Genomic DNA, 130,016 nt, shown 5'->3' with positions numbered 1-130,016 from the left:
ACTATCAGGAGGGTGGCTGGATGCTTGGCAGAGAAGAAGCAAGGAGCTGAGCAGAAGGCATGGTATCTTAGAATTCCTCGTGGGGTGGGGCAGAGCTTCCCATGGTGAGGGTCCGTAGGATTTCAAGCCCAGAGATCGGGGTGGGTCCAGGGATTAGAGAAATTTCAAGTCCCAATTTTGAGCTTTGCGGTGATTTGAATAGGTGTAGCCTGAATAGAGAGATTCATGTGTCTGAATGCTCTGCTATAGGGAGTGGCACAATTTGAAGGTGTGGCCCTATTGAATAAGGTGTGGCCTTGTTGGAGGAATGTGTCATTCTGTAGGTGGGCTTTGAGGTCTCCTAGGCTCAAGTTCCACCCCCTCCTGGCTGCCTGAGGAACAGTCCCCTTCTGCTGTCTAAGAATCAAGATACGGAACTCTTGGCTCCTCTAGTACCAAGTCTGTCTAGGTGATGCCATGCTTCTGATGATGATGAACTGAACCTCTGAAACTGTAAGCCAGCCCTAATTAAATGTTTGTCTTTATACCTTGGTCATGGTGTCTCTTCACAGCAATGAAAACCTTAAGAGAGGCTTTTTACTCTGTAGGACAGGAGCTGGGTCCGGCCTTTAGGGAGAGTTTTCTGTGGGTAGAACCTAGGGCCTCAGGGGCAGGGCCTGGCCATTCTCTGGCTTCAGGGAGCTCACACTTGTGCAAGGACTTTACTCACTGGGCAACCTCCTAGGCTCTGTAACTCAAATGTATACTTATACATTTAAAGGATCTTTTTATTCTTAAGGAAAAGGAAGCCTTTTCTTGTCTTTTCAAGTAATCATTGGTTTGGTTTGAAATTCATGACAGGTTTGAAGATGATTCACTAACTAAACTAAACTAATTTTATAGCTACCCAAACCAGTTCTACATTGTCACTGAGCAGATCAAAGACTTGGTATGATTAGAATTGCCATGTCTGAGGTTACACGTAGGCACAAATGGAGCAAGAGTTGATATGGGAAGTGAGAGGTTCCGGCAGGGATTGAGCAGGCTCCAAGGGTGGTAAATGAAGCAGAAGATGCACGAAGTGCTTGAGGATGTTGGGGTGGAGCCCGAGCTACAGGACGGGATCCTTAGCCAGTGATTCTCAACCTTCCTGATGCTGTGACCCTGTAGTACAGCTCCTCATGCTGTGGTGACCTCCAACAATACAATGGTTTCATTGCTATGTCATAACTGTAATTTTGATACCATTATGAATCATAATGTAAATATCTGATATACAGAATATCTGATATGCAGCTCCTGTGAGGGCTGAGACTCACACACATGTTAGGAATCCTTGCTTTAGATTCTGATGACTGACCACAGTTTTTGTATTTTATTACTAAATCTAAAGTAACTTGATATGGATATCAAATAGTTGCTCCATATAATTAATTTAAAAATTTATTTATTTATTTATTTATTTATTTATTTATTTATTTATTTATTTATATTTTTCAAGACAGAGTTTCTCTGTGTAGCCCTGGCTGTCCTGGAACTCACTCTGTAGACCAGGCTGGCCTCGAACTCAGAAATCCTCCTGCCTCTGCTTCCCGAATGCTGGAATTAAAGGTGTGTGCCACCACTGTCCAGATAATTTTATTTTTAAGACAAAATTTTCCTGTGTAGCCTTGGCGGCCTGGAACTCGTTATGTAGAGATTGGTCTTGAACTCATAGGATTTGCTAACTTATGCCTTCTGGGTACTGGGCTTAAAGACAGTTGTCACAGTATTCCTTGTTCAAAAAATATTTTAAATGAGAAAAGAAAAGAATACTGTAGCAGTCCAGCAATATGACAGCGAGACTGGTCAAACATGAAGGTTTTCCATAAAGGAGAGATGCCTGCTAGGAACTGAGTAGCTGAAGTGACCTGGCCATCGCTAGCTCATCCCTGCCGTGGGAATGAACAACTGTGATTCTCTCATTTTGGTCACAGTAAATGAGTACTCCTGCATTTGTTTCTTTCCTGGTAATGATAAAGCTGATATTATTTGTTTGTTTGTTTGTTGTTACAGTAAGATGTTTCATGTATTAATAAATTGACTCCTCACACCAACACAATAAGATGGATACTATTATTAAGAATAGTAGAATTAAAAAAAAACAAAAAGAATAGTAAAATTAATATTAATATATTTTACTATTATTGTATTGTCATCAATCACCATTGTTCTGGTAGTGTGTGTGTGTGTGTGTGTGTACGTGTATGTGGATATATTTGTGAGTGTACACATACACATGGAGGCCAGAGATTGACATCTTCCAAAAGTCATATCTCTACCTTTTGAGAGGTGTCCTGAAATACACTGATTAGCTACACTGACTGGCCAGAGAGTTCCAGGGATCCTGTGTCTCTGTCCCTATAGTGGTGGGTTACATGCATGTGCTGCAGCACCTGGCTTTTTTTGGGGGATCTGGACTCAAGTCTTTATGCCTGCCTAAGCCTTTTCCCCAGCCCCTGTATCACCAGAAGCTTAGGAGAAGTGTGTCCTATTTAGCTTAGGAGAAGTGTATCCTATTTAGCTTAAAAGCAACAAATTACCTGGAAGCAAATGCTACACTTTCTGATTCACACTTAATCTTTTTGTGACAAAGCTTTCTGATTTCAATTATATTGCCAAGGCACTAACTATAACTGTGCAGATTACCACTAACTACTTAAAATTTTAAAAGGCAAAAATCATCCATGAATTGAATCCAAAGTAGCGTGGAGAATATAGTCCTGATTATAGGATATAATCACGAAGCAAATTCTAGGTAATGTGTTACATTAGTAACTTCTGACAACCGTGTCATGAACCTGAAATCATAGACTTTAGCTATGTCTGTCTCCTTACCATTTATGCAGAAAGTTTATCTATTATAGGAAGTGGGGAAAATGAACGAGCGCTAACATCCTTCCAATCACTGTGGTAAGTGCTTTACATGTAAGGTCTGGTTTTAGAACCACCTCATGAACTACATAAAACTATCGTACGTTTTCAGGTGAGGGAACAGTAGAATTCAATATCTTGCCCGAAGTACCTAGCTGAAGTGAGAATTTTTGCTTACAGATTCTTCAACCTCACCTAATGAAATGCAAATTGGCAATCATAAACTCTATTGCCTACTTCTACTTTGTGAGCAATTAGTGAAAAAATGGAACAAGAAATTGCCTTTGAGCTGGTGATTACTGCAGTCAAGGATAGCTCTGTTCTCTAAAGAACTGAGATCTGATGTGCATTCTCTCCTGTGGAGGAACAGCAGAGGTGTGTTGGGAGGTGTGTTGGGAGGTGTGTTGGGAGGTGTGTTGGGAGGTGTGTTGGGAGGTGTGTTGGGAGGCGTGTTGTGCTTAAGAAAAGACCACTCATTCTTCCACAGACATTTATTGTGCTCTGTACCTTGTGTACTCTTTCCATTTTTTTTTTTTAATTTTAGAATAGACTCCAGGCTTCTTATAAAAAGCTTTTAGGTTTGTGCATTTTAGTTGCTGCACAAGTATGCGACCCTGGGCCCTGAGCAGTGACTTGGGAAGCAGTGTAATTTTAAGATACAAGACTAACAGCACGGGCTTGTTTTCTTCTGGGTACTTTCCTCAGCTAGCCTTTCCACACCCAGCCATGCCTGTCCTTGGTTTTCATCCTACAGACGGTGAATGTGATTTTTTTTCCACTGTGATTGAGCCATGCATGTTGATGTGTGAAAAAACATATGCATAAACTTTACAAACGGATAGACTGAATTTTGAAAGGCAGTATTTCCTATCTACGTGTCATAATCTTGCTCAGAGATAGAGGCTGAATCCACAGGGCTGGGGAAGTGATGTTGAATGACTAGGCAGAATATGATGGTAACTTATTTTGCGTCTGTGAATTCAGTGACTGAAGGGGCAGGAAGGAAACTGAACCCTCCGGAGGGGGCATCGAAGAGCAGCCATAGATAAAGTGCCAACGCGACTGTGACTTAGAATCTTCACACAGCTTTTGACTTTATTGGTCCTTCCTCCTCTAGCATCTTCTTCTCCCCTCTTGTCTTGCTTCATTGCTTGTGGAGTCTCATCAAGGACAGCAGTCCTCAATTTCTGGATTCTCTGTGTCAATTCAGATACCGCTACTTCCATCCCAAGTTTCCAATTTGGTAGATCTGGTGCTACAGCTAAGGGGATGCTCCTTTAGGAAACTTCCAGTTGTGGCTGATGCTGTGAGGCAGGGCCATGATTTGAGATGCATCAGGCAAGGAGCTTTGCTTTGCTATCTTAATATTTTTTCAATCGTTAATTCATTTACCCAACATTTACTGAGATAGTATCGAGCCAAGTAAAGTTGTCTCAGTTTGCTCTCTATTGCTGTGAAAAGCACCAAAAGCAACTTGGGAAGGAAAGGGTTACAGTCCCAGTGAGGAGGAGCCTGGAGGCTGGAATTAGAGTGTCTCCCCAAGACTTGCTCAGCTCATAGGTGCCAGGACCATTTGCCCTAGGGTGGCACTGTTGGTATTCTGTCTAAGCTCCACCCTACACCTACCTGGCAATAGCCAGGTATGCCCAGTCCCAGAGATCTGGCCCACTATAAAAGGGGCTGCTTGCCCCTCCCCTCTTTCTCTTTGCTCTCTCAGCTCACCTCTCTGCCCCTTGGGCTCTCCTTCCCCCCTCCACGTAGTCATGGCGGACCTCTATACCACTTCTCTCTCTCTCTCTCTCTCTCTCTCTCTCTCTCTCTCTCTCTCTCTCTCTCTCCTCTCTCCCTCTGCCTTTCTCTACTACTAACTCCCATCCCCTACTCTGAATAAACTCTATTCTATACCATGCCTGTGTGTGTGTGTGTGTGTGTGTGTGTGTGCGTGTGGTCCCTCAGGGGGAAGAAGTGCCTGGACAGGGGCCTGCCTGGCTCCCTTAACCCCAATCCTCTCTTTTTAAGTCCCTTCAGGCACAGCCTACAGCAGGCTATGTCTCCCACATCAGTCGTTAACCAACAAAATGCTCCAACAGGCCAATCTGCTGGAAGCAGTTTCTCCCCCAAGGCTCTCTTCCTAATTTACTCTCTAGTTAACATAAAAAACAAACAAACAAACAACAACAAAACAACAATAACAAACCTAACCAGATCAAATGCCTTAGAAATGTATGCATTCCGCAGAAACCCTTTTTGGTCACCACTCAGCGGTTTCATAGATGCTGAAAGGCTTATACAGACAAAGCTTAGCGAATACAGGCCTGACCATGGCAAACATTGTAAGGCAATCAGGTTGTGCCCTTTTATTTCTTTTCCTCTCCCTTGCTAAACTCATCACATTCCCAACGTTAGCCCCCTGAGGTCTATTCCCTTTATTTGGCCACCGACTCATTTCTGAGACAAAATACTGAAGTCCAGTGATTAAAATTCATTATTTGGCTAGTTCGTCCACTCAGGATTTACCAGTTCACTCTAGCACAGACTTCCCTCTTTTCTCCTTAAAACCCTCCCGCACAAGCACCCTCTCTTGCTTCTCCTGTCTCTTTTGCTTCTCTTGCTTTTGTGATTGTTGCTGCTGCTGCTGCTGCTGCTGCTGCCTTTGCAGTCTCCCTGCCTTGTTTGCCCCTCCAGGGCAATAAATCTCCTTTGTGCTGAGAGTTTGGTGTCTGGGTATGCCCTGTGCTGATTTCGATTCCAGGGGCCAACTTCCTTCAGTTTGTGGGTTCACTCTTGAGCAGGCACGACTTGGATTGCAGGCAGGCCGTCACACTCCAGAAGCCCCCTCCATAAAGCTCTTAATTGTGTCTCAGGGGTGTCAAGGGTTGTCACTCACACGCTTATAACCCTGTCAGTTCTGGCTACTACACATAAGCCTTGTTTGTGCATGTTTCCTGTCTGTGAAGCCGCTTAAGGGCTGGTCGCCGCTGCACCTGTCACTGCTGCTGTCTCCGAGTGTGACACGGTTCACCCCATGGACGCTGTCCTGCTCTGCTCCACTTAGACAGCACGTGCCTAAGCAGACCTGGAGAGAGAGTGAGGTGCCATCAGATCCCCTATCACATCTCCTCGGCTAGATCCCCAAATGTGTTGCTTGTATCTCATTATATCTCAGAATACATGAAAGATCAATTGAGATCTTCCTGCCGTTACCACGAATCTGTTAGAGCGGCAGGGCTGAGAATGGTTGGGTGTGCAGGGATTGTGATATGAGCCCAGGATGCCGTTCCTATTCTGGTTTTTGATCAGTTCATAACACAAGTGTGTTCAGTTACACATGCTCAGCTCAGGTATTTGAATTATAGACAGTGGCATATAAACTCTCAAAACCACTAGCTTTAAATGAAAGAGGAATCTGACTTTTCTCCATCATTTGCCTCCTGTACTTGTATTATATTTATTTATAATTCTGAAGCATTTCTAGTGTGCTAAATTTAATCTAGCATAGCTAACAGGCCTTCTTTTCTTCAAACACATTCTCATAGCTTATTTTCTGTTGTATAAACTGTGCTCGAGGTAAGGGGAGATGATTTACAGTTATGGTCTAATTTCTTGCTAGGGGCCCGAGCATTGAGCCAGTTTTGAGCAATCTTTACTTATGTGTGAAGATGCAGATCTACTGCTGAGTGCTTCTCGCCAGGCTGTGAGGATCCTGGGTCCAGTATTCAGTCTATTCAGCCACCGATTCTTCCCCATGGGTGCTCTGCAGGCAGGGCCCGAGGCCGCACACTGAGGACGTATTGCCCATCACTGAAATAGAGGCATTTAGTTGTCTAGATTCTCTGCATATTTTGGTAATAGCTTACATAGTCTTCAGTTAATTTTCCAGATCTCCCCCCCTCTCCTGTAATGAAATCAAAGGATTGACTCATCAGATAAGAGCATAGCTGTCCTTGTATGGGACCCAAGTTCAGTTTCCAGCACCCACATGGTCACTCACACCCACCTGTAACCTCATTTCCAGAAGATCTGACTGACACTGTCTCCTGACCTCCAAGGGCACCACATACATACGGCACACAACATACAGGCAAAATATTCATACACAATAAATAAAGTAAATAGATCTAAAAATAAATTAAAAATCTCAATAACTGAACTGAAGCAATTGTTAATTATTCTAATATTCATAAAACATCTAATGATTAAGAGGTGAAATAACCTTGTAAGTCCTTGGTTTTTTTAAACTTAAGTTAAATTGGCTGCTATATATTTGGGGAGGGTTGAGTCAAGGTTTTCCTATGTATCCCTGGCTGTTCTAAGACTTACTTTGTAGACCAGCCTGGCTTTGAACTCATAGGGATGCCCTGCTTCTGCCTCCCACTTGCTTGTTTTAAAGGCATGTGCCATGACATCTGATGGCTGACATGGATTTGATGTGTTATGGTATGGTCTGTTCGTGCACACATTTCTGGTGATTCGACAGGACCATTCTAACACACAGGTTTAAAGAAATGATACCACCTTTCTAGGACAATTAGGCTAAATGGATCATGGCAGGGCATTTTTTTTTTTACTGGAGCCCAAGAGTATCCTTTTGCTCTTAATCACCTTTAGTCACAGATCAAGAACACATTTAGAACCATGAGACATCTCTGGGGAATACGGCTACTGGGTCTCTTGCTTCTGTATAAGCAATTGCAAGCTGTGACAATGACTAGCACTTCACATTTTTATAAGGGCATCTCTGAGGAGACAGGTTCTCCTGAAGGGCTAATCCCACTACAAGTCAGTGTAGACATGTAGCTCAGTCAGAATGGGTTCTATGAAGGAGCCTCTCATGCTGCATGGATGTCTACAGATTTCCACAAAACAATGTAAGAAATGGAACTCTCTGCACACAGTTTAAGGAAAAAATAAAATATACAGTGCTATTTAAACAGTTGCAAGCTGGTAAGGTGGTTCATACTTGTAATACTAGCATTTACAAATCTGAGGCAGGAGGATTACTGTGAATTCTAGGCTAGACCTTGTCTCAAAATAATGGCAAGACCACCACCAACCAAATAGCAACAACAATAACAGACATAAAAAGAACCCCCCCCCAAAAAAACCCAAATAAAACAGAACCTAATTAAAACCATGTTCCTTATTACTAATAACGTCTCTACATCATAGTATTTCTAGGATTATGAAGTTGACAGTACTTCAGTTTCCTGACAGGGCAGCTTGGTACTCTCCGGACCTGGAGTGAAAATTGTCAGCAAACACACGAGTCATTTCCATGTGGGAAGCCGGAGAAAGGCTGCAGCTGAATTGAGGTTTCAGAAAAGTGGTGCGTCCTGTTGGGTGTACCCCTGTGCGCCCCTGTGGACTCACATTCCCCAACCTTCTGAAAGCTGTTCCCCAAATAAAGAATGCATAGGACTCTCACTGGAAAGTTACTCACTAAATCTTCCCTTTTCTTTGTTGACCCTTGCTTGTTGCATGCTACACACCCAAGAATGGGCATTCCCTGTGTTCTGTGTTCTGAGATGAAGTGTGGGTCACCACACGAAGGGAGTTTGCCATGTAATCGAAACTGCACATGGAGACTGATGAGCATCCCACCTGAGGCAGGGCTGAGGGAGCCAGCTTGCTGGTCATCTGACGTGCTGCTTGAGAGAACAATTAGGAGAGGTGGGGTGTAGTAACTAGTGTGTGATGGTGGAATGATGGATCTCAGAGTCTGAGGAGACATCAGTAGCCAGCTGGAGAGATACTGTGATATCGGCCCCTTTGAAGAGACTGCAAGATGCTCATTGGAGGGAACATATACCCCATGCCCACAGAACTGCTCAGTAGATTCACAACAGTTTCAAAGGGGAGATTATCTGCTCCCCCTGTTGGGATTCTGTCTAAGCTCCACCCCACACTTACTTGGCAAAAGCCAGGTATGCCCCGCCCCATAGACCTGGCCCACTATAAAAGGGGCTACTTGCCTCTCCTCTCTCTCTCTCTCTCTCTCTCTCTCTCTCTCTCTCTCTCTCTCTCTCTCTCTCTCTCTCCCACACACACACACTAACTCCCAATCTCTATCCTGAATAAACTCTCTTCTATACCATGTGTGCGTGTGGTTCCTCAGGGGGAAGATGTGCTTGGACATGGGCCCGCCTGGGCACCCCCTTCCCCCACACCGCCGTGCCATGCTCCCTTAACCCCCATTTCTCCTCTTAAGCCCCCTTTCATTGGTGCATTGGCCTTTCATTGGTGCGTTGGCCCTTCATTTGGCCTTTCACTCCCCCTAGTCTATCGAACACCGGGATACCTGGAGCCAGACTTAGCATCCCATGAGGAGGTAGAAGGGTCCAGAATGAATTCACTACACAGGAAACAAACACCGAATGGGTCGTCTTGCTTTTTTGCTTCAGTAGTTGTGAGTGAGTGAGTGTGTGTGTGTGTGTGTGTGTGTGTGTGTGTGTGTGTGTTTGATTTGAGATAAGTTCTCGCTATGTGGCCCAAGCTGACCTCTGACATTCTTCAGTCTCCAGAGTGCTGGGATTGTAGGCATGAGCTGCTATGCCCAACTCCTAGCCAAGCTTTTTGAGAGGCCAAGATAGCTTCTGCAGAGGGAACGTGATTCAACTCTAAAATGAAAAGATCTGACTATGATATAGAATCAAACATTTTGATAAGTTATGCAGAGACATCTAGGACTAATGATAACTGATGAACTTCAAGCCCCCTCCCAGTGCAACCCCAAGTGCAGAAAGAGGAGTCCCAGGTCCCACCTGCCGTTTCAGCCAAGGCCTTGAAGAAGGTAATGAGGCCTCAGCATAAGTTTGATGGGCAGTGGAAGTAATGATACACTAATTGATTTATGATTACATTGAACGAGCCTCGACTGCTGTACTGATTTTATTTTTACAACATAATTTCTTATGCTTGTTCCCAAGTCTACAATAGTGGCTTTGCCTTGGCATGACCGGTCTCAGTAGATGGTTCCTTGAGAAATTCAGTAAGGTGTGGATAGGAGGAGATGAAGACAAACATCACCAACTGTTCTAGGTCCTTCCATCAGTGCAGCCTCCTTTAACCACAAGGGGGAGCCCTAAGGGAGATGCTGTTGTCTGGAGCGTGGATGTGGACTCAACACAGACTAGACCAGCTCCAGTATGCACCACACACCACAGCCATGGTCGGGAGAGCCATGCAAGCTCCCTTTCTGACTATCCTTTGCTGACCACATGGCTCAGTTCCTGCTAATCCCTATTGTGACGGAAGGAGGAGACTGATGAATTGAACCTTTCTTTCCTTATAAAGAACGTTATTTTCAGGCAAGAGAGCAGTCAGCCGAATTCATGAGTGCATACAACCTTTATTTGCTTCCTAGGTGCCCCTGAAGTTGCTTCTAAAATGTCTGCAAGAGGCTTCTGCCAAGTGTTTATTTTTAACTTTTTAACTTAATATTTTATGTTGTTGAAGATAGGACTTAAGGGCTTCCACATGGCAAGCCAGTGTTCTGTCAGCGCGCCACATCTCCCCTCATGGCTTCCTTTGTAAAGACTCACATAGGTCACTTAATCTTTTGGATATTCGGAAAGCATAAGACAGCTATAAAAAGCATCTGCCATTGTACCCTCTCGGAAACTTCTGAGATACTCTCTAGAAAACAAATCCATGTTCATAGGGTTTGCTTTAAGAGTTTTGGAGCATACAGAAAATGACCTTAGTGCCCGAATTCTCACGAAGTTTAGCCAAAGCCTATCAGAACTTTAAGGTTCCTGTCCATCTCTCATCTGTCTCTTTTTATGATGTATCTGAACTTTTAAAGAGGAAGGAGAGTTACCAGATGGGAAATTCTTTGCTTTTATTTTGGCATTGTAACACGATATTTTTCTAGCATTATACAGCACCTTATTCTATTCTTTTCATTTCCCAATACATCACAGTCTTTTGTTTAAAGGGGGGGAAAATCGTTCCTATCCCATTGGTGGCTTCTTGTTTGATTCTGTTTGCTTCGGAAGCAAAGACAGTAAGCTCGGTGAGACCCCAAGGTCATCCGATCCTGCCTTTGTGCCAGGACATGCAAATGACCCAGGCCAATCACTAACCTGTTTTCAGAAGACCTCCAATCGGGAGGGGTCTGGGCTGCCTCCTGAGTGCTGTTGCTGGCTTCATTTGCATGCCGCAAGCGCCTGCCTTCCCACCTCCAGCACTCTTATCTGACGCTTCCGTTTTTTCTGCTCATTTCCAGTGACCTCCTTATTAGTTTTGTCTACTCTTTCTGGCCATTTTTTCCCCTCCAGAACTGGTAGGAGACAAGTGTTAGTCTGCAAACAGCGGAAGGTAAGTTGCAGGCCCTGGACTCCGGCGTCCTGGTCCCCCTCCCCAACTCTATGGGGTCAGGCGGGGGTCAGTAGCACTCCTCATTTTACAAAGGTATTTATTTGGCAAAGGGGTCTTCACCAACCCCAACAAACACTTCAGATCACTTCAGCTTCCCAAGGCTGACATTTCTGTGTCGCTTAGCAAATGGGACACTAGAGGGCTCCCAGGGGTTGAAGGAAGCAGAAAGTTGTTTGAATGAAAACTGGCTCTGAACTGTGTTTAGAGAAATTCAAAATTAAATTTGATTTTTTTTTTTAGTCATCTTTAAAAAGAACCTCACGTGTCTGAAACTAGTGCAGCAGCCAGTTTACAAATCATTTGGCTTTGCTGTTAGACGGCGGCGGCAGCTTTTAAGGCTGAGCTGAGATGTTTGAAAGGTGGAACACTCTCGACCATGAAATATGTGCTCCTTACGTGCCTCAGCCTTTCAAAGTTCTGTGCATTAGAGTCAGGGATTCCATTCTTCCTGGAGTTAAGCGTGGGGCCAGCTCTGTAAGTAAAGTTTTGTTTTATTTTTAAATAGTTTTTTCCTCTATTTAAAAATGTGAAGAAAAAGGCAAACAAACAAACAAACAAAAAAAACCCAAAAAGCCCTAGAGATTCTTTTCTTTCATTTTGTTTTCTTTAGTGGAAAGAAAAGAAATAAAAAGTAATGTGTGTGTGTGTGTGTGTGTGTGTGTGTGTGTGTGAGAGAGAGAGAGAGAGAGAGAGAGAGAGAGAGAGAGAGAGAGAGAGAGATTACCCTTTCCAAGCTATATAGACATCAAGGGGTAGTTAAATAACAATTTTAGATATGGAACAAATTTTGGAGACAATATGGAACATTTATTAAGAGGATATGTTTAAATATGAACTCAGTACTTGGTGTTTTTGCCCGAGTAGTTTATATGTAGCTTATAAGAAATTAGCATGCCTATAAAAATCTTAAAAAGTATTTATTTCCGTCTTATTTCTGAATCACTAAAAGAGGGTCTGCAGGGGATCCTGGTTGATGACATTTAAATGTTTTGCTTCTCAGATGTGGTGGCTTTAACTGTGAGCTATCAACTGCTCTTTGCAGTTTGTCTTCATTACTTTAAAGTGAAATCAGACCCCCACACCCACCTTGCTTCTGTGTTTTAAACTTTACACCAAACTTGGTAGAATTTATGGAAGGAAAGGGTTACCCGCCTCTTTCCTCTTGTAGAGGAACTGAAATGGGTTGAGTTAGTGACTCAGTCAACTTTGTTTCCATTCATTCCCAGAGTCAGCCCTCCTTTCTCCTGGGGAAGGCTGATAGGAGTTTAAAAGGCTTGCGGTGGCCAGTGCGCAAAGCAGTCCCAGAACCCGCAGCGACCCTTCTCTTTTACCTCTGCCTGTTGGAGACCACTTAGATAGTGAAGCGGACTGGACGGCTGGATTTAGGAAGCCATGAATCATGTCACCAGAAGCCAGCTGCAGACTTTAAACTCAGTTCAGCATGTGGAAGCGGCAGAGAAATGACCTGTCCAGACAAGCCGGGGCAGCTCATAAACTGGTTTGTCTGCTCCCTCTGTGCCCCACGAGTGTGTAAACTTTGGAGTAGTCGGCGCCCCAGGACCAGACGGAACCTCCTGCTGGGCACTGCCTGTGCCATCTACTTGGGCTTTCTGGTAAGCCAGGTGGGCAGAGGCTCCTTTCAGCATGGGCAGGCAACTGACAGGGGGCCACCCAACAGCCACGACGTCTTCAAAGTACCCTTCCCGGAGATCCCCCTGGATGGTACCCTGGCCCCTCCAGAGTCGCAGGGCAATGGAAGCACATTGCAGCCCAATGTGGTGTACATTACTCTACGCTCCAAGCGCAGCAAACCTGCGAATATCCGTGGCACGGTGAAACCCAAGCGCAGGAAGAAGTATGCGGTGGTGGCATCTGTAGCCCCTGATCAGGAGGTGCTGGTTAGACCGTCCCTTTTACAGCAGGAAGTTGCACGGGCAGCAGATGCGAAAGTACCCGGCTATGTTCAGGGTTACCTGACCAAGGTTGGTGAACGACCCTGGAAGGTGCTGCATGGTCCTAGAGGTTCAAATTTGCAGCAGCCTAGGGCCCAAGAGAGCAACATTAGGATTTATAGCGAGAGCGCCCCCTCATGGCTGAGCAAAGAAGACATCCGCAGAATGCGCCTCCTGGCTGATGGTGAGGTGGCTAGCATCCTACCGGCGATCTCCAAGAGTGGTACCCGCTTGCTGGTGTTGGAAGAGAACACCTCAGGCTCTGTGCCTGGCTGCGGGTCTAGCCCCTGTGGGCTTCTCAAGCAGCCTCTGGACATGAGTGAAGTGTTTGCCTTCCACCTGGACAGGATCCTGGGTCTCAATAGGACCCTGCCATCTGTGAGCAGGAAATTTGAGTTCATCCAAGGTAACAGACTCACTTGCTTCTTATTTGCAGCTGCCGGGGATTTTCTTCTTTCCCCCACTCTCTCTGAATTATTTTCCCCACCCGTGTTTCCCATTTGGACAGCAGCAGCAGCAGCGTCATCTTTCCATACTTGGGGCATTCCTTTTCCCAGTCTGGCGATGTTAAGAGTTCTAACGCACGGCTGTGCGGGGCATGTGAGGGAAAGGCCACACTGCAATCTTTGCTCTCCATTTCTCTCTGCGCACTTTTTCGTGGCATGTTAAATCTAAGTGAAACCAATGACAATTTGCATGATGACCAGAAGCTAGGGTACAGAGCTTGCTGACGGCCTCGCCTGGAACCTTACAGGTTTCTATGGAAACTTCCTAGGACAGTTTAAAGTGTAAGGGGTTGTCCGGGGGCATAGAGAAATGATGGCTCAGCGGTTAAGAGCACTCAATACGTTTGCAAATTACACACACACACACACACACACACACACACACACACACACACACACACACAGTGTTTCACAACCGTCTGTAACTTTAATCCAACTTTTATCCAACACTGTCTTCTTACCTCTGTAGGCACCAGGCATGCATGTGGTACACTTACAGATACAAAGACAAACACTCCTATGCATAAAATAAAGATTAAATTTTTAAAAAGTTAAGAGGAAAGTGGTTATCTTTCCTCAGCAAACAGTCTTTGTCAGAGGCTCAGACAGAACTGACCACATGAGCGCCAACTCTTTTACCTCGACTGTCACCAATGGACTCAGCCTCTTTAAGAAAGAATATAAGGTGAAATCATGGGTGCGTTTAGAGTATATACTAACTAGCTGCGTGGCTTCTGCAAGCTTCATTGTTTACAGAGCCCGACGTGTCCTCCTGTAACACAAAGGTAGTGCCGTGGGCATGTGGTCACTAACAAGTACAGCTTTGCAGTGCTGGTCTCTGGAAATGATCATGCCATATAGAGAATTCTCTCTGAATGAGAATGCATTGTCAGGGTTGGAATCTGAGGTACACTCAGTCAGTGACTTGTGTTGGGATGCAGCACAATCCAGGCTGAGATGTTCTAGCATCTCTCTTCAGCTGTGCAGTGGCAGTACTGTCCACACCATGAAGTTGCTGGTAGCTCACACATGGAAAACAATTCTTGGCACACAACCTTCAATAAGTGTTGGCTGTTGCTGTTCTTCCACTAAGTGCGCCAAGTACCAAGTTCCTTGAGTTGCTTTGGGCCATCAACCCTCAAGGGTCATTTTCTCTTATGAACAAACTAGCAATAGAACTCTTCTAGCTTGACTATGCCTATTTTGTGCCAGAATTCTTCTTGGATATTTGATTCTATTCCCTGGGTTTCTAGAATATCAAAAAACTCAAGATTCAGTTTGAAGAAGTCTCTGGCATGGTCCCCTCTCCAACCATATCTAAATGGCAGTTGAAATAAATTAGTAGAGTCACGGTTGTAGACTCAGCATGACGAGTTCAGTTTGTAGGATTTTGTATCAGGTGACTTCAGCGGTGCTCTGCTCTTGCTTCAATATCTTCTCCCTTCAGTTTTTTAGAGTCATGAAGTCAGGTTAGCTTCCTCAGGAGCATATGAAAGGACTCACATGTACATCATCTCATACATCTGTCTTGTTTCAGTGAGTCAGGAAACAAGAACAGACCAGTTTCAGCATGCGATGAACATTTCTCAGGTTTCCCCTTCCTATGTTGCTTTTTCCTCCTGATTTCTGTCGGGTGTGGATTTCCCTGTCAGGACCTCCCATTCTTGTAGCTCAATCTTAGTTTCACATGATCATGTCTGAACTCCGAAGGAGATCTGGCTTATTCTGTATAATCCTGTTGTATCATCTCTCCCTGCCCACTGGTCTCTGTGTCTGGGAGACAGCAATGTTTCCTGTATCTTTTTATTGTGTGTCTGGATCCTATTGGAGCATATGACATACTATAGATACTCAGTGAGCACGCTGAATGAATGCAGGAATTCCTTCTCGTCTTGTTTCTTTGATGCTTGACAGCAAATCTGTATCCGCCTCCAGCTTCTAATGCTAAGGACAAGTATTAGTATTTTTATCCTAAAACCAGGCTGGGATTCATCTAGAGGGCTACATGAAAATTTACTGTGGAGGCTAATGACAAATGTTCCTGGTAGCCTTGTCACCATACAGATAACAAGGCTATAAATGTATTATGCTGAGGACCATCAGCATAGCATGTTGGTATAATTCTAGCATGATTTAATGATGAGTTTTCTGTAGGCAAAACAACGTGATTTGTTTAAATGATATTGTTTGTTCTAGAAATACATCTTTTTATATGGAGGAGAGAGTAGGTAGCTAGCACAGTAGGTAGTTAGCACATCTTGTATGTAGTCTGTCCTAAGGGTTGTTTCTATTCTTTGACTTTTACTTGTGTTTATAAAAATACATTTATGTCTCATACAAAGAAGACAGCTTGTCTGAAGCACAGTTTAGTATTTGGGTTATCTTGCTGACTCTCCAAGAATCTTACACAGTTGGCATTTTAAAAAAATCTTAATTTGAGATGAAAGACAAGTCTGTTTAGAGTCACAAAAGGAGAATGGATTCTTGAGACCAGAAGGAACAAAGGCTCTATATTCTCTGAATTTTTATCCTAAGTTTCCAAGTTTTTCTAGATTTCACCAGTCAGCTTCTTTAAGGGGCCACAAGGCATTTCTTTTTCTCTCCATATATGTATCAATCAGAATCTCAGCCATTGAATACAGTATCGCAGGTGGCCAACACCCATGCATGCATACAGGCTGTGGAAACATCTTCTCCAAAGGGAACAGCAGCCTCCACTGTGACCATGACTCGCTGAGTGTCCCTTCACACCAAGCACCATGTAGTTTTAAGAACTGGGTCTCTATTATCAAATGAAGTCCACATAAAGGTTTTTAGAAGTGTTCTTAAGTCATAGGACCTTGGAACTCCATGATAGGAAGTTGCTGGATATGGAGATAGAAGGCCAGAATAAATAAATAGCTTTATTAAAAGCCCATGGATATAAACTGATATAAAAGGGATTGTGTAACATTCCTAGGGATATACAAAGAAGACCTCTGAATGGTTTGCCCACTGTTGGTCTCCCAGTAGAAGCTTCCCATTGGTTCAGTGCAGTGATAAGAGGGTCCCAATTATCAACACATCTCACCTCACCAGAGGTTTATGCACTGAAATTAGAAGATGCACTTACTGTTGCTCCTCCTGTGGGGCTGAAAGTTCCTTTCTCTAGCTCCTCCACTGGGGACTTTGTGCTCAGTCCAATGGTTGGCCGAGAGCACTCACCTCTGTATTTATCAGGTACTGCAGAGCCTCTCAGGAGATAACTACATCAGGCTCCTGTTAGCAAGCATTTGTTGGCATCCACATTAGTATCAGCCCCATAGGAAGAACAACAATATGAACCAATCAGTACCCCCAGAGCTTCCAGGGACTAAACTACCAACTAAAGAGTACACGGGACTAAACTACCAACCAAAGAGTACACACAGAGGGACCCATGACTCCAGCTGCATATGCAGCAGAGGATGGCCTTGTTGGAAATTAAAGGGAGGAGAGGCCATTGGCTCTGAGAAGGCTAGATGTCCCAGTATAGGGGAATGCCAGGACAGGGAAGCAGGAGTTGGTGAGCATGGGGATGGGATAGGGTATTTTCAGAGGGGAAACCAGTAAAGAGGATAACATTTGAAATGTAAATAAAGAAAATATCTAATAAAAATGATGCACAGAAAAAAAAAGAAGATGCACTTAATAGGGCTAACCTAGGTCATTATTGATCCGCCCGTCCCATCTTAACATGATCAGGTAGCTCCTAGGAATATTTCTACTAGCCTATAGCTGGGCAAAAAATGTCTACCACAAAGCTTGTTTTGTAATAAAGGCTCACATACACACAGAGATGTGTATTTCATACACATGATGTGATGTAAAACACAATATCCAAATAATGCCTGCAGTATAGTATGCTGGAGGTTGTTGGTTCTCTATGTTCAGTCAGATGGCTAACTGGGGCTCAGGGCTGCCCCCTGGCATTGCTGGAAAACATCATCAGATATGGCTAGTTCAGGGAAAGATCAAAACTCAGAATTTTAAATATGAGTTCTACAGAGTACTTTCATACCATCGTAAAGTTGAAAAGTTGTAAATTAATTACAGCTATGGAACAAAGACTGTCATTATAGATTATCTTCAGCACATATTTTTAAGATTAAAAAATTAAATCATATGTATATGTGTTTTTGAGTCTTTGGCTTATACATGTGGATGCAGTACTGTCAGAGTTCAGAGCAGGGCACTGGATACCCCGGAACTGGAGTCACACAGGGTTTTGAGCTGCCTGATATGGTTGCCGGGAATGGAGGTCTTTCACAAGAGTAATATGCTCTCGTAACTACTGAATCATCTCTCCAGACCTGTCTTCACAACTTTAAAAATTGATAAAAGAAATAATAATTCAATCATCACAGAATTATTAGCTCAGATTACTCTTGGACTGGTTCTTGGTTTGAAGATATGTTTTAAATGAATCTCTTTAAATATAAAAATATGTTTTTGAGATCTATGGACTTGCTGATACTTTTTTTAAAAATATTTTTATTTTCTATATTCTTTGTTTATATTCCAAATGATTTCCCCTTTCCCAGATTCCCCCTCCCCATATGTCCCATAAACCTTCTTCTCTCCATCCATTCTCCAATCACCTCCCTCCTTTTTCTCTGTCCTCATATTCCCCTCCAATGCTAGATCAATCCTTTCCAGGATCAGGACCCTCTCCATACTTCTTCATGGGAGTCATTTATTATGCGATTTGTGCCTTGGATATTCAGGACTTCTGGGCTAATTAATATCCACTTATCAGAGATTGCATTCCATGTGTATTCTTTTGTGATTGGGTTACCCCACTTAGGATGATATTTTCCAGATCAAACCATTTGCCTAAAAATTTTGTGAATTCATTGTTTCTAATTGCTGAGTAGTATTCCATTGTGTAAATATACCACATTTTCTGTATCCATTCCTCCTTTGAGGGACATCTGGGTTCTTTCCAGCTTCTGGCTATTATAAATAAGGCTGCTATGAACATAATGGAGAATGTGTCTTTATTGCATTTCGGGGAATCCTTAGGGTATATGCCCAGGAGAGGTATAGCAGGGTCCTCCGGAAGTGTCATGTCCCGTTTTCTGAGGAACCGCCAGACTGATTTCCAAAGTGGTTGTACCATCTTACAGCTCCACCAGCAGTGGAGGAGTGTTCCTCTTTCTCCACATCCTCGCCAACACCTGCTGTCTCCTGAGTTTTTGACCTTAGCCATTCTGACTGGTGTAAGGTGAAATCTCAGGGTTGTTTTGATTTGCATTTCCCTAATGACTAATGATGTTGAGCACTTCTTAAGGTGCCTCTCGGCCATCCGAATTTCTTCAGGTGAAAATTCTTTGTTAAGATCTGTACCCCCTTTTTTAAATAGGGTTATTTGGTTCCCTGGGGTCTAACTTCTTGAGTTCTTTGTATATATTGGATATTAGCCCTCTTTCAGATGTAGGGTTGGTGAATATCCTTTCCCAATTTGATGGTTGCCATTTTGTCCTTTTAACAGTGTCCTTTGCCTTACAGAAATTTTGTAATTTTATGAGGTCCCATTTGTCAATTCTTGATCTTAGAGCATAAGCTATTGGTGATCTGTTCAGGAACTTTTTCCCTGTGCCCATGTCCTCAAGGGTCTTCCCCAGTTTCTTTTCTATTAGTTTCAGTGTGTCTGGTTTTATGTGGAGGTCCTTGATCCACTTGGAGTGAAGTTTAGTACATGGAGATAAGAATGGATCAATTCGCATTCTTCTGCATGCTGACCTCCAATTGAACCAGCACCATTTGTTGAAAAGGCTATCTTTTTTCCACTGGATGTTTTCGGCTCCTTTATTGAAGATCAAGTGACCATAGGTGTGTGGATTCATTTCTAGATCTTCAATTTTATTCCATTGGTCCACTTGTCTGTCACTGTGCCAATACCATGCAGTTTTTAACACTATTTCTCTGTAGTATTGCTTGAAGTCAGGGATACTGATTCCCCCAGAATTTCTTTTGTTGTTGAGAATAGTTTTAGTTATCCTGGGTTTTTTGTTATTCCAGATGAATTTTAGACTTGCTTTTTCTAACTCTGTGAAGAACTGAATTGGGATTTTGATGGGGATTGCGTTGCATCTGTACATCTCTTTTGGCAAGATGGCCATTTTAACTATATTAATCCTGCCCATCCATGAGCATGACTTGCCGATACTTATGTTCAGCATTTTCTGGAATGCTGCAAAACTATTCTAGAAAAAGAAAAGAGTGTGTATGGGTAAGTTTATAATTAGGTAGGGAATGTCAGAGCATGCCGATATTCAAGATCTTGTCACTGTTATGGAGACAGATTTGTGTTCTATAGCTATCTTTTAGGGAGTTCCAAAGATAAAAACAAAGCATTTTTTTTAAAAGATCTAGCTTTAGTCCCTCTTTATGCCTTAAGATTAAGAACTATAAGCCTCTGATGTGGAGAAAGAGGTTGGCTGGACCTCTTTAAGGGGTTTAGGAAGAAGAGCAAACTGCACAGTGGCTGCATGTTAATAGATCTAACCTGTACAAGTGGTTAGGCCCAACATGGCCAACTGGGATGATGCCTAAGAATCCTTTACTAAATAATGAACCTCAGAGTCCTTTATCAAGATATCTTCAACTGTGCACATTCCTAACACAGACAAGGTCCTCCGTCAATGCTCAGCACCATGAACAAATGAAAAAATAAAATATCAGTAATATCTGATATGTAGAATTGGTAACAAACATAATAGACAAGACATCACATGTGCTATAGATACTAGGTGATGTCTAACTATAAATCCTTTGGAAATGCATCTTGCTGCATTTGACACTGTGACAAATGTGGGAGAATTCTGAAGTTATATAAGGTTATAAATTTCTCCCCAAGCCACATAGTTAGTGATTAGTAAAGTTGAAACTTTTACTTCACAGGCTGTTTTTCCACAGGTTGTTTCTGTAAACCAACACCACGTTTTAAATACTGTCTGTGATGGTTATAGAATAACAACTAAACTGTACAAAGTTCAGTGTGATCATTTCTGATCGTGCTACTACAACAGCATACTATTTATTATTAATTAATTTATTTACACTCAACAATATAACTCTTACAGTGTTTTTGCTCTGAGGAAAAATTATTGATATACCACTCTGAGCACTGCTATATTTGTTTTTAAATGAAAGCTAAGATTCTGATATTTAACAGATTTCCCTGTTTGGTTCCAATAGCCATGAGCATGAAAATATGGTTGAACATGTTAGTTTGTTTTCTGTCTCTCTTTTCTTGTGCAAGATTCTCAAATTGTTGCAAAGGGCACCAGGTACATATGGTGTTGGGTTGATATATTCAGATAACTTTTTGAAAGAAAAGATTGAAAACTTTTAATCTAAAGTAAGACAAAGCAGACTATGACCATGTAAAAACCAATGCATTTAAAAAGGAAAGCCAGGGCTGGTGAGATGGCGTAGCAGGCAGTCTTGATGACCTCCTGTGTTTGATCTCTGGAACTCACACGGTGAAAGGAGGGAGACAACTTCTGAAAGCTGTCTATTAACCTCAACCAGAACTCTGGCATGTGCTTGTTCTCCCCCCAAATAACCAAATGAATGAATGAATGAGTGAGTGAATGAGTGAATAGATAGAGAGATAGAAAGGTAGACAGATAGGCAGATAGATGCATAGATGATAGATGATGGATGGAAACCTAGCGCCATCTGCCCTCTGGATTAGGAGCTTTGCCAAAGCTCCCCTGAGTCCACACGTTTCTGTGAATGGGTCTCGGGAACACCATTTGGGTAGCACTTTAGCATCTTGCTATTTTTCATACCCAGCATGGAAGATGCACTATGTATGCTTCATTTTTAGGATGCTGTTTTATTGCCATGGGGCTGTCATATTGAATTAAGGTAGGCTAGTTCCAAGAATTCTGCACAGTGAGCTGCTTGGATGACAAACTATAGGCGCCCCCCACACCTTAAATTCAGTGTGGATCCCAAGTCGGTTCACCGTTCCACAACTTGCATTGCCTCTTCTTATTACAGGAGAAATACATTGTGTGCTTGTTTTCCCTGTTTTCTCAACTTTCCCAAGGAAGCCTCAGGAGCCCGAGCTGCTGCTGTGTCCACCAGGGTGGAAGAGTGGACAGCTTTGATTTCCCTGTTGTTTCAGGGGTCAGGTGGGGATGGAATCCACTTGGTTGGAGTTCTGAAGATGCCTTCATGATTTGAAACACACAGTGGTTCCGATTCCTATAAACCCTCGACATGTCTGCAAACATTCTTGAAATATTTATTTAGGGGTGTACAAGCACGGTTTATTGTTGAAATTTCTGCTCAAAAGCACATGCTGTTCCTTATCAGAAAATCCCCAAGGCTATTTCTTTAGCAATCAAATGGAGCTGGCCAGATAAATACTTGCATTCATTTGCGGACATCCGTCCCAAGCTTCACTGGCTGGCTGTGGCGTCCTCTTGTTTGCCCGCTACATACCTTCACAGGCACACTGGAGACCCGGCAACCTTCTACTGTGCACCTGGAATGTCTTCCTCCATCTCACAGTGGGCAGGACAGGGGCAACCATGAGTGGTTGTTACAGTATTCACACTGTGAGCATGCGCCTCAACTCTATGCAAATCTACTCCCCTGCTAGGATGATATTAATCTGTATTCCTTTAACAAATATTTAAGGAGCACCCCACTTTTTACTAGACACTCTTCTGGTCCTTGGGGCTGCATCCCTGCCCAGCATAGCTCAGGGGGACCATCCTTGTGGACCTGACATCATTGAGTCTTGTCCACTGCAGGCTTCAAACAGCATCCTGACCTCAAGGACTGACCCCTCTCTCTATGGACTGAATGTGTGGCAGCTTTGGGTTGGTGGAAGAACTGTGCAGGTTCAGTAGGACCACACAAGCTCTCCTACCTTAGCTAAGGGTCAATGCTTATGACTTCAGCACGGTTTGACTGTAATGAGCTCCATCTGTTGGCATTGAGTCTGTCTGTGGAGCACTGTCCCAGAACTGGGACAGGGAGTAGAACTTCCCTATTTCATAGCCATTCAATTCACACAGCTGTGTAGCTGAGAGTGTATACGGGCAGTGTGTGCTGCCTGGGTTTGACTCCAGATCCAATAACTTACTGATTCTTATTTTTTATGAGCATAATAATGATGATTAGAATAATGACATAATAATACTTTACCTGGCCTTGTCACTAACATTGACCCCCTTCTCTCTATAGATGTTCTCAAATATTTATCATAGCGCCTACTGCATACTTATAATAAATGTAACCTTTTGTTTTCATTTGGTTTCTAAGCTGATTTAGCATTTCTGCAGGGTGCTTTTTAGATTGTCATAGTTTCTCTAATTTTACTTGAGATAAGTAAATGGGCACCCACAATTAATTCAAAGCAAGTCCCGTTGCCGGCAATGGATGATACCATTGTTTTTAATTTTTGGAACTGAGAGCGCTTTCCATTCACTATCTCATTACGTCCTATTAGAGCATCATACACATGATTTCCTTGTGGTGCAGATTTCCGGTGAAAAAACTGAAGTTGAAAAGATAACATAGTTCCCCACATGGATGATGCGTAGTGAAGCTGATCGCAGATATGATCTGGGAGACTTGAGTAGCCTGGTTCTCCATCATCCTGCCTTGCTGCCTCCGTGATCAATCATGCCACAGGAGGGCCTCCAGGGGTGGTATCCCCACTCCCCAGTCATCCACACACTAACCTGCTTTCAACAGCCTCAATGTCCTGCCTCTCGCAAGTATAGCCCCGATGCTTTCCCAGTTCCGGCTTCATACCAATGGCCCAGGGTCAGTAGGCGGGTGTGTATGTGTGAGGATTTCCACCCCTCCTTTCTCGCCCCTGAGTCCTGTAACATCACGGATGTGGAGAGTCAAGTGCTAGTTGGCATGAATGAGGGCACAGAAAGCTTTGGACATTTCCCAGCTCTGTTTTTCAAGTTTCTCCCTAATCCTTCTCATTCGTTTTCAAGGAGGGCCTTGGAATCGAGGATTACTGAGGTCTCACGGCAGTGACACTTCTGTTCTGAGTCCATTAATTAGAACACACGAGTTGTTCAAGGACATTGGGGGATTACGAAACAAATCATTCATGTGTCCCAATCGTTTTTACGTTCATTTAGTTGTGTGTGTGTGTGTGTGTGTGTGTGTGTGTGTATGTGTGTGTATCGGAGGACGACTTCCAGCAGTTGTTTCTCTTTCACAATGTGGCCCAAGGCTCAAACTCAGGTCATCCGGAGTGCACTTTAACCCACTTAGCCATCTTGCTGGCCCAGAACGGTCTCTTAGAAATCACTGTGAATAGAGCAGAAGCTGGGATCGGTGTAGAAAGGCAGACAGCCTGATAGGCTTGCGAAGGCAGGGTCTCCTCAGGAAAATGCAGGCAGTTTTGAACTGGAGATTGGGGCTTGGAGGGGTGAACGAAGTGAGACAAGTTTGTCCTAGATGGGCGGTATGTTCTTTATCCTGTGAGGACCCTGAGCTTTTTCTTCAGCAAGTCGGGCATGGGGAGTAACGGAAGGATTTAGAGAAGAGAGTGGTTCGCTTGGGCTTATGCTACAAGGCTACTCTTGTCAGAAACTCATGACTCCTTTAACTGCACAAACCCCAAGACTCCCCAGACTAGGTTACCCAAAGACAAGGAGGACTTTACCGCCCAAATGTTCTTTATAGAGTCTGGTACCTTACCATATCCCCCACCACCCTGGGAAACCAATTTGATTTCTGTGGCTTTTTTTTTTTTCTTTTTTGAGACAAGGACTCTTTCTCTACATAGCCCTGTCTGTCCTGGAACTCACTATGTAAACTAGGCTGGCCTCAAACTCAAGAGATCCACCTGCCTCTGCCTCCTGAGTGCTGGGATAACCACGTGTGCTACCACAACCAGCCCTGATGCCTGCATTTTAAATAAACTCGGAGGCAAGAAGAATTTAGGGGTTCCCAGTGTGAAGTAGACTCTCCTCTTCTAGGGAGTGGGTGTTCAGGGCTCCTCCACAGCAGAGGTTCAGAATGAAGGATAGTTTTAAAAGTGGAGTGGGTAGCTTAGCTCACTTGGGCAGGTCACGTTGGATAAGTCACATGGCCTTCTTCCCTGTTCCCAGGCTCCGCAGTCACCTGAGTAGTTAATCATCAATGAAACATCCGGATGGGCTGAGCTCTGTTCAACCCAGAGGTCAGCTGTGAAGTGAGTGGTGCTTATTTGAATGCTCAGACTTGAGTATTTTTGTTTGGTTGGTTTTATTTTGCTTGCAGAAGTGGTCTAAATTACCTATAAATATGATGCCTCTTCAGCTGTAGTTTTTGTTGATAATTGTGCATACTTTGGGGTTATCATACATAATATAGATATATATATAATTGATATATATTTTTAATGTGGCATGCTAGGGTAATTAAACCTATCACTTCGATACTCAATATTGCTTCATAATAAAAGCATTTTAGCTTTTTTTTTTTTAAAGCTGGTTTGAAACACACAATGCATTATTTGGGTCGCCACTCTGGTCAATAGATCATGAATTTTTAAAAGCCTTCTCTATCTCTCTCTCACATGTATACACACGGGAGTGTTCTCACCCCTGCACTCCAGATGCCTGTGTCTTCCTCTGTTACTTTCCACTGCACTCTTTTGAGACAGTGTGGAGCCTGGTGCTCATTGTCTTCGGTAGACTAGCTGGCTCTACCTATCCCTAACCCCACCCTAACCCCACTCACAGCACTAAGGCTGAAAGCACATGCAGCCACACCCAGAATTCAGGTCCGCAGGCTTGTGCAGCAAGCGCCTTATCCCCTGAGACATCTCCCCTGTCACGAGATCATTGAATCTTCTTGTCCCATCTAACTGAAACTTGGCATTTTTTTTTATCATATGCTCTCAAGTAGTCTAGCTATTCTTCCTAGACTCTAGCAACAAACATTTTATTCTAAGAGTTCAGATACTTTAGTTCTACATATGGGATCGTGCAGTGTCTGTCTTTGTCTTTCTGTCTTGTTTAGCTCAGGTCTCCTGTTTCTTTGTGTTGCCCCGTGTGACAGCATTTCCCTGCTGTAGACTGAACAGTATTCCATCGTGCATGCGTACATCATGCACATGATGATGGTCTTGCAGGTTGCCTCGACTGCTTGGCTGTGGTGAAGGATGCTTCAATGGCCATGTGAGTGCAGACTCCTCTGTGCAATTCTGGTTTCATCTGGTGAGCATCTAGGAGTTGGGAGATAGGGTCATATATTTATTTTCCTTTCATCACTCTGAGATCCCTGCAAATAGTTCCCCACAATGCTGGATTAATTTCCATTCTCACCAACAGTGTCTGAAGTTTCTCCTTTCTCCAGGATTTTGCCAGGAGGTTTTTTTAATCTTGGTAATCACTCTAATAGATGTATAGTGATGTCTTCCTGTTCTTCAAATTATATAGAAATCTATTTCCAAGATAAATCCTGAACTCCACCTCTTGGGATTAGTTTTGTAGCATCTAGACATATGGAAACTACATAATTTTGCCTCTACCCTCTTTTCTTCAAAATGAACAAACAAGCAAACTTTATAAAACCTTATGAAGATTTGTTCCCCTGTTAGACTTGTCAGAGCTGGCGTTTGTTTTGTTGGATTGACACAGTCTTGCCAAATGAGTTGAGAAAGTTCTTGCTATGCATCTTGGGTAGGCTAGTATCTTATTCGGAGTGTTAGGTCTTGCCTCTGGTCCTCAAGAGACAGTGGTGGGATAGAAGCAATAACGTGTGACTTTTTTGTTTACCCTTTTATAACAAGCCATGAGCTGTTTGTCAGCAAAGCTTCCTCTCCTTGTGACCTGTGACTTCCAACCATATGTCCCAGAGCTCAGCTCAGTCTTTAGTTTGTCACTGTTTCCTGTTCACCCACTTCTTCACCTGGCCTCTTAAAAAAACATGCTGTATGTCTATACTTGTTTGGTTATATTAACTTCTAAGATGTGTAAGGTTCAGCTCTTGCCTGGAACCCTAGGGAGCTTCGTAAGAAGGTTTTATTTTTAAAAACATATATACTTTGTTCACATTTCTTCTACCCCAAACATAGGACTACGTTAGTCCAGAGAGTAAATGAGGCTTTTAAACTTTTAAGTGGATAGACAAATTAACAGTACCGAAAGTCCAGACTATGTGTGAACTTTCATCATCTCCTTTCAACTCACTCCTCTCTCAAGCCATCACAGACCTCACATTCCTATTTGGGCTTCCCTCACACATGTTGAATTGTCACACTCACAAGCTTCAAGCTGAGAGACTTCACCTGCCTGTTCACTTCAGTCAAACTGGGTACATGCAAGTAATACTGTACAGATGGAGTAGGTGTATATAGGTTGTTTAGGAATATATGTGCACATACATATATCCATGCAATAACAATGAATGAAAATCAGAGTCCATAAATTTGAAGAAGAGAGAAGAAGGGTATATAGGAGAGTTGGAGGGAGTAAAGAGAAAGAAAAATGTAATTATGTTGTAATAACAAATATAAAACTAAAAAATAGAGATAGGCAGAAATATTTTGTGTGTGTCTGCTTGTGTATATATATATATATATATAAAACTTGAGAGTAAGAGTTAGAGAGAAAGACACACAGAGAGATACAGAGAAGGACAGAAAGACACACAGAGAGGCACAGAGAGACAGAGACACACACAGTGAGACAGAGAGATGCAGAGAGACACAGAAAGGCAGAGACAGAGTTAGAGAAAGATAGAGAGATGCAGAGAGAGAGAGAGAGAGAGAGAGAGAGAGAGAGAGAGAGGAGTTGGGGGAGAGGGAGACACAGAGAGACCTTGTTTGTAGTACTCTTGGGAATGCTAGGCAAAAGATCTCAAGCCCAATCCTTTGTATATTGAGATAATTTCTCTTTCAAGTAGCTTATGCTAACCTTTAGGTCATAATATACTCTAGGCTGCCATGAACTCAAACTGTCCTTGCCTCAATATCTGCATGTTTGAATGGGGTGGGCACTACACGCAGCACCCATCTACTACTTTTGAAAAGATTTTTTTGAGTTTTTTTTATTTATGTGTATGCTTGTCTGTATATATATATATATATATATATATATATATATATATATATATGTGTGTGTGTGTGTGTGTGTGTGTGTGTGTGTGTGTGTGTGAGACACCTGTGAGCTGGTACCCTTGGAGGCCAGAAGAGGTAAGATCCCTGGGAACTGGAGTTCTAAGAGTTTGCGAGCTGCTAGATATGGGTGACAGGAACTGGATGTGGTGATCCTTCAAAAGAACAGCAAGGGCTTAATGATTGAGCCATCTTTCCAGCTCATATATATATATATATATATGAGAAAGATCTCTGTGTCTCTCTGTCTCCATGTCTCTCTGTATCTCTCTGTCTCTCTGTCCCTCTGTCTCTCTGTGTGTCTCTCTGTGTGTCTGTCTGTCTTTCTTTCCCTCTCTGTATCTCTCTGTGTGTCTTTCTAACTCTTATTCACAAGTTATATATATACATACATGCAGACACACACACACAGACACACACACACAGGAGCTGGAAAGATATCTATGTATGTATTATATACTTATACTATATATATATAGTATCAGATATATAGTATTAGATATAAGTATTAGATATTTAATGAATTGGTTAGTATGTAGGTCTGAATGTATATATCATGAGAATTATATAATGGATCAGGTTACAAATAGGGCTATGGATAAGAATAAAATTGAGAAATAATCAATTTTGAAGCTTATCCTAAGTTTAGAGTTTATGGTGATTCAGTGTCAGCTGGTATATTCTGTGTTATAGTAAAAAAAAGTAATAATAAGGGTAGGAGACTTAGGATAAATGAAAATTTAATTGATGTTGTAGTGTATAGTGGAAATGAATATATTTAATTTAGTTATGGAGATAAGGATTGGTATTATAAGTAAAATAAAAATGATTAGGTTTGAAGATGTTATTATATTAATTACTCTTATTTGGATTTGCACCAAGGTTTTTGGTCCTAAGACCAATGGCTTACTATTATCTTATAAAAGTAAGAAAGCCACATGTTCAGACATGGGAGCATGAATTAGTAATTCTCGCACACTTTCTTGTTAAATAAGGAGGATTATTTACTGTTATTAGATTCATAGTCAATGTTTTTCATAAACTATATTTACATATTGTTAGGCCTGTAATAAGTTTTGGGTTAATAGTTAATAGGATAAGTGGGATCATATGTGGGGCCATGAGTGTTAGTTCTTGTGCATGTGAAGGTTGTAAATTGTTTATATAACTAGTTAATTTACCTCGTTGAGTTGTAATAATTATATATATATATATATTCAATATGTAGCTGTGATAATGATATTAATCCCTATGAGGATAATAGAAAAATTAGATCAGGAGAAAAGTGATATAGTAATAAATAGTTCACCTATAAGATTAATTGATGGGGGGAAGACCAAGTTAGCTAAGCTTGCATGTATATCTCAAATCCTGCTTTTTGAGCACTGAAGAATAATGAAGTTAATAGGATGTAACAAGTTTGGGTACCTGGACACTTTCTACAAGGCCTTGGAGCACCAACACCTTATTGCTGTTAGCGGTGGGCAATCTGCAGTATAGAGCTTTCTGTTGGTGACTTGTTGATGCTTGTGATGGAGCCCGTGACATTTACTTCCTGCAGTGAAGATGCTCCACCGGTTTTGACTGGCCCATGCTTTCTTTTCAAGGATATTGTGTTTAGTGGAAGACCCGATGCTGAACTCTTACTTCCTTTCATTCTCATTCATGAGGAGTCTTGGAACGTGGCCCATTCTGATAGAAAGGACTTTTGATTCCCAGCTCGGAGCACTTTTGCTTATTTTTGTCTGGTGATAAATACGGGCAGACATTCACACTGCACCAGCCTGCTTGGCCTGCCCCTACGGTGTAGCAAAGCCAGTCAGCCAGTGTTTAAAGTGAAGGGCATTTAATGCATGTAGACAAAGGAGACTGTGTAAAGCGTACATCCTTGGTTAATTTTCGTGTCCATCTTCCCCAAAGAATGTCTTCTTTGTGCTGTTGAGTCAAAAATGACTAAAGAGAACATCAAAATTCTGAGGAGATATTCAGATACTGGAAGAGAGGAGTTTTTACTGGCAAGTCTCATTTTTAAGACAGCTGTGTAACCTTTAATTCACATGGACATCTATACATCTGTTAGAGGCCGCTTCCCACCACTCTGACAGTTAGAATTTTATCTCTTCACCATTAAGATTTCTCCAGAGAGCACAGCACTGTATCATTTTGACAAATCTGAATGGAAGGAGGCGAGCACTGCTCATTTCAAAAACCCTTCAGGGTGAATGCGTTTAACCAGGCTCTTGTTTTCAGAGACCGTGTTTCCCATCATCCCTTCTGATCTATCAGGGCTCCTTTACTCCTCTTAAAAGCTGTATTTTATATAATGTGGAATTCTCCACTCAATAGCATTTACTGTGCTGGGATCTGCAGCTACACCAACAGGTATTATTACCCAGTGGGTCGCACAGTCTTGGCTCTAATGGGCAGATGAACAGCAAGTGTGGAAAAGCCAGAGACCCGTGCTCCTTCACTCACCAACCAGGGACCCTCAGAGCCCTGGCTTTCTCAGTTCTCTGGAAATCCCTTTCCCCAAAGGCAGGGAAGAATGCCTTTATGTTTTGCTGGGGAAACATGGATGGCCATGTAGAATAATTTATTGTGCCTATTTGCTGAACCACCTTTGGTGGTTTGAGAAATGATTTATTAGCTATTAGGATAGAAAGTATATCCAATGACTGGGTGCCTGTAATCTCAGCATCCATGAAGCAGGGATGGGAGGAATGAAAGTTCAAGTCCAGCTCTGGCTACAGCTGGAATTCTGCAGCTGGGTGATGGGAAGAAACCATGAGTGGTGGGAGTGCACACTTTTAATCCTAGCACCTGGGAGGTGGGAGCAGGTGATCTCTGAGATTGAGGCCAGCCTCATCTACACAGCAGATTCCAGGTCAACTATGGCTATATGATGTGACCATGTTTCAAACCAACAAACAAGCAAACAAATTAACAACACAAAAAACAACAAAAACCATCAAAGAATTTGATGATTTATAGAACAGATTGAGATAAATCCATGGGCTTAGAGCTTGTGACCAAAGATAGCCCAGTACCTATTTTGCTTTCATAAACTGATGTCTGCAGTTTTACATGACTGAAAAATAATAAAAAGGTTAATAATATACTATGACAATTGAAAATCATATGGATTCTACTTTAGTGTTTACAAAAAAGCTGTGTGGTCTTAGTTATGACCATTTGTCTCTTTCCTGTCTGCCACCCTTTTGTGCCACTGTGACACTGAGCCAAGCATACAGCTGAATGGCTGTGGTGTAGACCACATGACTGACAAAGCCCGAAGTGTTCACTCACTGTTGTTTGCAGAGTATGCAGACCTCTGGGCTATATTACTACAGAACAATTACATCAGGGCTACTCAAATATTGAATTATAAAATAAACATCTGTGCTATAATATTTAATGAAACAATTAAGAGAATCCATATATATCAAATATTTCTATTTTGCCTTTGTGTAATTCTTGCCTTTTTACCCTGTAAAAATTTATGCTTCATAAGAGCAAAAAAGTTGGCACCTACTATAATTTAGCTTCATGCTCCAAAACACTCCCTGGCATTTAGTAGCTGCTCAGTAAGCAACTTGGGTGAAGACTTATATTTTATAAGACCGTAGGAGGTGCATATGCAGAAACAGCTGCTATAACATCATTCTTGATTTTGCATTTATGCTAAACAATAGGATGAGGGGTTTTATTTATTTGCTTTATTTTTTCTTTCATTTCATATTTCAACATAGAAATTTTACCTGTTAGTGAGTTACATGCATACACTGTATAATGTGCAAATCAGGGTAAACCTATCCAACATGCTCATTTTAACAACAGTAGGGTGGCTACAGGTAACAATTATATGTTGAATATGTTCAAAAACCTTGAGGAAGGGAAGTCTGAATGTTTGCACCAGATAGAAGTGATAAACATTTGAGGAAGAAAATTTCTTTATACACAGTCTTATTTAATAGTCTTGAAGTCAGTTTATGAAGATACATGATCACCCTGGTGACACAGAGGAGGAGGCAGGTTTGGAGAGGCTTGTCACTTGTCTAATGTCACAAGGCAAGGAAGTCAGAGTAGAGAGCAAAAGGTCTGTTGGGTTCCGTAGTCAAAGCTTCAGCCATGAATTAGCCATAGTCATGTCCTAAAATTTCAAAGCTATTTATTTATTCAGGTGAGAGTGAACAGGGCAGGAAAACTTTAGAAAACAAGACAACCATTTGTCATGGGCTGCAGACAATTGGGTTTTTCTTCCCTATACTTTCTCACACAGAATTTTCTTCATTCCCTAAAATAAGGAGACTTCTTTCAAATTTAATTTTATAATAAGGCATGGATGCTCTTAAAGATGTGGAGAGAAGCAAGAAGGTTTCTCTGACTTCTGTAGACTACTTCTTGTTCCTCCCAGCACTTGGCTTGTACAGGAAACAGCTGCCTGGCTGTCCTTGTAGTGACTGTTCTGTGGACATGCAGTATTAGGCTTTAGCTACCCTTGAACACATCCTTGCTCTGAGTTGAGAAGTGCTGTTGGTGTGTGGCAGAGTCCAGGACACTGGCCCAAGACTCGCAGTTCTGAGGTCCTATGCACTTGTCTTGGAAAGCTGTATGATGTTTCCTATTCATATTTGGTCACACTGGCCCAGCTTGTCTTCCTTATATGACATACAGATCTTACACAGTAAGATTTTATTCTCTTTAAATAAAAATCAGCACAGTATTTGGGGTATACAAGATTATCTAGCTCTTCTATTTTAAAATAGAATTAGATTTCAAGAGCCCCAGTCATTTAGTAAAAAGGAGGTGGAAAGGAGGAAAGGAAAGGTATATTGATGATCTTTTGGGTCAGCTCCAGGTTCTTTCTTTCTCTTAATTGTGTGTCAGTGACTGTGGTCAACGTACTGTGTATAAGCCAAAGACCTTCCACATACCCTACTCTACACTATTGATGAAATGGACAAGGAGTTTCCTTTGGAACTCCTTTGGGATGGGGCAATTAGAATGGCTGAATTAATGTGTTTAAGCCATTGGTGTGCCACCAGCTTCCGAATGGGTCCAGCACCTGACTGTTTCCTGCAGATAAGAGCACTACAAGATTCAAGTAAGGGGGGTTGAGTTTCTAGCTAGGTGAGGAAAGTTGTAGATTTCAAACATCCCAGGCTGTTTCAAAGGTCTTTATGAAATTCCTGGCATGTCTAGACACTCCCAGGAGTATTCCTGAGGGCTCTGTTGTTCAGGCTTGTTCGGAATTAGTTGAGGGGGCTTTCTAGATGCTTGTAATTGAGTGGTTTCCTTCATGAGCACTGCTCTGACCTTTGAATTATAAGCAAGCCTGATTATCACCATCTCTGGGACTTTACTTGGATGAAATGGGGGCTTGCAAATGATAGTTCTGCTGTTCTACCTGAAATGTTGTTCAATAGACTCCATCGTGATCTTTCTTGTTGATGAGGATTCCAAAGGGATGTATTATACGTTATTCAGTTTAGCAATGATAGAAATTGCATTTCTATCCAGTGACTGACACCCAAACAACTCTAGCGACATTTAAAAAAATATATCATCTATGCACACACAGTTGAAGAGTGACATTTGCTTAATGACACCTTATGAGGCTATGTGTGAATGTGTGACCCCTTCCCAAGAGCACTGTTGTGTTTGCACACTCTGTCAGGAAAGAAAAATGGAAACAAAACCACTTCTTTCTCCTGCTTTCTTTCTTTGGAGACTCCAAAAATTGATACAAAGCATCCATTTTTCTCTTTGAAATTTGTGACTTCTAAAAATTCTCCCCACCCCCGGCATCCTGATGTAGCCTCAGAAAATCAGACAGCTGTTATTACAAACAGAGACTGCTCTGCTCAGACCTTGAATAGACAATTATAAATGTCTGGATTCCTTCCTTTCCTGTGGCGGCTGCTTTTTAGATGTGGAATAAAACCATACTAAACCAGAGAATGCTCGAGGAGTAGTTAGTAGCCTGTTCTTGCCACATCCACAAATCTTGTTAAATTTTCTTTTACTGTCTACAGCAACTTTCCACTTTGTAAGACTTATAACTGACCAGGAGTGCCATTTATATAAAAGTCTTAAAACTTGTGAAGACACAGGGACCATGGAATTTGGTCACAAAGTGTCCCCATCCGACTGGTGAGAGAGGGCATGAATGAGTGAGTGACCTGCCCAAGGACATTTGCTCCTCAATAAGGCAGCATGCTGAGTGAACTGTTTGCTTTTCTGATTCTGTAGATGGCCGGCCTCGCCCTATCATTCTCTGGGACTCATCTCTAGCATCTGCAAGCAATGATAGCCATTCTTCTATTAAGATCACCTGGGGAACCTATCAGCAGTTGCTAAAACAGAAGTGCTGGCTGAATGGCAGGGTTCCCAGACCTGAGTGGGGCTGCACGGATGTCCATCACCACGAGTGGTCCAAGATGGCTCTCTTTGATTTTTTGTTACAGGTAAGTCTATCCAATCTCCTGTGGTGATCTAAGACTGACGTTGTAAGGCCTCGAAGGAAACTTCAACAACTGGAGGGTCTACAAAGTTGTAGTTTAAGTTATCATATTGTTAAATTGTAATTGGGAGAGAATTTAGGACTTAAAAGTTCTAGAACACTTACAAAAACATCCTGCTTTTTGTTAGCACCTTTTATGTATGTGTGTCTGACCGGAAGGAAGGAAACAGATCGGAGCAGAAACAGACAGAATCTTTAGAGGTTAAATAGAGATTTCAAGTCCGGTCTAGTGTACATGGCCTTCTGTTTCAAAAACAAAACAAAAAAAAGTAGAGAAAATGCTAGCTTAGTCGCTGTCTAGGGGATGAACTGTTGACATAGAGAATGGCCTTTGGTGTCAGTGATGCCGAGTGGATAGTGCAGACCAAGCCAGTGTGCAGGCCATTTAATGGAGTGGAGAGGCAGCCTACAGTCGCCTGCTACTATTGCTACCTTGATCAATGTTTGAGCTCAGTTCTGAGGAACAGACAGTATATGTGTTATGTGTGTATGAAGGCTGTGAAGTAAGCTCCCTTTCTCTATATTGCATGTAGGGGAACGGAGGCGTGGAAACTATCTGTATTCCGACAGCTTACATGCAAGCTGACAAAATTAGCCCACTGCAGATTGCTAGTAAAGTCCTAAAACCCTTGGGTCAGACACTTATGAATTCCACACTTAGGACAGTGCCACTGGTACTCACGCTTCCTTGCATCTCTAGTTGCATTGTGGTGATACAGCAGTGTCACATACAGAGAATGCTCTGATGATGTGTTTGAACCCTAACCTTGGAATCTCCAGTCTTCCTATTGGCTGCTAGAAAACCTGACTAATATTTGCCTTAGAAGGATATGTGATTTTAGTATTTTGGTAAGGAAGCAAATATCCCCTATATTCCATAGTAAGACCCATTTGTATCTTCCAGAGCAGTTTGCCACATTAACAAGTGTAACAATTAGTGTTGCACAGGATTCGAAGGGCGGCTCCACCACAGAGCACCTCCCTTCGATGGGTGAAAACCTGAGTATATCCTCACTACTACACAGGCAAAACCAAACAAGGCAAAACGCAAAACTGAAGAGCAAACTTGGCATCTGAAACCCTCAAATAAATCTCATTCTGATTTAAGCTTCATTTATTATTCAACCAAGAAGAATTCACACACACACACACACACACACACACACACACCACTATGATCATTATATTACACAAAGCAGTATAAAGTAATTATGTCCACTACCACTCTCCAAAGCTTTTTGTTTTCTTCTGGAAGTGTAATGGTTAGGGAAATATAGTATATGAAATAAAACACAGATCCATATCAGAATTGGTGACTAAATATTAGTTCCAATTGTTCTGAGGTGAAAAGAGGGAGACCATGTGCCACAAAATAGTGAAGACAAAGCAACTGAGTAGAAGTTAGGTGGCAAAAATAGGAGGCTGTAGAAAAGCCTGAGAAGACCGTGGGTGTGATGGTATCTGATGGTGTTTAATCATCTTAAATAGGCCATCCAAAGCAGAGTCTTTGTTTAAGCAAGTATTAGGGCCTCCTGCTTTTCGACATAGGAAGTGGCGTAAAGGAAGGACTCCTTTACACAAAGTTTGTGTTGACTGTGTTGCTCTACTGTTGGTTACCCTAACCGAGCCAGAACAGGGTTCAACCTATGCAGTTTAGCTTCTGAGAGCTCTGGCAGCTTTGACCCATGCAGGGACATTATCTGCTGCCTTGAGGATGAATGTGAGCACATGAGATGATCACTGTGAAGTGTGAACATGCACCAATATTCCATATACCCTGAAATAATAATACGGTCAACCTAGCACTCACAGAACACATACTTTGTGTATTTGGCCCCAGGCACTCCTGTACTAAGCACTAGGTAATTTAGGAACTGAGTGTGATTGTTCCTTACATTTTAGAGAGAAGAAGCTGAAGCAAGCATAAACTTGTAATCTTGCCAGGGTCACGTGTTCACTAGTTCCTGGAGTCAAACCAAAACGAGAAGTTCTGTTTTAAAAATGAAGTCTTCTTGATTCTTGAAGGGAACCACCAGGCCTTCATCTCTTAGACAGAAAAGAGTACCAGTCACCGTTCCAAGTGAAACACCTAGGAGCCAGATGTGTGCTTCTGTGAGGGCCTCATGGGTAGTGACCAGCATCTTGACTCTCTCTCCATTTGCTTTCTTGAAAGAATCATTCATTGGCTCCTGTCTTAGCTCAAGGCTCTGTCCTTCCTCACTTACATGCCCCCTTTAGCCCCTGCAAACTGCATGAGCCAAGCTCACTTAAGGCAGAGGTTGGATGTCTGCAGGGTGTGGCCCTCTCTGCTTCTGTAGTCTATGCTGTTGCTCCCTTTGCCTGTGGTTGGAAGGTTTTCCTCCTTGGTAATTCATGAGGAAGAAGTCTGGGCAAGAATTTACCGCAACTTGTTCAAACTGTAGTATCAAGTGAAAGCTCCTAACTCTGGTTTAAAAGCTCTGTATATAAAGTTCAGAAATACCATTTATTAATGGTTAATTTAACTAGTATTTCACACACATACATTGTATATTTGTGTGTATGTGTATGTGCATGCGTATATGTATATGTAATCTCTTGTGTCCTTATTGACAAGACATCACCTGTCAATACAAATCTTATGGCCAATAAGCTTAGGCAGGATTAAAAGGTAGAACATCTGACAGAGAGAGAGAGAGAGAGAGAGAGAGAGAGAGAGACAGAGACAGAGACAGAGAATGAGAGACAGAGAGACAGAGACAGAGAGATAGAAAGACAGAGGCAGAGGCAGAGAGACAGAAAGACAGAGACAGAGAGAGACAGAGAGACAGAGACAGAGAGAGACAGAGAGACAGAGACAGAGAGACAGAGTCAGAGAGAGACAGAGACAGAGAGAGACAGAGAGACAGAGACAGAGAGAGACCAAGAGACAGAGACAGAGAGAGACAGAGACAGAGAAACTCTGGGAGACAGTCAGAGGGGAAGATTCCCTGGCGTGACTCCGAGGAAGTCAGACATATGAAACTGAGGATAGGTAACTAGCCACATGGCAGACATAGCATAGTATAAATGGGATAAATACGTTATGAGCTAGTGAGAGCAAGCCTAGCTATGGCTAGGCATTTTTAAACAAATAATGAGCCTCTGTGTTGTTATTGGGATCTGGGGCATGAGTGGAAAAGCCCACAGTTACATATACAAGCATTCATATACACATACACATATGGAAATGGCATCTGTTGGGAGGGGTTACAGTTCTTCTTTACTTTTCATTATATATTTCTAAGTGAGCAGGCCAGAGGCTAAATTCTGTTAGATAGTGTGTCATTTTACCATTTTATATGTCAGCGCCCATAGGTCCTCCCTCTTCCCACTGTGAGAAGCAGAAGGCAGCGTGATGTTTCTGCCGATCAGATGGAGGGTGATGAGGTGTTATCTGCATTTTTCAGCTTTACATTATGTTTGAGATTGAGAATATTATATATTCAGGTATTTTGTTTGGTTTCAGTAACTCTCTTGTTCAAACTATTGGCATTTTATAACTTTCCTCATTGACTAAAAACTGTATATTATGAAAAGGAGCCTGCATTAATGTCTGCAGCAGTCAGTTTTCTGTGATATAAACAAAGAGCTGAGATGATCAACTGATGAGGGGACAAGGCGTATCACCACGGCTTTCAGTTTTTAACTTTTCAGGTTGTGATTGGTCAGCCCCATTGATTTGGGTCTGTGATAAGGGGGTAGACTGTGGCAAAAGTGTGTGGTGGAACAAACTTGTTTATCTCATGAATAGTTAACAGATGAGAGAGAATAGAGGGAGCCAGCCTGCCAAACTTGCTTCCGTTTCCTCAGGAGAGATGAATGAGCCTTTGTCATCTGTGATAGATCCAAGAAATGATCTATCCAAATCCATCTTGGTAAGCCAATGTGCTTACTGAACTTATAGGTAAATGGGGGGAGGGGGAGTAAGGGAGTGGTCACTTACAATGGTGACAAAACTGATGCATCACTAAAAAGTGCCACCTCTTTATGGGTAAAGCCTGTGGAAGCTGCAATATGAAGTTCAGCCCAGCTAAGTGTCTAACTCTTATCTATCCTAGTCCCTGTAAGAATCGTGTGCAGCCTGGGCACACACGTTGGTCATGACAGTCTTGTTCTACTTTTCCTGGGGAGACATGAACACATTCCGTTCAATATACTTAGGGCATCGATGACAGACTGAAGGATCAATTTACCCAAGTCTTCCTTTACAAACCAGTGAATTCACTGGGGTTACTACAGATGCACATAGATGAAGTGTTAAAGAAACATGTGTGACTTAAAAGCAGCTGCGTCATTGAAAAATCCCAGCCCAGAGTGGGTTAGGACTCGTGGAAGCTGCGTGTCTGGAGCTCTCTGTGGGACTTGTAGGCAGTTCCATCCACAAGGGTCTGTTCTTTCTCTAGAGATTGTTTACTGTTTTCATGACCTCTGGGAGAGGCCTTGTGACTCCTAGCCTGAGTCTCTTGGGTCTCATTAGCTTCTCCATCCTTTTCCACCCTCCACAGGAGTGAATGCTACAATTCAGAAGACATATTTTCCAAATAATACGTTCCTTCATTTCCTTCAGCTGTAACACCCCTACGTCCACATTTCATGGTATTTATTCCCTGGGCTTTGGTGGGGGTGATATAAGTATGTTGGAATTTTCTTCCATTTAGGGCTGAACATTGAGTCCTTATGCACAGAAACAGTCACTTGTTTGCAGCAGGTAGACCAGGCATGATTCGTGGTATCTGTCATTCAGAGCAGCAAATGACGTTTCCCTCCTGGGTCAAACCTGATAGCAGCAGTGATCTGTGGGTATAAACAAAAATACGTAGAAGGCAATTTGACAGGCATGCTATATCCTTGAACTAAACAATAGCACAGGAGCCTATCAGCTCTCCAGACACAAATCTTTGCCTTAGTGTGTTTCCAACATGAGTTCTCTTTGCTGGTGATAGCCTTGAAATCAAATTGGAAAGTAGTTGATTGGCCCTATAACAGTTATGCCACATTTTTCAAGACATGCAGGCAGTGTCATATGTAGAGTCCATATCTGAGCAGGGGTTTCAGTGGCAGTTCTCTCAGAACCACTTGCATAGGACTTCCCAGAACTATAAAGCCAGGCCATACGGAAGGAGCATCTGTCTTAGTTCCAGCTTGGATTTTTAACATCCTAAAACCAAAATGTGAAAGTCTTCAGCAACAGGGTCTTATTCTGCAGGAATCTTCTCTGAAGGAAGATTGCAGAACATTTTTATAGGATGGGAACAGAAAGCAAGAGGGATTGGGATGGGCTGTTGCATTGACCAACCATATTTTGACACAAGGAGTTAAGTAAGGAAGTCAGCGTGGATGACTGGACCTTAACCAGGTCACCTGATTTCAGGGCCTTTGAGTCAGCTGTTGTAGTCAGCTCTCCTCCTGGACTCTGACCTGGAATTGTAGAATGATAAGGGAACAAAGGACAAGCTACACACAGTCAATTAAGTCAAGGGAAGTAACACATTTATGACTTGTGTGCCTTAGTGTAGATAATGGGATAAAAGCGGCTTCCTTCTTTACATCCTTTACTGGTTAACAGACAGGCATGAAACATCTGAAGAAGCAAGACAGGAGCTGGGTTCCCAGACCTGGGAATACAAACTTTTTTGATCCTGTCAGCAAGGTGGAGTTCATTTCTGAGATGGCTGAATTTAGGAAACTACCTCCTAACACCCAGCCAACAGTTTATAGGCCTAAGCCATACTTATATGAAATTGCCAACTTCACATAGCTTCAGATCCTGCAGAGTCTCCGTTGACTCATTTTCTTTATCAGGTGGTCTGTGGGCTTGTCTATGAGGGATTGTCCTGATCTTTAATGGATGTAAGGTGGTCCTGAGCTAAGAAAGCTAGACAAGGATAAGGCTGAGAGTGAGCCAGCCCCAGGGCGACCTGGCAGACAGCATTTCTCTGTAGTTCCTGCATTGAGTTCTTGCCTTGACTTTTCTCAGTGATGGACTGTGTCTGGGAAAGATAAAATGAGACAGACATACCCTTTCCTCTACCAAGTTGCTTTGGGTCAGAGTGTCTATCAGAGCAACAGAGAATTAATTGGGATAGGAGGCAACTTTTTCCTGGCACCAAGGTTTTAATGTAATAACCTATGGATCCTGAGCGACCTTTCCCACTCAGAATCTTCAACATCTGTTTTCATTTTTCTTTTAGATGTGTCTCCAAATTGGTAACATATTCAGGACACTCACGGGCATTATGTAATGAAACCTTTTTATAGAGGGCAAGAGGTCTCCTTTAAGCAAGTGTCAATTGGTCTTTGGATTTAGCAGCTAGACTTATACTTTTCAAAAGTAGGGAGATCTTTAGAAACGCATTAAAAGATCTTACAACTCATATCAATTGTTTTGCAAAAAAAAAAGTATCGTTGACTAGAGCAGAATGGATGGCAGGCGTGGCCATAGTTAGCGTTCTTTAATCCACACATTCCCCTTTATGCCGACTTGCTTCCTCCTCTGGAGCACTGACTGCTTTGGCCTCCAAGCATCTCCCGTTCGATGGTTTCCACTGGGCTGCCTTGCACTGCTTGGCTCACCTGGGTTATGGCTGCACCCTCAGCTGCTGCTCAAGGCAGTGCAGTGGCTGTTATCAGTCTGTCCTCCATATTTGCTGCTGCTGAAGGCATTGAAGGCTAGGTTGTTGTCTTAGGGTCTCCATTGCTGTGAAGAGACACCATGACCAAGGCAACTAAAGGACAACATTGAATTGGGGCTGGCTTACAGGTTTAGAGGTTCAGTCCATTATCATCAAGGCAGGAACATGGCAGCATCCAGGCAGGCCTGACGCTGGAGGAGCTGAGAGTTCTACATCTTGTTCAAAAGGAAGCCAAAAGCCGACTGGCTTCCAAGCAGCTAGGAGGAAGGTCTCAAAGTCCACCCCTACTGTGGTACACTTCCTCCAACAAGGCCACACCCCTTAATAGTCCCACTCCCTGTGCCAAACACATTCAAACCACCGCAGTGTTACAATTTCCACCCCCAGTATATTTTCTCAGGGGGAGAAATGTACCCAGAATACTCTTGGGGGGCAGGGCAATAATTGCCTACGTGGAAGACAAACAATCTGTTTTAACAGTACCATTCTGTCTTCCATTCCATCTCTCATGCTTTTGGTAAACTGCTGCTTTGGTCTTAAAGCTTTTCCAAGGTTCCACAGCCTGCTGCTTCTGTTAAAATTTATCTGAGGAACTCTGACTTTTCACAAATCTCACCACTCTGGATATTGGTTGTCCTGGACATACCCATTTGAATAATTATCATTTAAAATTTTTAAGTCATTCTGATCTACTAGAACGTCTTCTGCCTCATCAAGATCATGCCTCACCTGTGGCTCAGTAAAGTACGGAGCCTCTTGGGAATTTATTTCTTTCCTAGCTCTTCAGTAAACCCAAAGCCATTAGGCTTGGTGAACAAGCACTGAATGTCGTCTCCCCCACTCCTGGTTTCCTTAGTAATAATATTATTCCTGTTTTGTCTCCTAGCCCCTGATATTCATGGGGAACCATCTAGTATAACCATGTGTTCGAGCCAGTTCACTGTGGACAAATTCACTGTATTGTCTCAAGGGTGTGTGAGTAGTTTCTCAGTGCCTTCATACCTTTGGCCTCCAGACTGATGTCATGCACTCTCATATCCCATGACCTCATAAGCCTTATAAGCCAGGGTATGAGGGCTTCTTTTCTTTCTTAGTTAAATGTTGCTTTTCACAATTCAGGCCTTGCAGATACAGAATTTCTCATAATTGTGGTTTCTTGTATAATTCTTTAGAATACTCCCTCCTGTGTGCATGCTGAGCCGGGATTTTCCTCTTCCTCTATTAAAGGCTAGACTGATACTGAGGGACATCATACATCACTTCTCCCATGCTCACTCCCTCCACATTGATTGACTCTGCTTTGGAGGGGAGGTTTTTCGATCTCTGGAATAGGAGTTTAGCAAGCTACTAATTTTTATTCTCTTCCTATTTGTGTCTGTAAGAAATGGCAAGCTAACACTTCTTTCTCGTCCTGCATTTTTTTTTCCATATTGACTTCCAAGTTGGAGGCTAATTTGAAGTACAACACAAACAAGTCCTTTTCTTGTGAGTCTTTCTTTATGTGGGCAGATGCTAAGCCTCAGTTTTATCCCCCCCACCCCATGACTGATTATGATCCTAAACTATATGTACAGCTTTCAGAGACCGTGATATATTATCTAGTCCATCAGTCAACTAAGGTTTCTGCTTGTACTCACACAATAAACATGTCTCAGTCTTGGAGGCACACTACTCTGTGCCACATAGAGAAAGAGAGTCACCTTGAGTTTCCTCCCAAGGGTGCTCCACCCTCATATGACTCAACCTTGGTTGAGGTTTAGGAGCTAGCTCCTAGTATGTGGTAGGAGAAAAGGGCCTGTGGGGAAGGTTGTAAGTAGATAACACATGTAACACTGAGCATGGACTTAGGGTTAAAACTGGGAGCCGGGAACACTGGCGACGAGATACAGAGAAACTTGCTGTGGAGTATAAGAGAGCCAAGTGGACCAGAAAAGAGGAAGAAGAGGGCTCTTGGCCAGCTATAAGAAGCTGGTGGCCCCTTCTGAAGTTTTTGAGAAAAAAGGTAACCCTCTATTGTTTTTTCACATCCTCTTGCTTTGAAATGCAGCTAATATAAACTAAAACTGAACATGGCTTCTCATAAGAACCTTCTACCTAAGAGACCACTCCAGCTGATCCCACTGACAAGTAGTTAAATATAAAGTTGTGACAGAGTTAACTCTGCCATGAAAAAGTTACAAACTGGTCATGTAAATGTTAGAACAAAGAGAGAACTTATTACATTAAATAGTATATGAGACATTGCAATATTATGGGTGGCAACAGCAGCCAGGGATTAAGTTAGCAGTCAAATTAGTATCTGCCAGCACAATTCAGAGATGTCAGAGAGGCGTTCTAACCACTCTAACCTAGCTGGATGCTTAGTGCATGTTTACACCATGTTTAGGCTCATTGTCAACTCCATGGTTGACCAGGAAAATTGAGTTGGTCCAATACAGCCCAGAGAACCAATCAGTCTCAGTGTAATTATCTTGTCATTTGTGGAGTTTTTACTATAGACCTATAAAAACCCCAGACAAGGAAGATTTTGACACCTTTTCCTCTCTTGGAAATCTCTCCCACTCTTGGGAGTTTCTCTCACTATCCCCTCAATTTCTCATTTTTTTCCCTGTAATTCCAAATGAAGCTTGATTCTGCTTTGCATGCTCCCGTGAGAGTTCATATTTTTAAGCTTCAGTAGTGAGTGTGAGAAAATAAAAGGGAAGCACTGTCCCAGAGTGTCTAACACCTTACATCCTTGGATTATGCATAATTGAGGTGTAAAACATTCCATTGTTCTAACCCCCCCCCCATCAGATGCATGCCTGATTTCTCTCCTTCAGCAAGGTTCATGCAATTGCCACTATAGCAGGGTAGTAGATCATTCCCATGGGGGAAATGTAACATGTTAGATTACTCTTGTGGATGCTTTACCTACAGATGAATAAGCCTCAAGTATATGTCTTATCACCCATTGTAATTGTTGAACAAATGCTCATCCCAACTCTTCTCTGGTTTTGTGGGTCTTTGGGTACAACAAATGTCTGTGTATCTTAGGCTGGCCATTAGTAACAGACTAAAGACATGATTCCATCCAACTCTAGTTTGCCAAGTCAATTAATTTATTGGAGTTGCTTGTAGAAACATAGCCAATCCAAAGTCAGCTGAACCACTAAAAAGCTCACACTCACAAGGATGATGGGCTCATGAGAGCAGCATCACTGGAACCTAATGCCCAACTCTAAGGCAACAAAGAGTGCCATTCTCCAGCCATTGTTTACTGCTCATACAACCCTGGGAAGGTGCCTTGAGCGGCTCGTACTTAATTGTAAGTTTCATGAATTTCTTTTGCTTAGTATGTCTCATTAGTTTCTGGAGTCTCTTTGTTTTCTCTCCAGGAAGAAAATGGTTTCACAAAAGGCTGGAATCCCAAGCTAAGATTCTAACCCTCTGCTATTAAGGAGTATAAATAGACACGTTACTAGCACCAGAGACTGAGCTATCATTGTGCTGCTTTGTTTATTTCATTATCAGGACTAAGAGGCCAAAGTTATTTCATCACCACAATGTTTTGCCTGGAGGGAAAAGCTATGCTAGATTATTTCCAGTGAGTTGATGCCTTGCCTTTAAACCTGATGTATGTAAGGTTTTATTACTTCCCAATAGCACATCACTGGGACTAATCCTTCTGTGATTGGGACTTTAAGAGACATTCTAGATTACTGTAATATTTTCATTTTGATTCTTCTAATACCAAAGGAGCAGTTTTACATTTTAGGTAAGGTTGTTTATAATTGATTCTTTCACTTTTTGTATTTAGCATCATTAATTGATGATAGAAATTGGAGTGTATGAAGCAAAGTCTATATAAACAGACCCATTTCATGAGTGTCATCTTAGTTAATATTTTTGTATAATTTTTTCTATTCAATAACATGGAGGTTGGTTTTTAATCAGAAATGTGCCTTAAAAACGTGGTGCTTGGGAATGCAGTGAGTGGATTTTGTGAACAGTTTTAAACAAGCTATGCCTGGAGCAAGCTGTAGTCACTTGCTCTGTGATGCTGGAGCAAGGGCCAGAGAACACAGAGTGGTTGTCATTCTCTGCATACAGTGTTCATTTGTTTCACTCAATTAACAAATGTATAATTCAGAAAAGCTGAACCATAGTACTGACTCTGTAAAGTGCAAAAGAGCCACAAGCCATCTTTTCTTCTCTAAGTGTGAGGTTATAAACTGAACAGATCAAAATTTTAGGGATGACAAAACAAAGTGTTCTAGAAAATGCTATGTGTTTCTTTGTTCCAATTTCTCTCAAAAAAAAAAAATAGAGGAAATAACAGGACTGACTCCAGCACACAAGAACCATGTTGCCTGAACTGGGAGCCTCTACTGTAGTGTTAGAAACAGAATGAATTAATTTGGATGCCAATCATGCTGCAGTCATTTCTTAGCCTTGAGAAATCACTTAAGCTTTTCTCTCCTTAGTTTCTCCATTTGTAAAATAAGACACTCATACCACATAGCGAGCTAATGAAAGAAGAAATTACTTTTATACATACCTTTGTATTTAGAATGATGCTTGATACATATTCAGTAAATATTATTAATTAGTTATGCAAATTAAACACCTCGAAATTCAAAGATGCACATAAGAGGTAAGTAACTCAATATCCCTATCATTTTATTCATTAAATTGCAAGTCATTTACAGATATTTTAATTTATTGAATGCTTATGGACTGCTATACATACCTTCTAGGTCTTTTCTTATTATGGCTTAATTCTTTTTATGAAAACTCTGTTTTTTCTTATAAACTCTGAATTTCTCAAGGACAAGTTTTTGTCTTATTTGACTTGTATCCTTTCTGTTATCAGCCAAATGTTTAGAAATACTGCAGCTATTGGGGCCCTGTTTTTTTGACCAAGGAAAACTACCTAGTCATATCAAAATAATAAATCTGAAATGTCAAATTAGAATTTTTACAAGTGAAAGAGAAACTGCTTATAACATGGAAAGGAAGTAATGTTAAAGAAAGGGAATTAGAAAAAATAAATGGAAGAATCTAATGAGTAAAAAATATTTGATATCTTTTTATTGTTTGATGGACTTATATGTTCTGAGTCTATTTGTTGAATGAGAAATTAATTAATGAATGTTTACATTAGGGGATAGTAGTTGTGCATTCAGAAATATTTGCTTTCACTATTACCAAAATATTATTATAACATGTTTCTTTCCACTTTGACTTTTTCTAGTTCTTTTTTGTTCTAGACACAGAGGGGTCTAATGATGTACATAAAAAAAATTGAAAGAGATGATATCCTGCCTCCAGAGTTACCCAATTTAATACTAGAGAAAGATAAATATAGAAGAATATATTAGTCAGCACAATTAAGTCTTAAATCTTATGGAAAGAAACAGGAGGCCATGAATTATTCTCCAATAATTGGTTGGCTCAAGAATGAAGAGAGGGAGTTTGGCATTTAATCCAGAAAAGCAGGACTCCTTAGGAAGAGATTTTAATGGGGAAGAATCTTTAACAGAGAGCTCAAAGTGTAAAAAAGTACCTTGTATGGAAAAATGATGCCTGAAGACACTTCCTGTTTTCCAAATGTAGTTTTTGCGTAGATGGCTGTGAGTAATGAACCCATGGGGATAAACTCAACGATTAGCCATATTTTTCCTTGTCCGGACAGCTGTCTCCTCCAGTTATCTTTGCCTCCATTTTCATCTGGTGCCTAAGGAATTTGCTCTGGGGTGAACTCTATAGAATTCCCCTTGCTTTGACGTTTGTAGGTTGAAAGTAGAAATTCCAACCATTTTTTTCCGTGTGTATGTGTATGTGTGTGTGTGTGTGTGTGTGTGTGTGTGTGCACATGCATATCTGTATGTGGGTGTGTACGCTCTCATATGTGGAGATGTTCACTAATTGGCCAGTTAGTTGCTGAGATTATCCTGCCTCTACCAGCCAGCACTGGGATTACAAGTATGTGCTGTCCTGACCTTCCTTGTGGTGCTTGGATCCTCATGTGTGCATAAACACTTTACCTAGTGGGCCTTCTTTCCAGTCCTCTACCCTCAACCATCTTTTATTTTTATTTATTTTTTCTTTTTTTAATTGAATATCATCTTCATTACATTGCCATGGTAAAACCTTTCCCAATTTTCCCCTCCCCAAAGACCCCCAACCCCTCCTCCCTTCCCCTGCCTCCATGTATATGCCCCTCCACTCGACACACTCCCACCTCCCTCCCTCGGTTTCCCTATGTTGGGGCCTCTGTTGAGCCTTTACCTGACCAAGGACCATTCCTCCCACTGATGCCCAGCAAGGCCTTCCTCTGCCACATTTTTTGGCTGAAACCATGTGTGCCCCTTGGTTGATGGTTTAGTCCTTGGGAGTCTTTCAACTGTCTTTTATATAAGGGAGGATTTATTATCTTTTACAAAACAAAGTTGTATTTCTTTTGCTCATTCTCTGCTAGAGTAGTCTAGGATTCCAGACATCAAGACTTAACACAGTTTGGCTTAGTTTTTGTTGTTTTTCAGAATTGGAACATTATCAATTTAAATGACCTCTGGCCATGTGTGTGTATATATATATATATATATATATATATATAAAAGTTCAAACCAATGGTGCAGTTTCTCATTTGCTTGATCTGCAAATAGTGAGGGATGATGGCCTCAAATAATCATTGAGTTTATCGCCATGGGTTCATTACTCACAGCCATCTACCCCAAAATTACATTTGGAATACAGGAAGTGTCTTCAGGTCCCTTAGTTAGGGACTATGCTTTTCTAGACATTAAAAATGACTGAGGTACATAGATGTGTGATGTATTCTCCAGGACCAGTGCCTTCCTGAGGAGTTATTGGCAGGCTATAGCTTCTGGGGAAAGGAGAACCATCACCTTTTTTTGAGAGTGTGGCAATTGGTAGGTTTTGCCTGCTCCAGTGGATGACCAAATCCCCATGCTTATATTAGCAGCACTCATTGAACTTAGTGGGTTATCAGCAGACGAGCAAAGGAGATACGAAATTGTAAGGAGGACATGCTGGAGGGCGTGTGGGAGAGGCTGGAGTGCGGGACATGGGGTGATATGATCTTGTTTCATTATGCACATGGATGAAATCTTTTAGAGAAAAAAGAAACATTATTTTTAAAATCTCACCAAGGTCAAACTTCACAAGGAGGAAGATGCCAAACACTGACATTTATTATGGTTATTTTAGATTTATAATACTGTCTCATTTCATCAGTGAAACTCAAGAGAAATTATTTCAGCATGATCGATGCTTCTTAGTACACTTAATGGGTGTGCTTAGGAAGATAATGATGTTATCTTATTTAAGAATTCTTCCCAAGATCGTCCCTTCTTTTAAACTTACCTTGTAAAATTGCAGTTTCATTGTAGTATCTAGGACTGTTTCTAACAACTGGGTGGACTGCCCAGAAACCTTGGTGCTTATGGGTCACTAACATGTATTTCCTGCTTTTTACTATTTAGGGAAGTAGAGAATTTGGAAATGATGTAAAAGAAAGACTACTTATGAGATTGCTTAAAAGAACAAGAAACAAGGTCTCTTTTTTTGGCATTAGATGAAATGGATAAATGATGTAAGAATTATTGCTATTTTGGAGCTATTTTATGTTAGTTCTAACAAGATTTGGCTTAATTCATTTTTTTCTCTTTGAGCAAAGTCTTACTATGTACCCATGATGGCCTTAACCCTTCGGTCTGGTCACCTCAGCCTCCTGAGTGGGATTACAGGTGTTCTCATTATACCCAGCTAAATAATTCACTTGATTACTCCATTACAGTACCTTTAATGACACTTGACTTATACGAAAATCCCACAATTGACTAGGCATTATTTTTATGCATTCCTAGTTAAAGAATTTGCTTTCAGTAGCAGTCAGTCCCTCAGGTTCTCACACTGCTTGGGGGTATTTTTGTCAATTCATCACTAATGACTTCCTCTCTTGACCTACCTGTTTTTCTTCATTGCAAAACTGTCTTCAATCTGGAGCTTTCTACATTCTGAGCCATCTTTTTTAGCCTTCCTTCGCTTAGTGCCTCACAGTCAAGCAACAGCAAAATCTGACAGTTCTTCAAAATGACTCCCATACACCTATCTGTCTTTCCTTCCTGTCAATGCACCTTAATCAGACTCTCGCCCGATGAGTCAGATGCCATCTAGGCCTCCCATCTGATCTCCTTGTCTTTCTCAGCTGCCATTTACTGTGCAAACCATCACTGAATTGACCTCTCAGAAAACTAAAATAATCCATAAGGACTTCCATTTGATTGGGTAGGGAAGTTTAAATGCCTGAGGGCTTTCAGAGTTATTATGGAAGCCAGAGTTATAGCTGAGTGATGCAGGACATGATTAGCATGTATGAGGCCCTAGCACCTACCCTCAGGACTAAAGTGAATAAAGAAGACATAAAGTGTTTAAGTGGAAAAACACCAAAAAATATACAAATAGGTAAGGCATTGTAAGGGATTTCTGAGTATTTCTCTACAATTTCCAGCGCATGGCAGTCTTGTTCCTTCTTTAATGCTACCCATTTCCTCTGTCCTGTATTAATTTGAAGGAAGTCAAGGACATTACATTACTTAATTTGTATGTCAGCACGCATCACAAGAAGATAAAACACAGAAGCATACTACCATTAGCACACCTCAATTATTAATAATTCCTGTCATATACCAAAGCTTTTCATTTGTTTTATAAATGGCATATGTATATACTTCAATTTGTTTGAAAACATGATTTTAATAAAGCCTATGCCATGTGATCAGTTGGGATCTTCATATGTAAACTCCAAGAGCCTTCATATTTTTGTTTTTATTTAGTTTTTGTTTTAATTTTCAAGATCATGTGAGGGTTGGTTCTCATTTTTGTATAGACAGATAGACTGCAATGAACACCTCTGGATGATGTATTTGGTAACTGATGGGCCCTTGATCTATAGACTAAAACAAATCAACACTTCACTCTTGGATTCTCTTAGTTGCAGGGGTGGTGGTGGGGCAATGTGTGTCCCTGTTTGTTTTAAATCCAAAAACACATTTCCTAACCAAGCACTCCCTCTTTCAGAATGATCTTGTCAATCTTTTTGCATATTCTCTTTCAGTCTTCTCTCTGAAGGCTTGACCCCTATTCCCTTCCTCACGCCCCACTCTTGTATCTTCTCCCAGATGTGATCCCTCAGGGGTGACTACATTTCTCTACACCTTCCTCCTTCCATACCTTTAACAACTAAGGGAGGCCAGGGCAAGGCTGAAGGTGAATAACACGGAGGACATGTTCTTGAGAAGAGATTGAGAACAGGGCATTAACTGGGTGGTAGTGGGGCTTGCCTTCAATCCCTTGGCTCAGCATTTGGAGGCAGAGGCAGACAGATCTCTGAATTTGATGCCAGCTTTGTTTACAGATCAAGTTCTGGAACAGCTAGGGCTGAACAGAGAAACTCTGTCTCAAAAAATAAACAAGCAACCAAAAAAAACCTCAACAAAACAAAACAACAACAACAAAAACAACAACAGCAACTTCACCTAAAAACAAAACAAAAACAAAAACACAAAAACAAAGCAAAAAAAAAAACAATGAAGAACAAGACAGTGAACAGGAAATGACCAGCTTAAAACTAGATTATTTTTCTTTTAATTTTATTTCTTATGTGTATGAGTGTTTGCTTGCATGTATGTCTGTGTACCGCATGCATGTCTGGATCTCATGGAGACTGGAAAAGGGTGTCATGTCTCCCATAGAACGTGAGTCATAGAGGGTGGTGAACTACCACCTGGTTGCTGAGAATCCTAGAATCTGGGTTCTCTTCAAGAACAGCTCTTAACTACTGAGCCATCTCTTCAGTCCTGAATTCAGATCTTTCTTTTTTTAATTAGATATTTTCTTTATTTATATTTCAAATGTTATCCCCTTTCCTCATTTCCTCTCTGAAAACCCCCTATCTCACCTTCTCTCCCCCTGCTCACTAACCCACCCACTCCTGCTTCCCTGACCTGGTGTTCCCCTACATCAAGGCATCGAGCCTTCTTAGGACCAAGGGCCTCTCCTCTCATTGATGTCTGAGAAGGCCATCCTCAGCTACATATGTGGCTGGAGCCATGGGTCCCTCCCTTAATGTGTACTCTTTAGCTGGTGGTTTAGTCCCTGCGATCTCTGGGGGAGGAGGGGTACTGATTGGTTCATATTGTTGTTCCTCCTATGGGCCTGTAAACCCCTTCAGCTCCTTGGGTCCTTTCTCTAGCTCCTCCATTGGGGACCCTCTGCTCAGTCCAATGGTTGTCTGAGAGCATCCTCCTCTGTATTTGTCAGGCACTGGCAGGGCCTCACTGGACACAGCTATATCAGGCTCCTGTCAGCAAGCACATGTTGGCATCCACAATAGTGTTTGGGTTTGGTAACTGTATATGGGTTGGATCTCCAGGTGGGGAAGGTTCTGGATGGCTTTTCCTTCAGTCTCTGCTCCACACTTTGTCTCTATCTCCTCCTGGATATTTTGTTCCCCCCTTCTAAGAAGGACCACACTTTGGTCTTCCTTCAACTTGAGCTTCATGTGTTCTTTTGTGATTGGGTTACCTCAGGATGATATTTTCTAGGTCCATCCATTTGCTTAAGAATTTCATAAATTCATTTAATAGCTGATTAGTATGTGGACAAAGAGGAACACTCCCCCATTGCTGGTAGGATTGCAAGTTGGTACAATCACTCTAGAACTCAGTTTGGCGATTCATCAGAAAATTAGACATAGTACTACCTAAGAACCTAGCTATACCACTCCTGGGCATATACCCAGATGATGCTCCAACATGTAATAAGGACACATGCTCCACTCTGTTCATAGCAGCCTTATTTACAATGGCCAGAAGCTGGAAAGAACCTAGATGTCCCTCAACAGAGGAATGGATACAGAAAATGTGGTCCATTTACACAATGGAATACTACTCAGCTATTATAAACAATGAAATCAGATCTTGATATGACAGATACTAAGAGCATGCATTCATTGCTTGTGACTATTTTAACAACATAAGGAAGCTTTGATTTGCTTTTGAGGTATTCGATTTGAATAGGGTGTGTGTGTGTGTGTGTGTGTGTGTGTGTGCATGTGTATGTGTGTACATCTGTATACTTAATCACTTATTCTGTTCCTGTTAGTGTATTTCAGCACTTCTTGTGTTACTTTTTAAACAAAATTGGGAATTACAGACATCTGGAAAACCATGGAAAGGTTTTGATGAAAGCTAATGCATCTCTATTGCGGGATTTCTATAATTTCTAGTTGGCCTCAGTTATCATTTGAGGTTTGAGGGCTTGCCTCTTGACACTGACAAAACAGTCTTTCTGTGCTTGCTTTTCAGTAGTGTTTCACCCCAGCTGTCTTTGTGGTTGCTCCTCTCATCTGCTTCCTCTTTAACCATTCATTGATACATCTCCTTTAGCAGGACAACACTTTTAGATTTCACACCTCCAACTGTGTTCATTGGGAGGGAGGTCTTCCTTGGCAGAGATTGGCATGGTTTCCTCTGAGAATTAGGTTTTCTGGAGACCTTGGGAAGGCGGAAAGGAGACAGTGCGTCTCTAGTTCAAGAGACAAATGCTTTCTACTTTTATGGGCCTTAAATGGAAAACACTGCTGGGGCTAAAGTGCTCTTCAAGAATATAACAGAATGGGAAAGCAAATATGTGTGCACTGAGCTGTGATGATTTTACCTTCTACTAGAGACTTGAGGTTTAGAAACCACAGTCTCTCACTTCACATCATGTAAGCAATTTAATTGTTTTATGCTGGTAATAAGAGAGGAGAAGTGGGGAAGGAGAGGGAGAGGGAGAGGGAGAGGGGTAGTCTTTTGCTACATTGACTCATACTTGGCTTATGAGCCAACAGCTGGCCTCAGCAGTCAATATCTACTTTTTTTTTTGAGACCAGCTGGTTTCCTTTTTTTCTCCCTTTTTAAGTTTTTAGACAGGGTCTCAGAGGCTGACTTCAAACTTAACATGGGGCAAAGGTTTTGAGTCACAAATTATTATGAAAATAAAGTGATCAGAGGCAGACATGATGGCCCAGACTGTAATTCCAGCATATAGAAGAACCATCAAGCAAAGAATCATGAGTTTGAAGACCAAGATGTCTGTTTCTAACATGAAACATTTAGCAAAATTGTATATGCATACTGAAATATTGCAGTGGCAGGTAAATTACAATTTTTGTTGGTGGAATAAAGTAACTGGTATCACCTTCATCTCTAATTTTGAAAAGTCCAAAATCTTCTCTAATAGCTCTTTTGAAATAAGAAATTAATTGTTGTCAACTCCAGCTATATGCCTGTGCCACAGAACAGTTCATTATTCTTTCTACCAAGCTGTAACCCTGTGCACATTAATCCTGCTCTCTTATCATCCCTCCCATCCCTTGCCAGTGTCTGGAAAATGCTGGTCTGCATGCAGTTTCCATGACATCAACCCTTTGAGCTTCCACAGACGGGTGAGACACATGGGATTTATCTTTCTGTGCTTGACTTATTTCATGTAATAAAATGTTCTCCAGCTTTGTCCACGTTGCCCCAAATAACAGGGTTTTTGTCTTGTCTATAAGGAATTCTCTATGTGTGACTCATGTTTGTATTGTCCATTCATTTGCATAGATGCATGATATAATTTCATGGTTTGGTTGCCACAGGGAATATGGCAGTGACCCTGGGACATAGATGTCCCTTGGACACACTGATTTCTTCTCTTTTTTTGGGACTTGTACTGAGGAATAGGATCACTGGGTTATATAGAAGTAGAACTTTGTGTATGTTTTTGCACATATCTAGCATTAATTCTCAGACACTCCTGTCCTTGATTTCTCTACACTAGGATATTGTCTTAACTAGGTACTTACTTTTGTATTGAGTAAAAGAGAGAAGTCAAAACCATAATTTTTTTGTGATAACTAATGAAGCATTTCCTGGTCAACTCTAATTTTATTGATAGCCAGAAGTAAAGAACATATTTAATTAGTTACGTTCCTTTAAAAATTTATTTTCACAGTTGCTATGTAACTATTAGACAATGCTGGGATTAATAATACACAGAATGTGTCACTTGCAGGTTTAGTTATACTCAGGGCTGTGGGAGAGATGATGAGTTTTGGAAAGTTCATTTGAGATTCAAAGGCGTTTAATATGTTATATGAACTAGTTTCTGCCTTCCTTTCTAATATAATTGCACGATTCTGACACCCACTTAATTAGCATGTTTCAGGGACACTGGAGGTTTGTAGTTGGACTTCTGGGTGAATCTGTCATGAAGCAAATTAAAAACTCTGAACTCTCATTGGGACTGATGAATATCCATCTGTTCATTCTTCCTAGTATTCCCTCAAACACTATAATGCATATAGTATTATACATATAATTACATATATACTTCTGTCTAGTTGTTTAAAATTTTCCTTAGTTCATTATTGGTTACTGAGGAAATAGACTTAGAGAAGGGTTAAGTGTTAACTTAGAGCTGGCTGATCCATTATGAAAAGGAGGTAAAGACTCTGTTACTCTCATGCTCTTCCCAGCCATGTTAATGCTGCTGTTTACAGACATCATGTACTAAAAGATCTGTGGAACTTTGAACACCATCACTGTGATGTGGTCAAGTCAAATGAAGTCTGGTCTGGGGCAATAGGTTTTGTGGGCTTTTCAATGAACCATGAGGTCAAAAGTATTTTCATAATACTGAGACTTGTTTTTTCTCCATTTGCTATTTTCAGTGTGCTAGTATTTACACAAGGTAGGGAATTTGTTAATGTCTTAGCATGGGTCAAGGTAGGCAGCAATCCACCCGGAATAGCTCCACTCTGTGTTCCTCTGCACAACCTCGGAAAACACAATAAGTGCCAGATTCTCTCAAGAATGGCCTTGGTGATGTGATTCTTTATCAAATGTCTGCCTGTAAGTCCACACTTTTAAAATATCTGAGTGACAAGATGAGAAGTCTGTGTTCAGCCATCTCATGTGTTGCATCTCAAAGCTCAGTTGTTGTGTTGAGACACTAGTAAGACAACAGATAGGGAAACATGGAAGTCTGGCTTTAGGCCCACATCAGTGGTGAGTATTATTCATATCATGGACACATGAGGATTCAATATTCATTTTTTCATTAACAATCATTAAATATTATTTATAAGTTGGAAGTGCACTGGTAAGACATATGAAATTAGTCATGTTTAGCATACGAAGCTGTAACATCCATGGTGGTAAGCCCATTGTCTTTACTAGCGTTAGACACCATGGCAGGCTGCTGAGGAAATCAACTCAGTTCTTTTTGTGGGCATCTGAGTTATCCTCTTGGAATTGTTCCCTTCATTTGTATGTAATGCCTAGGTGCTAAAAAACTCACACACTGGTTTGGATTATCTTCAGAATTAATGTAACTATAATGGAATGAGCCTTGAAACATTTTGAAAAAAATAATTGGTTATATATAAGGCTTTAATGTATAAGAAGCACAGAAATAAATCCATCTTAGAGTGGGAGACCCTATATTTAGTGGATGGAAAAACAACTTTTAAAGCAATGCCATTTCAAAATGTTTCCAAAAACATCTTGAAACCAAAATGTTTTCAAAGGCTAGCAAATAATCAATTTGTCAGAATTAGTTACTGTTCTAATTGAGTTTCATCAAGCAAATGAGTCTAGGCAGCTGTCAGATTTGTCTCTTCGATTTTAGCCATGACCAGAATGGTCTGAGCATCATTGTCTAGCTTGTCTTTATTCTTGTCAATTTTCTTTTAATAAATTCACATTATTGAGAAAAATAAAATCGGCAGTAAGTCTTTGTAAATACTAAATAGGAACAGACATCACTGTACAAAAGACCAGTTTTCAGGGGCATTATTCCTTCAGATGTAAACGAACAAGAGTTTTTGGTCTTTGTAATCCTAGTTTATGTAAGCTGAAATGCTGCCTCGTTTCATTTGAGGGATACATTTTAAGGATATTTTTCTTAGACTAGGTATATTTCATTTCCAGTTTATATTTCTTTGTATAAATTCTTAAGGAAAAAATAGGTTGTTTCATCCTCACTTTATTTTTTTTTAATTTTAAAGAAATTTTACTTATTTTAAGTATATGAGTGTTCTGTTTACATGTATGTGTACCATCCATGTGCCTGGGACCCAGGGAGGACAGAAGAGGGCACTGGATCCCCTGAGACGGGAAGTATATACTGTTGCGAGCCACTGTGTGGGGTGCTGGGAATTGAACCTGAATCCTCTGGGGGAGCAGCAGTCTTCTTAACCCCTGAACCATCTCTCCAGCCCTGTCTTCCTGTCTTAGATTCCTCTACTTAATATGAATTCAGTCTACAAATCAGAACTTCACAGGATATAAAAATAGTCGTCTTTTTCTGTCTGTTAGTTTGAGTGCTTTTTAAAACTCATTGCAGGAAGGTGGGTGTGTCTCGGGCAGAGTTTATTTTTACACAGCTTTGCTTGTTCAAATTATAGAAAGTGAATTTCCTTCCCTAAAAATAGACTGTTGGTTGCCTGGTGCCTTTATTCGGAGCCTTTCTGTGATACGGCAAAGCTTGTAATATTGCATCTTAACTACATCACAGCATTGAACACTGAACAGAGAAATAACACCAGGTCTTTCCTTGTGAATCTGTAATATGGAAGAAGCTAGAGACCCCTCTTTGAGTTGGTGCACACTGGTAGTGATGTAGATGTGAAATTCTGGGGTGGAGGTGGATTAGAGCAGCTCACAGATGCAGGAACTTTGAGCCTGTGCTCCTTGTTAGATGCTAGACACAGAAGACCATTGTTACATCTATCATCACATCTAGCATCGTTCTTCAACTGCCCCGCTAGTCATGTGTGCATGCTTATTTGTTGTCATGGCACCATGGAACACAAGTGAAATCCATGGCTTGCTTCATGATGTGTTATAATTCCCAAGTGGTGTAGGTGCAGGGCGGGGGAGAGCACACACACTCTCTCTGTCTCTGTCTTTGTCTCTCCCTCTCCCCTCCCCCTCTCCTCCCCTCCCTTCCCCTCTCTTTCTCTTCTCTTTCTCTTTCTCTTCTCTTCTCTTCTCTTCTCTTCTCTTCTCTTCTCTTCTCTTCTCTTCTCTTCTCTTCTCTCCTCTCCTCTCCTCTCCTCTCCTCTCCTCTCCTCTCCTCTCCTCTCCTCTCCTCTCCTCTCCTCTCCTCTCGTCTCTCCTCCCCTCCCCTCCCCTCTCCTCCCCTCCCCTCCCCTCTCCTCCCCTCCCCTTCCCTCTCCCCTCCCTTCCCTCCTCCCCTCCCCTCCCTCCTCCCCTCCCCTCCCTCCTCCCCTCCCTCCTCCCCTCCCCTCCCTCCTCCCCTCCCCTTCCACCCCCTCCATCTCCCCCTTCCCCTCCCCTCCCCTCCCCTCACCTCCCCTCCCTTCCCTTCCCTTCCCTTCCCTTCCCTTCCCTTCCCTTCCCTTCCCTTCCCTTCCCTTCTCTTCTCTTCTCTTCTCTTCTCTCTTCTCTTCTCTTCTCTCTCACTTTCTCCTCTCTCTCCTCCAGAATTTTGCATAAAGGAAGAAGCTGTGCCTGCATTAACAAGCACCACGGATGCTGTGGTGTTTGTCTAAGATTGCTCTTCCCATGATGTAGTGTTTCGTTACTCATTAGACAATAGGAAACCAACTCCAATTCCATTTGTAGCATTGCAAATACGCACGAGTTTATATGGGACAAAACCCCAGAGAACATTTTCCCATGTGAGTTTCTCTGACAACTAAATAAGCCCAAATGTTTTGTGTCTTCCCAAGCCTGGAGTGCTGTGGGTAAATTTGGTTCTGTGTCTCTTTGCCTTTTGAAATAATTAAGATAATTGTTGAAAGTAAGACCTGTATTTTTCACAAGCAAGTGAGATGTTCAATTAAATAATTGAAAGTCAGAGGAACTCTGCCAGGAAACTGGCAGCCAAAGAAAAGAAAGAATTTCCTTTTGAGAGTTCCTTTTCACCTGCCTGTTATGCTAATATCATGCAAGGTGTTACAGTAGATTTTTGACCAGATGCAGAATTCATGAGCCACAGTTGGTGCAGTTAAACCTAAAGAAAGACACTAGCCAAAAGCAAAGGAGGGACATGCAGGCAGCTGGTGCCTTGCTCCTGACAGTCCTTGTAGAAGTTCCTCTCCTCTTCGCTTACTCAGCACCTTCCTATGCTTGCCTTTTCTCAATCCAAGGCAGTGCTTTGTTGAAGGTCTGTACATAGTCAAATCCAAACTGAGTTACAACACTCAGCAGAGCTGATTCATTAAGGGTCCTTCACTGCGTGCCTACAACGTGCCAGCCTTTGGGCAAATCATTGTGTAGAACTGCTGTTTACCTACTACTTTCTTGAATATTTAAGCCTTCTCCCTTAAATGTGTTTTTTTTTTTCAAAAGATGGCAGTTGTTTAATGTTTGAGCAAAGCGTGGTGGCGCACACCTTTAATCTTAACATTTGGGAGACAGAAGTGGGTCTGTTTTCTATTCTGCAAGTTCTAGGGCAGCCAGGGTTGTATAGACAGACTCTGCATCAAAAAGTTGAACCATGGCCCCAGACACATCAGCAGCAGAGGATGATCTTGTTGGACACCAAATGTGGGAGAGGCCCTTGGTTCTGGAAAGATTTGATACCATAGTATAGAGGAATACCAGGACAGGGAAGCAGGGGTAGGTTGATTGGGGAAGGGGAGATGGCTTACGGGAGGGGAGAACCAGGAAAGGGAACAACATTTGAAGTGTTAATAAAGAACACACATAATAAAAAAGTTTAAACTAAAACTAAATAGTTTGATTAAAGTCAGTAAGAATATTAAAGGGGAGCTGGGGAGGTAACTTAGTTGCTACAGTGTTCACTATGCAATTTCTGTGAAAGCTTGGATTTGCATTTTTAGTGCCCATATAAAAACATGGCAGGGGGTGTACATTTGTAACCCCAGAAAGGGAAGGGTGGCTCAGAGACAGGGGCTTGTCAGCCAGCCAGCCTTGACCAATCTGAGACCGAAGGAGCATCAGCCAGACAGACTAGATTACTCTATGAGCTTCAGGTTCAAAAATGATAGATTTTTTTTGTCAAACACTAACAGGGAGAGTGACAGGAAAAGACATTTGAAGCCAGTCTCTAGCTTCTACATTAACCTACACATATGAACAATTATGCCTACATGCATGTGTGCATACACAAATTAACAAATATATATACCCCTCCACAAAGACTATTAAGATCTTGACATATTAAACAATAAATGCATACAAGCACACCTATGTTCATGCAGACCAGTTAAGTATGAAGAAAAAATTAGGTGGATACCAGTATGCAGTTTATCTAATTTAGCTGGTTTACTTCATAGCATGTGCATGACGGGAGTTCACTGTCTGTGTTGGTGACAACATCCCCATTACTCTCTCCATTCAGCTTCCCAGCATGCTTTGTTTCAGTTCTCATTCTTTTAATGATTTTTTCCTGCTCACTGTCCTTCCAGTTCAGGGTGAGAAAATGGCGACGGTATCAGATCGATCTAGTTTCAGATTTTTCACGTGGGCATGGCACTCTAACTTTTATTGGCTTCATGTTCCCTCTGTGTCCAGCAGTGTACTCTATCTGTCCTGTTCAGTGTCTCCCAAAGACCCAGGTCACTTCATACCAGTCCACCAAGAACCCAGGCCACTTCACACTACTTCATACCAGTCCACAACACCAATGCAAACGGTGCCTGTGAGCACCATTAGAAATACCCATAGCGATTTTGTAAAGCACATTTGCTCCTTGAATGTAATGAAGTGTTTCTTCCCCAGCTCATGCTGCCTGGCTCTTTAAACTCAAGTCTTATGACCTTTCCTTCGTGTATTTTTCCTTGCTACTCTGGCCTGAAGTTCTTTGTACTTCTGCTGAAACTCTTGTAATCAAAACTGATTGCATTCGGAATCATTTAATGTTTAATGCAAATGTGGGCAAATGCTTCTTTTGCCTTGGATGGGAGACAGTACTTGAAAGATAAGATCATGGTGGATGAGCTGTGAAGACAGCTTATACTTCTGGGCTAGAATCCTGAGTTTTACTCTTTGTGAGAAGAGGGGAGCCCAGAGGAGTCACCCGCCTCTTCCTCATAGCTCAGTTTCTTTATTTAATTTCTGTTGCTTTGTTGGGACAATGTCTGCAATTAGTTGTTTAATCATGTTACTTTGAAGACAATGTTGATATGAATAAACTAACTCAAGTCCTTGATGTACCTAGTTTTGAACACAGACCTGGATAGGGTGTGTTCTGTGTGTGTGTGTGTGTGTGTGTATGTGTGTGTGTGTAAAAAGAAGCTAGTTTTCTGCAGACATCTAATTGCTCTTCAGAGCCATGCAACAAGGCAGAGACTTCCTTGCTTTAGATGCAATAAGAGAACATAAGTTACTCAGAAGATACATTTTTTTTTCCCTGCAGACAAAACGATTACTACCAAAGGGAAATGGAATTAAGGGAAAAAGCTTTAGAAGGAAATATATCTAAAAATATCTATCCCATCTCTTAAAAAAATTGGCAGGAACACCTGGATTTTTCTGAGTGTAATTTTAGTTAGGGAAACATTGAAAAGATATATTTTTCTAAAAAAGGAAAGAGTGCTTTTCTGGAAAATGATGGTTGGCAGTCCTCTTCAGCAGTGGGTTGCTTTTTTAAAAAAAAAAAAGGTTTTTCTTGTATTATAGAATAAGAAAGTATGAATTCAGTCAGGTCAGTGACATGCCTGGTCCAGGCTGGTAAAGGTGCCTTCTGCCAAGGTTGACGATATGAGTTTTGTCTCTAGTACTCATATGGTAGAAGGATAGTGTCCACATCTGAAAGTTGTCCTTTAACCTCTATGTGTGGAGGGTGTCATGCACACACATACATACCACATGCATTCACCAAAAATGTTAAAGTAATAAAATAATGAGAACTCAAACAAACAGTGTGGTGATTGATGTCATCATTGCTTACCTGAAAACACTTAATATACAATATGCTTTTTGTAGGACAGCCACTTAAGAACAGACACAGAGTGTTTGCCTTAATGTGTACACTAAGCAAGCACAGTAAAGCATTATCTGGGCTTCACAGCTATGTGGGATGTGCTTTATTAGGCTTTAAAAATTAGTGAGTTGTTTTAAAGTACACAGAACTGTATTTGGCATATACCTAAGACAACTGCCAGGCAAATAGTGCTGACTTTCAGGGACTTTAAGGGATAAGGGTTATACCAATATCTTTGGTATATTGAATGTGTGAGAGAAAACTCAGAGAAAACTATGACAAATTCTGAGAAGATTTGGAAACTATGATTTAATAGCTACATATGCCATTACTATACAAGGACAAAAATATAAAGACGTGCATCACTCTAGCCAGAGAGCAAGGGAACTGAATAAAACACGTTATCTGAGGTCCTGCAGTCTGACTGTACTTCCCTAGGTACACATAGGCACACACTTGCACATGGCAATGGGCTCATGAAGTACATGTTTGGATCTGAATAGTATCGGTGGCATCAATGCCCAGATGGAACTGGTCACACATACCTATCATCAGTGGTGATGTTGGTCAGACTCACTCAGCACAGCAGGCTGTCAGAGAACTGGTGAAATCATCAGAATATCTCATGACTCAAATTTAGATTAAATAGAACATTTTAGAACACACTGTAGGAAACAGTCATATGAGAGGACGGCAATAAAAAAGATGTCCTCTCTCATTCTTTCCAATTTCTATTTGCTCATGCTTTCATGAGGTTTAAAAATATCAACTATAAAATATAATTTTTACAGAGATGCTGACAGGGGCTCAAATTCATGAGAGCTTATGATCAACATTTATGGTTTTTATTATAGTTTGGATCATAATTCTCCCCTATGTTCTGTCTCCTGTGTTAAAAGCCTTTTCCCCTTGCTGCACTGCTGGGAGGTAGGTATTGGGATCTTTAAGAGTAGCAGAAGTAGGTGGATCTCTGAATTCAAGGCCAGCTTGTCTAGAGAGCAAGTTTCAGGATAGCCAGGGCTACACAGAGAGACACTGTCTCAAGTAGCAGCAGCAGCAGCAGCAGCAACAACAACAACAAATCAAAATAAAATAAACAACAAAAAAGAAATAAAAAATGAATTTGTCCTTAAAATTTAAATTCTAAATGTTTATTCTAGTATAGTCAAAATTAAACAGTTCATTTCTACACTTAGTTGAACATGAACATATGATGGTAACCATGAACACTGGCCTGCAGCCAGTTTAAGCTTGGCTCACAGTTTTGCAGACTTTAGTCCCTAGCTGGATGATGTCATAGCTTTTGAACTTATGGGAAGGAAGTGGGAAGGGGAAGCTGAGAATCAGAGAAGAGTAATGAAGGTTCAAATCCTTTTTCTGTGGCCTAACTGGATGACTTAAGACCTCTTACTAAGTCCCATCTTTCAAGGTTTCTACCATTTCTTTGGGGATATAAGCTGGGGCGGGGGGCGGCGTCAGAGCTCGGGGGCACTGGGCTAGCGGACATGGGAGACTGCTGTGTGATATCACGGAACCTCCGTGTCAGAGGCTGCTGGATCCCACCCCAGGGGTGGGGAAAGCACAGTCTTGGTTTCGGGGAAGAGCTGAGAATGGGTGGGGGCCCCAGGGCAGCAGTGGACCCTGGCTGAAAGTAAAAGGGCAGGGGCAGGGTGGGATGCGGGGGTGGGGGAAGCGCTGGCTGGTTCTCGCTGGCTGGCGAGAGTGTTCTTGGTCTGGTCATGGACTGCTGCTGGATCAGTGGGTGACCATGGCTGAAGCTGTTTGCAGGGAATGAGGTTTCCCATGGGAGGTTAGGCTTGGCTCATTGGAGGGAAACTTACTACATTGCGTCCAAAAGAGAAGAGGCAGTCCATTGGATTTAGAATTTATTGTAGAGAAAAAGAGAGGGAGAAAGTAGAGGTAGAAGCCGGCCATGGCCACGTGGAGAGAGGCGGAAGGGAATGGGAAAAGAAGGATAGCAAGGGAACAAGAGACTAGAAAGTAAGGGAGTAAGAGGGAGGGGAGCAAGAGAGACAGGAGGGGGGCAAGCACCTCCTTTTATAGTGGGCTGGGTGTGGGCTGTTGCCAGGTAACAGTGGGAAGGGGCATAACTGGCTGTTGTTAGGTGACTGTGGGGATGGAGTCCAGTCAGAATACTAGGGGCTTGGGATGTGGCCCTACATGACTGATGGCCACAGAATTATGGAGTCGAGGGCCTCATGTCAGGAGCCTAAGTGTCTGGGAGCATGGCTCAAGGTTCTGTCCCTTGTAGAATATTCTTCTGGGTCTCCAGAGTAAGCCTTGCTCAACCAGGCCACAGACTGCCTTTTACAGCCCCCCACACTTCAACAGTGTTATCCTGGGGACTAAATCTTGCTGTATGGGCCTTTGGGGGAAGCATTCAGATCTAAAGTATGCGCTATTAAGTGTGTCTAACCTGTGACACAGGGCCACATCCATCTTAGGATAGCTGTAAGTGTGGTCCAACATGTTTGTAAATAACAATGTCATAAGCTTGGACACCCCTGCCTGTCAGGGCAGTGTACAGTGTTTCATTAATCTTTCTACGAACTGTACAACATAAATAAGTCATAGCATACAAGTGATTAAACAGCCAGTGCCATGAAGAATCTATACAAGGTTGCCTAGATAACAGGTATAAGACTGGAGGTTTGACTTTTGAAGTGACCAATTCCACAGCTCAAGTTTACTTCGCTCTGATTATTGAATATTACTTTTTCCTTGGTCAAAAGAAGTGACATTAAGCAATGCTCTAGTCAACTCTTTTTTTCTTTTTCAGCTCTTCACACTATAACAAACCCCCAAAGTCTCTATAGCTTTGTTACTTGTTCAGAATCTAGCTGATGTTTCATTATTGGATCTCATACCTTCTGTAGAGTTCAGTCTTACTTCAGGTTAGATTGCAGTCCAGCACAATAGACTACTTTATAGCCAACAAAGTCATAAGAATCTGTAGAACTCAATCCCAGGAAGCAAACAAGGACTAACCCCTGGGTCTGTAGAAATATTATGCTGTTTTCCCCTTCCTGAAGAGTTAGAGATTCTGCTGGCCACATGTTTGCATGTGATTCCATTCTGTGGGAACTGTGGATATCAAGGGTGGGGTCGCCTGAATTGGCCGATCTGCTGTTAGCAGAAGCTGGAAATGCTTAGGACTGTATGTGACTCAGAGGGCTTTGAACGATGGACTTGTTCTAACAGCTGCTTTTAATTAAAGCAGCCTGGCCTGCTTGGAGTCTGGCAGGTCAGCTGTTCAGAGAGCTTCCATTCTTTGGAAATGTTCTGATTTTCCCAAGCTTTTGCTCAGCATCTTAGATTTTGTTTTCATTTCCATTTTCAGATTTATAATCGCTTGGATACAAATTGCTGCGGATTCAGACCTCGCAAGGAAGATGCCTGTATGCAGAATGGACTGAGGCCAAACTGTGAGGACCAAAATTCTGTGACTTTAGCACACATTATCCAGAGAAAGAATGACCCAAGGCATTTGGTCTTCATAAACAACAAGGGCTTCTTTGACAGAAGTGAGGACAACTTAAACTTCAAATTGTTAGAAGGCATCAGAGAGTAAGTTTTGTGCTTATTGTGGAAGTCTTATCTCACTCTCTAGATTGTTCTGGAATTCTCTGTGTAGCTCAGGCTTTCCTGGAACTCACTGTCATTCAAGCTGACCTCAACCTTACAGTTATCCTCCTGCTTCAGCTTTCAGAGGGCTCAGATTACAGGAAGGAGCTGTTACCCCCCCCCCCCAAAAAAAAACGAAGAGTACATTTTCTAATTGAGTGACATCTTGGAACACCATATGTTTGTTAACAATGAGCAAAGTTTTGTGAAGATTCACACCTTATGTTAGATATATTAAATTTCCAATGAAACTCTTAAGTGTGGGAATAGAGATCCCAAGGAGAAAAATAGCATTCCAAGAGCAGCCAGTACATCTATGAGCGGTCCACAACACCTCCTCAGCTCCTGCCACAGTCTGCCTTCACTGCCACGTGCAACTGTCATTGTGAAAACCCACGTGGGTGAGGTTGGACATATGCAGGACTATCAGCTGTAGGATAGTCAGGTGGCAGAGGCTGCATTGTGAGAGTGCAGGACTGGACACGGCAGGAACAATAGAGATGTCTAAATCTGTAATAAACTATTTGGCATGTCAATGGAACTAATAAGCATGGCAGGATGTCGGATTCATGATTCACCCAAGTGACTGTTAGGATTATAGTGGGAAAAGAGCTCTCTGAAAGGTAGGGCACCAGAGGATGGCTGGCCATTTAAACTGGGTAGGAGGGCTTTTGAGTACTCAGAAGTCTTTTTGGCAGACAGATGGTAGGGCTGGGTCTTGAAAACTACAAAGGAGGGGCTGCAGGAGGCTAGACAAAGAAGAGCTGTTGTACTCGAGATTGGCTCCAAACTCGGAGATGATCCAAATCCTTCGGGAGACATTTGGTAGGAACTGGAATGGGTACAGAGTATAGAGGGAAGCAGCACGAAGCTAGAGGAGACAGCGCTGTTCTGGAGAAGTAAGAACGCAGTGGGTCTCGTGGCACACTCATGCATTTGTGGGTAATAGAGACTCATATGGAGGGCTGCTGGTGGGGGGCCGGGAGGAAGGGTGGGGGGGAAGGAGGGACAGTGGGGAGAAGGACTCAGGTTTCTTTAGCAGACTGGCCATGGGAAGTTTGACCATGCTCCAGTGAGTATATGGACAACACAAATTGGGCTTCTTTTTTCTGTTGCTTGTTTCTTTTTTTGAGGAGGTGGGGAAGTTCACAAGAGTGGGAGGGCAGAGCCGGAAGGACTGGGAAGTGAGTGTGATCCCGGTGCATGACATAAAATTCCCAAAGAATCCATAAAAATAGTATGTTGAAAAAAAAAAGTGTAGCAGGAGCTGGCTACAAAGTCTGATCGGTTCCACCTCAGTTATGGAAGCCGTGAGTAAATTTCCCAGCAAGTGGAGCCACCTTCATACATAAGCCATGTTAGTCGGGAATTACTCCCTGAAGAATTAGGCTCCATCAGAAGCTTAAGAGCCCACAAGATAGCTATAGCCCTGTGTGCGCCCCAAGAGCCGAACATCAGGAAATAAGCGCAACACGTCTGAAGCTAATGGTGGAACTCAGGCCCTCCAAGCCTACACCTACTGTTTTTTCTTTGTGCCAGTTGCGTTGGTGCTCTACTGCTAGAGCTCCTCCAGACAAGTGGCTCAGCGTGTTCCATATCCACATTTCAATCTTCTCTCAACGTTGTATGTAGATAAAGTGGATTTTATAAACTCTCAACACTTTGCTGTGGGTTTTGAGGGTGCCAAGAGGGTCCCCCCACCACCACCCTTCGCCATGTTCTTTACAGCTCTGAGAATTAAAGGCAGAATGCATGGCAGGTTCTCTCTTTTAAATGCCTAAGCCAAGGAAAATTTATGCATAGGGAAATTGACATTCCTAAGACATCACTTACTAAATTGATATTACAGGGACTTAAATTTCTTTGCAGAACTGAGAGTGCTGAGGGCATATACATCTATCTATCTTAAACATTCACATAAATATGAATACTTTTATTTATTCTTTCAAAGAAGATTAACCCTTAACTGCATTATGGGGTATAATGGGTTTAAGGTTAAATGTTCTTTGAATATATAATTCACATGTTAATAAGCAAAAGTGAAGTTTTTGTTAGGCTCAGAGTCACATACTGAATATTCTCTTAACCAATGCAATGTAAGAACCCATAGCAGAATAATGGCTTGTTTTCTTTTATGAACAGGACTTCTAGTCCATGAAGAGCCTGGAAGTTTTGAAACTCTCATCTCATATATTCTGCCTAAACTAACTTGGTTGAAGGGCTATAGAAATAATAATTATGGATATTAATACATTATACAATACAACGTTAAGACATAGCCCACAAGACTGCGCAGTACATGTATTTAAGGGACTCAGAGCACACAGTACGGATTATTTAATCCCACACTCAAGAGATTTACTCTGTCCAGCTCAGTGATCTTTGGTCTCTAGCAACACCAGAATTCTTGACCCTGGATCCCTAGTGTCTGTGCATCCTGTGTCTTGTCCCCAAGTGGGTCTTTAAATAAGTATGTTTTTGCCTTGTAATTTTAAAGGTGCAAGTAAATTTATTTGAAAGTTACTCTTGAATCCCAGTGATTATATGGTACAATAGTTCTGTGAGCAAGAGGAGGTCAAGCTGGAGGTATTGCAGAACATAACTTATGACTTAGACTAGAAAATTTTTAAGATCTTATGACACTATATAAGCTAGACCCTGGCTCTAGTCTTCCTACATGAAAAAAAAGCAAGTTCAGGGAACTCTTTCAATAATCCAGCCAAATTCTTCTTAAGTGACCCCAAGATGTTCAGTGAGATGTCATTGAATAATATCCTTGCTGTAAAAGTTTAGTTTTGCTGAATTTGTTTAAAAACAATTGCCAGCTTCTGTTACTATAAATTATGTCTGAGGTGATCACCTTACAAGGTGCGAAGATTTACTGTAGCTCATGGCTTTAGAGATTTCGGGACATAGCCCCCTGCCACCTGGGTCTGCTTTTTTTGATCTTTTAGTGGTGTACACTGTGGTTGGTACTACATGCCACCATATTTCTATTAGCCATTTCTTTCTCCTTAACCAATGCTGTGTAAATGCCAATGGTAGGGTAACGGTTTGTTTTACTTTATGAACGGGACTTTTATAACCAAGGATAGGGAAGGTCCTTTTCCCCAACTCCTGGTCAGGAGTTGAAAGAGAGAAAGAGGAAGGGGTAGAGTCCTAGCATTTCTTTCAAGGCATGTGCCCATGACACCATCTTCCACTATGTCTTGCCTTCTAAAAGGCCCACCCCCCTTATAGTATCCCAAGGACTAAGTCTTTAATGCATGGACATTTGGGAGACATTTCAGATATAAATTAGAGCATCATTTAAAACTCCACATAGGAAAACACTGGCTTTGTGCCCATCATTTTGGCATCTTTATTGTTGTCCTTACTCAACTCATGCCACATTGGTGAGACATTGTGGGTGCAAACTCCCTGACCCCCTGGGCCTTACAACACCTCCCCCCACCCTCCTCTTCAGTGTTTCCTAAACCCCAGATGTGAGAGTTGTTATGCAGATGAATCCATGAGGCCTCAGTTCTACACAAAACATTATAGGCAACTAAGGAATGCTGAGAGCCAGGAAAGTCTTATCCAAGGAAGAGCACACCAATTGGCTATCTAATACCAAATTATCAGTACCAAAGGCATACACATACGTAGCAGTATATATAGAACATTCAATATACAAATATATATTTAAGAATATATATTTATGTAATAACAAATAATAAAGAGAGAGGCCATGAATCAGAAAGATATCAAGGAGAGGTATATGGGATGGTTTGGAGGGAGAAAAAGGCAGGGAGGAATGATGAAATTATATTATAATGTCAAACATAAAAGAAATAATTAAAAACTAAAAAAAATCCCCAAATAACTCCCTCTCCCCAAACCAAAACCAAACACAAAGCAAAACAAAGGGTGATCACTCAAGTTCCAAAAGTATAATCTAAATCAGAGGGAATTCGTCCTTGAATTGAGTTTTCCTTTCAAATAATTTCTGTTTTGTTTTATCAAAAGTCTGTGGGCATTGCACTTAAAACTGTAACTGCTGCTCAGGGAGGATACTTCACTGAAACCACACACGTTTTGCTTCTCACCATTTTCTTTCATCAAATTCCACCTTGTAACTGCCGAGTGTAGACAAAAGGCTTTCTGTAGACGACATGGGACTTAAGACGACAGGAAATACATCTTTAGACCTAATGAGATCTTAATTCTATGCCAGTCTTTAACGACCTTTAAAGAAGAAATTAGGATGTCAGTTCTGAATGGATTAGATAATTTGGTTCATTTGAAATACATTTTTTCTCGTATTTTATTTTTAGGAGAAGTGTCTGCTTGTCAGTGACAAAACCATTTTGGTTTTCTAGGTCTTATTTGATAGTGTGATTTATGAGGTTAAGGAAGGCAGAGCAACTGGGGGAAGAAATAATATTTCTGAGCAATTGCTAAGAATGAAATATTGTGTTACCATTTCAGGTTTCCTGAATCTGCAGTTTCTGTTTTGAAGAGCCAACACTTAAGACAGAAGCTCCTTCAGTCTCTGTTCCTTGATCAGGTTTATTGGGAAAGTCAAGGAGGCCGGCAGGGCATTGAGAAGCTTATCGACGTGATCGAGAGGAGAGCCAGAATCCTTGTCACCTACATCAATGCTCACGGGGCCAGAGTATTACCTATGAATGAATGACAAATGGATTTCTGCCTCGAGGACTATACGTGTGTCATATATGGTTTTTCTTAAATAAAAGATATCAACCTCAAGTGTTTCTAGGAATGAGGCAGCATAGTTGAATACATGAAACTGACACAGTTTATATCGTGAACTGAGTTTAAAAAGTTTGTAGAGTTGAAAGGTATACAGATTCTAGAAGTTTCAGAAGAACATATTGCTTGTAAAATGCCTGGTATTTTTTCCTAAGACTCTGGTATGTGTGTCTCAGCATTGTCATTGGGCAATGACCCAGATGATTATTATTCCTACTGCTGTTTAAACCATTTTCATGTCATTTGATGGAACAGTATAAACCAGAGACACTGGCTTTTCTAATAAGCCTTTCCATGCCACTTGACTGATCTGATCAGCTTCTAGCAGTGAGATGATTGGCATTGTCTCATTGCTGATGGTTATACAGCTTTCTCAACCCTGTCCGGAGGCAGTTCTATATCAGGAACCTGAGGTGTGTAATCTTCAAGTGCAGCAGTCTTGAAACACCTTCTAAGTAGACATGGTAGCAGATTCATTACAAATGACCAGTCTATTTTCTAGAGTCTAAGATAATCAGCTACTTCTGAACAACAAAAATCTCTTATCCTTCCCTTTTTAAGAAATTTATTGACAACATAGAAATATCCATACGTAACAATCGATGCATTAGTTCAATTTGCTGTCTCAATTTTGATCTCATTTATGCCTGTGGTTAGAAAACTAAAAAGTGATGAGGCGTGTTGTTACCTGTTTGAAAATTTACTTGTGGAGTCTAATCTTAATGTTCTTATTGGTTGTTTGGTTTAAAAAAATTAAGGTTTCATGCAATCCAGGCTGTTTTTGAACTCCTTATGCATCAGAGGATGACCTTGGTCTTCTGATGTTCTGTCTCCCAAGTGTTGGGATTACAGACAGGTATATGACACCATGCCCCATCATGCTCAGGATCAAACTTGGGCCTTCAGTCATGCTAGATAGACACTGAATGACTAAGCCTATAACCCCAGTCCACTTTTAATGAATACTTAACAATTTGTCATTTTACAAAGGATATGCTGTAATTTCTGAAGTTTTTTTTTTTTTTAAAATCATAGAGGACTTCCTTGGTGTAATTAGGTTTCATCTGATTCAACTGATATTATCTAGGTATTGATGATAAGTTCAGATATTAAATATATTATGTAGATCAGTTCTATATGAGAAGTCTTAATGAAATCCAACACACATGTCCAGATCTTCTCACAAAGAACACATGGATAGAGAGCATATGGCAGGATTAGGCAAAATTAAGTCTCAACTAATTCTCCCCCAAATCCCTTGACCAAATCTTTCATCAGCTTGGAAGAACTAAGGCACACAAGACTCAGGCTGAGTCTTTCTGTCCTAGGTGAATTTGCCAGGTCATCACTTATACTTCTTATCTGGAACCTTTGAATCTAGAGCAAATCATGTCTCTCTTGCTTTCAGCTCTACTACCCCTTGTTTGAAAGGTTATTGATTAGCCTGGTGTAATGATACAGACCTAAAATCCCAGCACCCAGGAAGCTGTGGAAGGATTGCAAGTCTAAAGCCAGTCTGGTCTTCATAGGGATATCCTATCTGAAATGTGCCCCTCCTTTCATAAAAGCTGATTTATTGACTTTTTTCTTCTTTTGGAAACTTAGAAAATAAAAAGTTACACATTTTTTATCATACTTCTCGTCTCTGTTCTTCAGTTTTGTTCCTAACGTACACAGCATTCTCCATATTCTGATGAAGAATAATTTGATATCGATGTGAACTTTTAAAAACTTTGCAATATAGGTTACATCGTAGAAAAAACACTTGTGCGGATTATAATTGATGCAAACGCAGTAACTTGTCAAAAAAGTAAGTCAAAATGTTAAGTATAAGAGAAGATAGACCAAGGGAAGCGGCACCCACTGACCCTCTTGTCTTTGCTTTTCAAGGCTCATAACCAAGCATGGTATTTCCCATCCTACATGTTTCCTTTCCCTTGGCGTGTTGAACTTTGTCATGTTCTCTGCAGTTCCCTCTACCATGACCTGAGAGTGGCTGTAGGCCCTGGTGAGTCCCCACACTGGCTGCTCTCTGAGTTTTGTCTCACAAATCATCTTAATTATCCTTGGGAACACTTTTACACTCCCACTTGACTTTGAATTAAAAGAACTCTGCCAAGTTGTTTCATGTCTTATCAAGATGGCTTTCATTCATCTTAATACATTTTTAGTTTTACAGAATTTAGTTTTATAGAATTCACATTGTGGTATGAATTACAGGCATTCTGGCATCTTAACATCTTGCTTTCCTGCCTTTAATGCTAGGATGCTTCTACACAGGCTGCCCTCCCCCAGATGGATCTGACTGTATTTTTGCCTGGTTATTACAACACCCTTAATTGTAAACAAAAGGCTTAAGAACGTTGATTATTTTTGTAACTTATCTTTTTTTGAGAATATTTTTATTAATTATTTTTATACACTCCATATTTTATTCCCCACCTTGTCAACCCCTGTTCACATCCCATTCCTTCTCCCTTCCCCTGTCTCCATGTGGATGTCCGTACCCCCCCTCCCCCCACCTGACTTCTAAACTCCCTGGGGCTTCCAGTCTCTTGAGAGTTAGGTGCATCATCTCTGGATGAATACAGACCCAACAGTCCTCTACTGTATGTGTGCTAGGGGCCTCATACCAGCTGATGTATGCTGCCTGTTTTGTGGTCCACTGTTTGAGAGATGCTGGGGGTCCAGATTAATTGAGACTGCTGGTCTTCCTACAGAGTCACCCTCAGCTTTATTCAGCCTTCCCTAATTCAATAGCAGGGGTCAGCTTCTGTCCATTGGTTGGGTGCAAATATCTGCATCTGACTCAGTTGCTTGTTGGGTCTTCTGGAGTATGGTCATGCTAGGTCCCTTTTTGTGAGTGTTCCCTAGTCTCAGTAATAGTGTCAGGCTTTGGGACCTCCCCTTGAGCTGGATTCCACTTTGAGCCTGTAGTTGGACCTTCTTTTCCTCGGACTCCTCTCCATTTCCATCCCCGTAATTCTTTCAGACAGGAACAATTATGGGTCAGAGTTATGGCTGTGAGATAGCCTCCCTCTCCCTCATTTGAAGCCCTGATTTCTTTTAAGGATTTATTTTACTTCTTATTTGTGTATGGGCATGGATGTATATGCAGCACCCATGCAAGCCAGAAGAAGGGCATTGGGACCTCCGAAGCAGCTGTGAGCTCCCTGACTCGGGGTCTTGGAACTGAACTAAGGTCCCCTGGGAAAGCAGTGCAGGCTCTCAACAGCTGGACTTCTCCCCAGCCTTTACATTCATTTTTTAATGATTTATTTTATTTTGTAAACAGTGAGTAATTGATGGTGCATTAGTTTCAAATAATAGCTGCAGGCCAGACTCTGAATTCTAATAACTAACATTCTTTCATTGAAATAATGAGAATGTTTTTGTTTTTCAGATGTGCTCAAAAACTACTGTGATTTGGTACAGAGTAGCCCATCATGTGGTTTATTTGTTCTAACAGATGTAAAATAGAAGAATTTACCTTGGCGCATATACAAAAGCTTATTCTGGTGTTACCCGTTTCCTTTCAGCTGATATGAAAATGCACATGTGTCTCAGACCCTGTAAAGAAATGCTACAAATTAAAGTTGTGTACTTTTTTCCGCCTGATACGCAAGTTAGTTTTCAAAAGAAAATTCAGTACTACTCCCCTTTGGAACAGTTTCCTCCAATCTGTCTCTACTTTATACTGTCATTGTTTTGATGACCAAATATTCTGTTCAAACTGGAAAACAGAATAAACAGTGAACTTCAAAAGTATGTTTGTTTGTTATTTCACCAGTGGGGAAAAAGAGACAATTTAAAAGTCAAGATGCCTGTCTGGATCATGTGTGTAGACATGTGTGCACGAATATGATGTCATAATTCATGATCACTGTGCTTTCTCTCTGTGTACATATGGTATTATAGTATAGGATTGGCAAAAACTAAATCAGCTAACAGATTTCACCCCTCTCTGGAGGAGATTTAGTTTCAGTTAGCTTTCCGTGGTTGCTGGGAGCCTTACAATAGCTTAAACCCTCCTTTCTCTTATTCCTCTTTAATAAGTTTGTTAAGTACCTAGGGAGTTGATCAAAATGTAAAATATCCTAGACTTATTCTTAAAATATTTGTATCTGTGGACTTGGATAATAGTATTTATTCTACTGTACCTTTAAATATGCATTATATTACATGTAATGAATAAAACATTTAGATAGGAATTTATTTGCATACTGTCTTATGAAATCTTAATGTTTATTTGAATGCAGACTATTTAAGTCACATTTAACGTATTAGTCTGAAAAAACATGTTGAAATCATTTATATTCATTTATATATGTATATATGTATATGAATTTAATCTCTCTCTCTCTCTCTCTTTCTCTCTCTCTCTCTCTCTCTCTCTCTCTCTCTCTCTCACACACACACACACACACACACACACACACACACACACAAATAAGCAATATAGTCAAGAACAGGGGAGTCCAAGGTATTGAGTAGCCTGCGGCACCATGATGGCTTGAGTTTGAGCCCCGGCAGTTGGAGTCTCACTGGAGAACACAGCAAGCACCTTGTGTACTTTTTACCAAACTGACTATTCTCTGCTGATGTGTTGTTATAGAGGCAATGATGGTGCGTACATGGAATCCCAGCATGAAAGAGTTGAATCAGAGTGACTTCAAGTTTGGGTCAGCCTGGACTACAGTCAGACCCATCTCAAAAACAAATGAAAACCAAAACAGAACTCAGAATGCAAGAACTTTTGCCTTATGACAGATTTTTTGATTTGTTAGAAAACTTATCTGAAATCAGAAAGAACCTACTGCGACATTGCCATGTTCTTACAGTGTTGGACTTGATTCTCTATCAAGTGACTATTGAACAAAATTTTAGGGAAGAGGGTAGCCTGTAGATTGATGTTCCATAGAACTACAAAATTTTCCTGGTAGAAGAAACTAGCATAATAGTTAAAATGTATTACCATATAGGACACTAACCAGTTTTATATCTATTGGCTATTAAAATATTAAATCCAAATATTTTATAACATGGCTTTTAAATGTTTAGCTTTAGAAATATTTTAAAATGAACTTACCACTGTAGTAATGCTGTATTTATTATTTGGATAAAAGACTTTATAAGCATTTATATTTTCCTAAGAATCAATTTTATCTTTTGGAAAATTTTACTTTAATAAACTTCTAATTACTGCTATATACTTTTATCGGTTTGAAAGTTCTAATTTTAAGTTTTTGAAAAGTTCACATAACCAAACCATTAAGGCATAATAACATAATTTTATAACTAAATGGTTTCATGGATTTAGCATTTGTCCAACTCCCACCGTGGAAATAAACATTTAATGAAAGAAAGTGACTTAATTTGTTCCAATTTAGGCAGATGGTTGGTCTAGATTCCTCATTATCCTGATATAGAATGTTAAAGATTCAAAAAAACAAGTAAATGCAATTATTAAATATATATTTAATATATAACCTTATATATCATTTACTTGTGCTCTGTGTTGTAACAATAGCATCAAACAGTTCGAGCTCTGGATCACCTTGAGGAGCTGTTGAAACTAATCTGTTTGGTATTTCTGCCCATAATGTCAGTAGGCTCTTAGACCCATAGGTATCCAGTAATGGATGGAAATCTCTTCCCTCTTGGGTTGGCAGTCCCTGAGAGTTAAAAACACTTGCTTTCCAGCAAAATTAAGAAGGCAATAAATTATATTACATAAATAAGAAAGATCATCACTTAATAGAGTAATTACTTGTATACAAAACTGGAAAGTGAACTTTAGAGGAAATAGTTTACAAATTTTTTATTCACAAATGTAAACTGATGAATCATTTATTGTTAGTAATTCTTAAGTATTTTTAGTCAATGCTGAGTTCCCAATCTACTAACATAATTGTAGAATGCCATTTGCATTTATTCAACACTTTAATTTATTAAAACTCTGTTGTCTGATTTATTTGGTCTTATTTAAAAATAAGCAAAGTAATTATGGTCTGTTTTGGAGTAGGAGAAAAATAAGTGAATATGTGGTATTAAAATAAGCAACTTGATTATTACTCAATAGTTTACTGCACATTAGTAATGTCCTCACATTTAATTTAACAATTTTCTAAACAAATTTATGAGCTTTTGCCAACAGAGTTATTTCCTTAACATTGGAAAAAGATTTAAGGCCATGTGACTCTGAGAGGCACTGGACATCTCCTTCCTGTCACCTTTGCCCCTTTCCATTTTATACACAGCTGTCTTCTGTCAGAATATGGCATCTTTCCTACTTTGTAAGCTCTTTCGTCCCCTGGGATGGGGTCTGCTGTAAGAAAGGCCTGACTCAGAGTTGCTAGCAGTTTGTTTCAGAGCCTAAAAATGCACATGCTGAGTGAATGAATTGTAGAGACTATTCCCTGTCAGCAGAGCACTCGCACCACCAACCCCACATTTCTTTTTTTTTTTTATCCTCCTCCTCTTTTTTTTCTTTATTTCTTGATGAGGATCATCTCTAAATTCACTGGTTTCATTTATTTATTTTTCTTTGAAGCTAGATTCTTTTTTACTTTTTATTTATTTATTTATTTTTGCAATACCCATCAAAATCCCAACTCAATTCTTCACAGAGTTAGAAAGAGCAATTATCAAATTCATCTAGAACACCAAAAAACCCAAGATAGCTAAAACTATTCTCAGCAACAAAAGAAAGTCTGGGGGAATCAGTATCCCTGACCTCAAGCAATACTACAGAGCAATAGTGTTAAAAACTGCATGGTATTGGTACAGTGACAGGCAGGAGGATCAATGGAACAGGATTGAAGATCCAGAAATGAACCCACACACCTATGGCCACTTGATCCTAGACAAAGAGGCTGAAAACATCCAATGGAAAAAAGATAGCCTTTTCAACAAATGGTGCTGGTTCAACTGGAGGTCAGCATGCAGAAGAATGGGAATTGATCCATCCTTGTCTCCTTGTACTAAGCTCAAATCCAAATGGATCAAGGACCTCCACATAAAGCCAGACACTCTGAAGCTAACAGAAAAGAAACTGGGGAAGACCCTTGAGGACATTGGTACAGGGAGAAAGTTTATGAACAGAACACCAATAGCATATGCTCTAAGATCAAGAATTGACAAATGGAACCTCATAAAATTACAAAGTTTCTGTAAGACAAAGGACACCATCAAGAAGACAAATCGGCAACCAACAAATTGGGAAAAGATCTTCACCAATCCTACATCAGATAGAGGGTTAATATCCAATATATATAAAGAACTCAAGAAGTTAGACTCCAGAAAACCAAACAACCCTATTAAAAATGGGGTACAGAGTTAAACAAAGAATTGTCACCTGAACAACCCCACATTTCTATTCCTTGTGGAAAGGTTAGGAAGTCCTTTACCCTTGTCCCTCTAAAAATGCACTTACTTTATTTATTTATTTATTTTTTAAAAATGTGCATTAAGGTATCCTCATGCATTGTCTTTCGTAGAAAAATAAAAGTGATCTATATTTCTTAACAGTGCTTGTCAGGACTTTCTAAGACTTTGTGATCCTGAGCTAAAAACTGAAGCCAGGCTCCTGGTCCAGTCATGGCATGGTCACTCCATGTTGCAAAATAGCTGGCTACCACTCAAGTTTAGCAGGCAAGATGGATCTCTGTTGTGACAGCAGTAGGTCTATAAGCTAGACTGAAAGCTGTGAATTTACAGGTCTGCCAGCTATTTTTTTTTAGCTCCAAGACAATAGGCATTATCTGGTTTCTAAAGTGTCATATATTATTGGCTTAGCTTCCATTAAAGAGAATAAGACACTTGTTTCTTAATCTCAGGAGTATTAGAGTTTGAGGTAAACACAGTTTTTGTTTTTTGCTTTTTTGTCTTTAAATCTTTGTAGCATTTTAACAGCAATGACAACAAACAAAAATCTAGACATTCTTTTTAAGTTGGAGAAAATATGCTTGTGACTAAGTTTATAAGTCTCAGATATTTTTAGAGAGGAAAGCAATAACTTAAAGTTTCATCGTTAATCTCTTTTAATCATTTAACATGACAGTTAAAATGTAAGACAGCTGCTAATGTAGTTGTTTGCTATGTATTGTGATAGTTCCTGTCTTAATCTCTTGTGTCACTTCCTCTTTTATAGGGATACCAAAAACATTGTCTCTAATGAGAGGGGAATGGTGTTTTTTGATAAGAGTGGCAAGCTTCTATTCAAAGACAGAACTTCCTAGTTAAACCTTAACAATAGTGTGGGTTTTCTCCACTGGAGACATTTTAACCCCAAGAGTCCTTGTGATGGCAGCTGTTATGTGCAGTGTAGTTTAACTATGTTCCAGTTTGTTTTCTGTTGCTGTGACAAACAGCATGACCAAGAGACTTGACTTACACTTCCAGGTAACTGTCCATCACTGAAGGAAAGCAAGAAAGGAACTCAGGCAGGAGCCTAGAAGCAGGAACTGAGGAGGAAAGTTCTGTTTGCTTGTTTCCAATCTCACACTCAGCCAGGCACTGCCAGTGCTGGGTTAGGCCCTCCTATATTATTAGTTAACAATAAAGAAAATGCCTTCCAGACAAAGCCAGTCTGATAGAAGTAACTGCATTGAGATTTTCTCATTTTGGGTAAATCAGGCTAACAACCAAGATTAGCTGTCACAAGAAGTTTCCTTGACAACCAAGATTAGCCCTCCTCTGATCTCTACTCTCTTCAGGAGAGAAGTAAAATATCACCCAGGAGACACCCTCCTGCCCAGCTGAGAGCCACTGCCTAGACACTAAGTCTTTCATAAAAGACAAACTATAATTGTGCTCTCCTCACAGTTAGCTTAAGAAGATATTTCTCTGTGAAATTCAATAATTGTCACCCTGTATTGTGCCTTCCCCTCCCAACCGTTTAGTGGGAATTCCAGACTTGGGTTAGCCTTAATTCCGCACCCCTCTAGGATGGCGTGCTCAGACCAAGGTGAAGTTCATTGTTCCTCCAGATCTACAAATTCTTGAATTAAGCACCTTCCAGCCACCTTAGCAGTGGAGTCAATGCCCAATGAGCAGTCAGACCAGTTCTCCTGAACAGACCTTGGAATTTGGGGGAGGGCTCTTGCCTGAAACTTTAAATTCTGAGTCCTCCATTTAACCTTGGGATCTTTACCAGCAACTGTGGTCTTGGTCTCCTTCTCTTGCCACCTTTCCATACACCCCCAACTTCCCTTCCCGTTTGTTGTAACTCTGGGCAGTTACACTGCATGACACTAGGGAAAATTCAGAGAAATGAGAGGGCTTAAGGAAGCCAATCACTTGCCATTTAGGAGAGAGACACATTGGAGGCTCTGAAAGATTCTAGGTGAGGAGTATCTGGGAGTCCATGGCAAAGACTAGGACTTTGGGAATGTTTTGTGACTGCTGGTAAGGGTGCTTATCTCCTGCTCCAGGATTCAGAACTTGTATTCCTTGAGAACTTTTCTGTCAAAGAAACTCATTCTGAGGGCCTCAGCAGCATTTCAAAAACTACCCTGATAGAGGGTCAAAGAAGCAGAAAGTATTTTGTTGTGAGGAAAAGAATGAGCGCATCACCCTAGAGAGGGACTGCTGAGCCAGGAGCTGCCAAGTGGGTCCTGTAGAAAGAGTAGCAATGGCAAATGGGTCAAGCGGGAAGCCTCAGTTGGGACTGACATATTAGTCAGCTTTCAGTACTATTACGAAATGCTTGAGGCAACTAACTTATAAAGGCTAAAGGTTAATTTTGGCTGATGGTTCTGCAGTTCCAGTGCAACTTCAATGTTCCTATAACGTTGGTCTCTAATGAGCATGGAATATCATACAAAGAGTGTTTACAGTAGGGCAAGTTAATTCATGAGTCTAGAAGCAGAAGGGAGAGAAAGGAATGAGGCTCTCACATTTCTCTTTAAGGGTATAGTACCAGTAACCTCAAGACCTCCCATCAGGTTCCACCCTTCCCTGTAGCATTACTGGGTGTGTGGATGGGAGGAATTGAGCGTTTAACACTGTGAGCTTTGGGAGACTCTTGCAAACTAAGGAATGCTGCAATAGTAGAATACCATTAAATCTCAGTGACTTAAAACAAAGGGGATTTCTTCTGGCATACATCTATCATAGAAAGGTTTTACACCTAAGCACTCAGATATTTTCACCTCTATGCCTGAGTGAAAAACAAAAATCTGGAAGGAGTTTGCCATTCTACACATTGGATACACAGCCTGCAGATTAGAACTCTCTGTTGAATGGCTAAGTATATCACATGGTGAAAGTTTTAGGTACTGAGTCAAAAGAACTTAACTTTGTACTACATCCTAATAACAGTGTTCTGGGAAACTGAGCACCTCAATCCATTGCACCTCTAACCTTTTTGTTGTAGTTGACAGCCATGCTACTTACCAGGAAAGTCAGGTTTTTGTTTTTTTGTTTGTTTTTGTTGTTGTTGTTGCTTTTGTTTGTTTCTTTGTTTGGGGCTCTATTTCCTGTGATAGTTTATTGGTTCAAAATTAGACTACTGATTTAAACAGGTCAATCAGAACATTTCACTCAGAATTTTGACATCAAGATAAGAAAAAGATTCCAGAGTTGAAAACTAAAACAATAACAATCTGTAACATTTTTGAGATCCTAGCAAGGCTTCTTCTGCTGAGCTTCAAGAGAAGGATATAAAAGAGATAGCAGAGACAGTGGAGAAAGCAAGAGAGTTAGGTATAGAAGGACAGAGGGACAAATGAAGACTGTGGACACTAAACCCTCAAGCTTCAGAGCTAGATTCCCCACTGCCCCCACTTTCTTCCCTCCTGGTTTTTGAAGGAGCAAGTGAAAGACTTGTTTTCCATCTCTTAAAATCCTCACTTATTGTGGAAGAAATTTACCCATGTCCATTGGAGAACAAGCATGCTATTTTCCCTTTTCCTCCTTCAGTTTACTATGATTGTCTGATGCTATGATTGGTAGTTTACTATGCTCTGTCCTGATTTTTGAGGCAGTCATTGTAGAGAGTAATGCTAGATGTACTGAATTCACTGAATTTCTGGCCTCAGTTTACTTCAATGGTTTCTGTCCACATTTGTGAGTATAGACACTGTCATTCTCAGCAACCTGAGGTGTCACCTTAAATTTTAAGGACCTTGATTCAAGCCAAAGTGGGATTTGTGGCTTCAGTGCTGAAAAGAATTTCAGGACTGGGAAGTTTATGAAGCAGAGGTGAGGTTTAGTAGATATGCTGGTATCAGTTTCAGTACCAGGGCTAAGAGACTGAGGTGCTCTGCAGAAAGTAAGTCTTGCTGTCAAGTTTCTCAAAGAAGAGCTGCATCACCTCATGGCTGTTTGCAATAGGCACAGATAGGATTCTGATAGGGTTAAGTTTACTATCTTAAAGGCCTCCCAAGAAATCTAAGGAAGATCATGAGGTGATTTCTGAGGTATCTGATAGAATTTTAATTGATAAGGCAAAAATCTAGAGATGCGGGAAGATCTTCATTGTAAGCAAAGTTAACAGTCTTGTTTGGATCCTAAGAAGATGTCTGTGGAAGAAGTTGAGGTCCAACCCCAGGTCATGTAGAGTCAGTACTTAAACCTTTTTTTATTCTTTTAATATAAAATATCTATAAACATTAAAGAAATATTAACTTTATATCAGCAAATGTTAATTTTTAGTGATGGAATTCTTGGTTTTAGTAGGCTTCAGTCCAAGTGTGGAGTGGGCTCTTCTTCCTTTCCATTTCCCCAAATTACCCACCTTCTTCTCTGCCCCAGCTTCCACTACATGCTATACTTATTTTCTTGTCATGTTTTATTGACAGGCTTGAATGTACTTTTCAGAAAATCTACCTTGTGATAGCTTGTGAGCCAGTGAACTGGGGCACTCTGCAGGAAGGGATGGTGGGAGGTGTGGGGAAGAGTCTAGCAAACTCTCCAAGACTCTGAAGGGGGGAGGAGTCAAGGTGAGAGGTATGATGGGTGTGGTTTTCAAGAGGTTTTCATATGTGAGTGTGGGTCCCTTTCAAATTCTTAGGAGATGTGCTAATTTATGAGAAAAATTGCTATGAGATACAATTTCAAAAAAATTTTAGAAATACGGTATAAAAAGAGCTGCTTCAGGGTTTAGATCTATTTTCCTCATCTGTCACATCAGTAGTTTTTAAAGAGAGTTATATAAGCCAGAGAAGGTCACTGAGGACACATCAAAGGAAAGACTCCGAAGGGCATGCACTTGAATAACCATACATGTACGATCATGCAAACACATACACACACACACACACACACACACACACACGCACACACACCAAATCCAAAGGAATAGGCCAGTTTTTCTTTTTTTCTGTTAATGAACAGGCTGATTTCTCTTTATGGTTGATCATAAAACACCTACCTTGTTTATGAGTTTCTGGCTGGAGCTGTGAACTCAAGTTGAGGGGGCCAAAACTGTGAGTTGCAACTCATACCTCAGGGTTCTCGGGGCTTCTGACACAGCGGGCTCTGAGGTTGTGATGATGAGACTTCAATTGCTAATGTGATTTTTCTAGTGCCTCATTCATTCATTCATTCATTCAACCAATGTTTACCAAGTGCCAGCTATATGACAGGATTGCTTTTGGTTTCCTGAGAAAGTAGGAAGCAGGCAGTTAGGGCTTTCCACATTGGCCATTTATTTTCTTCAACTTAATGCCAGTGCATCTGTGGAATAACAGAAGTTAGGAACATTCATTCTAAATGGTGCACACATCATGAAGACTAATTTCACACAGAGTTTCCTTAGTTTTCTGGTCTTCTAAAAGTCCCTACAATGAAGGAAGAATCAGTGTTCAGATGTCCTTGTGTACACAATGTGGATTTCTTGGATCAACCCAAATGTTCATGCCTGCTTTTCCCAAGGCATTTCCCTATCAACAATGGTGAGCTCCCCACCATTCTACTGTCTGGTCTTCTTCCACTTGCTCTTAGGGAGAAAAAGCTCCCTATAAATCACAACAACAACTACAAAAAGAAAGAATTTGGGTGGCTGCCAGGCTTGCTAGTGAACTTTCAAATCAAGGAAATGTTCTAAAAATCAATATTTAAAGAGCATACTTGGCAAGATGTTCTGCCCTGAAAGAAATGGATGGTGTTTGTGAAGAGGAAGACTAATGTGAGGACAGCCAGGTTCAAGGGCTGTCCTCTGTGAGCCGCGCCAGCCCCTGGAGTTTCCCTTGTGGCCAGAACCCTTACATTTTGCAAGTGCTTTGCAAAATTGCTACCTTTGTTTCATCTTTTTTTCTTTCTAGAAGTCTCTTCAATATGGTTTCTGTTTATTGAAGTAACTTCTGTGCGTTGTCTTGATACTTCATTTTCATGTAACTTCTAGCATTTCTTCTCTTTTTCACTAATGTTTGCCCTCTCCTCTGCTGGGCCCTGGAGGTGCAGCCTTTGACAATCTCCCTTTCCCCTCCTTCTTTTTCCCTTAATGCACGGGCAATGTTTCTACTGGGTTAGTGTTCTCAGGCAGAACCACAACTTTCTACCTGTGAGGGAAGTAACAGGGTTGCCTTCATTGTTTGCAAAGATGTCGTGTGTGTGTGTATGTGTGTGTGTGTGTGTGTATGCATGCATGTTTTTTTTTATTTTTAGTTTTATTTATTTATTTATTTATTTATTTATTTATTTTTTATTCGATATAATTTATTTACATTTCAAATGATTTCCCCTTTTCTAGCCCCCGACTCCCCGAAAGTCCCGTAAGTCCCCTTCTCTTCCCCTGTCCTCCCACCCACCCCTTCCCACTTCCCTGTTCTGGTTTTGCCGAATACTGTTTCACTGAGTCTTTCCAGAACCAGGGGCCACTCCTCCCTTCTTCTTGTACCTCATTTGATGTGTGGATTATGTTTTGGGTATTCCAGTTTTCTAGGTTAATAACCACTTATTAGTGAGTGCATACCATGATTCACCTTTTGAGTCTGGGTTACCTCACTTAGTATGATGTTCTCTAGCTCCATCCATTTGCCTAAGAATTTCATGAATTCATTGTTTCTAATGGCTGAATAGTACTCCATTGTGTAGTTATACCACATTTTTTGCATCTACTCTTCTGTTGAGGGATACCTGGGTTCTTTCCAGCATCTGGCAATTATAAATAGGGCTGCTATGAACATAGTAGAGCATGCATGTGTGTTTTGTAGTGAGACATGACCTTGATATATAGTGCAGGCTCACCCTAATCAGTCTCTAGGATCCTCCTGCCTTAGCTTCTGGAGTTTTGGGATTGTCATGTGTATACTGCTATGTCAGACTCTTGCCTATTTTTTTTTTTTGTTAAAAGATTTATTTATTATAAGTACATCATAGCTGTCTTCAGACGCCCTTTTCTTCTCTCTCCAGCCCTGCTCACTCCAGCCCAAAGATTTATTTATTTTTTATATCTAAGTTCACTGTAGCTGTCTTCAGACACCCCAGAAGAGGGCATCAGATCTCATTCCAAATAGTTGTGAGCCACCATGTGGTTTCTGGGATTTGAACTCAGGACCTTCGAAAGAGCAGTTGGTGTTCTTAACCACTGAGCCATCTCTCCAGCCCAGGAAGATTTTGACAACAAAAAACAATGATAAAATACAATACAATAACAATGGATTGTGGCAATTGTGAACATGGTCTCTCTGTCTCTCTCAAAATATCTATTACACTGAAGATCTTAGAATGCTAGCTCTTAATTTGTCTCGGCTTACTAAACGGTGAAGTTTAACCTTTACAGATGGCCCCAAACAGTACTAGCCTGAAGAAAAATCATGACTTCTAAGTACATATGGCTTTCTCCCCATGTAAAGTTGAAATTGTGCATCATGCTGTCCTAACCCGGGAATTTTCTGTACTTACAATAGAAGAAGCAAAGTTTAGCACTGACATCGAATCCATCCTCACAGCAGACCAACTGTGACCATGCATGTTGTGTGCAACCCTGACTATGTATGTTGTATGCAACCCTGACCCTACATGCCTTGTGCAACCCTGATCATGTGTGCTGTGTGCACTGCTCTTGCCTATTTTTGCTTCCTAATCTTCAAGGGTTCTTCACACAGATATCGGATGCCATCAAAGGAATGCAAGGAGCTAGAGCACACAGTGAGGAATGGAACACAACTGTAAAGCTGACATGTCAGAAACGTGTTCAGATTACCAGGCCTTTTATGCTATAAACTTTTTCATTTGCACTCTGATGATGATTTTATATGAACTATTGAGAGTGGTGGTGTGGAAAAAAAAACACAGGGTGGATACTCCCTTAAAAATAATACCCCTATATGAATAATAGCTATCCTTGTCAGATTCTTTCTATAATGAAAGCAAACATGGTACCATGCTCTTCAAAAATACTGTCTTCGTTTCAAAATTCACTTAAAAAATAAAACCTCCCAAACCTGCATATACTCATGGAGTGCAAAGCAATATGCCTTAAAAATATCATATAGAATGAGTAAATCAACCAACATATCTATCACTTCCAATTCCATGCTTCAAGTTAACCTACCCACCAAACAAAATCTAGCATGTATGCAGGATCAATTAGGTAGATGTGAGCTGAACTAATTTGAAATCCAGCTCTGTCTGACTCTGTCACTTATGCTTGTGAAAATTAGGTCCCTCAAGTTTCTTCCATCCACCCTTAGCTTTCTCTACCTTCCATCTGTGGTTTCCCTGAGAGAGTTTGTATACCTTGAACATGTAATGAGACAAACTGCAGAAACCACACCATGTGTAAAACTGACCTGTGGGAACTAACAGTACATTTTGTGGTATTTCTTACATGTGTAATGCTAGTCAGGGATGTGAGGTGGTGATCTTCGGTGTTCCCTCCTTCCCATAGCTGATATTTAAAAGGATAAGTGTTAGGCATACCCTTCAGGGCTTTTTGATTCATAGAGACAAAGAGAACATGGGCTGTCCTGTGCAAGCTGGGTCCCATCCCTCATGATGCTGAGTAGGATAAAATGAGGCCACAACTAAAGTAAATACTTCTTTCTCTTCCAAGCCTCGATGAGCATTTTTCTTGATGCCTTTGGATTCCTCTGGTAAGGAAATCACAATGTAAAGCCATTCTTTACATTTGATGTGAGTTTGAACAAAGGGCTGTGTGGGGCTTCTGTGGTGTGAACGCTGGCAAAGTTCACAGAACAAAAGAGACCAAAGCCCCCTTAAAATCACAGCATTCCACTTCATTTTACTTTGTGTTGTTATGTTAAAAATTGAATTGGCTAGTTTGCAAGTAGACATAATGGGGAGAGCAGCGCTGGTTGACTGGTTCCTTAGTGTGCAAGAAAGTAGGCAAAAACTAAGCTAGATTGAAATTCAGAAAAATCAGCTCTCTGCTAGAAAGGAAATCTTCCCCCCCCCCCCTTAGAGTACTAGAGATAAGTTTATTTTCAGGAATAAGAAGTGATACTTAACTTGATACTGTTGTTTTGATTGAAATATTTTTTGAAGTGATATTGTTGTTTTCTGCAATACCAGATGGGAGCCTTAAAAATAACAACTAGACCAAAAATATATATCCAACAGCTCAAAATCCACTCAGTTAAGTTGGAGAGTCTTTGAACTGAATATTGGAGAAAATTGAAACTGTGAAAATACACATATAACTCTTTTAGAGACAAATACAGATTTTTGAGAATATGGGGTTTTCTGTGCAGCATTCTGATATTAGCAGGGAAGAGAATCAGAGGTAGCCGAGCTTACTTTGTGATATTCATAGTAGAGTCCCAGTCATGGCCTCAGTCCTGCTTTCTTTTGTTTCTTTTTCAGAAGACTATATTCTTTCAAATAAAGTCAAGACAGTTTGTTAAGCTCATGCCTCTGAGGAAACAGAAGTGAGAGAACTCTTTCTCAAAAGAATTTTGAAATTAAAAAGAAAAAACAACCCTTTGAGACAAAAAGCCATTTATAAAATGTAACTGTTGGGACATTGTTATGCAAATTCTATTTTTCAGTTGTCTTCCTTAAACAGCAATTGATTAATATTTACTAATTTTTTTCAATCTCATTACAAAAACAAAACCAAACAAACAGACTTGACATACCTGGTTTCCAGCTAAGGATAACAAAATACTTAAGCCATAAAAACACCAATGGTAAAACAAACACGGAAGGCCTAAGCACCAGACAATGGAAAGGAAAGAGATTCAGAAGCTAGGAGGTCTTCTAAAGAAATGTGGCCCTGGGTATAGCAACATATGAAACACACGTGTGTTAAGGAGCTCAGAGGACCAAATGTCATGAATACCTTGCTGAGGAAATTGAATTTTTTTGTTAGATTTCCAGTGAGAAGGTCATCCAGATGGCATGGAAAATGAATCTGGGACAGGCAAGGCTAAAAAGAAATAGATAGGTAAGAAGCCTGTGAGGAAACAAGATAGGTAAGTTTGGAGGAATAGAGATGAAGGATTAGCTCATATTTACTAAGTCTGAGCAATTGGATGGGGCTCTCAAGATTTTAAGAATGACCTCTACATTTTGGAATTTACTAGTCAGTTTTATAATGATGCTTGCCCTTCAGCAAAATAGGAAAGATGGATGAAAAATGATTTAGTAAACAGAACCTAAACCACTATTTTGTTCAACACATGTAAATATGCATTCAATTGTGGGTCTAGAAAATAGAAAAATAGTACACAGTGCATAAAGGCCGTCAGGCTCTGACTTTCGGGATTTTGATGGGAGATGTGTCTGCTGTGGTGTTGCCCTTTGTCTTATAGGTTGTCCAAGAACCCATTGGCTTCTATCCATAATGAGCCAGCAGTGGCCTCTCCTGTTTTGACAACCCAATATACCCCTGGACATGACAAAATGCCCTCCATAAAGCAAAGGCACCACTCAGTTGATAGCCACTGATTTCAGAATATAATTGAGGAGTTGTTAAGATGCACAGGGAATTTTAAATCCATATAAATGGAAGGAATCACCCACAGAGTTTCAGTTCCATCAAAGTGTGTGCCAAGTAAGTGCCAAACCCTCCCACTGTGTTGGAACTGCTTTATAAAATATATGCTGACACTCACAGTTAACACTGAGAACACAGAGAAAAAAGAAAGCCCTAGCACCATGATAACATTTTACTTTTTGAAAAAAAAAATAATGGAACAGAGCTTAGGTCTAAAAGTATAAAGTAGACTCTGCTGTAGCCCTGGACAGAGGTTGAAGAGTGATATAGAAATAGTCCCTGGGCTTGAATTTCAATATCTGCACAAAAACTTTACAAAGCAAAGATTCTATGTGAAGCAAAAATGTCTTCCAATAAAGCCTTCACGATAGAAATCTGAAACATTCATGACAGGTGGGCATTACCTATCTGCCCTCGGATCCAGGGTTGACAAGGAAGCTCATTTTTCTGTCTGTTGAAAGGGGAAAAAACTCAAATCAATAAAAACCCTGTACCAATATGCTATTTTGGGTGAAAGTTTAAATTTGCCATACATGGCCAGCATAGAATCACCAGAGAAGGAAGTAATATAAAAGCTAGCATTCGAGGTGCCCCTGGGATGTGAAAAACAGAACCCCACATTTTAGGGAAGCCCCCTGCAGCAGCAGCAGCATGAGGTGCTAGTGAAAATTAAGACTCTCTAAAATAAGTTCAATTCAAATGTAAAGAACTCAGGTACCACGAACCCATGTTTATAGACAGGAAAAGCAGAAAAAGTACTCTAATCAGCTGATCCAATAAATAAAACAGGGAGCTGTAATGTGTGGGAAGTCCTTAAAATACTAGAAGGATTTTATTGAAGGACATTAATAGAGTCTAGAACAAGAGATGACTATGGGGAAAAATGAGAAAATGGAATTTTGTTTTTCAAAACTGAATTCTTAAAATAACAGTTACATAAGTGGCGTTATGGGCACAGAGCTTACAGAACAGCTGGCCATTGGAACAATGGACTATTCTTAAAGAATGCCTGAAGATAAGCTTGAATGGAAGGAAACCTGGAGAGGACCTGTGTCTATCTGCTAGATCTACAAAGACAGACTAGAAAGGGAACGAGGTGGCTGGCGTGGGCGGAACAATGTCTATACATTTCCATAGCTGCCAAAAGGCATATGTTTCCAATGAAAAAAATACAAGTATAACTCACACCTTAATTTAGATAAAAAGTTCAGCATAGGAACAATGTAAAAAAGCTTTGGAACACTAAAATGAACACATATTCCAGAGAAATCACCAAGGTGAGGGGAAATAGAGCCAGACAGAGGGGAATAGATTCATTCCTTGGGCTTGTGTTTGTAAAGCATGCTGGTAACCACACAATGCTCAGTTTGGCTACTGGGTACAATCAAACGGAAAAAGAAGCTCACTAAAAGATGTTCTTCCTCTGAGGAGAGTATGCACCTCATCTGAGGCCAGTGTGCTTCTTCATAAACTGGTTTGATCTTGGGACTTTGTCTTTGACAACATAAATCACATCAAAGATCCTCAGTCCCCAAACTGTCACTCAGTATTATGAAATGTTGCTGTCCAATTTCTTCATTTTATTTTATTAAAGCTGTCAAGAATCAATTATATGTGGAAAATACTTTTTTTCTGGTTTCATGGACCTATGATAAAATTCAAAATGGGCTTCAAAGTTGTATTAGAAGAATTCTCTGTGTGCTGCTAGCTTGGCTGAACACTGAATAAAATGTTAGGAGATTCGCTCTGAATCTTGGGAGTCTTATGCAGATCTATCTGTCAGTATCATCTTCCTTGCCAATTAAGGCTGGAGAGATTGCTCAATTCCTAATGTGCCCTGGTGCATAAGCACAGGTTCCTGAGTTTGGATAGTCAAAACCCATGAGAAAGTAGGCGTGGCAGCACAAGTCTGTAACCTAGCCCTAGGGATGGGAAGGAGGGGTGAATGCAGGAGGACATGAAGCTCATTGATCTGCTAGCCCAGACAAATCAATGAACTTCTGACTTAGGGAGAAAACTTGTCTCAAAAAATAAGTTGAAGAGAAATCAAGGAAGAATATCCAATTTTGATATTGATATTGTACAAATGTGCATTCATCTCTCTCTCTCTCTCTCCCTCTCTCTCTCTTTCACACACACACACACACACACACACACACACACACACACACACTGAAATATACAATTTTAGATTTCTAGATTTAAATTTTAATTTTCCATGATGACCTTATAATCTTCAGTTGGTAGTTTGCCTTTCCATTCAGTTACAGACAAAGCCACTCTGTTTTTGGCCTATCTGTTCTAGTCATGAACGATCCTGCTCTAGCCTACTGTTACCTCTCATTGAAAGGATAGAAAATACAGCCTAACTCTCTAATGACCCCAAGAAGTCAGAAGTTTAAAATGCTATCTCTCTCCAAAGAAGCTCTAACTCCAGCCTTCTAAGGAGCCCCAAACACTTCATATTCCTTGAGCCTGCTCTTTGTTAGAAGCTAGGTGAAAGGTCACATTCCAGACAGAGCCTGCCCTATGTTAAGAGCTAAGCAAAAAGGCCTTGAGTAGGTGATCCTGGCCTGGTAAAGTAACTGGAACTGAGCTAACTATCTGCTTATCTTGCTTCTGTAAACGGCTTACGCCATTACCCCCACCCAGGAGTTCACACAGCTATAGACCTCCAAGAAAATAGGAAACTAATTGGTCCACAGAGCGCAGGCTCTGATAAATTAAACTGATTGGCCTAAAAACTATGGAGTGGTACAAATTGATTGACTTGCACTACGCAGGCTCTTGATGCTAAGGAATGACTGGATTGTGATTCGCAGGCTTTGTTGTAAACTTATAAAAGCTGTCCCGATTTGGCACTCGGGGTCCCACAGTCCTCTACCCCTGCACCGTGTACGACTGTGGAACCCAGAGCCTCTGGAATAAAAATCCTCTTGTTATTATATCAAGAACGTTTCTCGCGAGTGATATGGGTGTTGCCTTCCGAGGCATTGGGCTCTGGGACGCCCTCGTTTTTCAGGTCTTACATCATCTTATTTTAACTTTCCATGTCTTATTTAACTTGCATTATGTTTCCTTATGCAGACAATCACTAAATTTGGTTTATAGTGTAGTTGGGGAGAGTTTACTTTCAATGAAGCTATTATATTTTATATAATACAAAGATCATTTCTCTTGGTGTAATATTAATTTTGGTGTCATCTGTTTACTTGAAGTTACATTTTTATTTTTTGTCATCTTTCTAGTAAATTATCTTCTATTTGCTCAGAATAGTAATAGCTAGTGTCTGTGGCTACCAGATGATTTTTTGTAATAAAAGCCAAAGCTCAATTTTATTAAACACCTTTTATGTGTAAGGATTTTCTGTCTTAACACTTCTGGCACCCTGCTAGGAGAGGAGCATGATTTCCACAACCTCCTACAAACAGGCAGGAGACCAGGCTGAGAGACCAGGCAGGCAGCTCCCTTCAGATGGTGAGAAAAGGTGAGGTCAGTGTGGGGGTCCACTCAGTTTTCATAAGTCATAGTCGTTATTATCACATTTTGCAAGGGAAAAAAAGCAACACCAAGATAAGGAAGCTGTTCTTCCTCTTAAGCCTATGAGCTCATGCCTTGATCTTGAGTTCTATTCCTCTAAGGGTTATTGGGAAGCCAATTCTGTTCCCTTAGGAAATGATGGGACAGATGATGTTTTTAGTTGTTCATTATTTAATTGTCTTCATTATTGGCCAAGACACAGCAGAACGCAGTGGCAAGAATCTGACCCCGTTTGAAGGCTCATGGTTTGAGAACCAGTCAGGACACTCTTTGCCTTCTGTCCTTGGACAAATTGTCACATTTCTTTGCCCCAGGTTTTTAATTTGTACATGCGGTGGGAATGAGTCAGCAATATGCATTTGATGGAGATGCTGTGCGGAATAAGTAGGAGAATACGGTAGAATTGCCTCTGCGCAGGTTTGGCTTAGAGAAGTGCCTCAATGTTATCTTTGAGAAACAACTGTGGCAGAGTTTTCCTTGGTCAGGAAGGCACCCCCTACAATCTCTAGTCCTCCAAGGAGGAGCACTTTCTCCCAGCAAATCTCCCAGATTTCTTGCTGGGCAAGAAATGCCTGGCTTTCGTTCTGACTTGTTAAGATGAGAAGCATGCACAAAGGTTTGGCCAGCATCTGAGTATTTTATTTATTAATTAAATTTTAATCTCTGGATTCTTCAGTTTTTCTTCATTAGCACTTTATACTTTACATATTTCATACTAATATCTCTATAAATGCACATTGTTTTTACTATGTAAATAAAATCTGAACTTTAAAATGGTAGTTCAGAAATATGCAATTATCCTCTGTTTGAGAAAATACATGTTTTTATTCTTGACTTTGGTTTAAACCTTGGGTCTCAAAGGAATTCTAATCAGCTGCCCCTTCTCCTGGATGGAATTTCAACAATGCCTGAGCCTGGGGAAAGACATTGCTAAGCCTAGGGTGGTTTCTTTGTCTTTATCAAGAATAGTCTGAGATTCTTAGAAAAGCAACAGTCTGTATTACTGCACAGGTGTTGCCCTGGGAATGACTACTTAATTTTGCTTGAGGGAACCCAGAAAATAGAAATTATCATAGTGGAGAGAATATTGCTTGCAGTGGGGCAGGGGAGTGACTGCCCTTTGAAGTGTTAGCCTTGAGATCATTTTTGCTTGACCTTGGAGAAGTACAAAGAGATTACACAACCCCCTTCAGGGCACACCTCCAAGACCTAAAGACCTCCCACAAGGCTCCACTTTCTAGAGATTCCACTAACACTCAACAGAATCATTACTCTGACCATGTCTTAACACATAGGCTTTGGGAGAAGTTAACCTTCAATGCACAGCAAATGTAATTATGTATAACTTTTCTTGTAAAAAGCTACTGTGGCTGAGAACTAACAGACCATTCATTAGGTGCCTTTCTGTGAGGGGGATACAAACTAAGATGCAAGGAAATAAGCATCGAGCTACAGTGCAAGCAGTACTAGAAGAGAGAAATGGCCGGATGCGGAACACATTTTGGAGATTGATCTAGGTGGTTGGATATTGGTGTGAAGGAAATAGAAGAGTCAATAAGAAATGCGAACCAGATGGGTATGGGGTAGGGGAGAAGATGGGGGCAAGAGAAGGGAGATTATTCTGAATGATGTTCTATATCTGAGGTACTTCGAGAAGTTGAAAGAGGTAGTCTCTGGATGGTCTTTCCCTCAGATTCTGCTCAACTTTTTGTCTTTGTGCCTCCTTCTGTGGCTTTTCCCCCTTTCTACAAAGGACCAAGGATCCATACTTTGTTCTTCCTCCTTCTTGAGCATCATTTGATATGTGAATTGTGTCTTGGGTGTTCCAAGCTTCTAGGCTAATATCCACATATCAGTGAGTGCATGCCATGTGTGTTCTTTTGAGACTGGGTTACCTCACTCAGGATGATATTCTCCAGCTCCATCCATTTGTCTAAGAATTTCATGAATTCATTGTTTTTAATGGCTGAATAGTACTCCATTGTGTATATATACCACATTTTCTACCCCACACAGGGATGCATCCTATATACAGTTACAAAACCCAGACACTATTGTGCATGCCCACAAGTGCTGGCTGACCAGAGCCGGATATAGCTATCACCTGGGAGGCTCTCATAGTGCATGACAAATACAGAGAGGGACACTCTCAGCCAGCCATTGAACTGAGCACAGGGTGCCCAATGGGGGAGCTAGAGAAAGGACCCAAGGAGCTGAAGGGGTTTGCAGCTCCACAGGAGGAAAAACAATATTAGTCACCCAGTACTCCCAGAGCTTCTAGGGAAAAAAAGCCATCAACCAAAGAGAACACATGGAGTTACCCATGGCTCCAGACACATCAGCAGCAGAGGCCAGTTTTGTTAGACACAGAAGGGAGGTGAGGCCCTTGGTCCTGGAAAGACTAGATGTTGTAGTGTAGACAAATACCAGGACAGGGATGTGGGGGAGGGTTGATTGGGGAAAGGGAGATGGCTTATGGGATTTTGGGGGAAGGGGGAACCAGAAAAGGGGACAACATTTGAAATGTAAATAAAGAATATACTTAACTAAAAAAAAGAAATAAAGTTTGCATTGCCATCAAAAAAAAAAAAAAAAAAAAAAGGAAATTGAAAGAAAGTAACTGACAAGATAGGTGCAAACCTAGGCTATTTTAGTACCTTGAAATCCAGGAAACACACACACACACACACACACACACACACACACACACACACACACACACACGGCAGGGGGAGGGTGGCAGGGAGGGAGAGAAGGAGGGAAGGAAGAAGAGAGAGAATGGGGAAAGGGAGTGAGAGGTAAGAAGCTCTCCACGGGACTTTATTATTATGTGTATATATAGTTAGCAGTATAAATATAAATAATATGAATTTGTACTTTTCCCAACCTGCAGTCTGATTCTGGAGGAAAAGACATATCTCTTTCATTTGGAGGAAGGAGAAATGAAGCAATTATTACCATCTTTCTATGTTTTTCCAGCTTGTGTGATGGAAGCAACCTCCAATCTTAAGACCATTTGGTCCAGCTGTGAAAACTAGACTCTTTGTTGACTGGAAGCCAATGAGAACAGCTGCCTCCTGGAACCCCTGAGAAGAAACTTGTCTCCCTGAGCTTTTTTGCAGAAGATAAAAACCGTGTTTCTTCTGGTGAGCTGATGTGTTTGCTTGGTCCCCTCGTTACACTGTTCTCTACTCCATATCTGAGCAGGAAGACTGAGCTTTACTATGGTTTCAATATGGATTGCCTCCCATAGGCTCACAGGATTAGCACTTGGTTCTCAGCTGGTGACACTATTTTGGTGGTACTGGTATCTTTAGGAGATCAAACTAGAAGTAAGCCACTGGGGGAAGGTCCATGGGAGCTATGCTATGCCTATGTGCCTCCTGTGTCACTCCCGGTTGACCATTGTCATAATGCTCTACCAAAGTCTATAGGACCAGCTAACAATAGACTGGACTCAAATTAAGAATAAGTCTTCTTTCTTTACAGGGTAGCTCTCAGGTGTTTTGGTCAGTGGTAGAAGCTAATGCAGGACTAAAAAATGAGAATTGGTCTTGGGGAATTTCTTTTGTTACGTTTGGTGCTAAGAATTGAGCCCAGGTCCTGATGCACGATAGGCAAATGCCCAACCACTGAGCTACACCCCTAGTCCTTCATCTGAGTGTTTCCCAACTGATTGATCTGATAGGAGCCATATCAGACAAATAAGAACTAGTGAGAGGTCAAGTTACTCTTTAGTCACACCCAATAGGGTCAGAAAGCATTTCTTTCTTTATTTAATAAGCCATTACAGTTTCTCATTTTGCTGCATGATTAATCTTAATTAGAGCAAATTAATCATTTGATCAGCTTTTAGTTGTGGATCTGGGTAACCTTTATGTCATTTTTTTTTCCTTTCCTGAAGATTAGCCTAGACCATAAAACTAGGGGCAAGAGAGCATTGTGGGAGCATTCATGTGGCTCTTCTTCTTTTGGGGAGATGAGATATCCTTGTCAGAGGTCTCTTTTCTAGCAACACAGGTAGCGTCAGATTGACTTCCTGCCCTTTGATATTGGATAGGTTTTTGTTTTTTGGTTTGTTTGCTTGTTTATTTGTTTGTTTTTTGTGTGTGTTTTTAAAGATTTTTTCCTTTTTCCCCCTTTCCTTTTTCCCACTTGCTCTGGCCCCTGCTTGCTCTGGCTCCTGTTCACTCCGGCCCATAGGTTTTTTAATTGTTTCTCATTACAGATGGATGTGAGGCACCATGTGTTTGCCAGAAGAGCAGTCAGTGCTCTTAAGTACTGAGCCATCTCACTGCGCGGATGGGTTGTTTTTTTTATAGTTGCATGAGTGTCATGACCATTACTCATTTACTTTTCAGACTAGAGTTGGATTAACTAATCACTTACAAAATTATATGCTCTTAATGAGAAGTAGAAAGATCTGCAGTGTTTCACAAGCTGGAAGGAAGTGTGAGGACCTTAACTTAGATTTAAAGTGACTGGATAGGATCTGACAATTTGCAATGAAGGTCTCATTGGGGCAGATTCTGGAAGCTTGCTGCTTTCTTCCTCCAGTGCCTGGCTCTGCTGCACTGTGGCAAATGTAGCCATCAAGGCACTTGTTCCCAACACTGTGGCCTATCCCTTATTTCTGTACTTTCCCTCATTGGGGTGTTTTTCAGCTAGCTCTGACCTTGGAGTATGTCTTACTCCTTTTGGATAGCTGTGCAGACTGCATCTGTTTCCGCAGTTGCCAATGCCAAGGTTATCTGCCAAGAACAGAACACAGGTTTCTTATCCAGTTGCAAGTAATTGACTCTTATAAAAGTACTTCATGGGAATTAGAAGACCTTTTGCAGTTGAAAATCATGAAAAACATATGCCAAATTTGTGGAGAGGAGAGATGTTTATAAATTACATATTTGCTTCTTGCAAAAGAGAGCATGAATTCTCTACTTCATCTCTCCCCTCTCTCTGGTAGGTCTTGCAAAATTTCTGAATGATGGCTAGAGCAAAAACAGTGACTATGTAATTTAGTGACATATATCACTGTAGGGCATGAGCAACACTTTTTTCTCACAGCTTCATGTTAGTAACCTCATGAGTGTATGTGTAGTGTTAGCCAACTATCATCATATGTGACTTGCTTCAGGAAGATAGATAATGTGGTGGCCCATATCTGATGCTGGAAAAAGAAAGATATAACCAGTGTGGGTGGCCAATGCTTCCCACTTCTCTTTACACTTTCAAGAGGGTCTATGTATGGCATTCCCCCTCACTAAGATCAAGTAGCTGAGGGAAGCTGGGCATTTATTATGCCAGGTGTGTTACATGCATGGTCTTGGTGCATCTGTGCAAATATAATGGGAGGAAGGAACTACACCATATTTTTGTTTGGCAGTCAAGAAAACTGAGGAGGTTTTATAAAAGTTATCCTATTCAAGGACATAGAGCTAGTCGATTACAATGCCTGCCCTTGAATAAAGGAAGCCTACTTTTAGAGTTCTTATTTGAATGTTGTATTTCATTATGTCACTGGGAAGGTTGAGTAAAGTAGAAATAAAACTACTATTTAGTGATTTCCAGAAAGATAATAGGTCTGTATTTTCTTTTCTGTTAAAAATCTGAGTTGGGAGATCCAAGTTACTTTATAAAGATTGATGCTACTGTTCAGTATTAGTTGTCTAATCCTTCTCATCAAAATTCATATTTTCCAACATCTTTAAGGACTGTTTGGCTTCATAACTCGATTAAAACAGGATTGATTCGATTGCTTTCCCATTAATGGAGCCACATCTTGCTTCCACTGAATGGTTTATCCTTTCCACTGACTGCGGATACTCAGCTTAATGCAGTCAGTGATGCAGAGATTCACGCTCTAAAATGTTTCCCCATTGATTTAAAAAAAAGATGGGAAAAATTAATCACATTCCTCATAAAAATGCATTCCTGCAATTATGAAGCCACGGAGGGTGCTTGAAATTTCTTATGGTACAGAAAATGCAAATCAGAAATAGGTTATGTGCATTGCAGGGAGGAGGCGTAACTTCCAAAAAAGTCAATCTGAATTTTATCGCCAAGTTTCAAGGGCATAAAACATTATTTGATTAGGACTGTGATTGTTCTACTCGTAGCTGTCTGTTCAATATTCAGGGCTAGACACTGACAGCTTCCCAGGCAAAGCCTTCGGTGGTTTTTGTGGGTAACTGAAATGCTGAGAGGCGGGCATGCTGCAGTGAGGAAGCAGAACTGATATACTTGGGCAGCACTCTGGGGCAAGTAAGACGCCTGGACTTTCTTTCCTCAGTTTATTTACCAGCTAGGGCAGAGAGCAAATATTTCTTCCTATGTTGTAATCTGCACCAGAGTGATAAGAAAGGAAGCTTCCTTTGTTGCAGGCAGAGTTGTGAACTTTCTCTTCTGCAATGGTTATAATCAGTGACAGGAATGCAAATCAAAACAATCTGCCCCAGGTATATTTTTGAGAAATATAAGTATCACATTGAATTGGGAAATGTGACCAGGTGTGGCCCAAACAATACTTGGGGTTATTTGGGTCTTGTCTCCAATAGGTTCAACTATAAGAAATATTTAAACCCTGTGGGTGTTCGTGTCCCTGGCTGGCAGAGAGGGAAGGTTGGATTGGTTTACCTCTATTAGCATCACATATATTACATTTGGTGGCCTTACAGCACCTTGGATGGCTGTGGACACAAGAAGGAGCTGATCAGTCAGATGTATGGAACCTTGGGATAATCAGGTAAAGCAAAGAAAAATAGGCCCAAGCTTTTCACTGTAGTGAATAATGTGGAAATGATATGAAAGAAGACAGGGATTTATCTGCCTTTCACATTTCCCTGGGAAATGCTTGACCTGAAACTTTCCCTGGCCTGTATCAAGGATTTACCTCTCAAGGTTCTTGCTTCCAGTGTGAAACCAGACACACGGACCAAGGTATAAAGGCAGTCAGGTTGAAGAGGAAATCCAGTTTTAACTCTATGGCACATGATGGGTTAGAGTTATATGATTCTGGCTTCATAGAAAAGATCATTTTGTTTCTTCACAAAGACAGCTTAAAATACAAACACTGATGTGATCCTATTCAGAAATAGAATCTGAGTAGGTCTAATGGGCTTAAGAGGGTCTGGAGATGGAGCCCAGTTGGTAGAGTACTGGCCTAGCCTGAGCGGTGTCCTGGTTTTGATCTCCAGTGCCACACAAAGCAGTTATGGTAGTGAATGACTGTAACCTCAGCACTCAGAAGATGGAGGCCAGAGGGTCCAGAGGTCAAGGTCACTCTTCTGGCAGCACAGTGAATTTGAGGCTATCCTGCTGAATAGTGAGGCCACTAGGGAATTCGTGTATATATATATATATATATTTTATTAAAGCACCCAGGTTATGGTTCTTTGCTATGGTATCCTAGGATGCCAAGGCAGGTAGAAAGCCTTTGCCCTGCTACTTTTCATAGACAATGCAGCAGTACATCTTTCCTGATAGAAATGAACTCAGGAAGTCAACTCATTATTTCTTCCTCAAATTGAAGCAAATGATTTTGATGATACAGCTGCCTTTGAGTTATCCATGCTCCTGAAAGTAATTCCTCTCCCACACTCCCACAAATCACCCAAATGAACTTGTTGGTTCACTAAGCGTTACTTGAATAGATTTGTTTCCTTATTCTGTCATTGATGGTTTATGTGGTGTGAATAACATCTGTGCACACTTCCCCAGGAAAAGCCTCATAATCACAATCAAAAGTCAAACCCAAGGCTCAGTTCTCTCTCTGTCTTCTCTCTTCTTCTCACTCATCCTCTTCTATATGAAACACTCAGCTAATCACTACATTTATAAAATGAGGACCATTGGAGAGGAAGGAAAATTTTGTGATCTAGTGCTCAGTAACATGACTAGAGTCAATAATAATGTATCAAAATAGCCAAAAAAGTAATTTCAAGGATCTCAGCATAAAAACAAATGGGGAGTGAGGTAATGGGCACATGGATAGGAGTGATTTAATCATTCTGCCTGCTCCACATATATTAAATCATCCTCTCTATGCCATAAATGTATACAATTGATTTATCAATTAATTTAAATTTAATCAACTAATTTAAAAGATAAAGATCATGATTATAGGTACTTCATATGTTAAAGGTCCTATTTATGTTGACATAAGCCAGGCTTCTCCAGAAAAAAAGATATAGGACACAGTCACTCACACACACAAACACACACACACACATACATACACACACACACACACACACACACAGAGAGAGAGAGAGACAGACAGACAGAGATAGAGAGGCACAGACATAGAAACACACACAGAGTATATCAATTTGATGATACTTTTAAAGCTAGTATGAAAAGTAATGGTCTTCATTATACCACTTCGATTTCATACATGTAATATTGTTCTTTGTTCACACTCTTCTGCACTACTTCTGTCCTTATTGCTTCTCTTCATTCTTCCCACCCCAAATAATTCCCTTCTGCATTCAGGCCTTTAGACTTATATTTAAATTATTTCACATTCATAAGATATTCTGTCTTTTATGTGCCTTTTTATTCATACAAAATTAATATTTCAGAAGGAACGGGCTTATACAGTTATGGAAATTGGGCATTCCAAAGGGCAGAATGAGCCTGCAGGCCGCAGCCTGGGGCAGCCACACCCAGCGCCACTCTAGAACCATTGTGACAGACGGAGTCTGTGGGTGGTTTGCTGTCTAACCAGGACATGTCTGTCTACTATAGAATTTGATCCCACTTGGGGTAGATACAGCCTTTTTTTCTTTTCAGGTCTCTATTGAATGGGCTCCAGTGATATTGAGAAGGACAATATGCATTAGATAAGAACCTACCCAGAAACCATGATCAGGGTCATATTGTATGAACAACAAAAAAAAAGCTATTTTCAATTAAAAAAGCAAACAAACTATTCATTCAAGGTAAATACCACTACAAATTCTTACAGAATAAAATCCATAATATTTTACACACAATCTGGAAGCTCTGTGAACCTAACACGGTATGAAAGTTAAAGATCAAAATATTAAATGAAATGTTTAATGTAGTCCTGATTAGTGATGTTTATGTTACTTTTATTATGTCTAAAAATTTCTTGAAAACCAGTAACAGCCAATATGAAAATAGCAAGAGGATCCTCTTGGTAGTAATGCTGAAAAGCACATGGTGACTCCTGTAAGCATCCTGGAAACCATACTGCATGTTTAAAAGGGATGGATGAGTGTTCTTAGTGAGCCGTGCAGAGAAAGCAGTCTCTTCATCTGCATGCTTTCCCAACTGTGCATCACAGGAAGGCTGGCAAATTTCTGTTCTCACAACTGTGCACTTGACTGAATGCTGCTTTTAGGAGGATTTCTGTGAAAGTCACTCTTGTTTAGAAGTAAACAGAACAGTAATAGCTAAGCCACAAGAAGTCTATTGTGCATGAGCAGAACAAAGCCTTCCTGAAGATATCCACATGTGTATCTGACATCCCCTGTATAAGTCACCTCATATGGCCAAAGGGACCTGCGATGTAAGGCTCTGACATGGAGTTAGAACCTGGACATGGCTCGCCCCAGGAATAGAATCTAATGACACAGGAGTGTAAAGTAGAACATTCTTCCCTGCAGTGTGTATGTGGGTGTGTGGAGGGAGGGAGGGAGAGAGAGGGAGGGAGGATGAGAGTGAGAGAGTGAGAGAGAGAGGAAATGGAGGAAGAAAGAAATCAGAGATGGAGAGAGAGAAGGAAGGGAGGAAGAAAGGAAACAGAGATGGAGAGGGAGAGAGAGAGAGAGAGAGAGAGAGAGAGAGAGAGAGAGAGAGGAAATGGAGGAAGAAAGAAAACAGAGATGGAGAGAGAGAAGGAAGGGAGGAAGAAAGGAAACAGAGATGGAGAGGGAGAGAGACAGAGAGAGAGAGAGAGAGAGAGAGAGAGAGAGAGAGAGAGAGAGAGAGAGAGAGAGAGTTATGAAGGCTTGGAGGAAGATGGGGTAAAAGGATCATGGGCCAAGAATGTGAGTGGCTTTTAGAAGCTGGAACAGCCGGGAAATGGATTCATTTTTAAACTTCCAGAAAGGAATGCATCTCTGCTGTTTTTTCATTTCTCTCCCTCTGAGACCTGGGTCAGACTTCTGACCTATTTAACTATAGGAACCAAAACCCTATTGTTTTAAGCCTCCAAGTTTGTGTAATTTGTAAGAACAGCAAGAAGAGAGTTACTGCACATCCTCAAAGCCAGGGAAGAAGAAGAACTGTCTCATGTCGTCTCTGATGTCTCTCGAAGTTTTCTTTTGTCCCTTTAGGATTTTTTTAAAGATTGGGGGGAAAATTAATTTTCCTAAAATACTAACAGGAACTGAAAAATACTCTCCTACTGAACAAAAAAGACAAAGCAAAACAAAAATTAAAACAATATATCCATATCTCTTTCTACTTTCATATTTGTGTTGTATATCCCCCCTTTCCTGAGGTTTTTCTCACATGGTGGCCTTCTACTTCCTGACTGCTAGTTCTCCAGTTTAAACACAGCAGACTAACGGCCCAAAGCTAAGAGCCACATACGGGAGAGAAGACACAGTGTTTGTCTTGCAGGGTCAGTTTAAGTTTATTCATCTTATTACATCTATTTATTTGTAAAATTCATTATTTTGTAATTTTTAAAACATATTTTTTTATTGACTCTTTGGGAATTTCACATCATGCACCACAATCCAATTCATTTTCCAGTCCTTCCATATCAACCCTACACCCTTGTAAACCACCCCCCCAATAAAATAAACAAGCAAAAACCTTTCATTGACCCCCTCTGGGCAAAGGCCTGCACCTCTTTCAACCACAGCCTTCTCTCACAATCATCCCAGTTCTGATGTGCATGCATCCATACGCTCCTCCAGGTTTCCCATCTCTCCATCACACATTCATTAGTGACAGTGGCATTGGAAGCTGAGGTGTGTCATGAGGTATATCCTTTTGCCCAAGTATATCTTTATTCACAAATGTTCCTAACAATGAGTCATTGGTCTGGTTTGAATCATCTGGCTTCTGCTATATTATCAATACTGGATCTTCATCAGGGTTCCTCTTGGGTATCCTGCTGTTGCCTGTGTCATAGAGATCCCACAGTTTTGGTTCTGCAGGACTTGCCCTTTCAAACATTATAGCAGTTCACAGATGGGGTAGATGTTGGGGTGGAGCAACACAAAGTCATGGGTCTGGGCCTGGGTGGTAAGTGAGTTTTTCAGCCCACCAACTCTCATGTCACCTGAGCCAGCACTCCCACTGGTAAGATGAGGGTCAGGGCCATCTCTCCTGGCCCATGACAACTCTGGTGCCATGATGACACCTCTGGTGCCATGGTGTGGTGGCTTGTGAGGGCTTGTCCTTCTCAGTCAGATTCTTGGAGATCAGCATGGCTTCAGGTAGCAGCCTAGACCATGGGTATGGCCTTTGGTGGTGGCACACACCTAGACATCACCATGGCCTCAGGTGGTAATGTCTCACATCAGTCTGTTCCTCTCCTCAGTCTGGACATGTCTTCTATTCTGCTTCTCTTCCTTGTACACAAACCGTTCCACTTCTTTCTCTCCCTTCTCTGTACCACACAGTTGTTCATTGCAGTGGCAGGCCTCTGGCTGTCTTCCATCTGCTCATGTTGAGAGGCAATTTCATTTTTATCTACAACTAAATAGAATTCTATTGTGTATGTGTACCACACTTCCGATACCCATTCTTCAGTTGAATAGATAGGTGGTTTCCAATTCTTAGTTATCATGACTAGAACAACAATCATTGATTATCAAGCATCTCTGCAATATCATATAGAGTTCTTTGTGTATAGCTCTGGAATGGTATAGCTGGACCATGTTGTGGTTCATGCATAGAAATTCCACAAGGGTTTCCATATTGCTTATACAAGATCACACTCCCACCAACAATGAGAAAAGAACCTCTTTGCTCCCATCTTTAGCACCATTTTTTGTTACTTTATTTCTTTGTGATCACCATTCCATCTTGGGGAAGATGGACTCTTGTTTGTAAGTAACTAAAAGTATTTTGGTGCCATTTGGAATGAGATGGAATCTTACAATAGTTTTAATTTACATTTGCCTGTTGACCAGTGATGTTGAACACTTTAAACATGTTGACTAGCTATTAATACTTTTTCCTTTGAGAACACTCCATTAAATTCCATGGCCCATTTTTGATTGGTTGTTTTCTTAATGTTTAGTTTCTTGCTTTCTTTCTATATTTTAGATAGCGAATTCTTGGTCAGATTAAATTTTTCTTCAATTCTGTAGTGTCTTTACACTTGATTGACAGTTTCCTTTGTTGTATGAAAGTTTTTTAATTTCATGAGATATGATTCATATTTCTTTAGTAACAAGAGTCTGTTTTTTTTTTTTTTTCTTTTCAAGCTAAACTAATCTGGGAAGAGAACCCTAACTGAGAAAATGGCTCCTCCATCAAACACACAGTAAGCAAGCCTGTGGACATTTTCTTGATTCATGATTTGATATCGGAGGGGCTAGGGCACGGTGGGCAGTCTCATCCTCAGGCAGACGGGTGTATAAGAAAGTAAACTGAGCAAGCATGGGGACCAAACCAGGAGGCAGTACTCATGACTGACTCTGCTTCTGTTCCTGCCTCCATATTCTTTCTTGAGTCTTTGCTCTGACGTCCCTTTATGATGGTCTGCTGAGGAAGTTTAAGCCAAATAAACCCTATAATTCTCAAATTGTTATTGGTCATGGTATTTTATCACAGCAATAGAAACATAATCAGGACAGTCCCATTTATGCCATAATATTTTGATGTTCCAAAGAACACTAAAAGGGTATGAACTTATATGTATGTGTGTGTGTGTGTGTGTGTGTGTTACAGACAAACATATATATATATACATATATATGTATATATATATATGTATATATATATATAAGAGTATAAGTAAAAAATTGAGAAAGATTGTCCCAGGCTCTGGTGGAATAAAAAACTTTAGTCCTGGTACTGGAGACATGGCTTAGCAGTTAAGAGTACTTTTTCTTGCAGAGGACCTAGGTTCAATTCCCAGGATCCACATGGCTGCTCCCAACGTCTTCAACTCCAGCTCCAGAGGCTCTAATTAGATGGGCATCATGCATGCACATTATGTACATACATACATACATACAAGTAAAATACATATGCATAAAAATCAAGTAAATCTAAAAAATTGTTAAATTATAATCTTTCATCACTATTCTGAAATAAAATAGTCTGTGGCACGGTCTTTACATATCATTAAAAGCTTGATTATGAGTTACTTTCAAAAGCAATTTATTTGGATTTTCTACATCCTTTAATGAACTATAATCATATTAACAGAAAAGACTATCTTAACCCAAAGGCTGCACAATTTTGAAATAAGTAAAGCAAAGATAAGGAATTTATGTCCATTCTTTCAATGCAAACAGAACCTGTACCATCTCACATTTACCTCTGAACTTTTCAAGGTTTTAGCAAAGAGAATAGGCCATCACATTCCTCAGTGAAGACCCATTCTATACTGTGTCTAAATAGCTTTGAAACCTTTTCTTCACAAAGATATTTTTAATGGATTAAATACAGTTATCACTGAATTATTGTTTAAGGTACAACAGCAGTGTGGTTCAAATGTTACTTACAGTTGTTGGGTAAAGTAATAAAATACAAAAAACATAGAGCCCACATTTCATTATTCTAAGTACCATTTGCTCTTCTGGAAAAAAAAATCTAACCTTCTAATATCCTGGGGTAAAATAACAAATATACCCTCAGTGCTCTAGTATGCTTCTCTGTATGTGTTTGCATACATGCACATATGTATAGATGTGAAAAGCTTACACAGAAAACCATCAGTACCAATTGGAGTAAAAGATGGCTTTGTTAAGTGGTGCTTTTAAAATAACACAATCCTTTCCTTCTAAGAGAGAATTTCTTGGGGAGATTTACATAGAGGATTTTAGGCGGCAAAGGCTGCTTATTGATGGAATGTTACAAGGCTTGAAGCCATGAAAAGTTTTCCAGTTCTGAGTTAGACCTTGGCATTTACACAGTGACGATATTGTTTAGAAAACGCCAGTTTTAATGGCATTGGCTTTTTCCTATTCCACTGTGGACGCTTCCCTTGAATGCCTGTGTGGGAAGAACAATGTTGTCAACGCCCACTGTCCGTCTGAATCCTAAGATCTTGAAGTTGGATGAATGCCACAGCTGAAAGTAAAAACACAGCCTGTGCAGCAACATGTACAATTCTGAACATAGAAGCTCTGTACAGTGTTAAGACAGGTTAGATAATAAGTGAAAATACTCAGAGCATGGCTTAGGAAGAATTTTCAATATCTTTCAGATTAGTTTTATGCATTTACCTCTTTTCAATTGGAAAGTACCACATGAAAAATTTTGTATATGAACAAATTAATATCTTTTAATTTTAATAATTTATGATTAGGAGCTAATTTTCCATACAATCAGCCTTTCCTGAGAGTAGAGGTCTGAATTGTGGATCATGGTACAGACTATTTAATAAGGACTTAAAGTGTGTATCAAGTGAACTAAGTATAATGCAAATTTAATTTTTTTTCCTCTAAGAAAACTAATTGCTTTTGATATGTCACAGGGCCTTGTTTTATCTGAAAGCAATTGATGCCATCATAGAAACTACTTCCTTCCCCACTTGTTTCTCTTGGGGGTGAGATCTGTGACCTTCTGTCACCTAAACACTCAAATGCCACCAAGACCCATGTTGATCACCAGTCAACTAACAGCAGCTTCTACCTGCATTATGTTCAGTCCTTTGTGAAGTCTCCTTGGGGGCAGAAGAAGAATGGGAAATACATTCCAGTATGTATCCAAACACTGACACAGCACACAAGCACTGGTGGCCTCTGGAGAGAGGGTAGCATCTCTTTCCTGACCTGAGGACCTCAGCACATGCTAACCAAGCCAGGAGCCCTGAGTGGCTGGGGCAGACAGCAGACCCAAGAAATGAGGAAAACTGAAGGCGTTTGCTCATCTGGCAACACGGCAATTATTTCAACAATTCCTCTCTACTCGGAAGAATGCGAGCCATCTCCGGCACGGGGTAAGTATTTTTAGAATTCTTGGTATACTAAGCGTCTCGCAATTCTAGGCTTGACTACGAAATTAAAGTCAGGCAGAAAAGAACAAGCTCGACAGGAGGCTTTACTTCGGCTCCATCATGAACAAATAATGCTCCTCTCTCCCAAGTGATAGCGGAATGTGTGGCCAGTTAATTGAATTTCTTCTACATTGTGAAAGTCAAGGAAATACGATATGGAAGAAGAATTTTGGTGGGAGAAAGGACCTTAGAGATGTAATCTTGTGATTACTCAACAGTTCCACTGAAGAAATTTAAAATGTCCATTTCACAAGAATATACATGACGGCCCACACGATGAATCATCACAGTAACAACTCAAGGCCTGCAGGACTTCAAGAGGAAATGTGCAAAACCATTTGCTTTCCAGTTTTACAAACCTATGCCGGAAGATGGAGGACTTAACTCAAACACTGTCAATCTTCCTCAGGACAGAATTATCAGCAAATCTTCAGGCTTTCAAAGCTGTCAGTGACCGGAAGTAGAGATTAGGAATGAGTAGAAATGAGGATAAAGGCTTATGGCTTTCCCAGAGCATGGGCAAGTGATGAATGTTCTGTCAGGAAAAAGAAAATGACTCTTTACCCTCAAGTGATAATTTCTAACTTCATGACAAATTGGTTTTACTTTATTCTCTCTCTCTCTCTCTCTCTCTCTCTCTCTCTCTCCCTCACTCCCTCTATCTCTCTCTCTTCTCTTCCTCAACACACAGAGTTATTTTTAGCTAAATAATTTGACAGTAGGTTGTAAAGGTCATATTCTTTGACCTATGTATAATATAGTGTATATTTCCTAAGAACAGAATTTTATATAACTACAGTGGAGTTGGGAAAAAAGTCTAGAGAGCTAATTAGATGATCAAATATACACTGACTCCTAATGCATAACTCATTATACTAGTTTGTGATCTATCCTATCCTTTCTTTGTTTTTGAAAATAACACATACATACACACAATAGTATGTCCTTATGGCTTTGTATACTTAGTCTATGAAACAATTAGTACAATGGTACCAAATAAGCAAAAATGTTTCAGTAAAGTTTGAGATATTTCCATCCTTCTCTTATTTTTCTCTCAACGTTTTGAAACTTCCCTACACAAGCTGACTCTAAGTTTCCAAGAAAATGATGCTGTTAGCCAGAAGGAATCAAGGAGCTTCAGACAGAAGAATGACTAACAGATGACTTAGGACATTGGCTCTAAAGTGGAGGCAGGCCTGGAGACTTGGGGCAACAAAGTGATTAGTTATGACAATTTCCCAGTAAGAGATCTTCAAAGGCTGCCTTGGTTCAAAGTGGAAGAGAAGAAGGTAAAGAATTTTGGAGTAAGCAATAGGGAAGAGGTTTTGTCTTGCTGATAGAATTACTTTTATTCAGCAAACAAGACAAATATATTTCAATCACATACAAAAGAGATGGGATAGGGAGGTCAAAAAGACTCTCATTATCTATGTAGTTTTGGCAGCAATAAAGAGCGTAGAGTAATGACCCCCAACATAGAATGACAGTGATGATGATATTATGTTTGAGGGAATGGAATACAAAATCTATGGAGCCAGAGATGGCAGGTGCAAACATGGTTAGAACCACAGACTTGATATTGGTGAATTTTACAGTCTTGGAAGACATCCCTGAAATTGTCTGAGCTAGGATACTGTCTCAGTCAGGGTTTCTATTCCTGTACAAAACATCATGACCAAAAAGCAAGTTGGGGAGGAAAGGATTTATTCAACTTATACTTCCACAGCTCTCTTCATCACCAAAGGAAGTCAGGACTGGAACTCAAGCAGGTCAGAAAGCAGGACCTGATGAAGAGGCCATGGAGGGATGTTTCTTACTGGCTTGCTTCCCCTGGCTTGCTCAGCCTGTTCTCTTATAGAACCCAAGACTACTAGCCCAGGGATGGTACCACCCACAATGGGCCCTCCCTTCTTGATCACTAATTGAGAAAATGCCTTATAGCTGGATCTCAGGGAGGCATTTCCTCACCTGACGCCCCTTCCTTTCTCTGTGTTAACTTCAGCCTGTGTCAAGCTGACACACAAAACCAGTCAGTACAGATCCATAGAAGGAATGATTTTGAAGGGAAGATGAACAGTGGAGAAGTTTGGGAACAATGTAATAACAGAGAACAATGAGAAGAAAACACAGTGTTTTCTACAGACTGGGTAGAGGGGTAGTGGCCTGAGTGAGTTTCACCTTTCCTGTTTCCATGCAAGACCTTCCTAGAGGGCCCGCATGGCCAGATGCTTATGGATGTCTTCCTGGTTAAACCCAGAGGACAAGCTGAAGCATCCTGATCTTGGTTTTATATTTTGCACAGTGGTAAGAGTTTTAATTACTCAAAACCTCAAATTTCATAAAGGCAGTGGTGTACTGAAGGAATACTCTAGTAATACAAGGTGTCTATAAAGAACGTTGCATATTGAATTTTCTTTGTTACTTTTCCTGGAAAGAGCTTATTGATATCTGAGAATATAATATGTGGTGGTCAGCACAGCTCAATATTCAGTTTCTATCTTCCCCTCCCCATTGGAAGTCTCCCAACACACACTGTTTTTAATGTGTGTGAAGGTCAGATCTCTACTGTACTAAAATTCTTTCCATGCTGAAAATATTTATTTTTCTCCACATATAGCTTCCTGCTGCACATGGGGAGGAAATGTTTTCCTTTTGTTTCTAGTAACCAGACTTGCATGGAAAATGGAACTCCTTGTTTGAATGGTGAGAATCGTTGTGTTCACTGAAGAAGACAGCTTCTGTGGAATTCTTGGAGCTGTTGAGACTTTGCTCCCACCCATCTGTGCAGCCACTTTCAGTGACATGGGAGCAGAAGTCAAACATTCAAGTCTTGTCAGCACTTGAATTCATTAGGAGAATCCCAGCACAGTGTGTAGCAGAGGAAAGAGGTGTGAGTCAAAACTAACCAAGGTGATCTCTCTTTGTACTATGAGGATGAGCACAGTCCTCTGGCACTATTGGGGCCTCTCTTGGCTAGCAATAGACAACGGAGGCCCCTGGAGCTCATACTACATGTAGGAAGACTCCTGTTTTCAGACCCTTGCCATCTTCTCCTCTCACAACCTAGCTTGATTCCTCAAACCTGGGTGACAAGCTTTCAGGCTCCAGAGTAGTTCCTCATGATTATGATGTTGTGGTGGTTTGAACAGGTTTGCTTCCCCCCACTCCCCCACTCCCAGAGACTCCTGTGCTTGAAAGCTTGGCTCATGGGGAGTTGCACGATTAGGAGGTGTGGTCTTGTTGGAATAGGTGTGGCCTTGTTGAAGGAAGTGAGTCAATCTGGGGGTGGGGTTTGAAAGTCTCCTAGTGCTCAAGCTCTTCCCAGAAAATTCAGAGCCTTCTCCTGGCTGCCTGTGAAGTCAGTCGCCTCTTGGTTGCCTACAGATCAAGATGTAGAACTCTTAGTTCCTCCAGCACCATGTCTGGCTACAGGATGCTGTGCTTCCTGCTGTGATAAAAATGGACTAAGTCTCAAAGGTTTGCCTTTGTAAGAGTTGCCATGGTCATGGTGTCTCTTCACAGCAATAAAACTCAAATTAAGACAGAAGGCATATAACTTTTTATCCTAGATTCAATGATTACTTAGCTTAGTGCCCAAGTACTCTCTTCTTTACTCGAATCTCTCTGGAACTTGTTATTGGCTAGATCTTCAAAGAAGATGATCCTTTCTTTGAATAGGACCCAGCTTCTTCCTTTTGACTTAGATCCTTGCCTATATTCCTTCATATGCATCCATCTTGTCATTGTGTGTGTGTGTGTGTGTGTGTGTGTGTGTGTGTGTGTGCCAGGAGTCACATTTCCTTTTCTTTGTTTTCATCAGACTGGCCTACATTCCACTGTTAAACATTCTTTGGGCATTTTTTTGCTCGATCTGAGTCTTTTGTGGTACCATTTACCTCCTCTTCACACTTCCCCATGAAAAATGCCTCAATTTCCACCATCAGTCTGGATGCTGGTTATCTATCTTTATCACAATTATTTTTATCAATATATATTTAAAATTGACAACAGTTCACACATGGAAGGGATATATAATAATTTTTGCTTGTGTGTTTAGATTTGCATGAGGCCGGGTCTAACTAACATACAGCAAGTCTAGTCTCCAAATCATAATAAATTCATTACTGGCCTTGAACCACTGATCTTTTTGACTTTTCGGGTGGAATGATGGCGTTATAGGAATAGTCTATCATTCTATGATAGCTACTTTCTATGGGGCATAGAATAGAATGCATGACATCATAGATCTATAACTGAGCTGTATCCTGAGTTAAGTATGTGATATTTCAATATTTTAAAAACTTCAATAATCTCATCAAGCAATTAATATTTCTATTAATTCATACATTTCTTTTTGTTGGAAACATTCAAATCCCTTATTTTAGTTCTTTTGAGATGTTAATTATCGCCCACCATAATCATGAAACTAAGTTGCAGAAAACAAAAAAATTATTCTTCCTACCTAATTTCACCCAAGCCTTCTCTATTCCTCACTCCCAGAGATGTCTGCGAAACACAGAGTCAACCTCTGCTATCCAGACAGACAAAAAAGGGAACTACTGAAATGCCAGCGGAAAGCAGCTCACACTCCACAGGTAGCTACTGCTACTTTCTGTGCTATTTCTTTGGGAACTTTCATACCATTTTTTTTTTTTGTCTAATCCCAGACTTTCTAAACAAATGTCATTAGAGATAGACTCAAGTCCTTGAGCTCAGACTGTAGACAGATTTGAGTATGGATCCTTGAAACCTCTTAGTATGTTTTTGACTCATGTTTCTTCATCTCTTGCATGAGCAGATTCAAGATATCACTGTAAAGTTATTTCAAAGATGAAATGTTGTAATATGCAAAAGATTTAAGGTTAACAATTGAAAATTGGACTTGAGTTTTCTCAATATGCTCTTTGGAGATGAGTATTTTAAGTTACTGAGTTCAAAATCAAATCAAGCACTAGGTACAGGGGTATTTTCTAGATAAGGGTACTTGAAGGTAGAAATTTTCTTAGAGGACTGATAATGTCATTAGTAAAAATCATTCTTTCTTTGAGCATTGCCCCAGCTTCCTCCTAGCAGTCATAAATTTCAAGCAATGGCAAGTTGCCTTTGCTTTTTGTCAGCACAAAACTAATCAGGCTGAGTGGTGTTTCTGTCAATGTGGTTCAATTTTTTCCCCTAAAAGTCTGTAGGAATGACAAACCTGCTTTCTCTTGTGGTGAACTTAAAGCCCCACACCTTTTGGGAAGGGTGGCAGACCATACGCAACAAATGTCTTTATGGAAATCGACATTTTCTCTAGCCCTCTCTGGGTACTTGGGCACCAAGAGACCAATCTCAGCTTGCCTCCAGTTTCTTGCCACAAGCTAGTTTCATTTTTCCATTCATGTTGTTTAGAACCAGGCCCTATTTATTCTATCCTGAAAACTGTTGTTAAATAAGCTGTCTTTTAAAACTCTGTGCTTAAGCCAAGAATGGCAGTGCATGTCTGTAATCAAAGCATTGGGGAAGTAGAGGCAGGAGAAGCACTGCAAATCTAGGCCACTTGGGGATTTTTTTTTTCTGCCTCAAACAGAGAGATAAACAACCTGTGCTCATGCTCTGTGGTTTCTATCCTTGGCCTTGAAGACTGGATCCTAATCCAACTCTTCTAAATTGAGCTGCCTTTTCAACCTAGGATGATGCCCTAACTCACTGTGTTTACATTCATATTTGGTGTGCATCCTATGGTATGCACATCTTAAAACAATTGATTGCACCATTTAATTAATTAATTGTACCATTAAACACCTGTTTAATATACTGTAAATGGAATAGGGGAGGAAAGACATTTAAGTTCTAACTTAAATTTTATCATTAACTGATTGTCTGATTTTTGGTATGCAGAATTTGGCCCCTGAGAAATGGGTTTTATATCTGAAAAATGGATTTATATGATAACCCACTCTAATGACTTCCAAGAATCGAGAAGGATATAATGTGCTAACATTGGTGAAGTCATTTGGAAATGACTATCATGCTATGCAAATATAAGAGCTAATCAATTCTGTTATCAGTCTGAGTTATATGAAATTCTCCCAGTATATCCCTGAACTGCCCAGATGGATTTGATAGCCATGCAAGGCACAGAGAAAATGGTCATCACTGCACCATTATGGGCAAAGAAGGCTCTTACAGAGAATAGGAAGAGAATGAAGAAGTTAGATCTGCAGTAAGATTTGTTTGTGTCTGTTATTATAACTCCTGGTCCTGTTGCCAAGGGAAGGTCATGTAATTTCAGAAAGAAATGGACTAGAAGACATCAAGAAAATCCAAAATGTTGAGTGCGACACTGAGATTTCATGCATTTATTTGTTTTGTGTTTTTTTTCTTTTTCTTAACTTGAATAATAAAAAAAATAATTTAAGGACTTTTTCTATTGATGGCATGTTAGATTTATCTTTTTCCGGAAAAGCTAAAATTGGCTGCAAGAGAAGAAAGCTGAAGATGTTGTATTTTCTACACTGATTATTAATTATTTAAAGTTAAGTGTGCTTTCTTGAACCCTTCACTCATAATCATCCATTCATCAGACATTAATTTGTCTAAGTAAGTGTATTTAATTCAATCTAGTTCAATGATTTTTGTCAACAAGTTGTATCTTTAACCATGTCCAAAGCTTTGCTTTCCTTCAAAATGTTTTCAGTTGTTCTCAGCTCGTCATACTATTCATAGACTTGGGATTTTATGGAATATTTTTATCAGTCTATTTTCAGTATGATTTTCTTCCTGAAATCATCACAATGGACCATAGAATCATTTATTATATAAGAATAAAGCCCATCACTTCTTGGTAGCATTTATCACAAATATAGAAGAAGGGAGTAAATACACAGGAATCAAGTTATAGATTGGTAATATCAATTTGGCCCTTTGACCCTGTCAGTCTCAAGAAGCAAATTGTTGAGAACTGGGACTTTAAAACAATCTTTTTTCTTTTTCATAAAAATCTGCCATGTAGATTGAGCAAGCAGATAAACTGTGGATTATTGCAAGTAGATAAACGTGGTTAAGAGCAGGGCAAGGATCACACACAGGATGCGGTTTTACTCCTGTTTGAGTAGATATACTTTTACCAGACCCTGTCATGGTTGGGTACACTGTCTTCACAAGCTCTTGTGTTTGAACTCTTGGTCCTCAGCTGGGGCCATTTCAGGATGTGTGCAGAGCCACATTAAACCTTGACATGCAGAACACACAGTAATTTTTGAAAACAGTGCTGAAGTGAATGCTATTGTCTTCTTAAGTTCTGCAAATGTCATAAAAATACTACTATTGAGTACTATCCATGTTAACAATTTCTTTTTCGAGTTGCAAAGAAAGAAACTACTTGAATTTCTTTATTAATGTTTTTATTGGTTATTTTATTTATTTACATTTTAAATGTTATCCACCTTCCCAGTTTCCTCCTCAGAAACCCCCTATCCTGACTCCCTGCCTCTACAAGGCTGCTCCTCCACCCGCCCACCCACTCCAGCCTCAGATCTCTAGCATTCCCCTACACTGGGTCATTGAGTCTCCACAGGACCAAGGGGCTCCCTTTCCATTGATGCCAGATAAGGCCATCCTCTGCTACATATCCAGCTGGAGCCATGGGTCCCCTCATGTGTACTCTTTAGTTGGTGGTTTACTGATGTCAAGAAGCACTTACTGACTGGTATAGCTGCTCCCTCAGAGGCTCTGCCAGGTCTGACCAATACAGATGCGGAAGTACACAGCCAAACATTGGACTGAGTGTGGGGGCCCCAATGGAGGAGTTAGGGCAAGGATGGAAGGAGCTGAAGGGGTTTGCAACCCCATAAGAAGAACAATATCAACCAACCAGACCCCTCAAAGCTAGCTCCCAGGGACTTTATTAACATTTTTTAAGAGTTAGAAAAAAAAGTTATCTCCTTTTAGGTAAAATTTAGCTTGTCTTTCTAGTGATTACAATGATCTGGTAGCTACATTCAGGGAAATATAAATCTGGATATGAGCTGATCTTGACATTTCTTGTCTCCTCTCTTACTTACGTGTGCTTCCAGCAGAGGACAATAGGAACATCCGTGTTCTCATGATGGTGTGGTCACAATGTGCAATCCCTGATCACAGCCGTCTTCGATGGCTGTCCTGATTATAGCTTCAGCTCTAGAAATGTCGACAGTACTTATGTGATGTTTTTGCAAGATTGTCACAAGATAGAAACAGCCCCTTAAGTGAGGTATATTCGGAGACTTGGGAATGACAGTGTGCCCAGTTTAAACATTCAGAGTGTTTTGAGTGCAAATTGATGGAGGTTGAGAAGTGTGACAGAGAGCTATGAGTAATGACAGATCAGGGACAACAGCAGTGAACAGCTTTTGAGATTAAAGTGAATATCTGAATGAAAGGACTTCAGGGAGAGACAGTAATAGGAGTTGGTCCTCACACTGCTGAGCTGCAGAGCTCCGCACTTCTGTGCCCTGGACATTGTTCGAGGAATCCTGTAAGCTTCTTAAAATTGGAGATGCTGCTCTGTGTCTTTAAAGGCAGCATTATCATCCTGTTAATTATTGTGAATTTTAAATGAAACCCTGGCCTGGTAAAGGCATACCTCTTCTAACTGCTGAATAAAATGAAGTATCTAGGTGACTTGAATGTGAATTGTTTCTAATAGGCTCATGGGTTCCAAAATGGTGGCTGTTTGGGAAGGGTATATAATCTCTGGGAGGGAGAGGCTTGCTGGAACTGGAAGCTTTGAAGTTTCACATCCTGGCTCTCTGTTGTCTTCATGCTTCCTGGGTGTGGTTTTAGATATAGTGGGGTCAGCCAGCTTCCTGCCCTGACTGCCATCCCTTCCCTGCTTGATCCTGCACTTCTGCAAGGGGAGGCCAAAGGAAAATCTTTCTCCCTTAAGCAATATTTTTGCCAGAATATTTTACACAGCAGAAGAAATGGAGGCAATGCCATAGACAGTAGAGAGACAACACTTATGAGAGTGCTGAATCTACAGGATGAATTTAAGGCCACAGGATTTCCTGTTTATTTCAGAGTTCCAGAAGTCTTGATACATTTTCCCCCATTTAAATAAAATACCATAAATCTGTTTATTCTCTCATTATTGCCAATAATTTAGTTTGTGGTATGGTAATTAGCACTTCAAAAATTGTGTGTGTGTGTGTGTGTGTGTGTGCTGTGTTTGTGCTGTGTTGGAGGTGGGGTCCAGACACAAAGGCTGTGTCACTGTATGTGTGTCACATTGTGTTAGACTCTGTCTTACCGATTCTTCTGTCTTATTTTCACTTTTGTCTTCTTTGATCCCTAAATCCATCTCCTCTTCACTCCCCTTTCACTGTGTGTACAACTTTTATGTGAAGTATGTTTTCCCTTGAGTATGTTTCCCCGTGGGTATGAGGAACTCAGTCCAATCCATAAATGAAAGGAAAGAAAGAACTCACTCATCAAAGTTGTCCTCTAACCTTCATATTTGCACCATGAAACACATCTGCTTACTTGCACACAACATGCACACATACACAGTATTTTCTTAAATCATGGTTTTATGTATTCTTAAAATCATTAATAGTTATGTTGCTTCTTAGCTCTGTATTTCTTGGCCAGTGTTTGCATATTACTGGGTCATACGATGGTTTTAACATGTGTGTTAGGTTTTCCTAATGTCTTTCCTAGAAATGGGCCATAGGATGCTCTCAGCTTTCATGATCATGATAACTCTATGATAAACACACTAATCCTCATTTATTTTATGTTAATGCATGAATATTTTCATACCCAAGTACCACATTGATGGTCATATTTGTGTTCATCATGGACTAGGAATTGTTGCTGACACCACCTCTGTCAATTACACTTTTTATACCTCCTCTTAAAACTGTTAAAATTCCTGTTATACCATGTGATGCACATGTATGCATGTGCATGTGTGTGTGGCCAGAGACTGACACCAATTATCTTCTGTCACTGTTCAGTTTACTTACTGAGTGGGGTTGTTCCCTGAACCTGGAACTTATTGATTCTGCTGGGCTTGCTGGACTATGAACCCCTGGGGTCTGCCTGTCTCTGCTTCCTGCAACATTGGGTTGCAGACATGTACTTAACATTTTATGTGTGCTGAGTTCTGAATCTCAGACTTTTATATTTTTGATACAGACACACCGCAGACACAGCTTTTTTTTTTCCCTGATTTTTCAAGAGTAAGGTTTTGCCATTAGTTTCACTATTTTATATATTAATTTGGTATGTATAGTCCTGGACTGTCCCATAAACAATAGTTCTGTTGTATTATTTGTGTTTATTTGAAGTTTGGTACTCCAGTTACAATTCGTATTTATAACTTCTTTCAGAAGTTATTCATTTATGCCAAATACACTTTTCATACTTGTTTTACTGAAACAAAGTAACCTTAAAGTAGGTTAGTTATTTTGGAATTAATCTGTATAATCACAGTAGGGAAAGGTTTTTATATAAAATGAAAACTTAATATGAATGAACAAAGAATTTAGTATGGATTTAAAATAATGAAGTATTTTTATTATAAAAATAAATTTTCTTTATATATATTTTTATTAGTTTTCTATCAATGTGGAATTGGTTAAAATCTTTTCTTGATTTATAGGCTTTGTCTTATTGACAGTGTCCTTTGCCTTACAGATGCTTTTTAGTTTCGTGAGGTCCCATATATTAATTTTTGATCTTAGTGTTTACCCTATCGGTATTCTGTTCAGAAAGTGGTCTACTGTGCCAATCCCTTCAAGGTCAGTCTGTATTCTTTTCTATCATGCTCAGCATATCTGATTTTATGTTGATGTCTTTGATCCACTTTAGCTTGAGTTTTGTGCCAGGAGATAAATATGATCTATTTGTAGTCTTCTATGTACAGACATCCAGTTTCACCAGCACTTTTTGTTGAAGATGCTGTCTATCAAAACAAACAAGCAAGCAAGCAAACAAACAAATAATTCTATTAAAAATGGGGTAAAGACCCAAACAGAGTGATCTTAATAGAGAAAACTCAAATAGTTGAGAAACACTAAGAAATGTTCAACATCTTTAGACATCAGGGAAATGCAAGTCAAACTACTATGAGATTCCATATTATACTTGTCAGAATGTCTAAGACTTATAACATAAATGGCAGCTTATGCTGGTGAGAATGTGGAGCAAGGGGAACAATCCTTTATTGCTGGTGGGAATGCAAATTTGCACAGCCACTATGGAAATCAATATGGTGGTTCCTCAAAAAGTTGGAAATTGATCTACCTCAAGACCCAAATATACTGTTCTTTGGAATATACCCAAAGGATGCTTCATCCTACCACAAGGACACTTGCTCATCTATGTTCCATTGAAGCTTTAATCATAAAAGCCAGAAACTGGAAACAACCTAGATGCCCTTCAGCAGAAGACTAGATAAACAAAATGTTGTACATTTACAACATGAAGTAGTATTATTATACAGCTGTTTAAAAAAAAATGACATCATGAAATTTGCAGTCAAAAGGATGGCACTTGGAAAAAGAATCATCCTGAGTGAGGAAACCCAGACCCAGAAAGACAAATACAGCATATATTTACTTATAAGTGGATATTAGCCGTTAAGTAAATGATAATCAAGCTACACCACATAGATCCAGTGAAGTTAGGTAGAGAGGAGGGGTTGAGGGGAGATGCATGGATGTTCCTAGGGAGGGGAAATAGAATAGATTTTATAGGTAGACTGGGGTTGGTGGGGATGGAAGCGGCAGGAATCAGGATGGGGGATTGGATGCAGAGAGAGAGAATACAGAAAGAGACAGCTGAACTTGGTGGGTGGACATTTGGGGGATGGTGTGGAAACCTAGTTTAGTTGAAACTTCTTGGAATGTTTGAAGGTGATCCTAATGAGGACTCAGCAATGGGGGATACAAAGTCTCAATTAGCCATCTCTTGTAACCAGGAAAGACTTCTAGTCTAGCAAGAGGGTTAGATTAAATTAATTTTAGCCAAGGGGGTCCCATGGAAATATCCAAACAACCCAGGCTGATACTAAGACAAAGCGTTGGTCTTTGCAAACTGACAACTGGAACCCATTGCCAAGAACAACATCCACATAACTTCATCTCTACGTTCTAGTCTCTTTGGTGCAGGAAGGTACTCTCCAGGCTATGAAAATAGAAATGTAGATAACCACCCAGCTACAAAGTATTTGATCTATAATCTGTCTTCCCTGCAAAATATGCAGGTTAATATGGCATGGAACTTGTGTGAGTAGCCAATCAATGTCTGATTTGACTTAAGACCCGCTCCATTAGAAGGAACCCATACCCTAACCTGCTTGGGTAACAATTAATCAGGGACTAGATAGCCTAAAGACATAGGGTAAAACCAAACAGGACTGGTGTAAAAAAGTCAATAAAATGATTCGTAGTGATATTCTGCTACATCCACAGACTTAGTGCCTTATCCAGTCATCCTCAGACAGGCATCCTCAGGAAGCAGTTGAAAACAGATGCAGAGACACACAACCAGACATTCTGTAGAGACAGAGTTTGAATTGGTACTGTTCACAAAATCCTTCCATTCAGAGCTCAGGGAATCCGACAGAAGAGGAGTTAGAAGGGTTGTAAGAGTCGGAGGGAATGGAGGAAACCAAGAGAGCACAGCCCTCTGAATCAACTAAGTAAGGCACCAGTGGGCTCAAGAAGACTGAAGCAGCAAGCACAGGACCTATATGTATCCACACCAGGCCTTCTGTATGTATGTTAGAGCTATTAATTTATCATATTTACGGGACTCCTCACTATAATCATGAGTGGGTCTCTGATTCTCTTATCTACTCTTGGGACTCATTCCTCCTGTTGGTTTGCTGTGTCCAATTTGGACATGGAAGTTTTTGCTTCATCTTATATTTCATTTTGTTATGTTTGGTTGTTATTTCTGAGAGTCCTGTTCTTTTCTAATGAGAGACAGAAAGGGAGTGAATTCAGAGAGAAGGGAGGGTGGGGAGAAAGTGGAAGTGGATAAAATATAATCAGGATATATTGTATGAGGAAAAAAAAAAGAATGCTTGCTCTTCAAGAGGACTTGAATTTGTTTCCCAGCGTTTACACAGGGTGGCTCAATAAGTATCTTCAGAGCTACAAATGCCCTCTGCTGCCCTTTATGTGTGTGTGTATATGCACACATGCATGCACACACACACTCAGACACACACACACATAAACACACACACATGCACTCTCATACACAGTCTCTAAAAAGTTTTTTTTTTTTTTGAGGGGACTAGAAATATTTGTTGAGTGAATAAACCCAGTTTTAACTGTGGCTAAAAATAAAATCTGATGTTGGATCAGTCATCTGAAATTTGGAGGCAACACTCTATTAAGGGCAAGTAGACAGGATTTCAGAGACGCTATTTTTGTAGACCTACACTATCATTTATGCATTTCATTGAGGATCTGTTGTTTCTTAATGGCCTTGCATTCTTTCTTGATGTAAAGCTCCTGCTGAGCACAGGCGGCTGTTTTCTGAATGGGCTGACACGTGTTTGCCACCTGACTTTCCAGTGCTGTTTTCAGACAGCATACATTGACGTGCTTCAACAGCCTCTGCATACCTTGGAAAGTAATGCGTGCTGAGAAGTTCCTCTAGCCAGATCCCCTGATTGTGAGTCAGAGTCAGTCAGAACATTTCTCGAGTTATTTTAAAAGGCATTAAAAGAACAAAAGACTTTAATAACTGGCCTCCAAATGGTCTGTGCTTAGAAATGCCCTCCACGAATCCATGAATTCCCTGTTCATTTGGAACACCTGATGTGTGGTGGCCTATGGGAAGCATACATCTTTTTTGCCTCCCCACTTTGGGAGTATGAGAAGTTCAAAATGATCAGTTAATCACATTTAATGCTTCTTAATAATGTTTATTTTCACAGCATTAGTGCATTGTGAAAAGGAAAATAAAGTATGATATCTTAACCCTGGGACCAAGCTCAGATGGGATCTTTTCAGCCCTGACTTAGTGTAATTACAGGATAGAGGGGGCATTTCAAACTATTTCAGTACTTCTAGAAGCCCAGGACTGGAAATGAGTCAGAAAGCCACTTTTCATCTTGTCAGTCCCAACATCATGCTGAAGGAATTCTCACAGTAAAACAAATGGGTATTCAGACAGCATTCAGCATCCCTTGGTCTTAAGTCAAAGCAGTAATTCCTGCTAAGAAGGTTTGAAAATTTGCTGTCACCACTCTTAAAGTGTGTGCATGGAATTCATAATTAACCAGCATGCTCATATCCCAGCAATATAATGCTGAAACAGCAGGGACAAATTCAACAGCACACACACACACACACACACACACACACACACACACACACACACACACACACACACCAATAGGGCCTTAATACAGGCTTCATGCTTTTCAGATTATGAAGATATTACCTTTCTAGGTTTCATCTAGCATAAAAGGAATTGTGAATCTGGAGAGAGTGACTTTGAAGCTTATTGGTCATTCTGAAGGGTGTCTGGGAGATTGCCTGGTAGGTAAACCTTTATTCAGGTACCTTGGGATAGAACAGGTGCCTTTGTAAAGCTCTCTGCTCTAGTGAAAGCCCTAAGTCAACGACATCAGACTCATTAGGAGTGGGAGTGGACCCAGGCATGAGGATTTCTAAAGCCTTCTGTTATTTCCCATATAAAGACAAGGCTGCGGAGCATAGCTCTAATTATAGCCTAGTGGTGTAGCCCAGGGTGTGGGCACTATCTTTGGGCATGCTGGGGAGAAGTGGGTGACTACAGGCCAGTGCTTGCTATTAATACATGTGGCACTTTCTTAACAATTTTGCCTGTGTTAACACATTTAACTCAGCCTAATGGACAGAAGTGATTACTACCAACTTATTAACAAATGAGAAAATGATGAGAGAAATCATACAGATGAGACTAGTAGAAGAGGATTCAGGCTTTTGTATTTGATCATCCAGTGATGTTTGTTTAACAAGTATTTGTTAAGCTCTTATGGCGTATGAAATGTTTCTAAGAACTCTCCCTGGAATCCCCAGGGCTTGGTGCAGTGAATAAGAAGTACTCTACCACTAAGCACCTAATTATCACCAAATTCCTTGATATATCCTAGAATCAGTAGTGGAGAGAAAATAGTGTTTATTTCAATCGTGTCCTGTAAATTATTGTAGACTTAAACTACATGCATAAATATAAAGAAAATTGAGGCTTTATTTTTTTCCATCTGTTTCATCTAGACTTATAAAACGTCGTGGGGCATAATGACAGCCAGTTGGAATCCTACAAACCTGAACCAGGATGTCTGTCTTATTCACTCATACCGTTCAGCTCAAATAAGGCTATATATTTGAGACAGGGGTTCACTATGTACTCTTGGATTGCCTGGAACTCACAAAGTATATCAGGCTGGCCTTGAACTCACAGAATTCTGCCCGTTTCTGTCTCCAAAACACTGAAAATAAAGGTATATGCCACAACACTGGGCAAGGGATTCTTAAGATCAGAGAATAAATCCACAGCATAATTTATGTTCTTCTTTCCCTGTAAGAATGGACTACTATCAAAGACAGGCCTTCACTATGGTCACGTCCAGGGATCAGATGGCTATAGATTGAATGACGTCCTCTTCCCTACCAAAGCTCACTGCCAGCTTCATGGTAGAGGCATAAGATGGCACCCAAACTCTGACCAGATATTACATATCAGTTATACAAAAACATTTTTGAAACTAAGAAAGTCTCACAGACTTATAAAATGACAGATTCACACAAAGGTGTTTATTTGCTTTGCTGACTGCCTATTTGGTTGTTTGTAGTAGAGGAAGAGACTGGGATGAGATATCATTCTGTCACTAAGGCTTCAGTGTGCACCTCTGAATCCCCCGGAACCCTTGAGCCCACTGTCTGTATCCCGAGTGTCACGATTTACAGATGCGTTGCTGGTAAGAATTGGTCGAGAGCTACCATTTTTTCCTTCTACATTCATTAACGTACAGTTTAGTTCCAAAACTGAGTAAAACTGAGCTTATATAAAAGCAAATGTCAGGAGATATGTACATTTGAATTTGAGATAAAATAATTATTTGAATTGGCAATCTTGGAGAACTATGTAAGGGCCAAGATGTGATGCGACTTTACAGTGGTACTAAAGCTAAAGAAATGAACACTTCATTGAAAGTCTTCCAGTGGGTATAAAAGCTTTGAGAATAAATTCCACAGGGTCAAAAACCCAGATGTCCCTCAACGGAGGAAGGGATACAGAAAATGTGGTATATTTATACTATGGAAAACTACTCAGCTATTAAAAACAATGAATTCATGAAATTCTTAGGCAAGTGGGTGGAACTGGAGAATGTCATCCTGAGTGAGGTGACCCAATCACAAAAGAACATATATGGTATATACTCACTGATAAGTGGATATTACCAGAAGCTTGGAATACCCAAGATATGTGAAACAATTCACATATTGAATGATGCCCAAGAAGAAGGAAGGAGAGGGCCCTGGTCCTGGAAAGGCTCAGTGCAGCAGTGTAGGGGAATACCAGGACAGGAATTGGGAGGGAGTTGATTGGGGAACAGGGGGAGGGAAGAGAGCTTATGGGACTTTTGAGGAGGGGGGATCCAGGAAAGGGGAAATCATTTGAAATGTAAATAAAGAATATATCAAATAAAAAACAAAAGAAAAAATAATTCCACAGGGCCAGAGCTGGGGTGGTGGTGGTGGGGTTTGATTAGCATACTTGGAACTTTAGGTTCAAGTCTCCAAACTAGAAACAATGCATATGTCATTCATGGAGAGTCATTTGTTCTTTAGTGTAAAGTAAGGGTTAAGAGCAAAATTTGCTGCAGTTCTAGGAAAGAAACACTTGACTGCTGAGACCCATACAAGTGTTGAAAATGGGAGGAAGAGAATGTGTGGTTTTGGCAGGATGACTCCAACCCCCTCTAGTTTTTCTTCCTATCACTTTCCAGAAGGACTCATAACTATTCATGAAGGGAAATGAGGAAAACAAGTCTCATTTCTTTTTCTTGATAGTACACAGTTAGTTCAAGGCCAACTTACAACATAAGAGAATGACTTGTATAATCTGGAGAGACAGTAAGGCATATTTCATTGTTTTGATATTAAGCAAACTTGGAAATCAGATCCATTAAAATCCTTTTATACAGAGTAAAGAAAAGAGAAGGGAAATTCTCAGCATTGTCATCATTACCACGATCAGCAGGGAACAGATGTTTGAGGAAGTGTGACCATGAAAAGCAAGACTAAAAATTAGTATAATAAGAATCATATTGGCATAAATGATAAAGTCATTAACCACACCAAAAAAAAAATAAGAGAAATCATGCTGTAAAATAGAAGAATTAGGTGATGCAAAAGAATCAAAGCCATGATGTTACCAGAAGTAGGAAATACACAGAAAGCCAGGATTATCTCCAAATGGAAAATCTACTGAAATGCCTGAAGACACATTTTTTTTTTGGTAATAAAGTAATTTCAAATAAACTGATGGTAAAAGAAGATGTTACTGATTCTAGCAATTGACTGATCCAGAAAGGAATGTATTTGCTATAGTTTTTCTTTATGAAATTCAGATTCATTTCTTTCAGAAGAGCTAGAAATAAGAAAATGTACAGTAAATGTAACATATCCACTGATTAAGGAGATCTTTAAAAAAAGAAAGAAAGAAAGAAATCTGAGAAGGGCTATGGAAAAAAAAATCACTGGATCAGTTGCTGAAGCGATAAAACAAATACCTATAGAGTTAGTGTCTTAAATCCACACAGTGCTATTGTTTCTCATGATTTGTACTTGTTAGGAACACATTAGTAGTGTGGCCAGGCAGATGTGTCTCCAAGAAAGTAGAGCTGTGGTAGGTAAGGGCTGTTCAAGTATTTCTTCCTCTTCTTAGGGTCATAGAGCTTTTCTGTTCAATCCCATAACAGGGGTGATTTAGCACAATAATTTCAAAGCTACATGTTAACTCACATGACAGGTCAAGACTCCATAATTGGGCAAAATGGAAGCCAAGCCTTCTACTATGTCTTTGCCTGAAAGGTCATCCAGTGTAAATTCTGCCAGTTTCACTGGTGATCAAATAGTACCAGAAGCCTTTTGTGTTTTGAAAGCATGGGCTACAGTTATTCTCTATAGAAGAATATAACTCACACATGTGAGATTGCCATGTGAGGTATCCTGTAGTGTCCTGAAATGGGATAGAAAGTAGTATAAAGTCCAGCCTAGAAAACAAAGTCTATCAGAAATCTTCTGGTACACTCTACATGAGCAGCTCTCAACCTGTGAGTCTTGACCCCCTACAGGGAACATATATTAAAAATCTTGAGATTAAAAATCTTGAGATATTTATGTTATAACTCATGACAATAGCAAAATTACAGTGATGCCGTAGCAATGGAATAATTTTATGGTTGGGGGTCACCACAACATGAGGAACTATAGTAAAGGGTCACAGCATTAGGAAGTTTGAGAATCACTGCTCTAGACTCTGAGTTCTCCTATTGACTACAGCAACAATAGAGACAATAGTCCAGTAATCAAAAGAACTGCACATTTCATTTAATCTTGTATTCACTTTATAGTTTTCAAACCTGAGCTTCAGATAGCATTTTTAGCATGCTCAAGACCCTGCTGCAGAGAGTACAGCCATAAAACACAGATCTATTTCCAATTCCAGTTGCTCTCAGCTACACTATGTACCCTCTTAAAACAAGTTCATCACTACACTCTCATGGTCATGAAGGTGCAAGGTTTATGACCCATCAACACTTTGAGTTGGAACTCAGCACTAGACTCATTTGAGGAAAAAAAAAGATAAGGGATGTTCAGTGCAATCCTACCAGGTCTTTACCAGATATTGTATCCTCCCTCTCAGACTTCTCCATGTTTACCTTTATCAACATTGTTTCCCACCCATTCTAGATCGGTTGCAACCATTTTACTTGAATTTTGATTGACCCAAATAACCTTCCTGACACTTTAGAGCTAGCTGGCCAGCTCTCCAGTTTAAATGAGAAAAATACCATCAAGCAAGACATCCTTTAGATTCCCTCCCTTCCATTTGTTTGATCTTAACCCTTCTTTTCTCTTGTCACCCTGTCACATGTGCCCATAGATAAGCTCTTCCCTTTGCATTCTGGGTCCCCACCCTCTTCCTGTCTGTTCTGAGAACTTTCCCTCTCAATTATGTTCACTCCTTTTACCTCAGACCTCCCTCTTCTGTTGGCTCTTCCCCTTCCTTTTTAAAACAATTTCACATTCCTTATCCTAAAAAAAATAATCCTTCTCCAGTCGGCTCCCCTCTCACTTAAATTGTTTGCTTTCCTTGTTCCCCTTCAAGTCTAAAGGGCTTATCAAAGCAGTTTACACTGGATGAATTCACCCTGTTATCTCCAACTTGCTCTATGAGTCATTTTGGTCTGGCTTCAGCTTCCCATTCCCTTTAAGTTGCTCTCAAATGACCGAACCCTGAGTCCAGCTCTGAAATCACCAAAACCAAGGTATAGATAGCTGCAAACCCACCTCTTTGTAATAGATGTCCTTCCCGTAACCTTCTGCTCAACTGCTACTAGCTAAGAATAAAGACTTTACTTGATCAGTCCACCAGTTCCTCATTAAAAATATTAAGTTATATGGCTCAATGAACCAATAAAACAATAAAACAAAACAAAACAAAACAACAAACCAGAATTGTACTTCTTGATAAAGCCAAAATGGCTTCTAGAGTGCACATTCTATTTATATTAATCTCCACCTCTGTCACATAGTCAAATATTTCTCTCTTAAGATCTAACAAAGTCAAGTTCTATCTGAGGGTTAAAAATAGTAGGAAAGATAAACAGCAGCTTTTTTTATCTTAAATGTCTTTAGAATTGACAGCTGTCTCCTGCTGCCACTTGCTTATCCATTTGCTTATGGAATGACATTTTGTTGTTTGCAAGTTTTGTCAGTTATGAATAAGTGTCCAATAAGTATCATTGTGATAGATTTAGTCTGGACATATGTTTCAATTGCTTTGAGTAAATATCAAGATACATAATTCCCAAACTGTTTCTTTGATACAATACTACCAAAATCTCTCTCAAAGATGATTTAGGATGTTGCATTTCCCAAGCAATGAATGAGAGTCTCTGTTGCTCCAGAGGCCACCCGCCCCATGACCAGGGATATCAATCTTGACATTCAAATATTAAGATTCTACAATTCTTCCCCAAAGCCTAAGGTAGGAAGAACTGGGGTTAACGGTGATCAAATTAAGATTCTGTGCAAGATGAATGTATGAAATTCACGACAAATACTAATCCTCAAGCTGGGTGTGGTGGCACACATCTGCAACCCCTAGATATGCTGGCACACATCTGCAATCCCTGTGTGGTGGCACACATCTGCAAACCCTGCATGTGTTGGCACACATCTGTAATCCCTGTGTGTTGGCACACATCTACAACGTCTGCATTGGAAGGCTGAAGCAAGAACACGAGGAGACTGAGGAGAGCCTGGGCTGTGAAACAGGAAAGAGTATACTGAAAGAAGGAGCACTTTTGTACCTAGAATGACTGTGGCTCATAGGTCATCCTGCAAGAGAGAAACAGATTATAAAATAATGAGGATTAGAAAATTAACCCTGGCAAAACACACAAAATGTTGGGGGACCCTGTCATTAAGGCCACAGTCCACCATGTCTGGATAGCTCTCTGAGCTTGATACAGAATGGAGGATTCCCTTTTCCAGTAAGGGCTTCTTTTCTCTACCTGGCATTGGTTGGAAAGTGTCTCTGAGCACAGATGCCTGACCTTGTTTGGAGGATGACCTTATGCAGAGCTCTCTGCAAATGCTGCGTGACTCAGCACATAAGTCCTGCTCTAGGACACAAGTCTTACCCGAATACTAATTAAGACCCTGCATGATGTTCCTGCTCCCTCAGCCCTTATGGGTGGGTGGTCAAAGAATGCCCCCCCTCACTTCAGAAGAAGGGAGACACATATACAAATATTTTTTTCAGATAATGCAATATGTTCTATAGTAGGAAGACATCTTAATGTAGGGAAGAATGTTTCAGACTCTTGGTTCTGTGATGAGGACAAGCCCTTGCTTTCAAGGCCAAAGCAAATTCCCAGGAATCACCAGAGCAAACAGTGCCTAAGTCTTTTGAAGAAGAACTAAGAAAAAGAAAGACTTTGACTCCTTCATTTTAGCTAGTCTGTTTCTTGAAGGAAGATTTCACAGGGCAAAGTATATATCCTAAGATAAAATTTGGTCTATGGCCATATGGAAGTTAGCATCTTAATACCAGAGCCACTTTACTGTATTTATGGAGCAGACATCCAAGTAGAATTCACATCTTGGCTGGTGCTCAAAAAACTCTGTTGTGATATCTTGAAGGAATGTCAGTACAGAGAATGAATTTCCCTTTGTGTCAAAAAAGCTAACACTAACCCTTGGAGGAAAAAGTTATAGAAAAAGGAGGAGGAGGAGCAGAGGAAGAAGGAGGAAGAAGAAGAGGAGGAGGAAAAGAAAGAGAAGCTTGATTACATATTCTTTGAATCTGAAGGCTGGACCAAATATTCTGGTCATGTAATGTTATCAGAATCCAAGAATGATAAAAGTGGATTTACATAAGCTGAATAAAGAGCCAAAATTACAGATACATTTTTATTAAAAGTAGATTTATTTCAGAAGTCTTTCATTGTTTTAGTCTAGTATGGTCCATTAAATCCGCTCAGTGATCAGTCACAGTTAGGATACATGCATACTTGAAACTTGGTTCAGATCCAGGGGTGCTCGGAATGTCATGGCATAGGTACCAGGAGAACATGGAAAGTCTGTTATTTCTTTGAAGAGGCCTTCCTGTGCGGATTCTCAAGCAGCTCTAAAAATGGACAGAGGTGGGAAGCACAAGGGAGGGGAGAGAGTGGAGGCTGCCAGCCTTTCTTGCAGTTGGAGAGTGTGACTAGGGCGAGCAGCCTTTCAGGTGTTGGAGGTTTTGTGAAGTCTGGAGGAGTAGCTAACGTTTTCGTCCAGCCTGACTAGAAACAGCGAAGAAGATGCAGCTCAATGACTATCGGCAGACATCAAAAATGAGTTCATATTTTTTTATGAAAGTTTAGTGTAATGAATTGTGAAGGGGCAAGACTAGAAAATGAAAACTTTTAGTTTTTTTTTTCATAATGTAAATCTTGAAAGAGTCTATATTTTTAAATATGTGTATTTTAAATTGTATTTTTTGTTTTTTATATTAGATATTTTATTTATTTACATTTCAAACATTATCCCCTTTCCTGGTTTCCCCTCTAAAAACACCCTATCCCCTCCCCCCTCCCCCTGCTCACCAACCCACCCACTCCCACTTCCCTGTCCTGGCATTCCCCTATACTGGGGCATTGAGCCTTATTTTTAATATTTTGTGTTACCGCCATTCCCTGGGGGACTCCTCATATCCTCTTAGTGGACCTAGCCTCCCTCTCTCCATCCCTTTCCATCCCTTTGTGTCAGCTACCAAATCCCAGAGGTCTTCCTACCTGGGATTCTGCTGCCTATGCCTGCTGAGGAATCAAGTAGGCAATCCTCCCTCTCTCTTCTTACTTCCATTTCCAATTCATTTTTTCTAGAGTCTCATACTCTGGTGAGAACACACAGGATTCTTGTGTAAGACCCAGATTTCTTCCCTTCTCTGGACCCTCTCATCATCCTCTGACCCCATTTCTAGCCCAATCTCATACTCTACCCATGGTCCTCAATGGCTACACTAGGCTGGAATTTAGAAACACTCTCTGTGATGTAAACTACATTCACCACACAACCCTAAGATCCAGAGTGGCCAATGGAAACCAAGGGACTTTGGAATGCCCACCTAACAGAGACAAGCTCAGGTATTAGCACCTAGAATCACAATAACCCCAAGCCCGGATGCCTAGACACCAATGCAAAAAAAATTAATAACATCCAAGATAGTATGCCACCACCATAACCATGAGAAATTTGATGTAACCCTTTCCTCCCTAAGCTTCTTCACTCCCTGTTCATCCCAGCCAATGTAGCCCTAACTAAGACAGGGACAAATTTACTTTTAGCTTTAAAAAGTGTTTTATATTTAACTATCATGTTTATTTGCACTCTAAAGTAACCTAATGACCCAGAATCAAAAGGTTCATTGAAAACTGACAGTACTATGAATTTGATGACCTTCTATATTTCTTAATTGTCACAAAAGAAGGATTGGACCATGCATGAGTGCATTACCTTCAAAACCTTGGCACATCACCCATCTCCAGAGCCTTTAATCAAAACCCACTGAGGCAGAGGGGTTCAGCTGCTGATCCATCATTCCCATTGTCCTTACTGAGATGGTGTTTTGGTGATTTCACAATCTAAGACCATGAATATTGGCTTGGCACACTCAAGCTTTCTTGAGGAAATTGTTCAGTCCGGTCATGTGTGACATTGTAACACAGCTGAACATCCACCCTGAAATGAAGATACAACTCACAACTTATATCTTAACAAATTACAAATAAGTTCAGGCTAAAGAGAAATGAAAAGTACAATCCTATCTTTTAGAAATACCAACTGTTAATATTTTGCAATTTTATTTCTAATAACATTCTTAGTTTTGTACAGATTTGAAACAGTTTTCGTTACAACACTACTGTAGGCTTTGTGTCTATTTAACAGCAATCAAAGTTTTACTTTATATGTTGTAGTCTATGTAATTTACACAGTTAAATTCTCTTCAAAACTCCCTTCTAATTTTATGTGATTATGTATTTATATTATCAATTACTATAAATTGTTTGACCTGTTTACTGTATACTATGTACATTTTTTTAGAAAAAATAAACACCTTGTTTTCTTTTCTCATAGTGTATATTTTTAATTTTCATATTTTACTTCATGAGATAAGGATAGAACTGTTTTCCAATAGCCCCAAGAATATTTTGATT

The 130,016-nt window shown here is 40.6% G+C and overlaps 1 protein-coding gene across 2 annotated transcripts; it reads left to right on the top strand.

Moving 5' to 3' along the window:
• The first annotated feature begins 11,089 nt into the window (after positions 1–11,089).
• Gask1b (golgi associated kinase 1B) lies at positions 11,090–71,075 on the top strand. 2 transcript variants are annotated; one of them, XM_052180318.1, is made up of 5 exons: positions 11,090–11,211; positions 12,498–13,629; positions 34,101–34,315; positions 64,402–64,628; positions 69,156–71,075. In XM_052180318.1, exons 2-5 carry the CDS (start codon positions 12,732–12,734, stop codon positions 69,361–69,363), a joined length of 1,548 nt encoding a protein of 515 aa, XP_052036278.1. In that variant the 5' UTR covers positions 11,090–11,211; positions 12,498–12,731; the 3' UTR covers positions 69,364–71,075. The 2 variants fall into 2 exon arrangements, with proteins under 2 accessions (XP_052036278.1, XP_052036277.1); XM_052180317.1 differs by lacking the exon at positions 11,090–11,211 and adding an exon at positions 11,554–11,745.
• Positions 71,076–130,016: the final 58,941 nt, after the last annotated feature.

This window comes from Apodemus sylvaticus, chromosome 4 (assembly GCF_947179515.1).
Source record: "Apodemus sylvaticus chromosome 4, mApoSyl1.1, whole genome shotgun sequence".
Classification (NCBI taxonomy): Eukaryota; Metazoa; Chordata; class Mammalia; order Rodentia; family Muridae; genus Apodemus; species Apodemus sylvaticus.
The sequence above is the reverse complement of the archived record's forward strand: the minus strand, read 5'-3'. Positions and strand labels throughout refer to the sequence as shown.

Bases quoted from the DNA above. Each gene is read 5' to 3' on its own strand.
- Gask1b (XM_052180318.1), top strand. From the start codon at position 12,732: ATGACCTGTCCAGACAAGCCGGGGCAGCTCATAAACTGGTTTGTCTGC. The intron at 13,630-34,100 runs GTAACAGACTCA...CTGATTCTGTAG, and splicing joins GAAATTTGAGTTCATCCAAG to ATGGCCGGCCTCGCCCTATC. The intron at 64,629-69,155 runs GTAAGTTTTGTG...TTACCATTTCAG, and splicing joins TTGTTAGAAGGCATCAGAGA to GTTTCCTGAATCTGCAGTTT.